At 44.6% G+C, this 120,990-nt stretch overlaps 12 protein-coding genes and 2 long non-coding RNA genes across 22 annotated transcripts; 5 read left to right on the top strand and 9 right to left on the bottom strand.

The window, feature by feature from the left end:
- Positions 1 to 4,335: 4,335 nt before the first annotated feature.
- Positions 4,336 to 11,256, top strand: crabp2a (cellular retinoic acid binding protein 2, a). The gene is made up of 4 exons (XM_086114297.1): positions 4,336 to 4,555; positions 9,394 to 9,572; positions 10,425 to 10,541; positions 10,660 to 11,256. Exons 1-4 carry the CDS (start codon positions 4,474 to 4,476, stop codon positions 10,708 to 10,710), a joined length of 429 nt encoding a protein of 142 aa, XP_085970423.1. The 5' UTR covers positions 4,336 to 4,473; the 3' UTR covers positions 10,711 to 11,256.
- A 10,341-nt stretch (positions 11,257 to 21,597) lies between these two features.
- itga10 (integrin, alpha 10) lies at positions 21,598 to 45,290 on the top strand. Its single transcript, XM_086113447.1, is given in 26 exon segments — positions 21,598 to 22,184; positions 26,789 to 26,900; positions 26,992 to 27,101; positions 27,178 to 27,266; positions 29,553 to 29,667; positions 29,731 to 29,858; positions 31,844 to 31,992; positions 35,628 to 35,778; positions 36,776 to 36,941; positions 37,893 to 37,963; positions 38,053 to 38,197; positions 38,293 to 38,441; positions 38,539 to 38,682; positions 38,753 to 38,959; positions 39,036 to 39,166; positions 39,420 to 39,586; positions 39,672 to 39,814; positions 40,599 to 40,709; positions 40,793 to 40,878; positions 40,966 to 41,107; positions 42,796 to 43,329; positions 43,428 to 43,721; positions 43,818 to 43,931; positions 44,863 to 44,958; positions 45,045 to 45,146; positions 45,240 to 45,290. Coding segments are annotated over 26 exon segments (3,750 nt in total). The 5' UTR covers positions 21,598 to 22,141.
- A 770-nt stretch (positions 45,291 to 46,060) lies between these two features.
- Positions 46,061 to 51,273, bottom strand: polr3c (polymerase (RNA) III (DNA directed) polypeptide C). The gene is made up of 12 exons (XM_086112898.1): positions 50,842 to 51,273; positions 50,157 to 50,421; positions 49,554 to 49,816; positions 49,366 to 49,470; positions 49,109 to 49,282; positions 48,998 to 49,049; positions 47,731 to 47,791; positions 47,498 to 47,648; positions 47,307 to 47,408; positions 46,575 to 46,624; positions 46,350 to 46,499; positions 46,061 to 46,267 (listed from the first exon to the last, which is right to left on the bottom strand). The coding sequence occupies exons 1-12, from the start codon at positions 50,986 to 50,988 to the stop codon at positions 46,183 to 46,185; spliced, it is 1,605 nt and encodes a 534-aa protein (XP_085969024.1). The 5' UTR covers positions 50,989 to 51,273; the 3' UTR covers positions 46,061 to 46,182.
- Positions 51,274 to 51,375: 102 nt separating this feature from the next.
- On the top strand, positions 51,376 to 56,990 carry LOC147204144 (uncharacterized). 2 transcript variants are annotated; one of them, XM_086112899.1, is made up of 7 exons: positions 51,385 to 51,574; positions 52,517 to 52,707; positions 53,406 to 53,528; positions 54,406 to 54,462; positions 55,305 to 55,514; positions 55,986 to 56,105; positions 56,585 to 56,990. In XM_086112899.1, the coding sequence occupies exons 2-7, from the start codon at positions 52,531 to 52,533 to the stop codon at positions 56,654 to 56,656; spliced, it is 759 nt and encodes a 252-aa protein (XP_085969025.1). In that variant the 5' UTR covers positions 51,385 to 51,574; positions 52,517 to 52,530; the 3' UTR covers positions 56,657 to 56,990. The 2 variants fall into 2 exon arrangements, with proteins under 2 accessions (XP_085969026.1, XP_085969025.1); XM_086112900.1 differs by lacking the exon at positions 54,406 to 54,462 and having other exon boundaries at positions 51,376 to 51,574.
- Positions 56,991 to 56,993: 3 nt separating this feature from the next.
- LOC147204143 (uncharacterized) lies at positions 56,994 to 62,659 on the bottom strand. Its single transcript, XM_086112897.1, has 12 exons — positions 62,535 to 62,659; positions 62,257 to 62,367; positions 61,891 to 61,947; positions 61,295 to 61,468; positions 61,116 to 61,226; positions 60,505 to 60,536; positions 59,773 to 59,914; positions 59,244 to 59,354; positions 59,106 to 59,162; positions 58,094 to 58,252; positions 57,817 to 57,927; positions 56,994 to 57,545 (listed from the first exon to the last, which is right to left on the bottom strand). The coding sequence occupies exons 1-12, from the start codon at positions 62,577 to 62,579 to the stop codon at positions 57,423 to 57,425; spliced, it is 1,233 nt and encodes a 410-aa protein (XP_085969023.1). The 5' UTR covers positions 62,580 to 62,659; the 3' UTR covers positions 56,994 to 57,422.
- Positions 62,660 to 63,547: 888 nt separating this feature from the next.
- LOC147204142 (B-lymphocyte antigen CD20-like) lies at positions 63,548 to 68,342 on the bottom strand. 4 transcript variants are annotated; one of them, XM_086113538.1, is made up of 7 exons: positions 68,191 to 68,305; positions 67,456 to 67,550; positions 66,439 to 66,740; positions 66,083 to 66,139; positions 64,950 to 65,171; positions 64,286 to 64,423; positions 63,548 to 63,909 (listed from the first exon to the last, which is right to left on the bottom strand). In XM_086113538.1, the coding sequence occupies exons 3-7, from the start codon at positions 66,733 to 66,735 to the stop codon at positions 63,853 to 63,855; spliced, it is 771 nt and encodes a 256-aa protein (XP_085969664.1). In that variant the 5' UTR covers positions 66,736 to 66,740; positions 67,456 to 67,550; positions 68,191 to 68,305; the 3' UTR covers positions 63,548 to 63,852. The 4 variants fall into 4 exon arrangements, with proteins under 4 accessions (XP_085969664.1, XP_085969663.1, XP_085969666.1 ...); XM_086113537.1 differs by lacking the exon at positions 68,191 to 68,305 and adding an exon at positions 67,745 to 67,947 and having other exon boundaries at positions 67,456 to 67,589; XM_086113540.1 differs by lacking the exon at positions 67,456 to 67,550 and having other exon boundaries at positions 68,191 to 68,342.
- A 670-nt stretch (positions 68,343 to 69,012) lies between these two features.
- Positions 69,013 to 74,428, bottom strand: rpz4 (rapunzel 4). The gene is made up of 2 exons (XM_086113535.1): positions 74,335 to 74,428; positions 69,013 to 72,039 (listed from the first exon to the last, which is right to left on the bottom strand). Exon 2 carries the CDS (start codon positions 72,018 to 72,020, stop codon positions 70,848 to 70,850), a length of 1,173 nt encoding a protein of 390 aa, XP_085969661.1. The 5' UTR covers positions 72,021 to 72,039; positions 74,335 to 74,428; the 3' UTR covers positions 69,013 to 70,847.
- A 1,244-nt stretch (positions 74,429 to 75,672) lies between these two features.
- Positions 75,673 to 81,648, bottom strand: rpz5 (rapunzel 5). Its single transcript, XM_086114410.1, has 2 exons — positions 81,547 to 81,648; positions 75,673 to 78,352 (listed from the first exon to the last, which is right to left on the bottom strand). Exon 2 carries the CDS (start codon positions 78,283 to 78,285, stop codon positions 77,104 to 77,106), a length of 1,182 nt encoding a protein of 393 aa, XP_085970536.1. The 5' UTR covers positions 78,286 to 78,352; positions 81,547 to 81,648; the 3' UTR covers positions 75,673 to 77,103.
- Positions 81,649 to 87,307: 5,659 nt separating this feature from the next.
- LOC147204139 (protein rapunzel-like) lies at positions 87,308 to 93,062 on the bottom strand. The gene is made up of 3 exons (XM_086112702.1): positions 92,905 to 93,062; positions 89,956 to 90,452; positions 87,308 to 89,221 (listed from the first exon to the last, which is right to left on the bottom strand). The coding sequence occupies exons 2-3, from the start codon at positions 90,447 to 90,449 to the stop codon at positions 88,531 to 88,533; spliced, it is 1,185 nt and encodes a 394-aa protein (XP_085968828.1). The 5' UTR covers positions 90,450 to 90,452; positions 92,905 to 93,062; the 3' UTR covers positions 87,308 to 88,530.
- Positions 93,063 to 93,080: 18 nt separating this feature from the next.
- LOC147204138 (uncharacterized) lies at positions 93,081 to 98,952 on the top strand. The gene is made up of 2 exons (XR_015101087.1): positions 93,081 to 93,219; positions 98,744 to 98,952. It is a non-coding gene; the product is annotated as an uncharacterized LOC147204138 (long non-coding RNA).
- Positions 95,159 to 100,007, bottom strand: rpz (rapunzel). Its single transcript, XM_086112705.1, has 3 exons — positions 99,933 to 100,007; positions 97,710 to 98,204; positions 95,159 to 97,192 (listed from the first exon to the last, which is right to left on the bottom strand). Exons 2-3 carry the CDS (start codon positions 98,181 to 98,183, stop codon positions 96,986 to 96,988), a joined length of 681 nt encoding a protein of 226 aa, XP_085968831.1. The 5' UTR covers positions 98,184 to 98,204; positions 99,933 to 100,007; the 3' UTR covers positions 95,159 to 96,985.
- Positions 100,008 to 102,721: 2,714 nt separating this feature from the next.
- LOC147204136 (uncharacterized) lies at positions 102,722 to 106,123 on the bottom strand. 2 transcript variants are annotated; one of them, XM_086112703.1, is made up of 4 exons: positions 105,501 to 106,123; positions 104,451 to 104,666; positions 103,778 to 103,853; positions 102,722 to 103,256 (listed from the first exon to the last, which is right to left on the bottom strand). In XM_086112703.1, the coding sequence occupies exons 1-4, from the start codon at positions 105,832 to 105,834 to the stop codon at positions 102,851 to 102,853; spliced, it is 1,032 nt and encodes a 343-aa protein (XP_085968829.1). In that variant the 5' UTR covers positions 105,835 to 106,123; the 3' UTR covers positions 102,722 to 102,850. The 2 variants fall into 2 exon arrangements, with proteins under 2 accessions (XP_085968829.1, XP_085968830.1); XM_086112704.1 differs by lacking the exon at positions 105,501 to 106,123 and adding an exon at positions 104,756 to 105,246.
- Positions 105,695 to 110,146, top strand: LOC147204135 (uncharacterized). Its single transcript, XR_015101086.1, has 2 exons — positions 105,695 to 105,835; positions 107,239 to 110,146. It is a non-coding gene; the product is annotated as an uncharacterized LOC147204135 (long non-coding RNA).
- On the bottom strand, positions 106,418 to 113,418 carry il21r.1 (interleukin 21 receptor, tandem duplicate 1). Of its 4 annotated transcripts, none has more exons than XM_086112699.1 (9): positions 113,258 to 113,418; positions 112,962 to 113,046; positions 112,423 to 112,603; positions 111,283 to 111,458; positions 110,489 to 110,625; positions 110,133 to 110,325; positions 109,239 to 109,317; positions 108,218 to 108,311; positions 106,418 to 107,502 (listed from the first exon to the last, which is right to left on the bottom strand). In XM_086112699.1, the coding sequence occupies exons 2-9, from the start codon at positions 113,014 to 113,016 to the stop codon at positions 106,945 to 106,947; spliced, it is 1,473 nt and encodes a 490-aa protein (XP_085968825.1). In that variant the 5' UTR covers positions 113,017 to 113,046; positions 113,258 to 113,418; the 3' UTR covers positions 106,418 to 106,944. The 4 variants fall into 4 exon arrangements, with proteins under 4 accessions (XP_085968825.1, XP_085968827.1, XP_085968824.1 ...); XM_086112701.1 differs by having other exon boundaries at positions 112,423 to 112,531; positions 113,258 to 113,416; XM_086112698.1 differs by lacking the exon at positions 113,258 to 113,418 and having other exon boundaries at positions 112,423 to 112,531; positions 112,962 to 113,064.
- Positions 113,419 to 120,990: the final 7,572 nt, after the last annotated feature.

The following is a 120,990-nucleotide window of genomic DNA, read 5'->3' as shown; positions in this document are numbered from 1 at the left end:
TCCGATGCGGCTTCTATATCGATCAATTTTTGGATTTGTTGGACATCGTCTTTTAAATGGCCTGTAAAGCGCTTTTTTGCAGCTTCAGCGGTTGTGAAAGCGCGATATAATTAAAGCTGTATTGTATTGTATTCCCTTTAGCATAGCTCCATCTAGCGGATGCGTAATGCAACCGCTGCCACGATTGTAGCTTCTATTCTGTGCGCCTTATAATGCGGTGCGCCCAATATATGAAAACCGTTTTAAAACCATTCATGAAAGTTGCGCCTGACACTCCGGAGCGCCTGGTAGTGCGGAAGATACGGTCATCCCGCCACGGGTGGCGACAACACGCAGTCGCGGATGCTCACTCGATTGCTTTACTGAGACGCATTCTTCGACGATTCGCCTCAACTGACGCCGTCATTGTCGCAGCTCTGATGCTGCAATTTTTCAGAACACACACACACACACACTTGTTGTTGTTTTTTTAGGTCATCCGCACGATAAAGTGAAGAGGACGCTTTGACGACAAAGCGGATGGGAAGATGGACAACGTCCACTCCAGAGGACGAAAGGGCTACACTCAAGGTCATTTCTCATTTTGGGCCCGATAAGGTTGGCCGGGTTCGAGGAGGGCGAAATTGTGTGACATTAGACAGAGGACAGGAAAGCGGAAATGATACTCCGTACGAGAGGAAGAACGGGACATTTTATCATTGCAAGAGCGCCGATTCGAGGCTCCAAAATGGTTGTTTTTTTCCCCTCCCCACTCCGATTTTGCAACATGACCTCATGAGAACGTTCAAAAGGTTAAGCGCCGCGTTTCAACTTTTGAACTTGACTATTTTCCAGCAACGTGTTACAGCTCCATACACACACACGCGCACACACACACACACACACACGCATTTGCCCCGACAAGCAATTTTATGTCATCCTGGAGAGAACAGGCTTCACTTTGTCACAGGCAGCTCTCCTTTCCCAACCGTAAGCAATTTCATGAAGTCATTCCATGACAATGAGTTTCCCATTCTTGATTCACTGGATTTCCACTGGCCAGTAATCCACCAACATTCAGTCAAGAGACGCCAACGGGACGGCGTCCAGGGTCTTCCCTGGCTCTAAATCAACGCAGTTCACAGACGCAGTCACAATGGGCAAAAACAGCCCCATTATGGTTTTTTTGATGGGGGGGGGGGGCAAAGAGCATTTGAAGGTAAACTGAAGCAAGCGGGCGAATGACAAACGCTTTGCCACAAAGAGAGAGGAGTCTCTTTTTCCATCACTTTGGCCCTTCTTCTTCAACCTCTTCATCACGGTCATCACTTGTTTGATCTTCGCCTCTTCGCTGATTCACTCGCACATCCTTTACGCCGCAACAATGAGAGTTAAAAAAAAAACACACGCCGCCAGCTTCCAACGCTCTCACTCTTTTTCGTCTTCTGCTTGAGGTCCTCTCCCTTTCGGTTTTCCCCTTCTCGACGTGCATGAGGAATGTGTCAGAGCAGCACAAAAGAACAAAAGCGAGACTAGGGTGAGGGGGGGGGGGTGGTGGGGTGGAAGAATAGAAGAGTAGCCAAGGAGGGGGCCCAGAGAAAGTTGTGAGAGGTAAAGGGAAGGAGGGAGGACAGAAATGTTGAGGGGCGCAGCTCACGGCTGATTGCACCTGAATACTGAACGGCCCTTTGTCATCACGTGCTGACATGCAGCATCTCACACACACACATGCACGAACACACACGCACACACACACACACACACACACACACACACACACACACACACACAGAGCCTGCCATTGGCTGCTAACAATACAGCCGTTTCTTTTTTTTTTTTTTTTTCAATTCCCCCTTGGTTCCATGCGCATGTTTTGTTAGCATGTCACGGTCATGTGCTAATCGCCAGCTTGCCGGGATGAAACATGAATCTTCCCCGCTGCGGCCACTTGCCGCATTGTAACTTTTGTGGCATCATCGGTCACTTTCAAAAGATCAATTGCCACTTTGGGAGCGGGGCCTACGTGATAGAGCTCCGCAGCAACAGAGAGGTCGAAACACGCCGCAACGAGTTGGATGGAAACGATGCCAGTCAAGCGCTCGACAGGAGCAGAATGCGGCAATTCGAGCTCTTTCATGCCGATGCCCAGTGCAAGTTGACTATGAAACTGAACAAAGAGTTGCCCCCAAAAAAAAAAAAAAAAAAATGAAAACCACGTTTTACAACAGCCCACTAGCTTAATGCTAACAGGAATGGAAAATCCCATTGGCAAGCTAACAGTTAGCATTGACAGCTGGGATTTTATAACCCTTTGAAAGGAGGACTCAAGACGAAAATTGTCTTTCTAAAAATATATTCGAGGTAGGCCCCGTCCCCCACCCCCGAGTCTAAACAGGATTGTGATTAATAAGCAGGTGACTCCCATCTGTTTTGATCCATCTCAGGGAGCAGGCATTTCATACAGCGTCGCCCCCTGCTGTCAACTGAAAATGACGTCCAAAATGCCCACAAACGTCATTGTTCACAGGACAAAATGGCAGTGAACATTTTAAGCTGCTTAATTCTGTTTCCGTGAACACAATGTGCATTAGAATCCTGTATTTAGACTAGTGCGGGCACGAAGAAGACGTTATTGCTAAGAGCTTTTTTTGCCTCGAGTTTCCCCTTGAAGCAATGGATATTTGAATATAAATGATATGAACGATATTAACAATAATGAGAGGCATATATTCTTTATCTTCTATGAAACAACAGACTGAATTGAATTGCTTTGCATTCTATTTAATTGTGTTCTTCCTTTGTGTTTTTACAAAGTGCAGTGTTATGGAGTGCTATTTTTCAGTATTTAAAAAATGTTTGGTTTTTTTTTGGGGGGGGGGTGGAATAAATAATGACATTTCCATTCGTTTCTGGAGGGGCAGATTTAAAGTAGGCATTCAGAGTAGGGAGGCGTTTTCACTCAAAAACGTCATTCAGAGTATAAAGTTGTCATGTTTGAGAATCTGGTTACAATTTGGGGGGAAAACAGTTGCGCGTGACAAATGAAATGATAACAGCTTTAAGCCGTGATTTGGAGTACAGTTGTAATGTTTCAAAAAAATATATTACAATGCCCTTTTACTGTGCATCTGGCAAACATTTAGAATTGAGAAATATTCAGTCTTCCACCTATTTTGTTATTCCCCCCGCCCCCTCCAAATAACATGTTTGTTGCTTTACTGTTGTATATGTTAGTTGTTTCATGTACAGCACTTTGTATGCAGCGATGGCTGTTTGAAAGTGCTCTATAAATACAGTTGAGTTGAGTTTTTGTAACGGTGCTGTCTTATACATTGCAACTTTTACCCTTGTAAAATTTGAGAGTCGTCTTATTTCTGAGCTCAGCTCGTTTTTGCTTTTCGACGGCCGCAAGATGCGCAAAGTCATGGCTGACGTCAAGCAAAGCCGCCGCCTGGCGCAATTAGCGGAAGGCGGAGGAATTTTGGACACAACCGCGCGTTAAAGGGCGCTCGTCTTCAATTACCGCCGTGTAACTCTTCTTTATAGCTCCTTGCGTGTGTGGACTGACACGGAGCCATTGCGTGCATTGGAAGCGCCCCCCATGCCCTCCTCAAAGTCGCCCGAGTGACGGCGCGCTAATTCGCCGTGCAGTGTAGCGGATGGGATCATCCATCATGAGTCAATAGTTAACGTCGGCTTTGTATCGGTGCCATCCATCATGGGCGGCCAGTTTGCGCGTGCGTGTGCGTGCCTGTTCCTGGTGCGACTACCTCCCACACCGCGGCCCCCACCCGCCCTCCCTTCCGTTCCCGCAGCGGGTGTGTGTGGGGGGGGGGGGGGGGGGGCAAAGGGAAGCCATCGCCGATCTGCGCCGATCCCACCTCTTTTCTCTTTCTTCATTTCCTCCTCCGGCAGCCCACTAGTGGCCCGTGACGCCCCCCCCCCAGCCCCCCCTTCACACAACGCACACACCGAACACCACCACCCCCTACCCTTTTAAACGGATATTCCAGTGTGCAGGCCAGAAGCTGTATCCTATTACGGCGTTTATATTTTTTATGGCGGCAGCATGACGGTGGGGGGCGGGGGGGGGGGTCGTCTGCGTCTGCGCTGGCTCGAAATAATCAAACTCACCGCACCCACGCCTAACCACGTCATCAATACATAACGGTTTCTATCGTTCAACGACAAGAAAGCATCTCCAAGACAAGCTGCCAACAGGGGGCGTCATTTTATTAAGGTACCGTGGATCCGCGTTTGCAATCTGGTTGTCGACGGGGGCGAGGCCGTATTAATGCGGGGCGTGGTCACGCCTCTCCACGAGTATGCCTATTTCCCGCGGAGCAATTACTTTTCATTTGCGGCAGGAGCAGAGTCAAAGGTGGGGAGGGGGGGAAAACATCAGCAAAGACCAGGGAAGAACCGAAGAGGACGAGCGAGTCTCTACTCGAGGTGCGCACGCAGCAGCGCTCCAGGAGCAAAGACGCAGGAACAATGGAGCGCAAAATCCCGGATTTCTCCGGCACTTGGGAGATGAAGAGTTCGGAGAACTTTGAGGAGCTCTTAAAGGTGTTGGGTGAGTGATGCAAACCTGTCACATTTCCGATGCTTTTTTTTTTTTTTAGGTCACATCACCACTCTGTGCACCGGCGTCTTTTACGCACGGGCAGGGGGTCTTTGTCATTCTGCAGACGCCCAAAAATTCAAGTGCCCTGGCCTCAGGCCAGCGTCACTGCCCCCCCCCCACCCACGACCCCAGTTGGGCTGCCATAACACAATAGAGACAAACGGCGGCACATCTGCCTGCACTCCGATTGTGTGCGTGCGCGCGCCGGGACGCGCGTACAGTGCGCGAAAGGTCTCGACTGATCCAAAGTGACAGTCGGGAACAGCAAGGGAGGGGGGGGGGGGGGGACACCTGCTGGTTGCAAGCTTTTGGCTGCGCTGTCTCAGAGCCCCATTTGAAGGACTAATTTGGTATAAAACACATTTGTAAAAGTGCTAAATCTGGTAAAAGTGGTTTCGAAAAGGTACATTTTGGAAATGTACAAAATATGATACGTGGGGAAAAAAATGCCAAACTGCTAAATGTGATTAGAAAAAAGTAATTTTGATCAGAGTGCGAATAGTTGACAAAAGTGGTTAAAAAGTAAAATTGGCAAAAGTACTTCATTTGGTCCAAAAAGGTAAATTTCATAAATGTACAAAATTTGTGGTGGGGTTAAAAAAAAAAAAAAAAAAAAAAGGTAAAAGTGCTAAATGTGATGAAGTGATTTTTGGTCAAAGTGCAAAATTTGGTATAAATGGTTGAAAAGTCAATTTGGTGGACAGACGCGCAAACGCGCGTTTTTCAATGAACGACGACATGTAAAATGTGCTTCTTTTGCCAGCCGAGTATTCTGACTAGTTACTCTTCCACGACCTGAAAAATACTGTATCCTCAATCAACACTAACGAGCACTCCTCCGTTCGTCCTACGCAATTAGCACTTGGGTGACCCCGCCCCCACAATCTCCATGTGGAGATGTAGCGCAGCTGGATGCGGCCTGTCAGCAACCGCCGTCTCAACGCTTGCCTCAACCCCCCCCCCCCCCCCCCCCCAGGCTTCCTCCGCTCCCTGACCTCTGAACCCGGCCCCTCAGTCGGCGGGCGAGCACGCCCTCGCGAGGCCCGAGCTGTTTGCGTTCAAGTCTTTTGGGTGTCTGAAAGTCAGATGGGATGTCAGTCACTTGAAGAAGCCCCCCCCCCCACCCCCCACCCCCAACTTGGCTTTTAGGTAGACACAGGGGTCACTTCATGTCTGCAGCTCAACTCGCTGCTTGAAATAAACCCGCACTGTCAGAAACATCGACATGATTGGCAGGATGTCCAGTCTAAACCAGCAGGTTAATCCATCGTTTCATTATTGGAAAGCAGGAAATTGGTTTTGAAGTAGCGTACATTCAGGTCAGGACAAAAAAACAAAACAAAACAAAAAAAAAACGGTCAAACGACTCACCCGTCGGACTTCATGAGAACATAAAGATGCAAGTGATCACATTTGACCTTTTTGGCATCACTTCGGAGACTTCTGTGGAGGTACCTGAAAAAGAAAAAAAAAACTGAGCTGAAGTCCGGTGGGATTTGCTGACGCAGCAGTGTTTGAACTCAAAGTTCGGTTTGACTTTTAGGGCCCAATTCCCCCCCCCCCCCAATCTAAAATATAGTTTAAAGCAAAACAATGGAAAGAATGAAACCCTCGGTGTGGCGTGATTTAATGCTTCAATTCAATTTATCGTGTTCCGGCCTCGGCAACCAGAGGCGCATAACAGCCATGCAGACAAATAACAGTACTTCTATGACTAAGTGACTAAGATGATGTACTGATCATTTTATTTTATTTTATTGTCGAGAATAATGAATAGCGCCTTTGTGTATTCTTCTATTATCTATCTACATGTGTTGTTTCACCGTTGGTGGTTCAAAAAGCCATTACTTCTAGTACCACAACAATCGATCCTAACCGTTAGCATATAAATGGCATTTTGTGTTGTTTGTTAGCATTAAGCGAAGCAGACTTTCTGAAGGAAAAGCCACAGTATGTGCTTGCTTGCTTTAAATTTCTTTGGTTTATAATTTATTTGACAGTAAACCTCAGCTGGTAGTGGCATTTAACACCGAGAAGTCTTTTTATTTTTTTTAAAGAACGGTTCACTATTTCCCAAATTGCTGCTTATTGGCAAATATTACATCAGGTCACTCATATCAAGTGACTACTTTGATTACTCCAAATGAAAATAGAAGTGAGATAGCAATTAAATGAAAAACTAAAAAAACATCCTGAAGTGGAGCGACAAATGTAAAAGCGAGGCAAGCGTACCCGAGGTAAAAACAAAACAAAACAAAACGAGAAAAGCAGGAAAGTACGGCGAGCAAAAGTGACAATGCCCGCGCGGTACGTGCCGTGTGGAACTCCGGCTGCCCCCGTGAATGACTCCGCATTTCTTGCCACGTATATATTTACTCCTGTTGACAGGCGTGAATGCCTGTGAGGTGGGGAAACTCGACTGCTAGGCGCACACGCACAAAAACACAGATGGGACACTCAAATACTATGACTCCCGTCTTTTCAAGAATGCCGTATTCAAGGAAAAAAAAAAAAAAAAAAACTTCACTGGTCAGTAACTTCAGATTTTCTTTTCGTCCAATCATGAACGTCAACTAAAAGTGGGAACTTGCAAATTCAGATATTATCCAACAATTCCACTTGATTCCGTTTTGACTGATTTTGTCAGACGGAGGAAAAAGAGAAAATAGCCTGCGGCGGGAAGCAGTTTGGGTGTGAGCGCACAAACTGGATATGCTGGTGCGTGCAAAGACGACGAAGTGGAGGGCGAATGCAGATGTGCTGGCCGCGCTTTGTCATATGACCTCATTGTTTCCTCTCCGGTGGTTCACGGGACTCAACGTGAGAGCGATATCGACGCGGGTTTCACGCGATGCCGCTTCGGTGCGACGTCCAAGTCATCTGTTCTCTTGAGCCGGGTGCACTCGCGGTTGGAAGCGTCGAACGTTTCCACCCCTATAGCGTTCACATTCTCAAAGTCCTGATTTCACGTCATTCATTTGCCATTTGCATACGACGAGCAAATTTGTCATGTCAATTTCATTTCAACAAAATGGTGAAAAGGCCTTCGTGACAACGAAACGTCGGACGCGAACTGCCGCCGCGACCTTGCGTTTGAACAAAATGTACAGTGCGGGATTCCCCTCCGTTGCTTAGCAACGCAGCTGATCGACTCGTACAATTTTTGTACTTCCGGTCTGAGAAAAACACGTCTGGTAAACGGAAGCGGATCTCGCTGTCTGCGAAGACTGAAATTGTCTCTCACTTTCGAAAAGGGGAGTCTCCCAAACGAAGCTCAGCCGAGACCACCAATTGGCAAAGTCGACGATTTTTTGACGACGTCATGGCAACAAAATCACGGCAGAGTTTCGAGGCCAACGGCCTGAAAGATGATCGTCAACGGCTTCGGGGCGCGGCGCATCCTGAACTGGAGAGGACACTTTTCATTTGCTGACGGAATGTTTTCAGAGATGAAGTGGGAATGTGACAGTTGTTTGTTTCATGTCATATAAAATCATTTTGTCTTCATACCGTACCCACGTATTTGTCATTGACACGTTGATACTCTATTACGTGTTCATGTTTTTACATCTATACATGTTCAGGCTCTATTCGACATTTTAGCCGGCGGCCATTTTATCGGAAATGGTTACAACGAACTATTGTAATAACGTACGGATTTGTTTTATCCCTCGAGGTACGTTCAAGGTTCGACGGTATCCATTCGGTTGCGCTCACTGGTTTGGCAAGTATTCACTTTGCCGGCTTTGGCCTTTGTTTGAACCTGAATTTCGAAATCAAGATGACGCAAGCGATAGGGTGCGGGGGAGGAGAAGCACAGGAGGTGGTATCGACGTGCGATACAGTATATGCGAGTGTCTCCACTTCCATAGTGTGATATGTTGAGCCTACATCTGAGACTCTTAATAATATTTTTTTAATCCAGTAAAGTACATGTTTTCCTTCTTATGTGCAGTTTAGCTTCATCAAACTTTTGAGTTGTCACATTGCCCGTTTTGCCTGTGGGAGTGGAGAGAAAAGAGGTGTCACCAGATTCAGGGAACCAGGAGTCACCACCAAAGTATTTATCAAAAACAACTTGGAAAAAAAAAAAGTCCAAATTCAAAGAAGCAGAAGGAAACAAAAACGCTCACCGCTCGAGGAAGACATGAAGCGACAAGTGGACGGCAACACGCACACCGACAGAAACGATATCAACAAATTGAGGCGACAACGAGGCACACCTTGACCAAGACGCGAGTGGCTGGATTCAGCTGATTGCATGACACGAGGAACAGGTTGGGACCAAAACGTAACCAGCAAACAAGACATGAACAAGGGACGCAGTAAAACAAGACCAAACATGAAATAAAACTCAACCAAAATCGAAACAAAGTCAACAAAAACAAAACAAAAAAAGTGCTCGTTTGTCAACATCGAAAGACAAGTTTTATTTAACTTTTAAATACAATACGTTTCAACTGCATTTGCATTTTTTTTCTTCTATGTTTTCAAACACATGATCAGCTTTTGTTTGTCCGCCATGTTGGTGCTCAAAATCGGATTTGGAACAAAACAACGTGACAAAATTTCCCCCAAAACGGGTCTGTCAAAATGCCAAGTGTGGTTGCGATGCAAATTTGAAATCTGACCCCACTGCACATTTTGAAAATCCAATCATTGCTTCCGGTCCACTTGAGTCTTTTGTCCGTGGAAAGAAAACGGCGATGTTTTTTTTTTTGTATCATCGGTGTTTCGGGATTCTCGCTCCAAAGGCTAACTTTGGTCCCGCCGTGTGTGTCTTGCAGGCGTCAACGTGATGCTGCGAAAAATTGCGGTGAAGGCGGCGTCCAAGCCCCTAGTGGAGATCACGCAGGACGGCGAGACGCTGTCCATTAAGACCTCCACCACTGTGCGGACCACCCACATCACGTTCACCGTGGGACAGGAGTTCAATGAGAGCACCGTGGACGGCCGTCCCTGCACGGTACGCTGGGGACGCGAGAACATTCCGACGGATCGCGTCACTGACGGACGCCAGCTGTCCGCGTTGCGTCAATCTGTTTGATTTGGCCTGATAGGTAATCTCCACCCGTCCCTCGGTCCCCGAAGGACTCTTTACGAAGCCTTTCAACTGTCCGTCCCCCCGTCCCCCCCCAGCCCCCACCACCGCAGTTCTCGCTATAGGTGGCCTGTTTATTTGACTCCAAGGCAAACACGGAAGTCAGTGTTGGCGTCTCTGTGGTAACAATTGGACATTGGAATTGTAACAATTGTGGGATCGATTCTGTTTGGGGGGGGAAAAGTCGCTCAAGCGGCGAAAGCGTAGACTCTTCTTTCACTTGGAGCTAGTTCCACTCAAGCAGTAGAACGTGTTTTGGGCTGGACGCACGCGTGTCGCTCACGTCGCCGATTGGCGAGCAGTCGGAGGTCAAGGCGAGCTTGGTGCTACTTTCGCTGCACCAGCTAGCTAGCAACGAGCTTCACCAGGCTACTAGCGCAGCTAATCACGTTGCGGTCCCGCTCCTAAGTCACGAAATCATCACCTCCGTTGCGGCGTATAAGCGACGCTTCTGACAAGAATCGTCCTCACGAAGAGATGACAAGGAAAGACGTCAAAGGCATGCTAATTGCTAAATTAAGCTAAATTTGACCTGATAATTTGTACACTGTCGTAACCGTTGTCCCAAGAAGGGTTAAAACACTCCAACTCCCGACAAAAATATTTGATGGTTGAAATGAGGTCTAATGAGCTGTCATCCCACTGTCGGCTTCCTGTTCATTCAGGTCGTCAGTGACCTCATCGGTCCATCTCCTGTTTGTCTCTCCCACTGCTCAGAGTTCTCCACGCTGGGAGACGGACAGCAAGATCAGCTGCGAGCAGACCCTGCACAAAGGGGAGGGGCCGAAAACCTCCTGGACCCGAGAGATCACCACCGATGGCAAGCTGATCCTGGTAAAGCGACACAGAAAGGAAAAACACTTTTCTTGGCCTTATTGTTTGCAGACGTTGACGGAAATTTCAACGCGGTTCTGTTGTGTTTCTGACAAAAAGCACTTGCGTCTCTTTTCAGACCATGGGAGCGGACGATGTGGTGTGCACCAGAGTCTACGAGCGCCAGTGAACAAGAGCACTTCTCACTTTTGGTCCTTTCACGTCTCATGCGTCACCACACAAAACGAAGGCCACCGGCGGGAGACGGCATCTTGTATTTTATTTTATTTTTTTAATGATTCCAAAACAATGGTGCTTTCAGATAATTCGTTCGAGAACTCCTGCAATCATCTTTGCCAGTTGAAATGCACAAAAACTCCATAAAACAGTTAATGCCACCACCGGCAAACCCCCCCCCCCCCCCCACAAAAAAAATGTGGTGCCTTTTTGTGTATTCGTTTTTCTAGCACTCTGTATTTTACTTGAGACTTTTTTTAAACCGTTTGCGCATCATGATTTTATACTGCAATCCAATTCGGGGTGCTACTCCTTCTGGTGTGCCCTCCTTGGCCACCGGGAGGCAGTACTGCACTATCCAGTCAGTCTGACAAACAAAGAAGAAGAAAAAAAAAGACTTCTTCTGCGGTACTTCTACTCAGTAAGTTGCTGTAATATGTTAGATGGAACAGTTTTGTGTCCTTGAGGCGCAAGCAAATAAACTTCATGAACTGCAAAACAGTGGTAAGAAGCAATCTGTGGCAGCCAGACCTGTTCCTGTTTTTCTTTCTCTCTCTCTCTCTCTCTCTCTCTCTCTCTCTCTCTCTCTCTCTCTACACACACCTCACGAGAATTACCGAGTCATTTGGGGCTTTTGATTCATCCAACCTGTATCGATACAAAAGACTGTCGTGAAAGCGATGCATCGCGATCTAATACGGTTTGTCCACCGAGTCTCTCTCTCTCTCCCTCTCTCTCTCTCACAAGCTACTCAAACGATGAATGCGGGCAAACGAATGCAAGTCCTTTTTCATGGGGGATAAAGAATATATGCCTGTGAGTATTGGTATGTCATGATGGGTTGTTCCCCTGTTTGCGTTCAAACATCAGTTGCGTAAAGGGTTGAAAAATCGCCACAACCGATGCTAACGTTAGCGCGTCAAAGGCTTCAGCTAGCGGGCCGTTCTTCAGGTTCTTAATGTAATTGTCTCGTTTAAAATCCACAGCCCTCTTTGTTTGACGTAAACGTTGACAGTTAACTTCTTAAAAGTCGGGTCATTTGTATCTCAAGGCAGCTCTGTGGCGGCATTGTGTAGTTCGAATAGTAAATGCATCCTCTCTCGTGTCTTAGCCTTGCACTCTTTGACCATTTTTCTGGGCTCTCATGAAAGCGTTACCGATTTGAAATATGTAAAATGGTTGTGCGACCAATGCGCGGCTGTTTCACTCGCCGCGTGTCTGTTTCCAATTGTATTCACCGACTTATCTTCTTTACTGTTTGCTCTGTTGGCCCTCGATCACTTTTTCTATTCCATTTGCTATCCATTACCACACGACGGCCCTGCCAAGGTTCTTACTTTGCGTTTAACTGATATGACTTGTGATGCTACGAAGCAAAATTTTCTCTGAGAAAACAATAAAGCAGCAACTTTGACTTAAGACTGAAGTAAGTAGTTGCGGAATTTGTTCTTGTTTGACTGAGGGCTCCATCATATTCGGGGGCTTACGGTCAGCCGCCCGCAACGAGAATAACTTGCCTGTGCCCTCCTCTTACACTTTGTCAATCATCTCTTTGCCACATTGCCTCAAACTTTCTCCCTTGGCGCTTTTCGAGTAGGCAAATATTTCCGTGGCTACCCTCACTGTCTTCACTCCCTCATCCCACACTTGATACAGACCTGCTCATCCGGCAGATCTCTGGGCCCTTCAATAGTGCCAGGAAACCACAAGACATTTAACATTTGGCTCAGTTCATTTTCAACTGGAAAGTATGCGAGGCTCGAAGGAACCATTTTAATTTGTGCAGCGGAAAGACAAACAACCTCAGTAAGCTATCATAATGGGGTTAGCACGGAATGAGAAGTTGCATGTGACATCCGTGGTCGAATTCATGTTATGCGGTACCAGTCAGGGTGACGTGGGAAGGAGAGAAGCAACAGAAGGTTGGCAATCGTTGTCATTGGCCCTCTCAGGGACAGCAGTTACTACAGTGGACAGAGAGCATGAAAGAGTTAAAGTACCTGTTAAGTGAAAAAGAATAGAGTCAAGAGTGTTGCTCACAGCCCTGCCCAATCCGAATAATTCAAAAAAGTCACCCCACGTTCAAAATGTGCCTTGAAAATCATGCTAGCTTGCGCTAGCGTCGGTCAGTTTGTGGTCTTTGTGGAGAGTGGACGGACAAATCGGTTCAACACTTCAGTCTTTTTGCAGGTTTTCAGCAATTATCTTTCAAGTTTGAGTGTTTCAAGAGTAAAACAACTTGTAAAAGGTTTTCGGACTGTTTTTGTCACAGTTCAGTCGATCAATACTTCAGAATGAATTGATTTTGGACTTTGCAAGTTCCAATGTTAACAAAAAGTAAGAGACTATGCTTCGGTGTTTTATTTTTATACACATCAAAATTATGAAGGGAAATGCTTTAAAAGACACAACTGATGAATCTCTCGGGCAGACAAGCAGAAGTTGGGTAAGCTTCTAAGGATTTGTCACCCCTTTGTCCTCTTAAGTCCCCCTTCTGAACACATCCAGATGGTCTAGACTCCAGTTCTCCTCAGGAGCAACTCTACAGCCAATAAGCTAATGCCATTTCGTATATTTACTACCGGTAGGTTGTTGTCGACCAGACAAAGCAAATTGTACGAATAATCGAACCACTCCTTGCAAGGAACTGAGGAAGCCTTAACTTGGTGGGAGTCTGTGAAAACAGTTACCCGGCAACTGCCTCATTAGAGAGGTGTGACGGTGTTTCCTGAACTTTATTGAGCCAAGGCACCCTTTTCACAGGAAATCTGAAGGCACACTGCCGGCAAAAAATAAAAAAAGTATGAAGACGGAAATAATGGCAATTTGCTCTGTTTGTTCATTTACTTGTAATTTGTTTGTTTCAGTGTCTTTCTGTCTGTCCGTCTATAATTATCGCTTTTAAATCCAAGCATGAATGCCAATTGGAGCGAAATCTGAAATCGCAGAACTGCAGCTTCACATATACTGTATACTGCCACACAGTGGCAAAGACGGGGACACCAGAAGGAGTAGCACAATGAATTAGACTGCAGCATTAAATCGTGATGCCCAAAATGTTGCATTGTTTACATTCAATTTAATGATGGTGTTACTCTATGTTTCAATAAAGAACAGAATGGTAAAGTGTTATTTTTTATTGTTAAAATAAATGAATACATCAATAAATTCGGGTAGGCTGGGCTGGAATGGATTACTGGCATTTCCCTTCATTTCAATGGAGAAAGGTGATTTGAGTTAGATGCTAACCATATCTCAAGACACGCTGTTCACACTTTTTTTTGGTGACCTTTTTCTTTGGTGGTGTGCTGTGAGATTTCTCCAATTGAAAATAGAAGCCTCGCTTCAATAAAAAGTCACGAAACAATGCTGTACACAAAAAGCTCAACCAATCTCAGGTCAACTCGTATCTCACAGGATGCTAGCTGAGGTTGTGGACTGGACGGAAGGTGGGAATCAGTTTTTCGGGCGACTCTTTTGTCAAATGGTCACGGAGTCAAGATCAAGCGGGCGCGCCCCCAGTGGCAGGAAATGCCGAGAGGATTACAAAGTACAGCTGATTGACAGCAGATGTGCTTAACAAGGAGAATGTCGTTAAGAAGGAGAACGGGGCCGGGAAGAATGATGGATCACTCGGGGGTCTTATGACAGCGCTCACACACAAGAACAAGTCACTCGGAGGGGGTTGTTAGCCAGGAATTTAGTGATGCGAAAACAGCTTCCTTTCCTCGACCAAAACTATCTCCCTTATTCCTCCTCTCTTGCCCTACAGCTGCGTGCAGTTACAGTGTGACCCCAATAAAGCACCCTCCCCTCTACCTCCTGCCCTAATAAAAAGGGATAAATAACTACCCCTCCCGAACTGTTTATTACCCCCTGGGGCAGTAAAAAGCAGCTGTCACGTCTCGCTTCAAAACGCCCGACTTACACCGGACACGCAAAACCAAACAAAAACACACACCCTGCCCCCAGTCTGTGAACACTTAACGCGTATGACATCAAACGCTCGCAAGCGTACGCACAGCTCGTAAAACACCGAAACGGCTCACCTAAAAGGTGACCGGACAGCGCGTTGCGCCAAAACCTGACGAGATTCCTGCAATAAAGTCCACAGACACACCAGCAAAGTGAATACATGCTGGCATCCATCCAGGCTGCAAGGTACAGGTACCGTGAAAACGTGTTTGCCCTCTTCTCAGATTTTCATTTGTCTTGCACAGTTTCTACCCTTTAATGAATAATAAGATCATCAAAGAAATGTAAATGATCTCTGAATGGTGATTTCATTCATTTCGGGGAAAAAGACTATTCCAAGCTACCTGGTCCTATGTGGAAAAAAGTACTTACCTCTCTTGTTAAATTATGGCTTCGCTGTGGCTAATCTCACTTTTTGGGAAAGATTAGTTGATTTTGACCACAGTCAAGCCGGATTACCTCGAGACAAAGAAGTCACTTAAGTATAGAACCTGTCTGACAAAATAAATCCCACTGCTGACCGAAAAGAACGTCAAAACTTGTCTTGCGTTTCCAAGAAACATTTGAATGACTTCCCGGGGAATATTCTCTAACCTGCCAAAACGAAAGTTGAACTTTTTGGAAGGTTTGTTGTGTCTTGTTAGATTTGACATAAATGCAACACACCGTTTAAAAAATAAAAAATAAAAAAGCACCATTAACAACAGTCAGCCATGGTGGTGGTAGTGTGGAGAAAGGAACGAGCCCCTCTTGGCCCATCTGGGGCTGCTATTTAACTTCAGGACCTGGACGACTTACTGTGATTGATAGAAAAATGAATTCTGTTCTTTAACAGAAAACGCTAAGGGAGAATATTCGGCAAATATAGTTGAGGACGTCAAACTGAAGCGCCTTTGAGTTCTGTAACAGGGCAACGATCCAAAACAGACCAGCAAGACAATTTCTCAATGGCCTAATCGAAAGTCCGCACTTGAATCCCACTAAAATTCTGTGAGAGGATGTTCATGCTGACCACCCTTCCCCAGTGCTGCAGACTAAAGCAGTTCTGCAAGGAGGAGTTGACCAAATCATCTCCACATAGATGTGGAGAAATCATTGCCAGTTGTTGAAAATAAAAATGCTTGATATCAGTTCTTGTTGCTGAGGGCGGCCCAACCAGTTGTTAGGTTTAGAGGGCGAGTATTTTTTCACACAGGGCCAGTTTGCAGTTTGCTTGGAATGTTTTTTTTATTTGGGGAGGGGGTGGGTTGTCTTTGTCTAATGTTTACGATTTTTTTGATTATCCTAAATATTCCAGTGAGGGAATTGGGGAAAAAAAAGAATGTGGAAAGAGGACAAGTACTTTTTCACGCCAGTGTATGTCAACGGAGTAGAAACAAACCTTGGGGAGTGAAGTTAGTTCAGTTGCCCAGGGGGTGGCGGGGCCCACAGTCCAGTGTGGGTTTGATGGATGGCCTACTTTCAAGCAAGAAGAGGAGTGTGAACACCTCTGCATACTTGAGGATATGTCACACAAGGCAAGGTGGGGTGATTTGTGCTCTGACTGAAGCAATAATTGCAGCGCAGGTCAAGCACGATCTTCACTAGCGAGTCAAGAAGTGGGAGGGCTCCTGAAATAAGTCAGGAGCACGATGGGCCAAGAGGGGCTCGTTTATTTCTCCGCCAACGCACGCGTTCATATAAAGCACCGGCACGATGGTGACGACATCATTCTCGTATATTCACACCGTTCATGTATCCTCTTACACAACTGATGCGCTTCTCGAACGTTCACACGCAACACATCCGTGGCCTCCGGAAATCCAAACTGGACCACCCAGCAACGAACAAACTTGCATACAGTTGAAATGTACCGTGACAACAACCAACCTTTCATTTGATTTTGGTCGACACTCAAAACTAAATTTTTAGATCAATTTGATTTGGAACAATTCATTCCACAGCCCAAATGGCCACCCTTATGGAAGACTTCATAACTGCAGAAGTAATCGTTTAAGGCCCATTGTAACAGTCTCCCCTACCATACTCGTGCAAGCAGAAGTTAATGACTCTAAAATCAAAGTGAAATGTTCAGAAAAAAAAATTAAAGGTACTAAAAAGTCTAATGAAGCAAGAGAGGCAACCAGATGGGACAAGGGAACTATTTTTAACCGCCGGTAGATGACTAATCTGCCGTTTTTTCGGAAGGTTGGAACGGATTAATGGTGTTTCCATTCGTTTCAATGGGGAAAGAGGATGTGAGATACAAGCGGTTTGAGTCAGGAGCATGATCACAAAACAAATTAAAACTCGGTAGGCACTAAAATCTCAAAGCACCTCTTTTGATGTAAACACGTGACGGGAAACTGTTTTGACATACTGATGATCTAAAAATCAGTCTCTTTCTACTGTTGAAACATGTAGCAGAAAATAAAATGCAACGTCATTCATGCCCTTTGGTGCACGGTCCCACCCTGTACATTCAAACCAAGCAGCTTTGAATGTATTCCGTGTCTGGGAAGAAAAGACAAAAAACAACAAAAAAAAAACTTCCTTACGAGAAAAAAAAAATGCATGAAAGAGGATCACTGCGGTGAGTCTGAGTCAGACTGAAGGAGGCGGAATGAGCTTTTAAAACTTCCCTACATGGTGACTCATCCGCTTTTGTTCCAGACATCAACGAACAAGAGTATATCAAAGGTGGTATCAACTACCCTGATATGATCTGCCCCCTCCTTCTTCTTGTGCGAGACAACGCTCTTACAGTATGCTCGTCATGAATTAAGTCTTTGTAGCCATGAAGAATGTCACGACAATCAATCTAATTACAGACTCTGGAATCGACTGAGGGCACAGAGGAGCCCGAGAGACAGAAAGCAGCATTAGAGGCCCGCCGAGTGAGTTTCCATCTTCACCTAGGTGACCCCGCCATGCATGACGTCCGATTCCTGCTTACATGAGCTCCGACTTGCCGGCCCCCCCCCCCCCCCGCCCCCCTTTCCTTGTCTTTTCCCCTTTTGACTAATTCCAGATGACGAGCACGTCGGAGGCGGACGCATAGCTGAGGTGCGCGGTGGTGTTGCTGGATTGCTTGCAGAAGACTCATGTGGGCAAGCGTGGGCGGAGGAAGTACACCTTTTAAAACTAACTAATTAACTAAATAAATAAATGGCAGATGCGCGTGTGTGTTCCCACAGCCACACGTGCGCATTTGCTCGTGCTGCACCTTTGGAGGGATGCCAACCAAGCAGTGTGCCTGTTTTGGTTTCTGCAAACCGGTTGAACTTTTGACCTGCTTTTGCTTAAGCATGACAATATTCAATTGTACTCGTACGTAGATGTAGCCTGGCACAATTTCTATTTCGTAAGAGGCATCTCGTTCTCCAAAGAAAACAGAGTGAACAGATGGGCCCCTACTAGGTTTCCAATGCTGTTTCTGACCAACAGGAGCATCTATGAAGCTGTTCAATTTCTCGAATTGTGAGCTACCTTTTCTTCGAGGGAAAAAGCCTTCAGGTCCTGCAAATTCTTGACTTGTCTCAGGCCTGTATGGGACGACAAGATTTTTAGCTGGTTACTGTCTCAATTTGCTATCATGAACAAAGTTCAGTTTTTTAAATATCCGCCAAAATGTACCCATATTTCACAACTTCTACAAGGGTGTGTAAACTTCTGAGCACAACTCAAAAGTCAACACAAGCACATGCATTGTAATTCTGCCCTACACAAGGTCACGTATGCACGTGATTTCATATGTATTCATTTCAGCAACGGAAAAGCAGTACTGCTTTATATCCGATCCAGCCAAAGTGACGTCTCGGGAGCGCCTGGTGACTGACAGTCTTCTCGTCTGTTAACACTTGACTGTCACCGACCTGACTTATACACAACCGCTCTGCACGGATAATATGTGACACGCAGGTGTTAGACGGATTTCTACAGAAACGCAGCTCCACTGCTAGGTCGGACATTGATTTACTTCTGTATCCCAAAAAAATATCCCACGGCCGTGTCAACTCCTTGTGGCCACTTGGCATTGCATTTGCTACCTGGCATTCCATTTGGTTTTTAAACACATTACAGCAGAAAGCTGCCAGGTAATTTCAAGGTCAAGTTGGGCGATTCATGGAATGTATTCTTCGGAAAGTATTCTTGCTTATTTGCACAGAAGGTGCTAGTTGGCAAAGTGCTGCCAAGTTAGCAACTTTTCTGACCGCTACAGTGAATGTTTATTCCATCCATCCGTCCGTCTATCCATCCATCGTGCAGAGGTGTCCAAAAGTTGTCCCCTAAGGGTCGCACTCGGAAAATGAGATGATGTCAGGCTGCCTGCAACTAACAGTTATTGCAATAATCGATTAACCTGGTGATTATTTTTTTCCAGAGTAATCAATGAACCGGACTCAATTTCATTTCCATCCCTGTGTATATTATAAAAACAGCACGTTATTTCATAAATATCAGGGGATGAACAGGGACATGAATTAATGATGATTCAGGTCATGGTTTGGTCTGCAAGGACGTAACCATGTTCACCCTCCAAGTTGGCACAAATCGATCAGCACGTGATTAAACCTCCGCCGCCTGAAGACGCGCGTCGCAATAAATTACAGGCGGGAAAAATTAGGAATCTGACATCAGGGGTCCATTATGAGGGAAATGGGAAGAAATTAGCTGATCTTTCCAGTGAGCGAGAAAGGAGAAATGGAGGCCATCGCAACGGCCCCTCGCAGCTGAGATGCAAGACAGACATGGAAAAGCTTGTAGCACCCCCAAGTGGACAAAACGTGAACTTGTTCCTTTCCTTCCCCTTCTTCACCTCGACAGCATGGTTATTGGTTACATCCACTTGAAAATATGTTTTTTGTCGGATGCAAAGTAGAAGCATATAGAAAGGTCACAGCGATGTAAGAGCCTCTCTTACTCAAATCAACTGTCAAATGATGTGCCCTAAAAAGCCCTGTGTGGTCACGTTTTGTAAAATTTGAACATTTGTTCAACGCCAGGAAAAACAATGTCGGAAACACATCCATTTCCCACTCTCTTTGTATCCTCCTTTTCATAATCCAACCCTGTTTACAGCAAAACGGTGTTCAATTACAGTCAAGTGGCAAAATGTTTTCTTTTTTTGCGACCAGTGGGCACTGTGTTTTGTAGTAAAACATTGTATAATTTGTATATTGTTTCCATTTGATATAAAAAGGGTCACATTACATACTGTTCTCACCGCAATTTCAGAGGAAGTCTGAAGACAGCAGTAGCGTTCTTGAAGACGACACAACCAGTGAGGAGGAGGATGACGGGGACTGTGGTGAATTAACCGCCATACGTATTTGTATGTTGTTTGGATGCATTGACTTCCCGTACTTTGTATTGCCATTGACTGCGCATGTGTGAAATGTTAACCAGAATGTCTTGGTCTCTTCCCCCACGTTGCTAATTGTGGAACTCGGCGGTCGAATATAAAACAATAGAAAACGCGTGTGTCTGCTTCGTCATTCAAGACACCACATACTGTGTGTGAGTGTGTGTGTGTGTGTGTGTGTGTGTATATATATATACACGCACACACACACGTACATTTAAATGTACGGTGTGTATATATATACATGGGCGGCCCGGTAGTCCAGTGGTTAGCACGTCAACTTCACAGTGCAGAGGTACCGGGTTCAATTCCAGCTCCGGCCTCCCTGTGTGGAGTTTGCATGTTCTCCCCGGGCCTGCGTGGGTTTTCTCCGGGTGCTCCGGTTTCCTCCCACATTCCAAAAACATGCATGGCAGGCTGATTGGACGCTCTAAATTGTCCCTAGGTGTGAGTGTGGGCGTGGATGGTTGTTCGTCTCTGTGTGCCCTGCGATTGGCTGGCAACTGATTCAGGGTGTCCCCCGCCTACTGCCCGGAGATGGCTGGGATAGGCTCCAGCACCCCCCGCGACCCTAGTGAGGATCAAGCAGTTCGGAAAATGGATGGATGGATATACTGTGTGTGTGTGTATATATATACATATATATACACTGTGTGTGTGTGTATCTATATATATATATACATGTATATACAGTATATATATACTGTGTGTGTGTTTTGAAAATACACACACACACATATACTGTGTGTGTGTGTGTGTATATATATATATATATATATGGCCTGTGGTCCAGTGTTTCGCGCAACGACCTCGCAGTGCAGAGGTACCGGGTTCAATTCCAGCTCCAGCCTCCCTGTGTGGAATTTGCATGTTTTCCCCAGGTACTCCGGTTTCCTCCCACAGTCCAAAAACATGCATGGCAGGTTGAACACTAAAATTGTCCGTGAGTGTGAGCGTGGATGGTTGTTTGTCTCTGTGTGCTCTGCGATTAGCTGGCAACCAGTTCAGGGTGTCCCCCCCCCCCCCACTGCTCCCCACTGCTCGAAGGCAGCTGGGATAGGCTCCAGCAACCCTTGTGAGGATAAGCGGATTGGAAAATTAATGAAAAAAAAATATACAGTATATACATAACCCCCCCCCCCATATATATGGGTTCAGAAAATGTATATATATATATATATATATATATATATATATATATATATACAGTATATATATGAATAAAAGAACAAGAAAGAATCTAGCTCCAATTTTGAGGGTTGCCAGGTTGTTTGAAATCCCCCTTTTTTAAGTTTCCCAGGGGAAAAAAACCCCAAACTTTTTTTAACACCTGTATTTAAGCAAGCCACAAGTAACGAATGGAAGACGAACAAGTCTGCCTGAGAGGGAAGGAGAAGGCAGCGAGAGAGGGAGAGCATGAGGGAGGGAGGGGGAGAGAGAGAGAGGGAGCCGTTGGTTTGAGGTTGGCCAACATGAACTGACGCTGCGCGCATTGAACGAGTGCGCTTGTTGGACGCGAGGCCAGCCGCAGGATCAATGCGCTCTTTCATCGGCCCCGAAAGCGACAAGCTCGGAACGGCAGGGCACACCGGGAGACTGATCTTCGCTGTTCAGAGTGCGCGTGTGCTTCCCACAAGTCAATCCGGGCATCAGGGAGGAGCATGACCCGGCGGACCTGTTGAGCGGGCCGGCCAGCGCGCAAGTTGACGCACACGTTGTGGCTTGAGAGGCGCTCCGAGGGAACAACCTCTGTGACTGCGTGGTCGCCTGACACTTTCGGGAGCTGGTCGTCGCTTCTCGCGATGATTTAACCACTTTTACACGCTGACTCTCGCTCCTCGGAGTTCGATATGGATCATCATCACTGAAGGGGACCAACACCGCCTCCATCACTGTTACCAAATCCCGACCGAGATGCCACTGGGGCACATTCTCACTGGAATTGAAGTATCTCTGCACTGAGGAGAGCACCGAAAAGTGTTTGTTTTGTCTTGGCCCCATCATCCGGGAGAGGAACTTTGAACCGTATCAAAACCATCGCGAGAGACTCAGTTGGTGGTTCTGAATGGAGCTGCGTACATGCCTGCTGTGCATCTTCCTTCTCAAAGGTATATCTTTACATGTTTAACTTGTGCTTCTCTTTGAGAAGGAAAATGATTGCTTCAAATATATGAGAACACTGCATCACATCCAAGTACACAGGAAGCTTAGCGTGAACCGTGATGCCCGCCTCAAAGGCTATTTTCAAAATTAGGTGCGATTATATTAAAAAAAAATAAAAGATTGTCATCTGTTACAAATATGGATGCGCTTCCAAAAAAGGGGGGCTCGTCTCTTGTTACTGGCAGCTGCTTTCAACTCCATATCTCCTTTCCGCTTGACATGTCAAGTTTCCTCAACCAAGCTTTGCCGGCATTAGGCATGAGTTTTTGGGGGGGAAAAAAAGTTCCTTCATCAATTCTGGAGAAGGTGATCAAATAGGGTTAGTCGCAGAGGATAAAGAAGATCTGCACAGTTTCGTTCTCTTGGGTTTGGCTCCCCTTCAAGCTTGACTTGAATGGACGCATGTTGAGCATCACCATTCGCCACTCTCGTTTCCAAGCGGCCACACACGCGTTTGCACCCCAAGCGGGGAAAGCAAACAAACGTGCCATTGTTGTCTCGAAAAGCCACGCGGCTGATAAGATGTCAGCCAGTCGAGCTTGCATTAAAAAAAAAAAAAAAAAAAAAAAAAGTCAATTAGGTTGTGCAAGGCGTGCTACCTGTCTGGACGCTCTGTCTCACACATACACGCACGCACGCAGGCTCATACAAAATGCTCAATTTAAAGTTGACAAACGGCTAACACGCTGGTGCAGAGTGCAATCACAAAGTCCGGAAAACGAATGGTGATCACTTTGAAGGCACGAAGCCGCTTATCTCGAATTTACTCGCTGTACTTTCTTCTCGCGACATGGCTCGCTCTCATCAGTCCACTGACTGACTTTCGTTTTCCGCTGTAGGCCGCGCTCGCTTGTTATTTAGGCAGCTGGACGAAGCCTGAACCGTGCCTTCGCCCCCTAGTGGTTGGCTCATTGAGAACGAGCTCGATTGGCTCGGCGGCATGGCTCGAACTTGAAACGTAAATATCTTTGACAACGTCAGGCCCAATTTTATCATGGCAGCCAAAATCGTAATTGAGAGTAGATATTGATTCAAGTGTGTGTGTGTGTGTGTGTGTGTGTGTGATACGGCGGCATGTAGGTGAGCGAGCATGCGTGTCATCTTAATGCTTTCAACAGAGCTCCCATGATGCTCGCAGCAGCCACGCTCTGTTTTCTCAGTTTCACACACAGTCCGTGTGTGTGTGTGTGTGTGCGTACGTGCGCGCCTTGGCTGCGGCCATTCATAAATTCTGCACGTTTTAATCAAGCCGACTTTCATTCCCACGCACGCCTCCTCTTTCCATCGCCGTTCCCCACGAGAGGGTGACGGATGAGAATAAAATGATCACGATAATGGAGAGACAATCTGTGGTCGGGCGGGAAATGCGCCTGGATTTGAATAAAGGAATCCAACACCTCACTGGGGGCTGCTTCAATTAAAAAGACATCGAGAGACGGGAGGGAAAGAGGCAGGCGATCCTTGAAGCGCCATTTTGCAAGGTTTCGTTGTCTTAAACGTATGAAAAGCCCGAAATGAGATGAATTTCAGGGACAGCGGTGACTACAGTGGACGGCTTCTCATGTTATCAGGTTACAGAGTGCAGGAAAGGGTTACTAAATACAAAATCATCTCAAAATACTGTACATAGAACTAAATAAATATTCTAAGTAACCAATGAATGTAACTACATTTCCACAACAAATATTGCAGACTCTTGATGGTGTAAATGTTCAATGGGACGTGAAAAAAAAACAAAAAAAAAAACGCTGAAGTCTCTCGTGACATCACCCAAAAATCCGGTTTCACAGGCAACTTTTTGTCCACATTTTCCCATTAAATATCAGATCAACTCCAAAGCAATGGACTTTCGGCCTTCCGTTGCAACGCGTTTGTGTACGTCCAAATAGATTCATGTCAAGATCACTTTTCACACACGCGCACAATTACAAGAGCGCCCGGGAGCCGAGCGTGTGGTTGCAAAGAACCTGGACGCGCTTCGACTTGATAAATGTTTGCAGCCGGTCGCCATGGCGATGGGCGGTCAGACAGACTGTGGTACAATGTCATATATAAACTCCAATTAAAGCATGCGGTGTTGTTCTTTAAGGCGTGGGGAGGTGTCGGTGGGGGTGGGGGGTGGGGGGGGGTCCTGTGGTATTGAGTGGGGAGATGGACAAAAAGAGGCCCCTTTATGGTTTGGAAGAGGAGGATCAAGGAGACAAGAAGGAATCTTATTGTGGAGAGTTGGGTGTGGATGCAGCCACAAGAAAAGCGCAGGGAGAACCGAAGGGAATAACCTGTTCAAAAATAAACCAAAGGCCCATAAAGGGGAAGATTCCACGCTGGTGTTCTCACTGATGAACCAAACGCTTCGGAACATCTGTGTGGAATCAAGAAGGATGGCCGCGACCCGTCCAAGTCACTTGAGGTTTGGCCGAGTGCGAGCAGCGCGAGGAGCACGGTTTGGAAGCCGCGCTGGCTTTGTGAAACGCTGGCCCGCGAGTGCGAGTGGAACGCGGTCGCGAAAACGGGGCCCCGTATGACGGAAGCGAAACAGCCCGGCGGGTGATAAAGTGCAGAGAGCAGCTACAAGAAAGACACGCGTGGAGCTGGAGCGGAGCGACGGCTCCAGTTTGGCCCCCACCTGATTGGAATTTGTGGGCATGCGGACATGCTGGGCGACGTACCGTATCACCGCCGCAGCAGTGCTCAAGGCCGACTTCATCATCGTTCTTACGTATGCTGTACGGTCAGTCATGTCATGTATAAAACCACAGTAGCGGACGCTCACCAGACACTTCATTCAGTACAATCAGGCTCACATACAAGAAACGTACAGTGGCTGGAAAAACAAGAAAAGTCTACACACCCCGGTTCGAGAGTCAAGTTTTGGCGATATTAAAAAAAGAAAAATCATTTGGAATCTTTTTTCCACCTTTAGGTTGACCTATCACCTGTTCAACTCAATCAAAACAAAACGCAACAGTGGGGCCTTGAAATAGGAGTGACTTATGATTTATTATTATATTTATTGTATATATATATATACAAACATACTTATTATGTGTTATTATGTTTATTCACATTAAGCAGTTGAACGCCACTCGCAGATGAAGTTACTCTCAAACTAAACAGAAACCAAAGACAAAACGACCACATAGCTTAGCCTTTCAGTCTACTAGCTTGATGCTAGCGCTAAATAGCATCTTTTTGCTGTGCTCTAAACCAAAAAGCAGTAATTTATATATTATTTGAAAGTATTAACCCAGGAAGGCCTCGTTGAGATGAAAAAAGTTAAATAAATCTCCCTTCCATGACTCTCTTGTCAAGACAATCCAGATCCCTTTCAGTCTACTAGCTTGACGCTAGTGCTAAATAGCATCTTTTTATCATTTATATATTATTTGAAACTATGAACCCAGGAAGGCCTCTTTGAGATTAAAAAAAAATAAAAATCTCCCTTCCATGACTGTCTTGGTCATGACAATCCAGATCCCATGCTAAACGTAGTCTGTTTTGCAAGTTTTAGTGGCTGAAAGTTTGGCGTATTCACGAGCCAGCGAGCTGGCTGACAAGCGTTTTGCCGTTGCCCGTCTCCTCTCGGCGTGGACGAATGAAGGGCAGACTTGTGCTCTTCTCAACAGGGCGCTCACTATGCTCCTCAGCAACACACCCGTCGTCTTTCCTTCCTCACCTCTAGAGTGAACTCCCTTTTTTGCCCTGCGACGCCGCTACTGCTCGCCGTTTTTTAGCCATCCTTTTTCACTCGCTTCCTCCTCCTCCTCCTCCCGTTCCCTGCCAAGCCCGCGCTCCCCAAAACCGAGACAGAAAATATACCACACTCGAGTTGTGAACTCGTGGCTTCAAAGTCCACCCCCCCCCCCCCCCCACAGAACTCAAAGGATCATGCGTTTTGCTGCCATTAGGACGCATTCGAGCAAAACATACCTTGTGTTTTCTGCAAACATCACGAGCGCTGTTGTGCTTTGCGTTTGGCTGCAGTGCATGTACATACAAAGCCTCTAGTCAGTTGTGGTGTGGCAGCCGTGTGTCTGTGTGTTTTTATGGATGAAAAAAGTCGTGACTCAGGAAAACAGCCGCCCCCCCCGATATGTTTTTTTTTCGTACAATTTATTTTCCGATGGAAATGGCCCGCACCACTCAACAAACAGTGGCTGAGTGTGCTTCCTCCGATTTAAATACAATTCTAGCTATTCAGATCGTACACGAACGCAGATTTGCGTGATCGCTTTGATTCTTTTGAAATGCTCTCAACCAGGGCCTCACCTGTCAAATGGTTTTAGAATCGACGACTCTACCCTTTTTTTGCAAAATAATTCCCCTCCATTTCTGTTTGTGAACTGATGAATGCTATTTGCTATCGCTAAATCAAAAAACAAGTATCACACGAGAGACAGTGATGTTACTGATGACGCACCCAACTAAAAAGTCAGTTGCACTAAAACGACACTGACCAGTCACAATTTCTACTCACTACCCACCTCTGGTAAATACTCATCTTGATTGAAGTTCTGTGTACGCTCATCACCCGTGCTCAATTCTCCAGGCTTGTGTCAGTGCTTCAACATTGACGTGACGCACCCGCGGATCTTCAGCGGTCCGGACGACGCCCTTTTCGGATTCTCCGTGCTGCAGCATGAATCGGAAGGAGAGAAATCGTGAGTGCCCGCGCGTGGTACCGTAGCGCGGTGATGTTTTGTTTTTGGGTTTCTTTGCTGCGAACTGACATTTCGCTTTGTGGCCATGCAGAATGCTGGTGGGCGCTCCTTGGGATGGGCGGCACAACAACAGGAAAGGAGATGTGTACAAATGTGGCGTGGGAGAAGGGAGCCACTCCAACTGCAGCAAGTTGAATTTAGGTGAGCGCCAACATCCTTCACGTGAGGACCCAAGAGGAGAATTGTTGGCCTGAACTGTTGCTTGCATCCATCTCAGGCGAGGCGGCCTTCCACAACATATCGAAAAACCTGAAAAACTCTCACCTGGGGATGACTCTCACGCCCGACTCGCCCGATGGACTCTTGGTATGTGTCTCGGACCCTGGTTTTATCGCTTTCACGACACTTTTCTGGATAAGACAAGAAAATTGTACAAATAGTGTAACAGTGTCATGATACCCTGTGCTAACAGTAAACAAATCGAACAAACTTGATTTATTATTTCACAATAAGCATCAATCATGGTGCCCAAAGATAAAAAAAAAATCTAAAATATATCCCCAGCTGTTGCTTTCTGGAGGCATAAAAAGGTGGATGGAAGAGGATTTCACATTTAATAATCTCCGGCAAAAAAATTTGAATTACTTCCTGTTTTTGTTCTTCTTCTTTCAATGCTCGTGTCAGACAAAAGTGTGCCGCCATCCGGTGGTCAACAGTGGAATTACATCATATAAATGGAAAGAAGAACTAAAGAGTTTCTGTAGAGATTGGAGAAAACAGAAAATCCACAAAATTGCTGGACCGTGACGCCGCACTGTGGTTGAGTTCTTTTTTTTTTTTTTTGTTTTCATGTTGCTGCGAGCTCTTACCCTCAAAATACTGGCATTTTGCCTTGCTGCCACCCATTCGGTCCAGCTGCAGCTTCAGCCTACAGCCTCAAAAACATGAGGGAAAAACTTGCTGCTTGGATGGTCGCATTTTGTCCAGACAAATGGAGCGGTGGCCGTCCATTATCTCCTGAATTCTCACTGACGCGTGCGGCCGCGCAAGGGTTGGTGCCTGGATTTGCCAAATAGGTTGCATGACGGCTCGCTTACAGTGTGTTTTATGCAAATCGTCATTTCTCCAGGAGAAGTGAATTCAGCCAACCAAGGGAGCTAACATAATTGATTAGTGTTGGGTGCTGCTGTCTGAACCGCTTCGGTCACGCCTAAATGTTGAATTTTCGAAGCTTGAAATGTCTCTATTGAATATTTTGATGCGAGTAACATTCAGTATTAGTAATTTAAACTCATAATCTGATGGCACAGATATACAGTACTTCCAAACAGGATTGCAATCGTAAAGCAGCGACACAGTTCACTGAACCAGCAGCAACGTTATAACATTGTAAGCATGTCTCCAGCAAGGAGCCATCTTGGGGGTCAACATATTACCGTAATGACCATACATAAGGCGCACCGGATTTTAAGGCGCGCTGTGAGCTTTTAAGAAAATGGACGACTTTTCAGTGCGCCTTATAAGTGCGGAAAATACGGTAGTCCTATTATCCGTTTCAAGCCGGCTTCACATTCAATCTCTCCACTTATGAGAGCAGCGGTTGCCACAGGACCGATGACGAAAACGTGCGGGTGTGTAATTTTGCGAGTCAATGACCTCCGCCGGGTTGGCGTTTTGTCGCGTTCAGTTTAAGCCAGTGTGTCTTTGCACATTCGCCAACTTCTCGCCGCTGCTGTTGGAGCTCGCTCGTTTATAGGCCATGAAAAAACTGGCCGGCGCAGACCTATTTGAACGCCTGTGCGTGTGTTTTTCTTGAGGCCGGCGGTCAGGTCTATAACGGGCTCGGAATGTGTCTCCGGCCTTTTGTTAATGAAAGACCTGCAAAAAGCCAACGCACCTCTGTTGAGTTTCTTCCATCTTTTACACTGCTCGTTTTTCCATCATCAACTGATCCGCTTTCTGTCATAACAGGACAAAACATAAGACAGGATGTTTCTCTTTCCGCAATTTGGCCGGCCCTTTCAGACCCACTTTTGACTTGTGTCTCTCTTTCGTCCTTTTCTTTCACTCAATTAGATCCAAATTGCCTGACTGGCCTGATGTTCTGGCACTGCCAAGATGATAACAATAGTCCCCTCCCCCCCCCACCTCCATCTTTATCCACCTCTATGTTCTGTCCCCCAAACCGCACTATTGTGATTTTTCCATGACTGACTCCCTCTCTCGACTGTTTTTGCTCACTGTTTGCCCTTATTTAGTCACTTTAGCGAAACACCATATGTGTGTGCCCGTTTGATGCTTCGGATCGCAAGCAAATAACCAGCCGGATAACCGGAGGTCATCCAGAGCGACACCTCACTCTATAGTACAACTTAGAATATGCGGTGTACAGAATATGCCAGCAGTAGTAAATGTCCGGTGGTGCCTTGAGATGAGAGTTTAATTTGTTTCGTGACCATGCTCCTAGCTCCAAAGCAATCCTATACCAAATCATATTTACCAACTGAAATGAATGGACGTGCCACTAATCCGTTCCGCCACCTCACCCTAAAATATATATATATATATATATATATATAGTGTGCAAGTTGTTTCGTTGTTCATATAAAGCTGAAAGCTCATCGCAAATTTTTTTCCCCCCTATTTCGGCAGGCATGTGCACCACTGTGGTCTCAGGAGTGCGGCACGTCCATGTTCAGCACCGGCATCTGCGCCTCTGTCAACGACGACCTCCAACCGAGAGAGATTATCGCTCCGACGGCGCAGCGTAATCACGCACACGCACATTCGGAAGGATGCAGCTGAGACCAAAGCAAGTCTGTTCTTGCAGGGTGCACAACATACATGGACATAGTGATCGTGCTGGACGGCTCCAACAGCATCTACCCCTGGTTTGAGGTGCAGAGCTTCCTCAGCAACATCCTCAGCAAGTTCCACATAAGCCCAGACCAAATGCAGGTAAAATCAACCTTCACAGTTGAACGCAAACTGCTCAGCGATGATCATATTTGCTCACGATTTGGCACATATCGGAATTGGACGCTTCCGCTTAATCATAGATGTTTTGCTTCTCATCTGAGCAGGCTTTATCAGATAGATAGAACATCTCTAGCCTGAGTGTTGGTGTGGAAACCCAACTACAGTGGTGGCTTACACATTTTTCAAGCTATTGTTGGAGTGAGGTTTTTTTTCCAAACTGTTGAATGACACGCCCATTTGAGGTTTCCTCTCAAATGGGCTTTTGTGTATTGCAAACAAGCACACTATGTTATTTCAAGAAAGGCCTGCTAGCTTACAGCTAACATGGATGGAAAAAGGCATTGACATGCTAACGTTGGCATAGTTGTGATTGTTCCGACCCCTTTAAGCGACAGATATTTGAAAGCAAACTGGCGGACCAGCACGACAGAGACATGACAATACTCACATGCATATATTCTTTATCCATGTCCAAAAATGAATATTACAGCAACTATTTGTGTCTGCATGACTGTATTGAACACATCCCAAAAGGAGCAGCACAATCAATTGAATTGCAGCATTAAATCATGATGCACAAACTGTTTGTGATCCATTTAATTGTTGTGACTATGTATTTGTAAAGTACAATATGAGTCCCATTTTCCCTTCTTAAAAAAAAAAATTGGAGGGAGAGGCTCGAACTGAATTAATGGCATTTTGATTCATTTTCACAATGAAAGATGATTTGCTGGACAGTTCTGGTTGTAGCACAAAGTTGTTTTAGACTTTGGAGGTTCTGCTGAACCATTTGAACCCTTAGGCGATAGGAAACTGTTCGACAAGCTAATTGAGCCAAAGCATGCGCACGCACAGAGAAGCAATTTAGTAAATGTGCATTGCTGCCGTGACATCAAGGGGCATTTGGAGGACAACTTGACACGCGGGGTGGGGGGGAATGGAGAAAGGTTGGTTGTGGGTGGGGGAGGGCGGTGAAAGAGAAACAGGCAATGTGGGGTGACAAGGAAATTCCTCTGGTTTCCCATAGAAGTCCAAAATTCCAACAACTCGCTGTTTGCTTAAGGTGGGGGGCCGGTTGTGGTTTTTCTTTATACAACTTGCATATATTTTGTCAATGACAACTGCAGTGGTGCCTCGAGAGACAACTTGAATTGGTTCAGTGAAGGCTCGATCGATCATCTTTGCCATTGAAATGAATGGAAATGCCTTGAAACCATCCCAGCCTTCCCCCAACAACAACAAAAACTTGTAACGTGTGTTTTAGTGAGGAAAAATGACATACGGCAATGACAGGAGTATTCAGCGGGTTTCATCACACCGCATCACTTGAACGGCCGATGCGCTGATCTTTCTGTTGTGCCCACCTTGGCCAGCTGGGGGCAGTTTAAGACAGACAGACGAATATACTGATCACTGAGGCATCTCAACTCATCGCAGCTCAACACTACGGCACTAATATTAGTTGTTCTGCGCAGAGGCTAAGGAATATATGACTGCGAGTATGCCTGATTCCATTGTATGACTGTGTCTGTCTTAACCTGTCTTCAGTGAATTACTTGGAGGGTTGAAGTGCCCAAAGATAGCTGCTATTTAGCATTAGCATTAAGCTAGGGGAATGAAACACTAAGCAATTTAGTTGTTTTAAATACACAAGGTTCTCCATTTGTGTAATTTGTCTTTGTTTTTGCTTAGTCTGACTGTCAACTTCAACTGTGAGTGGCATTAAACAGCTTGAGGACTCTTTGGAGAAGAATCACTCACAAGTCAAGTCGCTCGTATCTCAAGGCACCACTGTATTCATGTTTTCAAGCTAAATCCAAGGCCAGTTTAGCTGTGAGGTCTAATGTGGGCCAGAGACCATTCAATCCAAAAGTGTAAGACTTCCTTTCAAGGTTTGGGATTAAAAGCGCTATGGCCGTCCCATTGCAAACATACTAAATTTGCACGCGTGTGTGTGCATGAAGGTGGGAATCCTGCAGTACGGTGAGGTGGCAGTCCACGAGTGGTCGCTGAAAGAATATCAGACCACACAGGAGGTGGTGGAGGCTGCCAAGAACATCAGTCGCCAGGAAGGACGAGAGACGCGCACCGCTTACGCTATCAACATGGCGTGGTAGGCCTCATCTTGCACGATCACTTTTGGCTCTTTTCCCCAAACGGTTTTCTCTCATTTGGTCTTTGCGTGACGTGTATGTTGGCATAAAATGACTCAATGTACTTATAGCGATTATTATTATTCAGTCATGATAAATAGGCATCGCAAAAACAATATTGAAAAAGTGAAACAATTTAATACACTTCCAAATATATGGCAGTCATATGATATTCTGCGTTTTATATGATCGGTTCGATTGTTATCATATATGGCATTTGAATTGAATTTCCCGAATTCGCAACAAAGGCTACGAGTTGTGAAAAGACGACGTCGGGTAAGCCTCACTCTCATGAAATCAGATACAGTCCACGCAGACAATATATCTGCAACATGCTGGCTTCTTTAATTTGCTCCAGATCCGCCATCACGCTCAGACCGAAATATTGTATGCCAAAAAGGGGCGGAGCCAGATGGGCCGCTAAGCCAGGCCGAAAGAAAAAGCGCGCTATAGGCTCAAACCACAAATTCTTTTAAATAACCCTCTACCCCCCGCCCCCACTCTATTCAAAATAAAAATTCCTGCTTGACAAAACCTTTTACTGCTGTTGCGCACACACGCACAAACACACGTGTGCGCGCACAGGTGCTTTTATATAGATATATATGAGCAATATTATTGAAACGTAGCAATACTCTTAGTTGAGTGCAATTTGTGGCTTCTACATCCACCTGTGCCTGGCGACCCGTCCGGGGTGTACTCTAATGTGAGCTGAGATACTTTCCAACTCACCTGCGACCCTGACGAGGGCAAGCGCAATAGAGATTAGATGGATAGATTTTTCGAGCAAATACTTTTTTTTAACTTAATAATTGTCTGAAGTCCAGTGAATGTGGGCCAAAACACATATTCTTGTTATTGCACTATTGTGGGAACAATTTTGTGCGTGTCTGGCCTCCAATTTGGCATATCATCTGCCTTTGTTGGACACACCCACGCGTCACGTGGTAGGCTGGTGACAGCCGGGCGGTTGTCACGGGGGCAAGCAAACACCGGTGTCTGGCTGGCTGCTGGCTCAGCGTTGCCGCAGGTGAGGCGACGCCCGGTCAGTTAAGCTGCACTCCCACAGCTGTCAAAACATCCACGCGCACTGTATACAAAAGGACATTTTTGTGTGGTGGTCTACCTTGGGATGTAAAATATGTGCCTTGGCTCGATAAAGGTTGGAAAACACCGCCATAATGGACGTGACAGACTGAACAGCCGCCCGATTCTGATCCACAGTTTGTTTCATCTCTTTTCCATCCGGAGTTGCAAAGTAATCTGTGTGACGAATTGGCCTAGGAGGAGATGATGTAAAATAACTCTTCAAAGAGCATCAAGTATTCAACTTAAGAATACTTAACGGTGCCCCCAAACACTTCCCGCTGTTTTCCATGTAACATTACACATGCGTGGCAAAAAGGGAATTTTGACAGTTGCTTTACACAAAATAAATTATTAGAATCATATCTAGGAAACCTGGATAACCTTAAAAATGGTGTAATGTCTTTGACAAGGAACAAGAACCATACACTAATATCAATGTACACAGTGATTTTCAAAAACGATACGAAGATTCTTATAGATAGTTCGTTAGATACTGCAAACCTGCTTTGACCACCCGACAGCGGCGCAGCCCTCCCTCTCGAAAAATTCACCGTCCTCCACTCATCTGCGAAATTACCAACCTTTGATCCGACCTGTCTCCATGCAGATGATATGCCGTGCACGGCGCCCATGGACATCTTAAAATAACCTGGACTGCCAATGCTGCTTACTTGCCATAGGGAGAAGTAAACCCACTGGCAGCCATCTTACGTTGCCACTTGCTAATTGCGCCTAACTTGAATACTGTCGTTTCTCTCCTGCATTTTCACATTATTTTCTGTCTCGCCGGTGAAAATATTGATGTTGTCGTTGCTAATAAAATCAAATCAATCTGTGGTTGTATCAATTTTTCAGTCAAACACAAAGTTAAAAAAAAAACAGGATGTGTGGTGTGAGAGCAGATGACAAAGTCAAGCACTGCTGTCAGACCGAAGCCTCCGATTGGATTAGTCACTCCCTTTATTTGGTGTTTGATGCGCTCGTTTGACCACGCAGACCGCACGACCATATGTCACAGCGCACAAGTGTGACTCTGTTAAAACGGCTTGTAAATGCTTGGCAGCCTGCAAATGAGCTCATCTTTCACCTCGCCTTCCCACTCCTCTTTTCATTTGGATGCCTTCACATTTTCCCGACGACTCCCCCTCTTATTGGTTTAGTTCACACAGGGACAACTTGCACTTTTCACTCGGGGAATCGGGGAATTATGTTTCTATGCAGGCTGCACGGTGGGGTGGTGCGTAGGATATCGGCCTCACAGATCTGAGGTTCTGGGTTTTTCCTCCGGCTTCCTCCCGCATTCCGAAAACATGCAAGTTAGGTACAGCGAAGTCTTGGAATTGTGTGATCAACTTTGCTTTTTATTCGACAGCCTCAAGTTCATTCTTTTTCTATCTCGGTCTGCTTGTCTCCTGTTTGCCTTCCGAGGCCTCCTGGCGTCCCCACACTATGTAATTTGCAGACTGGTTGCTGGGGGGGGGGGGGGGCGCTTGTTTTTTAACTTTTGCACTCTGGTACTGGTGACCACAATGTTAAATTTAGCCCGAGGGAGCTGGAGTGAGGCCTGAAAATGACTTGAGTGACTATGCTTCCCGCTCTCCTACACAGTGGGTTTGTGTGCGTGCGTGTGTGCGTGCGTGTGTGGCTTACCAAGCATAAAGCAGGTCCCTCCGAGTGCAGGTTTCATGCAGACAAACAGGGTGCGGCTTATGTGCAAGCTTCCGCTTCATGATGCCACCATTGCATAGGAATGCACAGATGACCTCTCTCTCTCACACACACACACACACACACACACACACACACACACACACACACACACACAGTGACCACTTTTGAGTCAAACGGCGGGTACGTTATTTGTGTCAAGTATGATTAATGTGTGGTTCACTCAGCATCCGCACCATTCCTTTCAAAGGGATCGCGCCACAAGCAATGGCAATCGAGTTCATTTGGTACATGATACGAGGGTGGGGAACCCATGTTTGAAATAAAATTTAAAAACTGATGCAAACCATCAAGCAAATCTTTTGGGGCTTTTAACAACAGTTCATCTGCGGTTAGAATTCTACGGCGGGCCGCATCAGTGTCGTACATTGGTCCCTTGAGGTACGAGAGACCCACTTACAAGTTTTTGGAGATACAAGCCATCATTTGGGGGGTTTTCTTGCCTGAGGTTTATTGTCAAATTAAACAAAATGAAAAAAAGAAAAACAAAGTAAAGACATATACTGTATGTAAAACAACCACGTAGCTCAGTCTTTGGTCGACAATATAACAGTTCTCACCGTCACATATTCTTTATCCACTGAGAGGAGCTGAGTGCCAATGTGGAGCATATCCGCCTGTCTGTCTTGTACTGCCCCCAAGTAGCCAAGGCACGCACACCAGGAGGAGCAAAAAAAACGGTCATTCAGTTGGTGCAAGGGGTGACAAAATGGATTCGATTGCTCAAACATAGTGTCTCCCTTTTTTTGAACCAAACCTGTGTTTTCTCCTTACGCAGCACTGAGGCCTTCAGCGCCGAGCGAGGGGCGAGGGAGGGCGCCACCAAAGTGATGATTGTGGTGACGGACGGAGAGTCGCACGACGGCGAGGAGCTGCCCGACGCTCTCCTGGAGTGCGAGACCAGGAACATCACCAGATACGCAATAGCTGTGAGTACCTCGCCACCCCTGTCACTTCATCTCACCCGCTGCACTGTGCCTACTTGGCAGTAATTGGTAGTCAACGTTTTCCATTCGCTCCACACGCCCGCAAGTAATCACACAACACTGCCGAGCCCAAAATAGCGTCTTCAAATTGCCAAATGAACACTTTGGCCTCACCGAAATAAGCGAGTGGGTTTGTGAGCTCTATCTGCGCAGCTCCGCCCGACAAGAGGCAACCGGAGAAGCGTTTTGTGAGCGAGGTTACCCAAACTCCTCCTGTGGCCGCAGGGGAATGAAGGCTCTCTTTTGTTGAAAAGCACAACACCGCAGACAGAGAGTGTTTGCAGTTGCATGGGCCACTGATAGCGATACAACGTATGCTTCTAAAATTGAATTATCTTTATTTGTCTGCGTTTTGAAGAGAAATTAAGTTAGCTTACTTGTAAATACAGAGTTCATTTGAACCTTTGCATATCTAGAAAAGCTGTTCAGTATTTTTTTTTCAGCATTCTACTTTCTCACTCTGCCCACCTCCACCCCCTTTGGGGGGGGGGGGGGCTTGTGAGCAAATGTCATTTTTAGTATATGCCGCGGGCCACTGAGTAATGGATGGCGGGCCGCCAACGGCCCCCAGGCCGTAGTTTGGATATCTTAAACCCATCTCTAAATTGACACCCTCAGAGGAGAAGTACTGCTTCTCGCTGAAGTGTGTGAACACAACATTTTCAGGAAGCCTTGGAACACAGATGCTCTCTCTGCTTTGGAAAAAAGTGGGTGGGCAAATGTGACCTGAGGAGGATAAAGAATAAATTCAATTTAGAGTTGGCTCCACACCACAAAAAAAAAAAAAAAAAGTTAATTGAGAATCACGTGATAAAAATGACAAAATCTAAATGACCAAATCATCATCAGGTCTACATAATTAATATATATATATATTATTTTTTTTTCAAAGGGGAAAAAAAAATATGACGTTGACTTGGTCCCAACACTTTGCATGCAGGTCCTGGGCCACTACCACCGAAGGCAGCAGGACCCCGACACCTTCATCAACGAGATTAAGTACATCGCCAGCGACCCGGACGACAAGTACTTTTTTAACGTGACCGACGAGGCGGCGCTCAACGACATCGTGGACGCTCTGGGAGATCGCATCTTCTCACTCGAAGGTGCGTGTGATTGGAGCGAAGCGGATGTATCGGCCAACCGTGCTGTCGTTGCGCCGGGTTGGGTTTTGGGCAAAGGTCCGTGGAAATAATGGCAAATCAAAAAATGGGACCACCCATTTTTTGGTGGACATGAGAAAAGCCGCTGGTATTTGACCAAATTGTCAACTCAGCTCTGATCGTCCACATAGGGCATAGTTATTTATTGCTAATAACTTTATACAACACGCAAAAAGAAACCTATCACGCTAAAACGTCAATCTGGCCACGTTAAAATGTGAAACTTTAAATTGTGAACATGTGAAATTTCTGAAAATGATCACGTCAAAACGGGAAAAATTATCACATTAAAAAAACACATTGAAACAAAGTCAAACTTGTCGCGTTAAAATTTATATGTGATTTTTTTTTTTTTTTTACGTGACGTGAATCACATTATAACGTGATTTTTTTCTTTTTTTTTGGTTCGGTTGTTTTTTTTGGTTTAGCACCAATACACTTCCATGAAAGGGTTTTGTTGCTTTCGTATTTTCTTTTCCGTCTGAAGCGGCTTCAAGTGTTTCTCAGTTTCAAGAATTTAATGTTGCTGACCCCTGAACCGCACTGAAAAATGATATTGACTAGAACGTTGGAAACATGACAAGCACCCCTGTGAGAATAAAAGAAGTGCCAATGTGTGCCTTGTGAAGGAAATGACCGTAGCAAAGTTTAGGCCTCAAGAGAAGAAGCCTGATGAAAAGTGACGCCGCCAAAAATATGCGGAGAAATCAAAGAGGAAAGGAAAAGGGTGCGGCATTTTGTGTCACCCGCGGAGTTTGAGAGAGTGTGCTGAAAAGAGGGGGTAAGGGGGGGAGGGGGGGGGGGGGTTGAGGAAAGGAGGAAGGACACGCTGAGCAACGAGAGGATGACGAGCACTGACCGGACTCTTCCTCTGCGCTCTTGCGCAACTCGCAGGCACACTGGGCAACCAGAGCTCCTTCCACATGGAGATGTCTCAGATCGGCTTCTCCACACACCTGCTGGATGTGAGTGCACGTTGTTCCTCACGCACACACACACACACACACACTCGGGGGCGGAGGGCGTCTGAATCGCGTTCTCTTGTGGCGTTCAGGACGGGATTCTGTTCGGGATGGTGGGCGCTTACGACTGGGACGGCGGCGTGCTGAAGGAGGGCGCCAGCGGGAGAATCGTGCCGGCCAGGGAGGCCTTTGAGAGCGAGTTCCCCCTGGAGCTGAAAAATCATGCGGCTTATCTCGGTACATTTCGGATCAATGTGCCGGAGTCCTTAATGTCATCTTTCCAGTCAAAAAAAACCAAGAGATTTATTGGATGTTTTTTTTTTTTGGCGCAGGTTATACGGTGTCATCCGTGCTGGTCGGAGATTGGAGGAGGCTGTATGTGGCCGGCGCGCCGCGATTCAAGCATAAAGGCAAAGTCATCTTATTCGAGCTGAGCGACGACGGCGACGTCAACATCGTGCAGGCCCTCAATGGAGAACAGGTGCCCCGCCCCCCACCCCCCGACAGGCTTCAAAGAGTGACAATGCCACACTCTCGTCCTGTCAAGCAAACTGAAAGAACATGTCGGTCTTCCCCAGATCGGTTCTTATTACGGCAGCGAGCTGTGCGGTATGGATGTCGACCAGGACGGGATCACCGATGTTCTCCTGGTTGCGGCACCCATGTACTTGGGCTCCGGAAACAAAGAGGCTGGGAGAGTCTACATCTACACACTCAGTGGGGTACGAATGCACATGGATGATCATTTCCCATCGACAAACAGCCACATTCAATATTCTCGCTCCCTCTCAGGAAGAGGCGTTCGTCTCCAACGGGACGCTGAAATCAGACGAAAAGTCCCAGGACGCCAGGTTTGGCTACGCGATGGCCGTCGCTCCGGACCTCAACCACGACGGATTCACAGACCTGCTGGTGGGCGCCCCGTTGGAAGATGACCACCACGGGGCTGTGTACGTGTACCACGGCCAAAGTATTTACGTCAACCATAACTACAAGCAGGTACTCTCCGGTCTTCATCACCGCGCGGGCTCAAAGGTACCGCAGAATCCAATCGCGGCGATTTCTTGACTTGCAGCGTATTCCGGCCATGTCGGTGTCGCCGTCCTTGCAGTATTTTGGCCGCAGCGTCAGTGCCAGGTTGGACTTGGATGGAGACGGGCTGATCGACTTGGCGGTGGGAGCCCACGGCAGCGCCGTGCTGCTCAGGTGAGCCTAAAGAACCGGCAACTGTTGGTGAACTTCAGTATCTGGGGTCCTTACCAAAATCGGTCAATGACAGTTTGACAAAATTTCAAATATGACAATTTGAAATTTTGGTTCAGACTTTCGCAAGCATCATGGAACTTGACATGTTTCATTTGCTTTCATGGGCCTCATAAAATGGCGTGGCGGGCCAGATCTGGCCCCCGGGGCCTTGACTTTGACACCCGTGCTATATACGATGCCTTGGCTTTCGCAGATCTCGAAGCATCGTGCAGATCAACGTCAGTCTTTCCTTCCAGCCGCACTCCATCAACGTCATCCAAAAGACGTGCCAGCGCGGCGGCCGCGAATCCGCCTGCCTGGACGCCACCGCCTGTTTCACGGCCGCGTCTCGCTCCCCTGGGCCCAGCGGCAACGGTTTTGGTGCGTCATCGAAGTTGTCGCCTCCCACGTTTTTGTTCACTTTTTTTTCCGGATGGCTTGAACCATTGATTGATCTCTTCCGTAGACCTGTGGGTAGCGGCAATGTTGGATGACAGGAAATTGTCAGCCCGGGCGCTGTTTGACGACAGCTCCCACAGGCTGACCCAACTGTCGCTGCGAGCTCACACAGGACAGACTCTGTGCTACAAACTGCCCTTCCACGTCTATGTGAGCATTCCAAGCCAAACTCGACAAATTGCGACTGCTCCACTTTCTCATTTTCCTCCTCGCTCTAATCCAGGGGTGTCAAACTCATTTCACATTGTGGGCCACATACGGCCTCGGTAGATGTCGAGTGACCATTCAAATTATACCATGCTCTGCTATAAATAACCAAAATAATACGTCTTTCCTTTGTTTTGGTCTAAAGAAGCACAAGAACATTAGGGAAATGTTGAAATTTAATGAACATATCTTGCAAAACATTTCATGAAGCACCTTAGATTTCCTTTGACAAATGTGCAATTTACTTTTATCATTCACATATATGCATTGCAACGGATCATATGTACAAAGGCACAAAACTTAAACAGTAATTGGTATTGAAAAATATAGTCATGCATTTTAAGATTAAACAAGATTTATAAAGAAAGGAGTTTTTAAATCATTTACACATATGCACATCAAATCTAAATTTAATCCCTGCCTACACCTTACAAACTAAGGAGAGTGCCATTAAATGTGTAAAGAATAAAGTATTCACATGTCCTTAATAGCGTCTGCTGGGTTGGGTCTGTCTTAGTGACAGACTGAGACTGCTGATCAAAACAATGTGTCCCCTAGCGGATATTCCATAAATTGCACCTTATTAAAATGATTCATTCCCTGTCTTTTATGCATTTTTTTCTCTTTTAAATGATCCTGCGGGCCTAATCGAACCTCCTTGGGGGCCGTTTCCGGCCCATGGGCTGTAGGTTTGACATCCCCGCTCTAACCTGTTGGTCTTTGATAGGACACGGCCGACTATATCCGCCCGATCAGCTTCTCGCTGCGCTTCAAGATCAACAACACAGAGAGCGGTCCCGTGTTGGACGAGGGCTGGCCGACGTCGGTCAAGAAATATGTGAGCGAAAATCGGTTCGCCTCGCAGTTCCCGTTTTCCCCCTCGGCAAAACATGATGTTCTTTCCATGTGTTCCTTGAGCAGATCCCTTTCTTTAAAGACTGCGGGGAGGACGACGTGTGCACCACCGATTTGGTGCTACAGGCCCAAATGGACATCTCCGGAACCAGGTAAGGTTGCATAAACAGCCTCTCGGAACGCGACAATTCTTCCATTCAAGTTCCAATGAGTCAAAGTTGTCCCGTTTCCTCCCGCAGACATAAACCGTATGTGATCCGCAGTCCTCGTAGGCGGATGTCAGTGGAAGTCCAACTGGAGAACAGACTGGAAAACGCCTACAACACCAGCCTGACGCTGCACTATTCACGCAACCTGCACTTCTCCAGCCTCAGTATTCGGGTATGACCCAGAATTGAAATTTGCAGATATTCTGGACAAGAACGATGAAAAAAAAAAAAAAAGTCATAAACCCCAACACATAAACTAAAACATACAGCACCAGATTCAGAACACAGTTTTATTTTATTACTTTCATTATTATTGTTTTTTTTTTAAAATACAGATTATTATGGAGGTCATATTGGGATACCATTTTCGTCATTATAACTGATCAATACGATCAGGGAGTTTTTTTATTTATCTCGAAATGTCATTGATTTGTTGTCTGTGTGGCTGTTGGATAATATTTCTTTGCATACTAAAAAAAGAAGACCCCCCCCCCCCCCGACGTAGATAATTATTTACCAGTATTTTAAATGCCCGAACCATTAATCCTGTCGGAATTTGAGATTATGGGAAGCATTCGATTTTCTCAAAAACCCACAGTGCGCTTTATAATCCGATACACCTTCTATATGGATCAATATTCTGATTTCTTGGACGTTGTTCAGTTAATTCCGTTTTTCACGGCCCTCTGAATAGGGATCGTCGGTCAGCATGGAAGGATCACTCTTTCTGTACTTTTTTGACACATTTATTGGAGCACTTTGCAGCAGAAGTAGTAGTAGATGTAACAGAAGTAGTTGCAGAAGCAGGTAAAACCTAAAGCACACATAAATGCAGTAAAAAAGAATTATATCTATCTTTCTGCATCACGATGTAAATATGTATAGAATTGACATTAATACTTTTATTGTAACAATACATTTAATAAATACTTTAATCAACCATGATTTCACTATGTATTATTATCGTCATTATTTTAAACGCAAAAAAACATACATCACAAACATATCAAGTCGACTCGAACAAAAGAACTACAAGTCCCAAAGGTCCAACCCGGAAGTGGAGCGCCGGCATGATTAAGCCCAGCTGCAACGCAATTTACTTCGTTCAAACATCAAATTGCAGCTGGACAAACATGACAACTATGCAAAAATTAGTTAAATAAAGACACCACTGTTCTAGAAACACTTTAGCCACGCTGTTTAAATTGCCGATTGCGAACGGTAACTGACTGTGATTGCATAGCGATGCGGCAAACATAAAGCACAACGGACACAATGCAAAGCAGACAAACAAAGCAACCGATCATGATCGAATCTAAAGCTAACTTTACATATCTGGTAAAGAAAAGCACACGCGTAGCTTACCATTGGGCCATGCCGACGACGAAGCGAGTGTATTCACTAACGTAACATAATGCGATGCTGCTTTTTATACGTCGCGCGAACTGTCACCTGTCAGTGGCAGCCCCGCCCTCTTACAGCGCCAGGTGAATCCAACAGACGTAGTTCTTTAAATGTTCGGTAAAGCGCTTTATTACCGCGTTTGTGAAAGCTACATAAATATTAAACGATAAATTGTATTGTATTGTATTTCTTTAGGGTAGCTCCATCTAGTGGAGGCATACTGCAACCGCAGCCACTATCGTGGCTTCTACTCTATGCGCCTTATAATGTGGTGCGCCCTACATAGGAAAACCGTTTGGAAATAGGCAGTTCACTGAAGGTGCGCATTATACTTCGAAGCCCCTTATAGTGTGGAAAATACGGTAATTGAACATCACGCTTTTGGGGATTATTTAGGAATCTGCGTTTGTTAGACCACAATGCCTTCTGCACCGTTGAACATCTTTTTGTTTGTAGGAGGACGGCAACTTCAAGATCGAGTGTACAGGGCTGGGCTCCAATAGCCACTCGTGCAACGTCAGCTACCCGGTCTTTCGCTCCCAGTCGAAGGTACCCCACGCGGGGACAACCGCATCGCACGCCACACTCGGAACGCGCCCTCTCGGTCCACGTGTAACGCATCTCGTCTCTTCTACGCGATCAAAGGTTCACTTCATGCTAGAGTTTGAGTTCAGCTGCGCCACCTTGCACAATCGAGTCCAAATGAAGTTGAACGTTGCCAGCGACAGCGTGGAGCGAACGGACACTCTCGGGGACAACAGTGTCCAGCTGCAGAGTTTTGTCCAGTATGAGCCCGACCTCTTCGTCAGCAGGTCCGAGGATGCACCGGGACCAGTGTTTTAGCTTCTTTTTGGCATCCCGCCTTTGGGTCTTGATGTGCTTTTTTTTTTCTCCGCCTCCCGCAGCGACTCGAATTTAAACCGTTATGAAGTCCATCCCACGCGGACAATGTCAGAAGCCATCGGGCCGGAGTTCTACACGCACTTTAAGGTACACTCACAAGCATTGACTTCATTCCGGGTTCATACAAGAAAAATTTTGCGAAGTTTGTTGATTTTAAATTTTTTTTTTTTTTTTTTTTTTTAAAGCTCCAGAACCTGGGTTGTTACCCTGTGAGTAATCTGGAGTTGAGGCTCCTTCTGCCCTCGGCGGCTGCGGGAGACAGAGTCTTCATGACGGTCACGGACATCTCCTCGCACAACGTGAGTTGTCCCTCGTTTACCGGCGACGCCCTTCTCGTCTTTCTGTGTGACACACCCGACGTTGTCTCCCAGGCCACGGCCGTCAATTGCAGCGTCCTGAGTGATCCGGCGCAGCTGAAGAACCGGCAGAGGGACGTGCGCCCCCTCCACCCCGAAGACATGATGGAGAATGACGTCCTGGTGAGGACCCGCCCCCGCGCCACCTCGCAGCATCGCCGCCATCCGGCGATTTGGTTGGCCGAGCCATCCGCCAAACTGCTTTTTGTGTTTGCGTAGAACTGCAGCAGGTCATGGTGCATCGAGGTGACGTGTCAAGTCCAGCAGCTCCTGAAAGGACAAGCTGAAGTCATTCGCCTCAGCCGCAGAGTTCATGACGACTTTTTCCGACAGGTGAGCAGCAGTTTGCCTTCAAATATTTCAGAAAGTCTCGTCCTGTGATGCTTGTACGAAGTCTTTAGAACGCAGGCCCACGGGCCCACGTGGTGCCAAATGTTCACACAGACGAAGTCATTTGTGATTTAATTGAGACAAAGTCTTCATCATTTCTGTCTGTACTGTATACATTTGATGACATTTTAATTGTTACGTCATTTTTGCTCGTAAAAAAATGTGCGTTGGTTATCTAAAGGTGAGGAAACAACGGTTTTAGAAGACTGAAACTTTTGAAAAGCAAACCTTTGGAAACGCATGCAAGTGCTGAAAAAAAAATTACATTGGTAAAGGGGAAGTAAAGTTAAAAATGATTTTTACAATCATGTGTTTTGTGTGCCCACACAAGTCTAACTATGGTATTCCGATTCATATTTCGTTTGTGGAATATGAATGAAGACGACATTAGTGACTCGACTTTCCTTTAAACGAGGGGCGACAAATTCATTTTTGTCGCGGGCCACATTTTAGTTAACGTTATGATTGAAACTATCTCAAGAAGTCAAGAATAACTATTGATTCAACTGTTGTTTAAGTTATTAGCATGAGAGGTTTGGCAACAAGAAAATGCTCAGAATATCTCTCTTATTTATTACGTATGAGAATTGTAATTTTTGGTACGCATTTTAGAAAGCATCATGAAAGTTGACATGTTTGATCTGCTTTCGCCGGCCATATAAAATGATGTGGCAGTCCAAATTTGGCCCCTGGGCCTTAGGTTTGATATGCGTTTTCAACACACAATTTTGTTGTTCTTTTTTTTTCTTTTAAAGCACAGTGCTGTTATTGCATTTGACTGCGAGCGTCAACGTCACGATACGCCCATGGACTTGGCAGCTACGTAATTGTACTCTTGAGGTCACCACGCCTTGTACGTCCTTGTTGTCTGCAGGCCAAATATAAATCGGCGAGGATCGTCGGCATGTATCAGATCGCGCCTCACGAGACCAACCTCATCAGCCTGGCCACGGGGACAGTTTGGCGAGAGGTAACAGCAGCAACGTTTACACACCTCGACCGGAATCTTTCGACTTTCTCCGAAACGTCCTCTCGCCTCAAAAGACTGTGCTGGAGGTGCTGAAAGGACGAGCCATTCCCATCTCGCTGTGGATTCTCATCGGGAGCATCATTGGTGGCTTGCTGCTCCTGGCGCTCATCATCTTCATACTATGGAAGGTGAGCGCGCGGAACAAGCTCAGGTTTCAAAAGTCAACACACAGTGTGGACGGGGCCATCGTGGATAATCATTTACCTTCATTTTGCACGCAGCTCGGCTTCTTCGCGCGCAAGCACAGAGAAGATGAGAACCAAGACGACTGAAAGAGATACTCGCTTGGCTCTTCGGGCTCGTTCCGCCTCCGAGGAGGCCCAAACACAAAAAAAAAAAAGCATCAGGGATGGGGGGTCCTTCCTAATGGGAGGTCCTCAGCCCTACGATAGAAACGCACTCGCCTCAAGTTCCAGGGTTGGGAGCACTTGTGTAAATAGTTCTTTTGTTATTTGGAAGTGGATCAAATCACATTTCTTCTATTTAATAAACAGACATGGTCTTGGGGTTCACATTTCAAACGATTGCTGATTCTCAAAAGCGTCTAATTTTTAAATAAATTAAATGGATGGAAAAAAAAAGAAAAGATTTTTGATTTTTGTTTTACCGTCAACAAACACAAAAGTGCGAGGATAAGAGAGAGTGTCCAAAAATGACAGCGTCAGTTTCCATAATCCTTGATGGAGAGGCGCAAATCTGGTTAAAACGCAACTTTTGTGATACTTTCATGGCAAAGACGTCACATCGCGCACGCCTTTCATTGTCATCGATTGCCTCACATTTCAGAAAAGGCCAATCGCTCCATTGCATTTCGGTTTACTCTTTTCGCCAACAGGTCTGCATTCTATTGAGTGAGTTTGACTTGACTGTCAGTTCCTGAGAAATATTTACGGTATTTTCCGCACTGTAAGGCGCTATGGAGTATAAGGAGCACCTTCAATGAATGGCCTATTTTAAAACTGTTTTCATATATAGAGTGCCCCGCATGAGACGAATAGGATGGAAGCTACAATAAATCAAAAAAATATATATATCAACAACATCCCACTCAGATTTTTATTAAACAATCATTGCTAAACTGGACATAAATTCACAACCGACTTAAATCAACTATAAAATCATGAATTGACGTTTTGGCAGTTTGCAAATACTTTAAGGGATGACTCAACTTGAGGACGAGGCGGTGGCGTGGATGTAGGATTCGAGCAGGAAAATGGTTTCGTCCACTTGGTTCTCGGCCGAATCCAACCTTGTGCGGGAACAGGAACAAAGAGGAAGGACATCAGCGAGAATCCGAGGCGGCAAGTCGCCTGCACGCTCCGCACTCCTACTTATTGATATGAAGCCGCAGGGAGTCCAGCTGCTGCTTTTCGGGAGCCGTGATCATCTCCTCCACCTCCGTCAGCTGCTCCGGTTCGGCCCCGCCGGCCTGCAAGGAAGCCAGGATGGCCTCGATGCGCTGAGACTTCTCCAGGAGGCGCCTGCCAATCAAAAACAACACTTTGAAACTGCCTGACGCCCACGCCATTACGCAATCAACAAGAGCGGGTGCTCACTTGCTGTTGGATGTCTCAAACAGACGTCTGTGGATGAGGTTTGCCACCGTCTGCGCATGCACACACACACACACACACACACACACACACAATTCAAAAGCTTCCCTTCAGACATGGAGGGAAGGACAGCTTATGCACAGCTCTGGGGATAAAGGAAGATTCTGATTTTGCTACTTTTAATGTTATTTGAGTAAAACGGATTCGGACAGATATTAATTCTATAAACTGCTAGCAAAACTCCCAAATTTCAAATCCAAATACATGGATTTCCTTTTCCCGAGGTGGTTCTCAAAACGTGGTATGAGTACCCCTGGTGGTACGTGGGCTCCCTCTAGTGGCACAAGACGAACCACTGAATTAAATGTTACAAATTCCTAATGATACAAAGTTGTATTGTTTTATTTTGGGGGGGTTTTTTTAAATCCATATTTGTTAAGTACAGTTTGGTTGTATTTTTTTTTTTAATACAGTTGCTTATATTCCTGGATTTCAGCGCAGGACTGACATCGGAAAGTTGCAATGTTACGTTACATTGGCTTGCAATAATATCAAATATACGTTACAGGACTAAAGCCTTTGTCACATACTTAATAAAACCTACACAGTATTTTTAGGATGGTGGTAATTTGATGGCTATGCATTTTTTTTTTTTTTTAGATGTAAAAATTTCGAGACCCAGTGATTTGCCGCATTCATTGGCAAAAAATGTATTCAGGGCACAGCAGGTTTTACCTTGTAGCAGTTTTGAAGCAGCATCCTGGCCGTCGAGAGCTGATTGACGGTGTAGAGATAAAATGTGCGAGACGGAGCAAAGTCTGGAGTCTTTGGGATTTCCTGGCGAGAACAAAGGTTTGAAGCAAAAATTACAAAAAAAAAAAAAAAAAAAAAAAAAACTAAATGTGTTCTCTGAATGAGTTGTCTACCTGGAGCTGGACCAGGTTCTGTGAGAGAAGCGTGTAGAGCATGTCTTTGGCCTCCTTGGCGGAAATCATGGCAAAATCCTCCACCTGCTTCTGCTCCAGATGTTTCTTCTTCAGCAATAGGCGGAAAATGCGCGCCGATCGGGATCCGAACCTGCCAAAATGGGGTGACAAGGACACGGTTTGGATGGACGTGAGCTTCAAGTGGAGTGGGAAGGGTTCAAAGACGAGCTCACCTCTCCTGCACGACAGACTCCAGCGTGGCTCGCGCTAGATTGGAAAGTACTCGGTGCAAATCTGACACTTTAGTCAAGGACAGTGAGAGATTGTTATGTTTTTTTGGGGGGGGGGGGGGGGGTTCCAGTGCTTATAGTGACATCAGTTATTCGTTGCTCAGCAGGCCAATAATGGATATTTGAAGGCGATATTCATTTGGTGGTAAAAAGTGAAAATATTGACGTCAAAATTTTGAGTCATCGCGACAAACTCCCAGTGCTTCACTTGTTCAAATTCCTTCAAGGACACGAACCAGCTTTGCAGATTTGCAACACCAACGTTTTGTTTGTTCCTATTCTTATATCTGTGTTTAAAAATTCAAACAAAAAGCTTTTGAAATTGTCAACAACAAAAAAAAAAGCTCCCTAAAATTTTCCACAGTCAAACTGAAATCACAATTTTTTGCTTATCACTTATTACCATTTTTAAAAATATTTTTAAAAAGTACATTCACAACATGAGAATGTGACCAGTTTCAGGTGCTAGCAGAGAAGCTGACATCTCCAAATAACCCATTTCTTAATTGATTGCTTTATCGGACGTTAGATTTTGCAAAAAATGGCTGATGCCGATCTGCGCCACGATGTAGCCCAACCGTTTATCAGTCTATCACTAATTAAGGATATAAAGCTCAACTTGTTTGAGGAAGGCGGCCCGGTAGTCCAGTGGTTAGCACGTCGACTTCACAGTGCAGAGGTACCGGGTTCAATTCCAGCTCCGGCCTCCCTGTGTGGAGTTTGCATGTTCTCCCCGGGCCTGCGTGGGTTTTCTTCGGGTACTCCGGTTTCCTCCCACGTTCCAAAAGCATGCATGGCAGGCTGATTGAACACGCTAAAAATTGTCCCTAGGTGTGAGTGTGCATGGTTGTTTGTCTCTGTGTGCCCTGCGATTGGCTGGCAACCGATTCAGGGTGTCCCCTGCCTACTGCCCGAAGACGGCTGGGATAGGCTCCAGCACCCCCCGCGACCCTAGTGAGGATTAAGCGGTTTGGAAAATGGATGGATGGATTGTTTGAGGAAAATACATCCATCCATTTCCTATCCCGCTTATCCCGTTCAGTGTCATGGATGGGCTGGAGCCTTTACCAGCTGACTTTGGGGGAAAAAGGCAGAATAAACTCTGGATGAGTTGCCAGTTATTCTCTGGGCACATACAGACAAATTATCAGTTTTTTGTTTGTTTTTGTGTTTTGTTTGTTTGTTTGTTTGTTTTTTCAGAAAAGGATACTGACAACGTACATTCCGCCTCCACTCTCGCCAGCTTTGCTCACAAACTCCATCTAACAAAAAACATTGTGTGTTTGTTTGTTTGTTTTTTGGTGATGTGAAGTTGTCATACCGGGTCATCCACCAGCAGAGAGAGGTACTGGTCCAGAATTTGTCCGGGGATGTTGTAGCCAGCCGGCAGGGATTTGAAGATCTCGTTGGCCGACAGGGGCTTGGTGGAGGCGGCCGCTGGCGGGGTGGTCACCTCGCTCATCCTCAGCATGGTCCTTACGATCTCACTGCTGGTCTGATGTGAAAGCGCGGAGGCAAAAAAAAGCTTCAAATTCGACCGTGCGCAACGGCCAAGGTGACTGTGCCAAAAAGCCCGACCTGGTCCAGCTTGTTGGCCACCGCGCCGATGATGGCCTGGTCTCGAAAGTACATATGGAACCGCTCAAAGTTCACCTGCCAGTAAATGCCCTCGTCGCCGTGAGTCTGAGCAATAATTGAAACCAGATTCATTTGGTCAATTGTACTGAAAATATCAATGAGTATATGTGAGTGTGTGTGACAGGCACCGCTGAGTCCGTCCTGGCCTTCTTTGCAACGCTTTGCTCTTCGGCATCCTCCAACTGCCTCTTTCCTCGTCCCACCAACGTCACCTGCGGCACCGTGTAGCAGTCGGCAAAACTCTCTGGAGCCGGCGGCTCGGTGCTGGCGGGAGCTTCCGCTGAATCCGCAGCGGCTTTGCTTGCCGTCCGAGGGCAGCGTTGAAGAAAATGAGTCTCCACCAGTTTGGAAAAGGCAGAACACACTTCCTTGTATTCCATGCTGTGGCCCTCTGTCACAAGCAGCACAATGAGCCAAGGGAATTACAAAAAATAATAATAATAATTACAAATAGGGCGTGACGGATTCAGATTTTTTTTCTCTGTCTCCGCGTGTTCATGCACAGTTACGTGAAAACTACGTCATCTAAACTTTATCTGGTGTACAATCTGCACAAGACATCATTCTCCGCTACTCCAATTCTTTACTGTTCCATTATAAATTAAGATAATATCGGGCGTTTAATTGGTGATACTCCAGCCGATTATCGTTATTTTGAAAGGGCAAAAATGAATTGTGAATCGGCCAGGCCCTCCAAATTTTTTTTTCTAATTTCTTAATGTGTTACTGACCTTCCATGGTCTGCGTGAGGCGATCCGCGACTGTTTTAACGATGTTGCTCATGGTCACGCGACCTCTCTGCAGCATTTCCTCAACGATGAGCTCGCCGGTGTCGCCGTAGAGCGTCTTGGCGGTGTAGATGTAGCGCGGGTAGCGGAGGATCCTCAGAATGAGGTGGCAGCTGGCGCGATATTCGCTGGGGCTGCCGCGTCCTTTGCGGCCCGGGCTGAACACGCAAGTTCCGTGTTGCACCAGCACACAGAGCGACTTTTTCACCTGCCATCACAAGCCCAAAACGGCCATGAAAACGTGCACCGTACCTCCATTCACCTTCTTGGGGAGATAATAAAACACATTCAGAACTACCAAGTTTAAAATTGCCCCGCTGGAAGTGTTTTTTGACAAGAAAAGTGAGTTTGCTGCTTTTTTATTCCCATAATTTAATACAATCTTTACTTCGGGTCCATGGAAGAAAATGCTCCTCAAAATCATAAAGTTGCTCCTTAAATGAAGTCACTGATGAGCAGAACTGCCCCACAGACAAAACATAATTTGGAGCCTTGGGCTTGGCTTCTCGCCCAGTAAGCGGAGACGGGCTCTACCTGACCCACGACCCTCATGAGGACAAACATTGTAAAAAGTAGATACATTTTGCATCATTACAAGAGTAACATGTAATACAAGAAGCGGGGTTACCAAATCCAGAGAGACGCCAGTTTCCTGAAGGATGTTCCTCAGATTTTGAGTGCCACCTCTGAGCAGAGTTGTGCCCACTTTCTCCACAACTTCTCCAAAGTGCTCCCGAAGCAGAAGCCCGCATAGACGCACCTCCTGGGAAGTCATCTTCCCCAATTTTTTTAAAATAAAAAATAAACACAATTACAGTAATAAAGACGCGCTAACAACGCTACAAAACGAAAGGTACTGTTGAATATGAAAGGAGTGACACTTTCGTCATGTGATTTACAGTAAAGGGATTCTTTTTCTAGCCACAATCCTTTTTATTCAGCGACTGTTTAAAGTTTAAAATGTGTCTCTCACGTGAAGAGCAAACCTGTGGACGAGGTTAACGCATTGTGAGGCTGCGTCATGTCGCCGCGGATACCGGAAGTAGTGGCACAGTTGACAGTAAGATCGTATTCATTTCCGGGGACGCCTACGTGGTGCATTTTGGGAATTGTAGTTGACAAACTGGGTGACAAGTCAACTCCTGAATTAACGACAACAACAAGTTCATATTGTACTCATATTACTGTTTTTAATTCAGTAGTCGAAGTTAAAAACCTAATAATATTTTGTGAGCGTCTACATTTGTTGTTGCTCTGTTGTCCAAGTAGGTGCGCAAAGGGTTAAATATTTTCTTACCCAAACAAGAGCTGAAATTCAACACTATTATTAACTGCGCACGCCTTTCTCTTCCCGAAACCAGGTAAATTTGTTCTCTTTTGTATAAGAAATTGTAAAGAAAACGAATATGTCGCTCTTGTTTAACTTGCTGATCTGATCACCACCACGTATGACGTATTTCATAAGAATAAGGAGAAGAAAACCTATATGCGTCTCTTTTAACACTTACAGAACATCGATTATCGTGATGGAACAAGTTCCTCGCTGTGTTAAAAGTATAATTGGCACACATCGGATTTTTATATGAAAAGTGCAAAGGCAAAAGAAAGAAAAGCAAAACATGACGTGTTGTTCACAGATTCACACACACACACACACACACACGCACACACACACGCACACACACGCACACACACACACACACACACACACACACGCACACACACACACACACACACACACACTTCAGACTTCCAAGGTGGCTTTGTTCATGATATGGAGGATTTGCAAAAGATCTGTCAAGATCTTCAGTTGCTCAACAACAACAAAAAAAGTCTGCAAGTAGTAAAAATGGAGATTAACAGTGATTGTGTGGGAAGTGAACTTGCGGCTGGGTGGAGAGGAATCCCGTGATCAACAGCACATTTTAAAATGACCACAAGATGTGCTGTGTATTAATTTTGACCAAAACAAATGCAGAGATATTTTTAATTCTGTTTCGCAAAAAAATGTGTTTCTTGCTAAGCTCGTTCAATCACCCTGTGACAAAATGGGAAAACGTTTGTAAATGCCAAAAGAGGCTTGAAGAAGGCAAAAAAAAACAAACACTTTTTTTTTTCCTTATTCGACAAGGCCTTACGAAATGAGACTCCTCCTCTCACTCTGTCTGAGTTTCTTGGCAACAATGTGGTGAAGTGGCTTTGCAACGAGCACCAAAGCAGCGAGCGGAATAGTGCGGCAAATAACCGAAGACAGGTTCCCCACAAAAAAAAAAAAAAAGTGACTGCGTTATTTCTCCTTCCAGACTGGAACGGCAGGATGCCTCTGAGTATCACCAGGGCCCCCGGAGTCACCGTGTTGACGCTGACGTCGGACCCCGAAAGCAACTGGCCTCCTTTGTGCCATCTCATCAAGGGCCTGTGCTACAGCCCCTCATGCTATGAGGTGTCCCAGCACCTGAAGGCGAATATGGGCTCTTCTCAAGTCATACTGGGGGTGAGCTTTCAAGCGAACACACTTGAAATACGACAGTTGGGCCGATTGCGCTTTTTGGGGTGACGGTTCACCATCGAGCGAAATTCTACTGCTGCTGTATACCGTAACATTTTAGTGTCATCAGCAGAAAAATTCACTGGAAGACTCACAGAAAGGGAGAGGTTCTTGCTATAGAAGAACAAGTTGCGCAAAACATAGTCACACAAATATACGTTCAGTGTTTTTTTTTTTTTTTTAATCTACTCACCATTATTTGAAAACTGGACAATTCGTTTAAGAGGTGATCCTAGGACCTCCCCATACTTTTTGTTTTTGTCCAAATTTAAAACAAATAAGTGAAAGATCAATATTTTAGATACCTCGATATGTTGGACAAATGAATTTACTGTGGAAAACTTTTCATTCTTGGAGTTCCGGGCACTTTTTTTGTTGGAATTTGAAAACAAAGGGAGAAAAAAAAAATCAACATGTTGAAAATATGAAACGCCATATTTTCCCTTTTACTAACAAATAAACATCGACTCCAAATGTGGGCATCCTCGACAACTAAAGGGGTCAGTGCTGAAAAAAAAAAGAATTTGTCTAATTTTTGCGCCATTGTGAAATTTCACCCCAAAAGCCAACATCACAAACTTTTCGGGTGTTCATTTAGTCAGGACGAGCCGGCGATGACACCTGCTGGGTTCTCCCCATCATAGGCCCTCCAGATCATGGTGGGCTTGACCACCATTGCTGTCGGCATCATCCCCATGTTCGGCGGTTACGAAAACCCCTGGTGGAATATGGACGTCAATTTGTTCTCGTTATGGATGGGACCAGTGGTAAGCTAAGCAACGCCCACATTCAGTCGAGTAATCTGCCACCTTTTTGCTCTTTCGAAAATCACCCTGAGAAGCCTCCACGGCCCAGGCTAGATAGTAATTAGTGTCAAGGAAGTATGTTGATGTGCCACATCTGAACCGAGAGTCAAACTGTATATGGCGAGCGGGAACGGTGTTTAGCCTGTGTTGTCAGTGGAAGGTACAGAGAGTTTAAGCTTTTATCGTCTAAATGGCCACCTGTTTTATTTATTTATTTTTAATTTAATTAAACAAGAATTCCGCCCTTTGCAGGGCCCCTTGTTTTTTTTTTTTGTTTGTTTTTAAATTAAACAAGGATTCAGCCCTTTGCGGCGCCCCTTGATGCCATGCTAGCGAAAGCAGACTGGTTGTTGGACCACCGCCTCAAAACAGGCGAAGTAAAGCGAGTGTATAAAATTTGCCGGAATTCATTTCTGTGAGGCTGTGGCTGACCCGCTATAAAGTGTAGAAATTTGGAAAAAGGTGGCACTTTTTTAAAACTTTGTACCCTCTAATTGTTACTTTTCTTCATTTTGATACATATTTCAAAGTTTTTTTTTGGCCCACTTCTACAATTACGATACACTCTTCAACTTTCATTGGCTTAATGGAGAAGGGGAAACAAAGTTGAAAATAAAACGACAATAAATATGCTTTCTAAAAATATTAACTCTCTCGTGAGTGTCAATGTTACTTTTTGGTTATGTATAGGAAGCAGGTCACATTGATCTGTCTACATTTTTAGTGTCCCAAAAAAAAAAAAACACCACAAGAGAAGACTTGTGCTTGAGATTGTGATTAAAATGACGAATGTGTCTGCAATTTTGATCGGTTGTTTCTCTTTCTGCTTCTCCTGTAGTTTGTGCTCTTCGGTATCGTCTGCATTTTGTCTCAGAAGTACCCGAGTCGATGTCTGGTGAGCAACATTTTTACATTGGAAAAAAAAAACCATTTTGGGAGACAAATAACCTTCTCGACTGTCCGACGTTTTGCTTTATATGTTAGCATTTACCGTTAGCATTGACTTGCATCCGCTAAAGTTGATGTGGCCAAGCTAACGTGTTTCGAGTTGGAGGTAAAAAAACTTTTGGGATTCCAAAAAAAAAAAAAAACACTGTCGTTAACGATAATTTGCGAAGAGGCCTTTGCCTGGAAGCAAGTCGGAAACTGATGACGCTTAAGAGGCTAAACGCCTTCGGAGACATTACGTAGATGTCGTTCGTTCATTGATAGCGTCTAGATAAGATGAGTGCATATTGTTTCATGAAAAAAAAACCATGAAGTGATGAAGCGACAAATTTGTTTGCGATATTGTGGGAATCTGACTTGTGTCTTCCTGACTTAGTTTGTTTACGCTTATTTGGAAGAATTTTGTCAAGTTATAGTTAGCATTCGAAAGCCCGCGAGTCAAAGTGAACAACTTCGATTTGAAGTAGATCAGTTCATTTGCCATTATTTTAGCATCTAACCCAAACATGTAAGTATAATACATTTGTTGTTTATTGTAATACGGATTCATTTATCCGTTGTGTTAGTTAAAAAAAAATGGGTGAGGACCTTGAAGGGGGCGGGGGGGGGGGGGGGGGTCCGCATCGTAAATAGCAATTGTTGCAGTTTTATTTTTCAAAATCATTCAGTCTTAATAACGTCCCATTTTTTGACGGCAAGAGAGTAAAAACGTGTGCTAAGGACTACTTTGAAAAGTAGCTTTCAATAAGTTTAAGTGCATTTTAATAAATCTAAATTTTTCTTTTTTAGGTCATCGTCAATGCGGTTCTGAACATCTGCGGCATGTTATTCGCCATGGCCGACCTGATCCTGTGTGCCATCAACATTGGCGTGATTGACATTTGGGACATATGCCAGCCTGACTACTGGACCCCGGACAACCCCACGGACAACCCCACGCAGAGTCCCAACGAGAAGTACTTGGAAAAACGATGCTGGCAGGGCGTTGACCTCATGCTTGTAAGACTTCAGCGCCTTTTTACATATCAAGTAAATTCAAATATGCAAAGACCGAACCATGCAGTAAAGCCCGATCCGTCTGGATTATTTTATTTAGCAGATTCCAATATTTGTCATCATGAAATCCCAATAGCCGAATACAGATGAATAAAATAAAATTTTTGGTCCCTTAATGCTTTTAACAAAATTCTGAATTATTTTACAAAACAATTTGGCATTTGTATTACTTTGTTTTTAGGAAATATTTTTTCCTTCAAAATGTTTTCTAGTGTACAAAATTGAGCATACTCCTTATGGTCATATTTTGTGGTTGAGAGGCCTTCAATTTTGCTTTTCTGTTATTTCTTATGGGACCAGTGGAATTTTTTTTTGTAGCCTTTTTTCTCCACATCTCGAAAAACATGCTTGCAGCTCTTCCCAAAGCACCCACCTGATCTGAGGCCCTTGATAACATTACTCTGCCGTCTCCAGATGTTTCTGAGAGGCATCAACGGTATCCTGCTGCTATTGGCTGTCGTGCAGCTGTTCCTGTCACTCAGTGCCGCGATCTTGGCCAGCAAGGCTCTGAGGAGGGGCGAAAAGAAATGCCAGGTAACACCAACTTATCATGTTACTGAGTCAAATTGACCCCTTGTTTGAAAAAATAAAAAAATTTAAACATGGGAAGCAATTTAGGAGGTCTGTATATAGTTGAGTACAGTTGAATATAGTCTTGCTGGTGTCATTAGCTACCAGCAGGGCAACAACAGCCAAAGGTTCAACTGTTCCAATCTTGGCCCGTAAGATAAATGACGATTAATACAAACTTTATAAAAACTTAACATAAGTTAATAAAATGTTAAGAAATAATGGGTTTTGATATATTTTATGCTTCCATTGAATGCACATCGTGCTGATCCAGTTGCTATGCACGCCTTGACCAGCTGGGGGCAGTACACAACAACTATTGTAGCACACAAAGACTTTCACAATTGAAGTAAACTGCATTCATGTTATTGAATGAAGAAAATGTACGAATATCGTTACATGCGTCTGTGTGTGGAACTAAAACATTTGTGCATTATTTTTAGGGCGTTGATGATCCAGAAGTATACAAGGCGCTTCTGGAGGAGGAGGAAGTCATCGCCAAACCTTCACCCTAAAACAGGAATTTTTTCTTTATCATCTGGGAAACTTTCTGCTTTATATACGATGGAGCCTTTATCATGCTGCCACTTTACAGCATCTCCAACAGCACTTTTATAATATCGTTTGGATATTTCATGCACTTATTGAATCATTTCATATCATTTCAAACGTTTACAAACTTGGCTGAATTTCTACATAGATTTTCCGCTTCTAATTGCACTTGCTGATATGGTAATTATTTTTTTTCATACTGTTCTTGTATACTGGAAGTGAAAGAGAGATTTTGCATGTTTAAAAATAAAATCTATATGTTGTTCGTTGTGAAATAAATAATGTGTCACAACACCAGTTTGGATTTTTTCTTTTAATTCACAAAATGATTTTTTTGGTAGTTGTGTTGAATCACTAATATGGTGTCACTATTGAACTAGAACTCTGCTGTTAAGTTTTGGCATCAACAAAATATTTTAACTACATATTCATAAACAATATACACATATATCAAATGTTTTCTTTTAGAAAATACAAGTTGAATCTTGTAGTATTACAACCTCCAAAAATAACTTTCTATTTCAGTTCTTGAGTATATTTTTTTCTTGAAAAATATTTTGACATAGTACAGTTGTTTTTCTACAAAGGAACAAATATTTTGATATTAATCTTGTCATGTTCTGCCTTAAAAACAACAAAAATCCCAAATCAGGTGGTTAGCCACAAAGTGAATATTCAGGTGTGGAATATACAGTGAAGAAAGCACATGACTATAATCAGCAATCGCCATTATTTGTTTCTGAGGATTCCTCCCGCCTGTTTGTGTGGTCCACTTAAAGCAGAACTGTCTTGGTCCAGGTCCAGGAGGAGCATCTTTACCCCCGGATGGAGAAATTCATGGTCTGATTCCCACTGCAGCCACAAAACAAAGACACCTTAGTCCAAATGACAAAATGTCTTCTCAATTGCCTTACCTGCTTAAACAAAGGAAACTAAGCAATCTCATAAATCCAAACACCTTTTTCACCTTTAAAAAAATAACTGCATCTCGTTGTCTTACACACTCAAATTGAAGATAGCAATTAAGGAAAAGGAATTAAAAAATAAAGAGAACAAGGACTTTGGAGGTAGAGTTGTTGACTTGATGGAATTTGTGGTGTATTGTTTTAGTAGTTGTGTGTACCTGTTGCTGCGGAGGCTCAGCACCGACGGCGAGCACACTCATGCTGATGCTGACACAAAGCACCAAAACAGCCAAAACCAACAGCGTGATGTCCATCCCTCGAGTCAGCCGCTGCCCAAAAACAGATACAAAAATGGAGAAGTTACGGTTGTTGCTCCTTGCAGAGGATAAATATATACCTCAGAGATTTGGTATATTCTTTGTGTGCATGGCATGTGTTTCTGCATCCCTTATTTGAACGATTTGAAAGGACACAGGCACGCCAAAGTTGACTTACGATAGTGTACAGGGCCACATCTTCACAGCCGCCGCCGTACAATGAGCTGCTGCCACAGAACAAATCAACGGACAGCCCCGCCAGATCCAACGCGTACAAAACCACGGCCACCACCGACAGGACGGCGCACAACACGTTGGCAGTCACTGTCAAGCCAGCCTGACGACAATCAATATGAAAAAAAGATTTTTCATGTACAGTATGTACTGTGTCATATTTTTTTATGCTAGTCTACTAAGCACCACTTGATGGTGGTGGACTATTTTCTTTCATACTGAATTTGACAGGAAAATTAAAACAAGTTGCATTTCAGGTCAGGCTAGTTTTTTGCTGAAGATTGCTAGTCATCAAATTCTCTTAAATCCTGTTTTTTATGCCAAGAGAAAGCGATGGCAATAAGTTTATTTCTACACTGTACAACTGTGGGCAGATAAGTTAGCTTGGAAATATTTTTTTTTGATTTGTTTACTTGAAACGGAGAGATTGGTTTGGACAATATTTTTGTCTTATCCATTGCTCTTGCTCTCTTTCAATTTGTGTTATTAATGTACCAACATGAACACAAATTACATTTTTAACTGAGACGCAAACCAGCTCATTCGAAGAGCTCATTGGGTAGGTAGACCAAAAAAAAAGTTAACTGCATTAATAGCGCATTTAAATGTTATATAAATATTTGTGATGTTTTTAATGGATCATTCCGATATACTGTAATTTGATCAATAACAGCAAAGAAAACTAACAAAATGTATAAAATCTGTAATGCCACCTTGGTTTTACATGTTCCACACTTAACGTTGCTACTTTTAAAAACTTATTGAAGAACTGATTATTGAAAAGTGTTGCACCAAAACATTAGCACAAATTTGCTCTTTGTAAAAGTTTCAAAATAAACTATTCTTTCTGAATAATTGCAAATGTTTTGCGCTTTATAGTTAAATACAACTAAACAGTATTTTGGTAGTAATTATTTTGCCGACCACTAGAGGGAGCCCACATGGGGTGTACTCACAAAGCAGCAGGACGGGCACTGACCCGACAAAAGCGACAAAACTCCTGCGGTGATGAACTACAAAAATGACAGAAAAAGATGGAAAGCGAGTCATCTTTTCATAGCAAAATGTTCGGCGTCTTCGAATGTCGTCGTTACCACGGTCCCGATCCAGTAAGCGGCTCCCACACTGGCCAAATCTCCGGGGCGTGTCCGTGTCCTGCCGGCACCCAAGCCCATGTTGACCACTCCCACCAGGATCTGGATGGTCTGCAACATATCATAGCAACACCCCAAAAAGCACATAGCTTAGCATAGCCTAGCCTATCGAAACATAGTCTGCAAAGACGTCACAGGTTCCAGCCAACTGGAAAAGTACAAAACTTGAGTGCATTCAAAAACACGCTGAATGAGTTAGCATAAAAATTGGACTTCTCAAAATTATTTTTGTCAAAATAAAATTAAACAAATTAATTAAAGCTGTATTTTTTTCCAGAGATACAAATAGCATGAGATTAAAGATTTTTTTTTGCGACAAAGGTCACATTTCAAGATCAAATCTGTACTTTTTCTACCGATATGACAATATGAGTCTTTTAAAGTTATATTTGTGCAATTGAAATATGATGACGTCATTCATTCATTTAAAAATAGGTGTGCACATAGAGTCAGAGGTCATTGTCGTTACCCCAAGAACAACTTTGGCCTCGCTCTTTATCACCCTGCAAGGCGAGCAGCAGCAACTTTGAATCAAGCCCATCGCGCTCATCTGATTGGTTGCCACCGTCACCACGGCAACTCTTTTGTCTCCCACCGCTGTCAGGGACATACTGGAGAGATGACACACCTCATTAGGCATATAGGTACGTACGCACGCCGACACAACTACAGACAATCAGAAAGAATACGATTTGAAAATGACAGCAATTGTTTTGTCTGTTAGCGTTGCTGAAGGTAGATTTTTTTTTTCCAGTAGCACGTCGGAATGTTGACACAAAAGTACCACAAATATGCTTGGCTTCAGGCATTTGCCTCGACAAAAACCCTACATTTTTTTTCTCCCAATACTGCATCAGTTTAAGAAAAAAACTAGTTTTTTTAAAAAAGGCATATTTTCACAGAAAAGTTGTAAATCTTGGGGCGGTGTATATTTAAAAATTTGTTTTAGTGTTTTCAACAAAAACTTGCATAGCTTTGAGGGGGGGGGGAAAGATCATTTTCAAAAATTGATTTTATTCTTAAGAAAAAGAAAAGAACCATTTTATGAGGAGGGGAGTTGTGTGTATATATAATTAAAATATATATGACAAAAAGTTCCATATTTTGGGGCAAACAGGACAGGAATTTAGTTTGAAGTGACAGTCGTATTTTTTTAAAGATTGAAACTATACAGTATACAAAATAATATGAAAATTCTTACCCGCTGGTTCTTCGCTCTCGGCCAGCTGTCATCTGAAAAGATAAGTGCACTAAGACAAATGTCCACAAAGAGTAGGCTAAGGGACACTTCCTGTCTGCTTTTTGGGTCCTTCACATTAAAAGCTTTCTAGATGCCACGCAAGGTGACTCCGAATGAAAGCACCTGTGAAAAACAAATCCATCGGTCCCTTGACATACAAGTTTATTACATCGCTCTGGAGGAGAGACTAAATAAATAAATACCATTTTTAAAAAGGGGGAGCGTGCTCCTCCCCCTTAAATATGTACTTGGAGGGCAGGGGAGAAAAACATTCCTCAAGCCCAAAAAATTATTTAACAAGCAGCAACACAACCACCAAAAAGCATTTTCAACAAAAGTCGGGAGCGTTACCTCGCTGATCTCATTGATGCGCCACTAGTTTTTCTACGCAGATGATAAAGAAAATATGACCATAAGGACTGTTATAGGATCTGTCTACATGTCGTTACTGAACCAATTGATTTTTTTGCTGAAAGGTGTTCAAGCACCGCGGCGCTAATTAGCATTAAGCTAGCGCTTTCTAGAGTGTCACAAAGTGTCATAAGCAGGCCGCAATGGGTATGGACGGTTACCTCTTGCCTGGCGACGGGAGCCTTGATGACTACAGTGGCCAGCTTGAGGTTGACGTAGAGCAGAACGACGGCTAGCGCCATTAGAGTGGCATCGGAAAACGTCAGCAGCCTCTGACAGAACAACAAGATTCCTCATCATGACAAAAAGCATCCCCACCGTCTTCCTAGTGGAGGTTTACCTCTGCCAGGAAAGCCACCGTTTCGCAGTCAGCATCCAATCGCTGTCCTCGTCTTTCAAATCCTGGTTGGCACATCCACAGGACGGAAGCGTTTTCTGCATCGGCCGCGTACAAAACCAAGGCGGCCAGCGCAAAAATGGGGCAGGCTAGGTTCAGCAAGCTCGTGAAACACTTCTGCAACACCACATCATCACGCAACAGCAACATAACGTCACAACTACGACACCACTTGGCAGTTCAATTCATGGCCAGAATGTAACTCAGAAACAATTTACACAAACATTGTTGGGGGAACGCATCTTCTCGAACAAGTGTCTCAAACTCAAGAAACGGTGATCAGATCCGTCCCGGAAAATCATTTTAAGCGGCCCGCAAAGACTAATCATGTGCATTGACTTTATGTTTCTTGCAAATTATCTTCATTTTTAACAGCACTAAGATATGAGATATTGCAAGCATTTTTTTGTACCCCATCCCTCCTTTAAAATGAATTGAAAGATGGTTCAAACAATTATTTACTACTTATACCGGTGGTTGGTATAAAAAATGGGGCAATTCGTGAAAAATAGTGGCAGACTTTAGGAGTGAGGACTCACCATGCCAGGAGACGGCGAGCGTGCAGACAAAACTGACATGATTCCTGTCACAATGAACTGACAAAAGATTTTCAGTTAGGAGACCACACATTCTTTTCAAGTCTTCTATTGAGGGATAAGACCTGATACGAGGGGTCTCCAAGTCAATCTCCACGAGCCCCTATCTAGCCTTTTATTATGTTTCCCTGGTCCAACCCACCTGATTCAGTCTATCAGCTAGCTTCCCAAAAGCCTGTTAATGCTCCCTCATTTGAATCAGGTGTGAACCATATAAAACAGGCTGGATAGGGGCTCCTGAGGACCACATTTGGAGGCCCCTGCCTTAAACTGTGTGTGTGTGTATTGCATATCATAATGGCAACGTACCACTGTCCCCATCCAATAGGCAGCACCCAAAGCGGCCAAGTCTGCAGAGGCAGTGCTGGTCCGCCCTGGCCCGAGGCCGATGTTGAACATGCCTACCAGGATCTCCACCGTCTACATAACAGCAACAATACAAACAAAATATGACTTCATTCTCGCACAGCCGTTACAAAAAAAAAGATATTATTCGCTACCACTACGACATTTTTACAGCATTTTGTCTCTGCAAGAGAGACTGGAAGAGTAACAGAAAGGCAAATAAGCACAGTACGCTTTCTCACCCCAAGGGCTGAGATGAGACACGCTTTTGCGTTAGACGGTGACATGTTGCCGCCAAGCCGAAGCGTCTTCCAGGCCTTGGAGCCCAAATTCCAAGAATGATGGAACAGTTGTACACGAGTGGAAGCTGAGCGGACGGCTTTGCGTTTTTTTGGGGGGGGGGGGCATGAAAGCGGCCACCTGGCAAAAACTAACATTGTTATCAAGTGGAAATATGCTGAGAAAAATCTGCTATTGTTCCTTTATTTGCTCATGTTCCTTCCTGGCGCTTTTTAAATCATGTTTCAAATGTGAGCTTGTTTAAATGCAACAACGCGCTTAAAAAATAAATAAAAATACAAAAAGGTTCGCAGTCAAGACATTGTACGTAAAACGTCTTAACACCACTGTTCCAATGCCAAATTTGTGTGAGGAAAAAAAAATAAGCCAAAGGAACATTCTTCTAAAACTTTTAAGACAATAATGCCACCCAAGTAAAAAAAAAAAAAAAGTTGTAAAAGACAACATCTGAACTTTGATATGGTATATTTCAAGGCTCTTGAAATAGCAGTAGGTATTATAAGAGGTCAGCTATAAGAGGGTGTGCACAGTTGTGCAACTCACCACGTTGTCATAGTCATTTTTATTTGAAAAAGAGTTCAAATAATTTGCCTTTTATTTTTGTATCCTAAAAGGTTGCCATTTGAACAGAGTTGTGTAGACTTTCAAGTCTACACAAGCAGTGATTTTCTCTGCAAGCGGTTCATTAAAATCCATTTACCTAAAAAATACATGAATACATTTCGTAATCTCAATAATTGTAATATTTAAAAAATCTATTTTATTTATTTTAATCTTCCCAGTTTTATTAGTGTGATATTGAATCAAATGCAGGTGATGAAAACGGTATTTTGATTCTGCAAATACATGTTGTGATTGAAAACGAGAGCCCATTAAGTTTTTTTTTTTTTGTATTTCAGGTGAATCTGCAGGGAGTGCACAGCGCTGGGGGGAACAAAAAAAAAAGGCAACTCCGAAATGTCCTTGTAATTTTATTTGTCAATATTTTCTGAGCTTGAAAAAGAGAGATGCATTGCAAGTGTGAAAAAATAAATTTTCCAAATGCATCAATTGTCAATGCCGCCGAGCACACGCACACACACCCACAAAGGGAAGCACACACACACAAAATTCAACTCAAATCCGCCGCATCTCGAGAAAAGTGCAAAAATAAGGAAGATATGTGTTTTTTAAAAACGTTTGATACTCCAGACGTGTGAGTGCATTCAGTAGATATAAGGTGCACGTTGAAGAAGACAAATATAAAGACGACGGTGCATGTTAGGCCTCGACTTCCTCCAGGAGTGGCTTGTATCCACCTTCCGGGTCATCACGGCTCTAAAAAGCCAAAGAACAACAAACGGCATAGTTTCATTTTTCGGTACAAACTGTGACCACAAAAAAAAAAAAAAAAAAAAAGATCACGTGGCTTTAACTGGAAACTTTTGGGGTATTTTGGAGCAGTAAATTAATTTTAGATAAGGACATGCTCTTAAGAGTTGGATTTAGGAACGAAAAATACATTTTGTATATCAAGAATTGAAATCAGTACATCGGCTCCATTATTTACTATGGCTCCAAGTTTCCCAATTTCATTTGATAACCTTAAAAAAAAAATAGGAACGTAAAAATTAAAACATTAAAAAAATTAAAAAAACACGAGGCCGCCAACAGGGGGCAGGCAAACGTCTCTCAACGGAAGTTGGCTCGTTACCTGCTGCTGGTTGCAGTCTTGCTGGCCGCTGCTGGGGTGACACAGTGATTTGAAGGCCAGTACACAGGAACTGATAACCAGGCAGAGTTCCAGCACGCAGAGCACGATAGCAATGCCATTGATGGCTTTCAGCAGCATCTGCACAACCACAAATAAAATGTATTGTTATTATTATTATTGAGAAAAAAAAAACATGAGCTAGCTATGTTTCAAATTCGCAGACTGCGTCCTCTGAAGGCAAGTAGCCAAAGTGGGACACATTTAGGTTCACTTCAACCCTCTCGCCCTGCAATTGTTTTTTTTTAAATGTTATTTTTATTATTTACAGGCACCCAGTGTGGATCATGCCCTGCCATTTGTCTGCTTGGCGTGAGGCCCAACAAAAAACTGTGGGCACACGCACGCCGAGAACATCTTTTTTGGTGGTCATTTTCTTTTTCAAAATAATCCAAGAAAAGACATGGTGCCCCCTAAAGGTGCTGGGGGTAAATGCAGGCCTTTAGTCCGGAGTCCCTATTACAATTAAATCCGCCATTTAGAGCAACCCGATTTGTGCTACATGGTAATATCAGTTCTATTTGTCTGAAAAGAAAAAAAAGGTGAATGTCTTCTCATAACATGACAACTTTCTTCTGGTTTTGTATGAAAGTGAGGGTGCACTCACGAGAATGAGGTCTCTCCCCTCCGAGCAGCGCTTCTGGTAGTACTGCTCTGCGGGACTTGGGCTCAGGGTGGTGGCACGCTTTCTGGACCAATAATAGTCATCGTTGTCGTCATCTCGGCATATGTTCCAGATGTATATTTGGGACATGTTGATGGCGTAAAGGACAATGCCAGCGATGGCGAAGCCGATTCCTGATAAGTTCAGAAGGGCGTTGAGCAACACCTAAAACACAAAGGTACAAATGAGTTATAAAGGAAAAACATGGCTCATAAAATGGTGAATGTTGAATTATGAATGAAAAAAGAAATGGCTCTCTAAAAGACATCATTTTACCTTTAAAAAAATGTTAAGATTCACAAAATATTGTGACTTTTTAAAAAAAAATTTTTTTTTTTTTAAATAATGACAATGATTTTTTTTTTTAATCTAGGAAATGAAATAGCACTTTATAAATGTTTCCTGGAATAATCTGTAAAATTAAAGATTATCTTGAAAGATATTTTTTCTCACTTATTTATAAGGTTTAATTTTTTTGTTTTATTCAAAAATACCTTTAAATTTTTCCTGGAGTAATCTGTAAAATTAAAGATTATTTTGGAAGATATTTTTTCTCACTTATTTTTAAGTTTGTTTTTGTTTTATTCAAAAATACCTTTAAATGACTCCTGTCAGTGTTTAAGATCATCTATCCCTGACACAGAAGATATCTTTTATTTATTTATTATGTATCTTTGTAGCAATTTGCAAGAATAATTTGTTTTCGGGCGGTGCGGTGGTCTTCCGATGTGGTGTTTTCTGGTTCCCCCGTGTCTGCGTGGGTTTTTCCCCCCCCCCCGTGTACTCCGGTTTCCTCTCACGTTCCAAAAACATGCACAGCAGGTTAATGGAACACTCTAAATTGTCCCTTGGTGTGAGTGTGAACACGGATGACTGTTCATTTATGTGTGCCCTGCAAATTGTCTGGCAACCGGTTGAGGGTGTACCCCACCTACTGCCCAAAGGTGGCTGGGATCGGCTCCGGCACGCCCCCTGACCGTTGTGAGGACAAGCGGATCAGAAAGTGGATGGATGGATGGATGGATGGATGGATGGATGGCGTCGAGTCATTGCACAACCCAAGAAACACTACTCACCAGACACGGACTGGGGAACTTCTCAGAGAAAATGCTGATGGTGCCGAAGAGGATGAACTGTGTTCGACAAGACAAAAAAAAACAAACAAACAAACATAAGAGATCAAAATTTAACATTTGTTGACACTTTACTGATTCTACAGACCTGTCATTCAGCAGTGCTTAGGTGAGCAAAGCAAGTTGTGGAAGGAACTGACCTGGAAGCTTGCCACTCTTTTACACATAACTTTAAGTTGCATTTTGTTTAAATATATATATATATATACACAGGTATATACTGTATTTATATATATATATACACACACACACACACATACATACATACATATACACACACGCACATATTTCTTTCTTACCAGTGCTCCCAACCAATGAGGGAAGGCAGAGGAGTCCATTTGCCAGCTGGAGGCGGGCCCGGTGCACATGAGGATGGCCCCCAGGCCGATATTGAGCAAGCCCACCATTATGTGCAGCGCCCCCAGTACGGACTGAGAGGTCCCCATGATGGTCCTCAGGTGCCGCGACACCGAGCAGCACACGGGGCTATAGCACAGGCCCCCCAATATTTGGCACAGGGGCGGCCAGCTACTTTTGGGGTTGCTGGTGAGCGTCAGCATTGTGACCCCGTCAGCCTTGGTCATGGTTACGGACATCCTGCCTGGAAAAACAACAATGAAAGCACGTTAATAGAGGCAAAGCAGCCTGGCGTCACCAACATGAATCATCTAGCGCAGGGGTGTCCAAAGTCGGTCCTCAAGGGCCACTGTCCTGCCTGTTTTCCAGCTTTCCCAGAAGCAACACACCTGATTCAAATAATCAGGATTGTTCTAATGCTGCTTCAGAGCTGGCTGATGAGCCGATCATCTGAATCAGGTGTGTTGCAGCCCGATTTTTCGATGTGACGTCTTAACCTTCTTGACGCTTCAACCAACGACTGTTAATACACATGCTAGTTTAAAGCGTGACACCCAAATAGAAATAAATCAGTGTCTTATTCGATTATCTTTTGTCGAACTTTATTTCGAAAAAGAATTTGGAAGTCAGTTTGGCTGTTTGCAGTAGAACACTCAGCGCTGCCACCAACGGTCATAGCCTGTACTGCATTTTACAAATCTTGGCTTGTTCGGAGATAGTTAACACTCTTAAAGCCTCCGATCTAACCTCGTACTGCTCTCCAGCTACGAGTAACACTCTCAAATTCCAAATTTTACATAAATGGATGATCCCATCTCGAGTATGGAAACCAGGATGTCAGGCCTCGCCATTGCTTCCTCCCCCACCAAAAACAAACACGCAGTGGAATTCCGTAAGGTCAACAAAGACAAACGATTGATCAATTATTTGATTTATAACAGCCACACAATGGATCTTACTTGTTTCTTCGTGTAGATTAAGTCGATGGAATACAGTATACTTCGATCAAGTGGTAGATGACGTCTGTTGACCGAGGAGGACTTTCCAGATTCCACTTGTTCCGGGAAAGCGCAAGCAAATGCTGCGTTAACCCCTTATTTGCGTATGGAAGAGGATTAGGGCCAATGAAAAAGAAAAACAATAAGGTTGGCAAGAAGATTCTCACTTTTATCTCAGATTTCTGACTTTAAAGTGAGAATTCTGAGAACAAAGTCAGTTTTCTGAGATAAAAGTGAGAATCTTGCCCACCTTGTTTTTATTCTTCTTCATTGGCCCTACTAATCCTCTTCCGTACTAAACACAAGAGCAAAACACACGCACGCACACACACGCACAAAAGCAAATGAAAAAACACCCTATGAAAATGCTCAACAGCAAATCAAAAAGCACAAACAGCAGTAAACCATTAAAACATAAAAACAAAACACAACAGCAAAAAAAAAAAAAAAAAAAGACAAAGAAAAGCCAAACACACACACACACAAAAAAAAAATAGCCCAAAAATAAGTTAACAAATAAACCACAATACATTTTTGTCTCGAAAGTGATTGGTCCGCGGGGGGGAGGGCAAGAGGGATCGGACTCATGTCCTATTGCAAGAGGGGGACAGACAGTCTGATTGACTGACTGTGCCTCTCTTCCAAAAAGCAAAGAGTCCTATCAACCCTCACTCGCATCCTCTCAACAGTACCTACCCTTTCTTTCCACTTCAGGGCTGCCTATAAGGGGAAAAAAAGAAAAAAACCGAAATTAAACTCCTAGAAGAGACAGGTACTAGTGGGGAAATCCGACTCATCGCTGACCAGAGGAAAGGACCGCTCTCGCCCGTTCTGCCGGCTCCAAAGTGCACTGACCGTTCATAATTGTGTTACATCACCTTTTCTTTGAACAACATTCAATAAACATTTGAGAACTGAGGACACTCATTGGCGGAATTATAGGTGGAATTCTTCCCGCATGCTTGTTTGATGTACAGCTTCGGCTGTTCAACAGTCCAGGGTCTCCATTGTTGTATATTTCAATGGCAGACAGGTCAGGACTGCTGGCAGTCCAGTCTAGTACCCGCACTCTTTGACTACGAAGCTACGCTTTTGTAATACGTGCAGAATGTGGTTTGGTTTGATCAAGCTAGCCCATGACTACAATTATTCATGCTCCTTAGTTGTATTTAGCTGTACTTAGCCCCACCCACATGCGAGCCGGGTATTACAACCCCACAAACTGAAAGGACTCCAATTGACAAACAGCGAATTAGCCGAGCGGGAGTTTTGGCCGTGGCGAGTCAGTGTCGGCACAATGGACGTTCCGCAAGGCGGGCGCATCCTCGCGATTGCTCGTGATGTTTGTCCGCGTTCTTGCCATCACCTGACGACTGACACCCGGCTCAATGCACCGACTGTGCGCTCAAATGGAAAGCATCACGGCACCTATTCAACATTGCCAATGTCCACTTTGTCAGGGCCGTAAGAAAAGAGAAGAAAAAAAAAAGACGACCAGAGGGATAGAAAATCTTTGCATCCGGTACGACATGTTTATTCTGAAAATGAAAATCAATTGAGAATGTTCAAGGTAAAACAGCCATCGGGTTAAAAGGAGCTATTTTTTTGCACCGAGTTGGAACAAAAAAAAGCACCCAGCGCTAGCGTCTGAATATCGGGAAATGCGACACGTTAATCATAGCACGATGCACAAAAGTCAAATCAGAACCTGAGCTGTGAAATGCTCGGTTCATTGGGAATTCTGATTTGACGGTTTACAGAATTCGTACCTCATATAACAATTTGCAAGCAAATTTGAACGCAATGTGCGTGATCGTGAAAATTGAATTTTCATCTCAGGGTGACGGCGGAGCTTGAAGTTGGGTGACGATACACTCCTCGCAGCCTTATAAATTATTAGCATCCGGCACCCAATTTTCGGATTGATGAAGAATCCCACAGGCATGTTGGGAACCTGATGGAAAAGTTTGACAAGAACCCACCAAATCTGATCTTGTTCAAAATTGAACAGCTAGCTTGGTGAAGAGATAAATGCTATTTTCTCCTCCTTTCAACATGGTGGCGAGTCTCAGAAATCATTTGAACTCATGTCTGGTGCGTACGTGAGCTGCTGTAAATGGAAAGCACATTTTTGACTTGTTTTGTCTTGCACTTTTTGAACATGACACGCATCTTTCTGTGACAAAGATAGAAAAGCCGCAACCGCGTGATTATAGGGCAAGCCAGGGTGTTTCCACATTCGCCAAAATGTCGTTTTTCTCCATCTCGGAAATGCCAGCGAGACAAATTCTGTTTTGTGAATTAAATCCACCGCGGCACTGCAAAAACAGACGTTATTTTCATTTTCAATCTTTATATTGACAATTCAATTGGAAAAACATCGACCGTCACACAAGAAAGAAATATGCTAAATAGATACATTTAGCAATGTGAGAGATGAGGAAAATGTTCAGATATAAACTGCTTGAGTAATGTCTTAGGCAATACATAATTTGGTCATAGTGGTTAATAACAGCGCATACATTCATTAACTACGGAATATAAATTTGATTAAGGCGTACCACTTTGGGAGAAGCAAAGACAGAACAATTATCATTCAATGGGTGTGTTAGCTGTGTGCTAATGATGTCAGAAGAGGACAAAATGAGATTTGTGTTCATGGCAACTCAAACTTCTTTGCCATGCCCAAGTACTGTATCACACAAACACTAAGGAGTGTCGGACATGAGCATCACAAACGTACTTCCAATTTTCGGACGAGTCAGACATTGAAGTCGCAAGAAAAAGGCCAAAGCGAATCTAAAATGAGAGATTCAAACCAAAAATGGCAGACTCCACACAGGAAGATACGGAGCCGGGATCGAACCCATGACCTCTGCACTGTGAGGCCGACACGCTAGCCACTCATCCACCGGGCCACCAAACTGGCTTTTGGGGCTGAATTTAAAATAAAAAAAAATCTGCGATATGTTCGATGTCGAAAGGGAATAGTCAAACTGATTCCCCAATTCTACTTTCAAGAGAAAATACAGGACTTCTTTTTCACACTTTTTGTGGATGTACTTATGATAGACATGGCTTTCAAATCTCATGTTGTCTTCTTACAGGGTGGACTTTTTCAAAAGCGTTTTTAAGTTTTGATCCTAATATGTCCACTTGGAAAACAAAATGGCAGACTTGGGTTTTTTTCAGGCATGGCTTCGGAAGGCTTTTTCGACTCACGACAGACTCGCCGCCAACTTTCATGTGGCAGAGGGGAAACTGGCTTCTCAGGACAAAATGGTGCGTTCAAGGCACATTAGGGAGCAAAGTGTCGCAGCATGGAGGCGTCAAGTCTTGATGTCAGCGGGCCATTAGGCCGAGTGAAGGCACACGTACAAGTTCTTGTGCTCCTCCCAGTAGTGTAGCTCATCGTTGAAGCTCCAGGCGCAGGCCAGGTCCTTGCTGGTCTTCACGGCGTGGATGGCGCATTCGCCGGGCACCTTCTCGAAGAGCATTTCGGCCACGGCCACCACGCCCAGCTTCTTCTGGCTCTGGATCAGCTGGCGGATGTGGTCGCCGTCCACCGGCTCGGGCGAGGAGCTGTAGGACACCACCACGTTGAGTTTGTCGTCCGACGTGGGCACCTGAAAGCGGCTCCTCCCGGCGGGGCAGTGGTAGTTCTTGGGGGCGAAGAGGCCCGTGGGCGATTTGAAGACGCGCACCGACCAGCCCACCCAGTCGTACTTCTTCTTAAGCTTGGCGACGATGGCGTCGGCCAGCTGCTGGTTGCTCCAACTCGGGTTGTCCCTCACCAGCCGCCTGGCATCCAGCTCGGCCTGCTTGGGGAAACTCACCACGCAGTCCTCGATCACGGCGTTCATCTTCTCCTGCGCCACCTTCATCTTCTCGGCCCAGTCCTTGAGGAGAGCGTCTTCCTCGTCGTAACCCTTCAGGGCGGCGTGGCCCAGGAGGGCGATGATTCCGAGACAGAAGAGTTTCTTCAGCCGGGCGCAGAAATCCTCCAGGGGCCGGCGGCTTTTCTCCTCGTAGTTGAGGATGATCTCCAGCACCGACTCGCCCGAGAAGTTGTCGCCCGTCACGGCGTTGTAGAGAACGTGCAGGTTCTTGTCGCCGCCGGTCTTGTCGAAATGCTCCAGGAAGAGCTTCTTCTTGACTTCCCGGAACTTGGGCTTGGCGTTGAGGATGTCCATGTACTTGCGGAACTGGTTGGTGATGTTCTCCTCCACAGAGAAGTAGGTGGCATCCATGCCGCTCTTCTTGATCTCGTCATGGATGCGCTGCATCTGGTCGGAAATGGCATCTAGGCGGTCGCGCACCTTCTGGAACTGCTCCTTCATGAAGGTGGCCTCCTTGCTCTCCACGTTGTCCAGCGCCAGCTTGACGATGGGGGCGGCGATGGAGAAGACGGGGAAGAGGTCGCCCACGATACTGGCCACAACCTCGGCGCCCTGCTCGAAGGTCTCCATCACCGTTTCCACCATGTCCTTCTTCTCCGACACGAGCCTCTGCAGCTTGGCAGACATCTCTGATGTGGGCACGGTTCTAATAAAGACGAAAATATCAAAGTGACTGAAATCATTTCTCATGCGACATTGTCATGCAGTCGCTGTCTGATGAAAAACAAGTTTTGTTTCATGTTGTGAGAATAATGAGAGATACAGATTTTGCCAGTATTAAGGTTAAGCTAACATGCTGCCCTCAGTCGGAAAAGGGTGGAGAGCCCCCTCCGGGTCGGGGGAGAGATCTTGCCCCAAGTGGAGGAGTTTAAGTATCTTGGGGTCTTGTTCACGAGTGAGGGCAGGAGGGAGCGAGAGATCGACAGGCGGATCGGTGCAGCGTCTGCTGTGATGCGGATGTTGTATCGGTCTGTCGTGGTGAAGAAGGAGCTGAGCCAAAGGGCGAAGCTCTCAATTTATCGGTCGATCTACGTTCCAACCCTCATCTATGGTCACGAGCTATGGGTCGTGACCGAAAGAACGAGATCCCGGATACAAGCGGCCGAAATGAGTTTTCTCCGCAGGGTGTCCGGGCTCTCCCTTAGAGATAAGGTGAGAAGCTCGGTCATCCGGGAGGGGCTCAGAGTCGAGCCGCTTCTCCTCCACATCGAGAGGAGCCAGATGAGGTGGCTTGGGCATCTGATTCGGATGCCTCCTGAACGCCTCCCTGGTGGGGTGTTCCGGGCATGTCCCACCGGGAGGAGACCCCGAGGAAGACCCAGGACACGCTGGAGTGACTATGTCACCCAGCTGGCCTGGGAACGCCTCGGGATCCCCCGGGGAGAGCTGGAAGAAGTAGCTAGGGAGAGGGAAGTCTGGGCTTCCCTGCTAAAGCTGTTGCCCCCGCGACCCGGCCCCGGATAAGCGGTAGTAGATGGATGGATGGATGGATGGATAACATGCTGCATTACTATTTTCCTGTTTAATTGCTAAGCTAACATGCTATATTGCGTTACTGTCTGGTGAAAAAAAAAACTGTTTGGTTTTCTGTAACAAAGCCTTCCTGATCTGGTAGCAGTCTCTACATTCAACACCAGATTCTGAACTACAAGTCATGCCTTCTCCCTCGAGCTTTTCATTGATCCCACATTAAAAAGATCAAATGTTCTCCCCTATACAAGCAAATAGCCGCTTCTCAAATTGAGATTAACAAGAGAGATAGAAAGAGAGCGCTCAAAGCCGCTGAAGGTCCAGGTTGCCACGGCAACGAGGCAATGGAAAATAACTCGTCTGCCCAGCTTGCTCCAGGATTTCGTGACAGACAACAGCACTCAGGTTGTTTCTGTTGCCCGGTCTGCCGTGTGTAGTTCCCATCATATACTGCGGTTATTTTTGTGTTAGCTCTGATTGTGAACACTGAGCAAACTCTCATTAAGTACAACTGATGATACACTTTCTTACCCAAATTTTAATCATTTAAATTTAATTTGGAGGAATGACTCATCAACATCATGTCATTTTATGCTGTAGACGATATTTAAGTGTTTCCACTTCAGTGGCTCACTGCAGGGTTCACCTGCATTACATTGAAAGGCTAGTGAAGTGTCCCTATGCATTTTACGTTCAAAACAAACACGTGCAGAATTTTGCAACGGATTAAAAACACGAGAGGGTCACATTATTAGAAACAAACCCCAGTTGCGTGTCTATTTAGTCAACCCCACAAAAACACATATTAGCGTGACGTGCGCATGAAGTGTATCTCATGAACTGGCTATGAGAGCCATTCTACGTGTTGTTTCTCATGCGACTCGTCGCAACATACAACGTGTGTATCCCCCGAAAGCGCAGGAATAATGCACATAATATCCAATATTGTTCAAGTGGCCATGTAGTCTCCAAAAACAATATCCGATCATAATGGCACTTAAGGGAGAGCTGAAAGCCGACAGGCCGTTAATGAGCTCTCGTAATGGGCAAAGCATCGATCGACAAGCTGAAAGCCAAACATGGCAAGTTAACAAGATTCTTCAAACCGCACACGAGCAAAACTTTCGCAGACGCAAAATCAACACAAGACAAAAGCACCAAAACCCGGAAAGTGACGTCATAACCAAGCACCGATATGACCAACGCCCAGTAAAGTTGGACTCAACACTTTTTTAAAAATACCGTTCTGCTGCCAATATACTGACTTCGACCACTTAGCGTCAGCAAAAGAAGCCACTCTCACAAATTAAAATCTTTTTTCTCACAGAAAGCACAAAGCGTTTGAGAGCGCAACGGCCATCGATCAAGTAACGAGATAAGCACACCAAGTCGATAAAAGTCATTTTGAAAAGGTCGGCAGCAAGCCTGCGCGGGGAAATGTTGAGTTGATTAGCGATTTAGTCGTACTCACCTCCTCTAAAAGAGACAACAACAAAAAGTTGAGGAGATAGACGTCAAAAAAATTCCAACACGGTGTACTTTCGAGTTCCGGTCACGTGATTTAGGCGCACCCGTTTTGGGTGTGACAACTATTGACGTCATCATCAACCTGCCCAACTAACATTAAACAAACTTTCATGGTTTCCATGGTCACCGTGCTATACTTTTTTTTAAATGTTATATTAAAACCTATGTTACAAAGTGCATGTAACACAAATTTTCACACAAAAAAATTCAATCCAAATTTTTAAAACTTGGTTAACTAAAAATGATGGTACACTCATACTGCAACTTTCGTGTAAAATAACTTATTTCGGAAAGAAATTTGGCTCTTGCCTCATTTTTTTTTTACAGTAAATGAGATGAAAGAAGTTACCTTCCGAATTATTCAGTGAGACATTTTTAAAAATTAAATTATAACATAACTGAGCTGTCCCTGAGATATTTGCAGTGTGTGTGTGTGTGTGTGTTGAAAAGAATTTGATGTATCTCTACTTTCTCTATCTGGTGCTAGAAACAAGTGAGCACTCAAAATTGATATTGTTCTCCATTTTAACGTTTCAATGTTTCTTAATTTTTACTTAAGACCCGCGGCATTTTTTATTTTTAGTTTTTTAATTATTATTTTTGCCGATTAACTAACGCAGTAAGTGCTGATGTGATATTTCCCCATACTACATTCCATTTTTACAGGTCTGCTTCACTATATTTTGGAGGTGTGGTCATAAGCCAACTCTGTTTACATTACCAACACATAAAACGGATTTATGATGTGGTACATTAGACTCCTTCCTCGAATTTCCCAAATCAGAAAATAACCTTCAAGCCATTTTGGGTCTTCTTTTCAGTTGATGTCTTCTAGCTTTAGGCTTTCGCAGGTGGCTCCTCCTCGTCTTTTGAGAGTAAATAGGAAACAGTACGCTAAAAGGCATTAGGTAAGAAACCAACAATAGTACTGTTGACACAGTCAACACAAAAGGTTGGCAAGAAAGCACTTGGCCGAAGCCTGAAAGACAGATTTCCAAATTGATCTTTTTCGGCAAGAAGAGGGGACACGATTAAATTCACGACACAATGTAAAAACAGAACGCTACATTCTTCAACTATTAAGAGATTAATTCCTTTTTTTCTGCTCTTTAGTCGCAGTAGAACATTATCCTGACCCCCGAATGCTAATAGTATCGTCCACTTTTTCAGACCTAAAAGTGCCCATCTGGCATCTAAACACACATCTCTCATTTGCTTTATTCCAGGTCGCTTCCACACACTTCCAGTGCATTTTTTTTTTGAAAATCAAATGACAAATTAGTTTGGTGTTTTGATAAATCAGCATATTTTAATGGAACATGTATTTATGTAGATATTTTTTTTTTTTTTTTTGCACAGGCAGTGGTTCTGTACATTACATTCTTCAAAAAAGAAAAAAAAAGTGTTTTGTCCATCGAGAAACATATACCTGAAAAGGAAAACAAGTTTGAGAAAAACAAAAGGCAACGTTTAGAAGACTGGAAAGAAAACAAACATCACAGTGATTCAAGCATGTTAGATCAATCTTGGAAATCAAACGGGGTCCTGCGTTATGACAATAAAATCTGAGGGATATTCTCTTTGGTGTCTTCTATCGTCTAGGAATGTTGGTACGTGAATGTTTATGTAAACAGGAAGTCTGGCTAGCTGCCGCGCGGCTATATTCACTAAGCCAAAACATGTTGGTTGTTGATGAAATTACAGACTCGTCTAACGTACACGTTATTTGGGAAACGTTTAAAAGGAGAGATATCATGATAGATGTTGTTCAGCTTGGTCGAGGAACGATATGCAAAGTGTGCTCACGATGAATGGCTAACCAAAACTAAACGTGGGGTAAAACTATCAATACGATATCAAATTTAGATACAAGAGCACCACACGTCACTCTTTGGCAATTTCACAGTAAAGTTAACAAAACAATGTTTGGAAATGATTTAGCATGACCCCGATTGGTGACATAACAGGCTCATGACTGAAGCAGCCAATTGGCACGGCAAACAGAAGCGCACCCCACCTCTGACGTCACATCACAAAGCGCACAAGAGAAGTAGCTACTGATTTTCTGATCTCTTATTTGTTCTAATACATTTTGATGTTCTAACGATTCAGTCGTTGATGCTCTTTTTAGGTTGACTAATCCATCTACTGGTCAATGGAAAAAAATTATTTACTCAACCATTTTTAGGGCCGTCATGACAATCCCGTGATATTGTGAAATGTTATATCGGGGGTGCCCAAGCCCGCTAATCCATTTTTGGGATTCGGACCCCTGTGACTTCCCTGGTTTCAAACTATAGATCTATTTATAGCATACAAGCAAATAAAATGTGCAATTTTCTTTTATTGTATTTTCCACATGTCCCCTTTAATTCAAACTCGTGGCTCTAAATCAGGGGTGTCCAAAGTCGGTCCTCAAGGGCTGCTGTCCTGCCCGTTTTCCAGCTTTCCCAGGAGCAACACACCTGATTCAAATAATCAGGAACGTTCTAATGCTGCTTCAGAGCTGGCTGATGAGTCGATCATCTGAATCAGGTGTGTTGCAGCCCAGAGAGATGGAAAACAGGCAGGACAGTGGCCCTCCAGGACCGGAGCTGGACATGCCTGCTCTAAATGGTCTGAGATGAAATCAGAACCTCATAAAATCAACAAAAGTGGATTGACAGAGTCCATTCCATGAACATTCTTTGATGACGGTGCGTTACGCCCGACCCTACTGCGGGTGGATGCACAGGAAGGCCCGCTTGTGCTTGCCGTAGTAGTAGGACTCCACGCTGAAGTTGTTGGACTCCACCACCTCCTTGTAGTGGCTGACGGCGTGCACCAGGCAGTCGGGGAAGCAGCGGTTGAGCGTCAGGGCCACCGCCATCATGTTGCCCTTCAGCCTCTGCTGCTCGATCTGCTCGTAGATCCGAGTCTTGTCGATGGGCCGCGGGTCCACGCAGAACGACACCACCACCCTGATCTTGTTGTCGGTCGTCAGTTCAAACCAGTTGGCCCCGCCGCTGCCGTGGAACTTGCGCCCCGCCAGCCAGTTGTAGAAGAAGATGCGCTCGCGGTTGTTGAAGGCGCGCACCGACCAGTTGACCCAGTCGTACTTCTTGACCAGCGTCGACAGCAGCGAACGCGTGAAGTCCTCGCTGACCGCGCACGCCGTCTCCTTGAGCACCTCCTCCAGGTCCAGCTTGGCCTGGTCCACAAAGGTCTCGGTGCAGTGGTCCACGGCCGCTTTCATGCGCTTCTCCACCGCCTCCATGCGGTCCTGCCACTTGGTCATCAGGCCCATTTCCACTACGCCTTCTTTGAGGGCGGCGTAGCCCATGACGGCGATGAGACCGACCACAAAGAGCTTCTTGAGCCGAGCGCAGAAGTCCTCCACCGCCCTTCGGCTCCTCTGCTCCGTGGTGACCACCGTGTCCAGCATGGGGTCGCCCGCCGTGTTCTCCCCCATGACGGCGTTGTAGAGGGCCTCCAGGTTCAGGTCGGCCTCGGTGTTCTCGTAATACTTGATGAACTTGTCCTTCTTCTTCTCCTTCATGCTCGGCTTGGTGTTGATGAACTCCTGGAACTTCTCGTACTGGCCCAGGATGTGAGCCTCGCGGTCAATGTTCTGCTTGTTCATCGATGTCCGCTGCAACTCCAGGGCGATTTGGTCGATCTCGGTCTGGATCCCCACCAGCTTCTGGTTGACCTGCTCGATCTTCTGGCTCAAATAGATGGCCTCCTTGCCCTCCGGGTTGCTGAGGATCTCGGCCGAGGCCATGAACACCGCCTCCAGGATCGGGTGCAACTGGCCCACGGTGGCGGCCAGGACCTCGGACGCCTGCCCGATGATGTCCACCCCTTTCTCGATCTTGTCCTTGTTGTCCACCAGCCAGTTTGCCACGCTGTTCATGGTTGCGCGATTTTACGGCCGCAAACGAACGGCGACAAAATGAATTCCGCCACAGCCGGAGACGTTCCTGGAAAGACATCGAGAGGGAGACCCTTACAGGACGTTTTTGATTCCATTTGGCCCACAAACTCTAAACAGTTGCCAGGTGTCTGGTTTAGTGACGGTCAATCGGTAACCCGTTTGCGGGGTCTCATGCAAATGAGAACCCCGCAAAGCCAAAACGAGTATTTGGAAGCAGAGTCGAAACAGAGCAAGATGGGAGACTACCCAAATAGGTCCCAGGATGTCTCGTATCCTACAAAACTTTGTTTGACCTTCACAACAGTCACGCTGTCGCACTACCAGATAAATAACATTCTCTGTCTTGGACCTGGTGAGACGTCACACGACAAGACTCTGCCCAATCGTCGTTGGTTGTTTGTGCCCGTGCCGCGTCCAGTCTCTCGTCACTGTCTTCCTATTGGTCAGTGCTGAAAAACCAATCGAAGGACAACGTAGGACATGTCACACTACGCGGCAAGACGAAGAAAAATTCTGGTTGTGAAGCATCCCAGACACCAGAAGGCCAATCTTTGAGTATGTCATGCGAGGCGGGCTACGGTGCGTCAAGACAATTCGAAATCGGCTACGACACACAACGGTTCTCTCTGTCGGCTCAATATCGGGATACATTCATCTGGTCTGACATCGGCAATCAGTCAGTCTCTCTCAACAGACGTTCTGAAATGAACATGGTTTGGGAGAACGGTCCCGTTTCATGCAAATGAGCCACTGCTCACCACCCAAACTTGACCGTGAGAATCAGAAGCAAATTTTGGACAAATTCTTGCTACTCATTTGAGCTTCCAACGACACTGCTCAGATTTTCGGCTTGGATCGTTGTTGAGGTCGCCGCCAAGTCACAGCTGGACAGAATCGGTCTTGAATTCTGAGGAGCCAGCTTCGAGACGCGCTTCCTGACATGAGGCAACAGGAAAAAAATCTACTCGGTTGCGAAATTCCACACTTAATTGCTGGACAGTCACTGCAGACAGCAAAATATGCGCTTGCTTTTCCATGACATGTCCTCTTTCAAAAGCTCACTAAAGTCACCAGCAGGTACAAACGCCAAGACGGGTCTTGGCGTTTGATTGGCCTTCTACCTTGTCTCGACACGCAGAACCTATTCCGGGTCCCGTCTGCGCATGTCAGCATCAGGCCGCACCCTCGCAGCCACACGGTCACAACAGAAAGTACACACACACACACACGAAGACCATCAACGTAACGTCGTCTTTGGGACGGCTCATTGGGTTGGACTGGTCAAAGAGTGGTGCCGAGCCAGCGCAAACACACGTGTTCACAGTGGAGGAAACTAGGTGGGGGATTTTACTGCGCAGACACGATAAAAGTGACGTGTCGGCTGGAGAAAAGACACTGGGGAGATGATCTAAGTTGCGCTTCAACTCCCCGGAGTGGCCTGGAAAACGGCACACCCAATCCTGGCTAATGAAAAGCCTTCGGCAGCGTACTTTTTGTGCAACCTTGTAATCACACACACATGCGTGTGCGCACACACACACACACACACACACACACACACACACACACACACACACGCACACACACGCTCACACGCTCGCGCAACGCAGTGTACATTACCGTGTGTGTTTCTGTTTGACAAAAAGACAAATGAGAGCTCCCATTTGAATGTTGATAACTGGAAAAAAAAAGTACATGACAAGGCTCTTTTTGTTTTTGGGGAATAAAAGTTATTTTCATGCATTCGTTAATGGTGAATGTGTAAAAAAAAAAAAGGCTAGTTTTTTTCTTTTTTGCCCCTTAAATATTCCAAAATGACTTTTATTCAGTCAAATGATTTTGCTTTCAACACATTAGGAGTCACTTTTTGATCCATTTTTTTGTCAATTGTCTTTTTTGTGTAATACATATTTTGTCGGTGATATGGTATCTTAAATATATTGACAGTCAGTGAGACAAGGGGCAAAAATGGGAGAAACGGCCAATGTATCCGTTGCCATCTTAATATCATCTTTTTCTTCTCATCTTTTTGAGAGGAGGCAGGACGGTTCATTAACGCCACTGCGATGCGCACACTTGCTGCAGTGATGAGGTCACTCGGTGTCGTTTTACTCGACGTTCATTGAGACATCGTTTGACACGTTCTCATAAAATGAGAAATTGTTTCATCAAAAGTTTGGCACACACACACATACACACACAAAAGTTTGGTCTTGTTAAGGTGGAAATTTTTGCTAAGGGCGAGGCCCTTCTCCCAGAGTTGCACCCCCCCCCCTTTTTTTTTTTTTTTTTGCAGCTTGCAGGGAACTCGCAAACAGAAAAAATGGGCCTCCCTCCCTACATGCGGCCCGTGGCCTAAAGGGCACCACCCGAAAATTTGTCCCGATTTTTCAACGACAACAAAAAAAATGCCCTTTCCACTCGAACCAAGAGCAATCGATGAGTCTTGCGCTTGACTCGAACATTCCAGGCCACTTGACAGCACGTCACTTGTGACGCAAGCACCACACACACACAACTTCACTGGCCCAAAGAGCAACCAAAAGCTTGAATTTTTTTTATTTCTAGATCTATATGCAAATTTCTCCATTGTGAGAAAAATGAAGGTTTTCTTATCTTAGCCATCACGTCCTCATCTTGAATGGTCTCAATTCACGTGCAGTGCAATTAGAGACTTAAATTCTTGCTATTTCACGTTTTTATTACTTTTTTTTAAACCCCAATATGCTTTAAAGTGTCAACTTATTGAGCATTAAAGCTAAGATGGCATTCAAATCAAATGTTCAAAATGTATTGGAAGAGCAAAGCAAAGCTTTAATTCACTCTTTCACTTTTTTATTAAACCGTTTTTTTTTTTAATCTAAATGTGTTAGCTATTAGCCCGTTGACAGAGGTGACATTCAAATCTTCAACTTGAAAGGACAAAGTGCATTTGCAGGGCAACACACAGCTTAAAATCTTCCATATTCCTTTTTTGGATATTTGCTTTTTTTAAATTAAATCCAAGTTCACCTTAAAAATCCTAAACTTCCATTTTCCTTTCCACTCTCATTTCTTTTTTTTTTCTTTCTTTTTTTTAACCGAAGAGGCATTAAAGCCAAGCCCAGCTTCAAATCTTCAACTTGATCAAAATCCACTGGCCAAGCAACAAGAGGCTTAATATTTGCAATTCGGTTTTCTTTAGTCTGAACCAAAATTGAATTTTGATTGGAATTTGGAGAAAATTAAAGATCGGCTCACCTTCAGACTCTCTCCAACTTGTTCAGTAATCCTGCCGGGAATGCAAGCGCCAGCCTCTGCTGGATGTATTTATGCATTTTTTTTCTCTCTCTCCCTTTACTCCCCCTGCCCTCTCTCTTTCTCTCTCTCTCTCTCAGAGCCTCGGTGTATCTTGTCACGCCCCCTGTGGAACTCCTCCATCCTTTCCCAGCATTCCGGACGGATAGATAGACCGTGAGCCACACTAGAAAAGAAAGAGATAACACCCTGTAAACACTCGTCCCATGCAGGGACTTGTTGGGAGAAACACCCGGCATGTGTGGAAGTAAAACAGTGGTGAGAAGTTACAAAGAATACGTATACTTTTTTTTCCCCCAGTTATCTGTACTTTAACCAAGTGTGTGGCAACCCCTGAATGGGACAAACTGAAACAAAAAAAAGTGTGTGTGTGTGTGTGTGTGTGTGTGTGTGTCAGAAAGAGTGAGAAAGGGTGGGTAAAGAGGGGGGCCACTGGAACCGGTTCTCCCCAAGACAAAAACAGCCTTGTTGTGGCTGGGAGCCGGTCGCCATGGCAACCGCACCCACTCCCACCGCACTCGAACTTCCGGTTCGCAATAGAACAGCCATCGCTCGGCCCCCAAAGGCATAAATTAGCGACGGCAGGTGATTGGTGACCGGAAGAATCGCTTGGTCACAGCGCGGCGGCCGGATGAAAGGCCACGTTTGTCTCGGCCAGCACGCCGTGACAGTCGGCGCGGAGACACGTGACGTCACGCATGATGACAAGGTGGGGGCGTGACAGAAATTTTAGGGGAAATACGCCGCGGATTGCGTTTGCTGTGAAGCCTGCTGATCGTTTGCGGGGGGCACTGTGATTTTTAAAGTGATTGTTTTGGGGCTTTTCATGACATCAGGCAGGTCCAAATTTTAAACGGGGTGTCAAATGTACGGCCTGCGAACCAGAAACGGTCCATCCCAGAGCCCAAACTGGCCTTATACAGTATAGCTACATGTCTGCATTATACTGCCCCATGGTGGCCAAAGGCACTCACACCAGATGGAGTCGCACAATGTGCATTGAAGTGAAGCAAAGAATGTGGAAAAAAAGATATTTTCAAATTAATTTAAATATGACTTGACTGTATCTTTTTACTAAGTAAAATATAGAGTCCGTGGAGAATTTCCATGAATTCCCTTGGGGGAAGATGATTTCATTCGCGCTTTAATAATTAAACCTATTTTTTAAAAAAAACGTTTTTCATCTCATCTCTGTTGCACAGATTTTTCATTTGCCGTTGGATGTGGAACGCATCCCCGGCGACAAATAGGGGTCGAGCGTAACCTTCGGTCAACCTCTTTTTGTCTAACAAGTCGACACAGTCTCTTGCCGTCAAGGCCGTTTGCTGTGTTGAAGTGACGTGAAGAATGGCTTCCTATCGACTAGCTTTTATCTCTTTGACCTTGGCCGGCGTCTCATGTTTCCAACACGCCGCCAAGTGCTGCTCTCCTCAAACGTCCCTCTAGCGTGCCCGCTGGCCAGTGTCAGCAACTGCAAGTGGGAAAGAATTTGCGAAAAATCATTCTGAAGAACACACTCGACTCAAAGGATGATTTCAAGTTCATGACTGGGTGAATTCATTGTATGACTCATGCGAAGGTTATAAAAAGTCAACACACCCCTGCTCAGTTTGGTGATATAAAAAATTGAGAGCTATTTTGCAAATCTTTTATAAACTCAGTTGTTTGTTTTTGTAATCATTTCAAGAGAGGGTGTAAAAATAAGCGAGTTAATGTGGTTGCATAAGTGTGCACACCCTCTTAAACTGGGGAGTTCTGCGAGTTCAGATGAAACCAATAATATTTAAAGTCATGTTAATCAGGAGTCAGCACACACCTGCCACCAGTGAGTGAGTCCGACGAACAACAAATAAAACGCAGCTGTTTTAGTAGGCTGATCACGAATTTTTATTTTATTAATTTTTTTGCTTTCTCGCAGAAGCCTTTAGGTGTTGTGCTAACAGTGACTCCTATTTGGAACTGTTGAAAATTGCTTTCACCTTAACTCGGGCCCCTGTCGATTTTGTTATGGACATTTTTTTTCTCCTTTCTTTACCTCGGTGGACTATTTCCGTCCTTGCGTTTATTTGAAACGTGCAAGGTGCCAATGTCATGAGCGCATTTGGATAACGCCTGTGGGAATCGCTCTGTTGCAAACAAGCCACACAAGATAAGTATGGCGCTCTGAAACACAAATATTATTTTACTATTGCGAATAGCGGACTGGACAAACCGGTTTGTGGCTGCAGTCAGAATAAAAATGAGTACAAAGCCCTGACAGGTGCATCATATTTCTTTTCCTAGAATGACTGGATTAACAGTCATAACAAAAAGCACAGTTTGGTTACGATTCCGATGTTGAGTGACTCCCCAACACCTCCTGCCCCACAAAAAATGTTTTAATCTTCAAAGATGACCATCATCTTCCAATTTAGAGTCACATTTTTTAAAAAAAACATCCGAATAAAATCTAAACAAATTTAAAACGAATCAAACTTCTTTTTTTTTTTTAAACACCGGTAGCCGCAGCACATGGACGAATAAACCACCTGCGGCGCTAGAGCTACAGGTTGCGCTACTTCTTCCATTTTTGCGGATGTGGAATGTTTCCCTCATGATAAATGGGTTCACTGTACTGTCACGCGATATGAATATTTCAACAGAAACCTTTTGCCGAAAAGGAGGATGTCCCCGCAGATGTTTCCGGGGCAAGCGCGGAGCAGGACATGCAGTGACACATTCGGCCTGTAGGGGTCAAAGGAGGCTGAGACAAGAGGGAAGATGAGCAGGAAAAAGAGGTCGCCTTTGGTAATCTGTCAATCTTTCAGGTCAATACCAAGCGACAGGAGAGGAAATGGAAGAAGATTAAAAAAAAACAGGTGGGAGGGAAGCGCTATCGATTCCACGACGCTCAGTCGGCTTTCTCCGAGCTCCAATAACACAGCACACAATCCAATTATCCTTATCGGCCTTGAATGTTGCTTGGCGACAACCCCGCTGTCTTCGTTTACTTAAATGAGATGCTGAGATACACGCACGAGTCAGCATAATGTCCCTTTTCATCCAATTACAAAGGAGTGTTCAGGTCCAGCTGGAAATCAATCATAAAACGAACAGAAGAAAGTTACAAAAAAATCTGAATTGCTTTATAATTTTACACATCACCATTTCTGAGAAATAATGTCTTCGCCCTTTGGAAAAAAAAAAGTAATACCACTTCTGGTGTCATAGTTCAACTTCACGGTTTTGTGCCTGTACCTGCACTCCCTTTGCCCGGAATAAAACATTCGAGAAACCAATGTGTTTGCATAGCTGGCCTTGGCCAACGGTCCTCATTTGCTTAATGGCCCGTTATCAACTGGTGATCCAGCAGGAGAGCGGTGAAGCGTTAATCTTTACAGCATCACAAGAGAAAGTAGATACAGCACACGTCTTTTGCGGGTGGCCATATGTTGGGAATGACCGATGGAAAATGCGACCATTTCTCTTGCTTTTTTCTTCTTTGTGCTTGGTCAGCTCAAAAAAGAAGCAACTTGTAAATATTTAGACGAAAAACATGCTGGAATGTGATTCGGCAGGGGAGTACGAGGTGGGGGGGGGCCTTTTGGAATTCGCCCCCCGCCCTCCCAGGCCCACTGATGACAAAGTATGCCCCTGCATCTTATTGGCTGAAAGAGGGAAGATCATCCCAGTGGAGGTCTTGGACTGCTGAGGCTCTTGTTCACTTCCTGTTTCTCATGCTCTTCTAGTGTGTGTGTGTGTGTGTGTGTGTGTGTGTGTGTAATGAATGACCAGTATTTCCAAGCGTTAAAAGTAATTTGATTACTTCTTACTCTTTCCACTATAAAGATTATATGTATGGACGTATACACTTGTAATAAACTTACACACTACTCATATTATAGACATACTGTAGATATATAAATATATCCAGGTGACAGTAATGTAATTTCATTAAAATAAAAACAAAACCCATCAGATTTATTATTACTCCTTCCACTAAATATACAATATGTACAGTTCAGAGAAGGGATGGGTGGATATACATTTATATACTGTAGATATACACATATTCAGATTACAATAATGTAATTACATAAAAGTATTCAGATTGATGACTCCTCAAACTAAATATACGCATCATACAGCTACACACGTATACAGATCGTCGTAGCACGATTACACAACAATAACCACATTACTGATTACTGTTACTACTATTATGATACAGTACTCTTGTTGTAATTTAAATAATACTTTTATTTTTATTACTTTAAAAGGTAATTTACTGACTTTAACTTTCCATGCCGCCTGCGTCTTATTATGCCAAAATTCTTTCATGTACTGTACTCACCGTTCCACCAAACTGGAAACAATTTCACGTTGGTCACCACCAGGGGGCTCTACGTACCACTCGTCCGCTTCACCATATCCCTCGAAGGCTCTTTATCCAATTGGATCAGTCCAAGAGCAGGATGGATGCCTAATAAGATCCTCCTGAGCCGAGAGGAGCCTGCCGCCATCGATCCTGCCCTTTCATTTCGCTTATGAAATATTGATATTGGCCTCTATCTGGTCCTGCAGATGGAGGCATTCTGTCTTTTTTTTTCTAATGAGGACAGACTTATTTCCTGTCTGTTCTTATGTCAAAGTCTCATTCGCGTGAAGGGTCGTTGCCAAGTGAACGGTGCGTCAAAATCACCCCCAGTTGACTTGCACAGCTCCACACAGGTGATTTGTGATGCCGATTGGTTTCAGATGGATCACGAGGATCAGCTGTGAACGTGGCGGAAAGGTGTTTGACAACCGGCAATGAGAGTACAATTTTCCTTCTGTACTTGTCTTTTATCTTACTTTTTATCTTGTTTTATCTGTCAAACAAAAACCGAACATTGACCATCTGTTCGAAAGGTGTGTGGCTCTTCTTTGCTTTTAAAATGCAAACCTCCTGTAAGGCAGCGAATGCTATCCTCTGCAGGTCGGAAGTGGGAATTGCACCCTATAGCAACAATGGTTTTTTTTCCGCTTTATTGTTTTATTTGTTGTGATGATGAATAAACAACATTTTTCCATGTTCATTTTTTCATTTCAAATACTAGTTTCCTCAATTTTTAGGATAGATGCTTGAAATTTGAAAAAGTATTTCCATGGCGGCTGGGGCCTGGCGCAAGGCTTTTTTTAACAACAGGGAGAGAATGAAGAGTGTGTCTGATCAATATTTGCTACCTTTGGCCAAAGGAAGCGTAGCCGCTTATCAATTTGCTGCTGCTCTATACTGCACACCGTGATATCATACACACCTGAACATACCACAACACAGGGAATAAATTCACCACGACATGACTAGAGATGGATACAATATTTCAATTCATATCCCAAAAAAATCCGAAATGAGTGAAATAGAAAGGGTCTGCTTTAAAGCACCTTGCCATTTTTCTATTTTACAGCCAGCTGCCCGGCAGGCCGGCATAAGACTGGACACAGTGTCTGCGAAATGAATTCTAAACATGCTAAGCTAAGCACTTTGCTACATGCCCGCAGGGGGCTATAGCGCTGCGGTCTGGGAAACGCTGACTCCGGTGCGAAGGGGAATTCAATTAGCAGCCGCAGATGCTAACGGTGCAGTGTCAATCACATTTGTGCTGAGAAAAAAGGAGCAGCCTATTAGATTAAACACTTCCCCACATCCATAAACGACTTGTCCGCTGGCAAGAAGCAAAACGCATTCAATGCTCACCATGCGCTCACTTTATTTAGACCATGAGGGAAAAAAACTATCCATTTTGTTGGGATAGGGAAATTATATTTGGACACAAATATGTGCGTATGTCTCTTCTGCTTTATATATCACTGTGGCGATAAATTGAAACATCGATCATTCTAAAAAGTGGAACACTTGTTTTTGGGCTGTAAATTTGAGAACTTTAGCATTAGCATGTTAGAATTAGGAGGGTTAGGGGGTATGTTTAAGATTAGGAGGTACGCTGGTTGCTGTTAGGGCCAGGGTTTCAAGTTTGGGGCACTGAGGGTTAAGGTTACAAGAGAGAAGCATTTTTCTCAGATTAGGGTTAGGTTTGGAGGTTTAGGGTTCGGGATAGGGTTGGGTTAAGGGTTACTGGCCAATGGCAGCGGTCCCCAACCTTTATTTGCCCCACGGATTAGTTTCAGGTCAGACGATATTTTCAGGAGCCGGCCTGTTAAATACAACGGCCGGGTAAATTCAACAAAATAATATGACCTGCATGAAAACTGTGGTATTGTCTAAAACATAATAATAAACACGAATCATGACACGTCCTATCTGGCCGCAACACTGGGTGGTCGCTATGGTAATGGTTAAACGTGCCTTCAAAATAAGATACACGGCAATTAAAAAGTGCATGAAAAATACGACTCGCCATCGCCGCATATTATGCAGACTACCTTGTTGCGGGGCAATCTCCCGTTCGAGATAAATCCATATTTTAAATAGGACTTCTGATACTGTGTATTAAATGTAGCCTTCTTTTTCTTGAAAGTCGTCGGCTCCTCTTCTGTCTCCTAGCTGGGCCTTTTCCCCTTCCCAAAGAAACTTTCCAAAGACGATTGTTTTGTTTTTTTACTCATTTTGCTCGCTTCCTGGGTTTCGTTTTAGCGGTAACATATCACGTGACCGAGATGCGCGCCTTTACCTGAGTCAAGAGTGACATACTGTAGATGGATGTAACAGAGAATGTGATAATTTTTCAAAATAAAACATCTTTCACATTCCAAAATGAATAAAGTGGAAGTAATGTAAATGATTTAATCTTTCTGTGCGGCCCGGTACGAAATGACCCAGGGACCGATACCGGTCCGTGGCTCGAGGGTTGGGGACCGCTAGGCTAGGGTATTTTCGTCAATGGTCATGGTTATAGTTTAGACACTTAAGGTCTGAGATTTAATCCCGCTTTGGAATGTTTTCGAGTTTCAATCAGCGTGTACGCACACAGCAACATTCTTGTGCCTCTCCCAGTAGTGACAATCTTCTGGGAAACTCCAGGCCGCCGCTGACTCCTTGTGGCGGCTGACGGCGTGAACCACAAACCCGCTCATCTGTTTCTCCAGGACATCCACTACCGTGGGGGCGTTGCCCTTGCGAGCGGCGCCCTCCATCATCTCCAGTATGGCATCCCTGGGCACCGTCTGGGGCCCGGTGCTGAACGACACCACCAGGTTGATGTTGTTGACCTGCAGAACTTCAAACCAGTTGCGCCCCACCACATGGTGGAAGCGCTCCCCGGCTCTCCAGTTGCGGTACGTGCTCCCCGAGTGGTTGATGAGGCGCACCGACCAACTCACCCAGTCGTACTTCTTGACCAGGAAGTCCAAGAGCTGCTGGGTGGTCTCCTGGAGGTTGTCGCTTTGCTTCTCCTGGAGGAAGTGCTGGGCGTCCAGTTTGGCCTGCTCTGGAAAGGCATCCACGCAGGATTGGATTGTGGTCTTCATCCGGAGTTCGATTTCGTCCATCTTGCGGCTCCACTCTTGGATTTTGTCCTCTTCCTCCTGGTGGTTTTGGGTCAAGGCCGTGTGTCCCATCAAAGCAATGAGACCTAAGCAGAGAAGCTCCTTCATGCGCACGCAAAAGTCCTCCAGAAGGCGACGGTTCCTGGAGACATACCTGACGACACATCACACGAGCAGCACCTTTTAAGCCTGTCTTCTTACAATATCAGCAGTTTTAGATTGGCACCCTAACCCTGAACTCCAACTTTATTCAAACCCCAAACGCATCTGATTGGACGTACCCTTACGAACTCTAAACCCCGCCCCTAGCCCGAAAGCCGAAATCAAATGTTAACATCTGGTCAACCCAAACCAATTGTTACTCCTGACCCTAACCTGTCATACTAACCCAAAAAGAAATCTTCTCTCTAAACTCTAAAACCGTCACTCCCCAATCCTAACTTGTAGTTGAATTCAAAATGGCTGCAACCAATTCAGCAAAACTAGCTTTTGATGATCGGCCGCTAGTTTTGTTGAACTGGTTGCGTGAATACTAGTTGCAGAATCCCATGGCTGTTTAATCGTATTTGCTTGCGTTGCCTAACACTAACTAAACCTCTGGGTAAATTATCTTAAAACATGAATGCTAACCCGCAAATTGTAAACCTAACCAACAGACCAGTTAACTATTAACTAACTATTCCAGTTATTTCAAATGTAAAACTCGTATCTGATTAATCGGTTGACTAGCTAAAACAATATCACATCAAATAACAAGTTTGTTGGTCCCTCACAACAATGGAAATATCAATTAAAGGCAGAACATTTGACTCTATTACAAGAACTTGTCCTTTAGCCAATTTTAGTCGAGCTAATACTGGCATGATTGACACCCGATACTGAATTTACCTTTCCACCACGTCCAGAATGGATTCTCCAAAGCTGCTGTTACCCATGAGTGCGTGATAGAGCACAAATAAATTCTTCTCGCCACCACTCCTGGAGAAATGCTCCAGGAATAACTTGGTCTTGACCTCCCGAAACTGCGCTTTGGCCTCGATGATGTCCATGTACTTCCTGAATTGATTGCGGAGGTTCTCCTCCACGGCAAAGTACTGCGAGTCCAGCCGAGCCTTCTTGATCTCGCAATCGATGTCCTCCAGCTGGCCTGAAAGAAGGTCCAGACTGTTGCGGACGGTCAGGAACTGCTCCTTGACGTAGAAGACCTCCTTGCTGTGGACGTTGTCCAAGGCCAGACGCAGAACCGGAGCGGCGGCCTGGCACAGCGGGAAGAGCTCCCCCACCGCGCTGGCCACAACCTCGGCGCCGCGCTCCAACATGTCCATGGCTGCCTCGATGGCCTCCTTCTTCTCAGCCAAAACCTTCTCCACGGGATTACTCATGGTCTACAAGACAGGACAATTCTCAAGTACATATTTGTAAAGCGATGATTGTTCTGTCCACAGTAAAAGTTTCGGGCCATTTCATTAATATTAATTGTGTTTAGAATATTCATTTAGTTATCGCGGTGCATTGTGGGTAGTAGACACCATGTTTCATCAGATGAGCCATTACAGAAAGCCTGACCGTGGTCGTTGCAACTGGTCCTCCTGAGTTATATTCCTTTCGTTTCACCTTCGAAAGCAATGGCGGTAAGTCTGTCCTGTTTAGCATTATTTAGAAATGTGTTTCGGAGATCGTTTTCCCTCAATTGTTGTCATTGGAAACTCGCTAGCTCAGAGTACTGCTAACGACGTAGCGACGATGCTAAATCAGTGCTAACAAGCTAATTAGCATGCGAAGGTACTGCGAAAACGCATTGTTTATCATTGTTTGTCACACTTTGAGCTGCATTTACAGTATGTCCTTTGTTAAACACCTGGCGATTTGTGTTGTATTTATGTACACAACGTTAATGCATGTTTTAAATCCCTTCATTTCAGTTTCACTCTAGAATTCATTGAGCTGATGTCACAGGTGTTCACTGTACGCCGTCAAGAAGACCGCAATAAAGGAGCAAGACGCTCAGTTTCCTGGCTCATGAATAAATGGGTTTGGCTTGCTGTTGACCTGCGTTAATATACTCGTAGTATCTAACACGTAGCGAAAACAGTACAGTGAAAAGCCATTGCTTTCGAAGGTGAAACGAAAGGAATATAACTCAGGAGGACCAACGACCACGGTCAGGCTTTCTGTAATGACTCGTCTGATGAAACATGGTGTCTGCTACCCACAATGCACCGCGATAACTAAATGAAAATGATACGATATGCTCCCGTTTCTTGACAGCAAGAAAGTCAGAACAGTCACTAAGGAACACTTTACAAAGATCTAGTTTTCAAAGCCTTAGCGCGTTTTAATGCATTTAGGAGGGGTACAACGATCATTTAAAAAATATATATAAGGATTCACTGTACATCCCGACGTGTACTCTGCATGAGCAAAATCTCGGTCCTTGTCCCTTTTTTTTTTTAATCAACATAGTTGGTAGCTATCAGCTGTTGTCGTGACAAAGCTGTCGTCAGACCGGCTGAGCCGAGCTCCACGAGGCCGAAGAAACAACAATGAGAAAAAAAAATGAGTACAGCAGGAGAGGGAGCGTCTGACATTGTTGTTCCACTCTCTGCATCCATTATTTATGCCGGCAACAAGATTCCATAAGCAGCCACTGTCGATTCAAAAAGTCACTTATCTCTCAGCCAATCAGGGTTGCCTGAACCCATTTTAGTGTCAATGTTTTTGTTGTTGTGGTTCTTCACGTTGGGTCATCATACGATTAGGTTTAAAAATTGTAATGTGCCTATTTTGACAAAGTAAAGAAAAAGATAATGATACCACTCACCCCCGCCCGGCCCACCTCCATTGTGTGGGTGACGTTCCAACGACCCCACCCCCAGGCAATAAGTGGAATTTACAACACTTCAATTAATCAACAATGTCACAATATACTTTAAGAATCATCACTCAATCCCAAAAGATGTACAGTACATTATGAATTGAACCAAAAGCCGTTCTGTAGGCATAAAAAGCAGGATGACAGAAGGTTGACGTTCAATAATCTTCATCAAAAACTAGGCTAAACTGAAAGTACTTCCCATTTTCCTTCTTCATCGAAAATTGAAATTTCATTTGTGTCAAACTAACGCCATCTAGTCCTCAACAGTGGAATTACACCCCAAATTAAAAGGAGCAAAGACAAATTAGAGTTATGAACTGATATTGGTACTACCTAGCAAATTTGAAGTTTTTTTGCATGATTTTTTTTGGGGGGGGGTAGAGTTGCCACCATTTTCAAACCTCATTCATATGGCATTTTTTAAAAAAATCATTCAAATATGGCAGGTTAATAAAACTCTTCCCTGTTCTGACTCAAACCGACAAATCATTTTCACTTTACGGGGACTTTCAATACAGTAAACAAGTACTTAGTTACAGTCTACCACTGATTATTATCCAGTTTCAACCACCGAAGTCGTCGACACATTTACATGACATTGGTTGGATGTGGCCAGCTTCAGAGCTGGTGATGTTTTCATAAATAAAATACAATGCCGGAGGTAGTGATGTCATACACACAAAATGGAGGCTATGTGTATGCGTGTGTGTGTGTCCTTGACTGAATGTGAGCATCCAAGGCCGGGTGGAGAGGGGGGACTCCTTAACCTCCATAAATCATCAAAAATAATCAAATTCTGGTCAGTAAAAGTGATTTTTAAAAACAAACCCCGGACCTAGCTGTGGATGCGTGTTTTTAGCACAAGTGGCCCCCACTTGACGTCACCTCACTTTGAGTGCATATTTCTCATCTCCGATCCGGATTAAAAAAATAATAATAATACAAAATCAGCACATTCTTACCTCTTCTTCTTTTTCTTTGTCGGACAAGTTCCTGAGTGGAAGATTCCCAGTGTGCTGCTTGTGAGGAAAGCTGCATTGGGAGGGGTCCCAAAGAAGAGAGAGAGAAGAAAAGGAGTGAGACGCAATGGAGGGATGAGGGTGTTCGGAGAGTGAGAGATCTGTGCTCGACGTGACAAGGTCTTGCTGTGGTTTTTCGTCTCCACCAAGATGGATTTTAATGTCTGATTCTTTTGTTATTTTTTTAGCTTTTTTGGGGGGGGGGTCCCTCTTTGAGGAGCCTCTTGGGGATGTTCAACATCACGCACACCATTGAAGGTAAGAACAAAACCTTGTGATGATTACGCTTGTGTTAAAAAAAAAACGAATAATCAAGTGTGTATTAATTTTAAAGCCATTCACAAACAAGCAAACGTGTGTATGCTGTCCACTAATCAGGCTTTGCTGGGATTTTTTTTTTTTGCGCACTGAACGAATTTCTGTGACTAAAATGTTGCATTTCCAACATGGAATTAGAGTCTAATTATTAGACGGTGTCATTTGTAATAAGTAGTAGATATGAAGGTGATAGCGCAAATGTTGCTTCATGGAAAAAAAGAAGACAAACGATCACCCCCCACCCCCCACCTGCCACCACTAACCTGCACCAAAAATAAATCACGATGATGACGCAAATGCTGCCAGATAGACGCCACAGCCCAAGTGAGCACGTCAGTTAACTGCTTATCTATTTTTTGTTTGTTTTTCTTTTGTTTTTTGGAGGGGGGCGTGTTTTTTGTGACTCCCCTGATCTCTTGCAGGGATGAGCAGCAGAATTGTGCGGGTCAAATCAGCATTTTTTTTCTCGATGTTGTAGATGAGTAAATTGCACACGTTTGGAACCAGTTCATCTGGTTCTATTTAAGGGGCTTCAGCACTCACTATACATTCTTAATTTTTAAAATAAATACCACAGTGTTCAATTTCGATGGTGACATATATATGTAATACAGTATACAGCAAATAAAAAGGGAATGTTACTGGATGTTTCTGTGATGGACAGTTGCTTACGTGGAAACAGGTGGAAAGAACAACGTCATCTGGCGGACATATTGAAAAACTACACCCCCATGTTCTTCTCGGATAATTTTCCGTCCAAACGTGCCTACGTTATTTTTTTCTTCCAAAATAATTTGACCAATGTAAAGTCTTAAATGGTGCAATATGTTAATTGATTAACAAAAATGGCAAGATTTGCGGCTTCTCCAAAGCGATGCTTTTGGAGAGGCCAGGTTTCCGCCCGACTACAACGATATGTTCTATATTTAAGTAGGCCTCTATTTTTATACTGAATGGTAAATTTCATTTAAAATGTATTTTGCTATTTTGTTTCGGGTCGCTGGGTGCTGGACCTTGCCCAAAGTTCGATTTAGACGGAAGGCACACTGCCCCCTGCTGGCATGGTGGCCAGTCAGTCGCAGGGCAGATTGAACACATTATAGACTGTACATACATTCCTTTTTAAACTTTTTTTGTCGTTTTATGTAGCGTATACAGCCACCATGTTATTACGTACCTCTGTATTATCAAACGAGAACCCATTTTTACCAGTTGGAAATGTTTTTAAGACAAAAACTTCACAACTAAGTCACAGCTGAACAAGAAAATTAATTTGGGAAATTAGGATAGCTTCCCATTATACAACACAACGGTTGCATTTCCGCTAGCATCTCTAGCTGGCCATGAGCTTGTTAGCTCTAAACACTTGCTAGCTCGAAACATCTTAGCACTTCTAAAATAACATCAAATACACAATCATGATCACATACCGTTTTGCATTCCGAAATGAATTCATTCGTACTTTGGGGAAGATGGAGATCTTGGTGTCTTCACCTCATACTGTCCTCGCTCTTTCAAGGGGAACTAAATGCACACATTTTCTTGGCAACAATCCCCTTGAAGTGACCCCAATAGTGGAAACACACCATTTAAATTCATATGGTATTGGTGCAATAAGAATTAAGCAGGTGAAATCAGCCACCAAAGGTGACTGACATTTTCCCCGTTAGCACGCATTACTGTCAGCTGCAATTAATGCCCTGGGCTTAAGGGCACGTTCACGTCAATCCTAGCCAACAGCAAAGGGCGGTGCAGGAAAAAAACTTCATTTCGATTCCAACTGAGCATCTACGTCTTCGTTAGGATTGCAGATGTCCCGAATCAAATGTCCAGTAAGACCAGAGAGCAGGCAGGCAGGAAAATGAAATGACTCCCAAAATCATGGATGCATGGACTCATATTTATTTGTAGTGGTGCTCAAAACAAAAACAGAACAGTCACCCGATACAATCAAATGGCCTACATCAGACAAGTATACACACTTTAGTCGCTTTCTTTTTATACCGCATAATTATGTTTAAAACACATGTAAAAGGATGTCTCATAAAATAGTGTAAAAAAAAAAACCAAACAAACAACAATATAATCATTGAGGCACCACTGACTGCAAACAAACAAAAAAAAGGTATTTGAAAAAAAAAAAGAAGCTGTTCCTTTACTTATGGGATAAAGTGCCCGTACAACACAAAGTGACCTACTCTGCATGAACTTCGATGCCCGTTTTTTAAAGTCGTTCTGCAGAACATGTGGAAAGAAGTGCTTCAAAAGTAGTGTTGGTGGAACTCAAGCGGCATTCTCATCTAGTGTCATAAAAACAAGTGTAACCACTTTTAGTGTTCAGGTATGCGCTCATTTTGCCATCCATCATTGCATCACATTCATCCTATGAAATCTTTTTGTTTTTTTGGTCTCGCTGATTTTTCAGAACATCTCACCAGCCGGTTGGAATTGAGATAAACCGGGGATTGTTGGACGACGATGTCCGTGACATCTATTGGCTTGGCATGCGTCCTAACTTGTAACAAAGAACATGAAGACGTTTAGTGGGTGGGTGGTCCAAGACTTAATAATGCAACATTTCATCGACAGGCGCCTTGCGGAGCACTCCAGGTCACCTTACAAAGTTGATCAAAACTCAAGAGTGGTCCCAGCGTTCTTGTCTAAACAGCGGTGGGCAAACTCAAGCGCGGAAGGGCTGAATGGCCGTTTCAAATGGATACATGGGACAGCTCGGATTAAAGACTGGGGGATCTGTCAGATGTTAACTGAACTGTTTCTTTTATTTCATTAACTCAATGGCTGCTATGGATGCTTGCATTTGTCGATGACTACCAGCACCGACAAATATATTCGTGGTCCATTTTTCAACAGACAGGCGTGGTGCAGGGTCTGGCCTAGCTCGTCTATCAAATAACACACATACGTGGCCGTATTGATGAACTAAAGGCCAGTAAGTGGCGGTCTTGCATTGCTTTGGATTGGAGATTAGCACAGCTTTTAATTAGAAGAGAAAGATTAGGTGGCCAGCTCGGACAAGGAGTTTAGGCACCTGACATTCCCAACAGCATCTGTGTTTGATGACGCAGTTCATAGAGTGAAAAAAGGCCGCTGACATTCAACTCCAGCCATGTGTTGAGACAGCATTGCTTACTGTGTTTCTTTGGCGTTATTTCATCAAAAGCCCTTTCTCAGTCGTTTTATTTTAGTTTGAGGTGTCACAACGCCATCAAAGTCACTGTTCTGTTGACATGTTTGCGTTCACGCAAAGCTTTTCTGTCCACTTGGAATCAGCGCGTGTTCCACTGCTAGTTATTAAAGAACAAAAAATCTCGTTTGGTTTTTTTTTTTTCTGATATGAGTCAACTTTCTGGTTTGGTAATTATAAGGTGGGAGAACCTAATCTCGAAAGATCAGTCAAAGTGCTCGTAAAATGTCAGGCAGTCAATGAAAAAAACTAATTTGAAAAAATAAAAGTATCATTTTTGCCCATCTCTTATTACTTACAATAAACCAATCTGCTAGCTATTGAATTAATTAAAGAAAAAATCCCAACAACCAATTCAAGGAAAGAAAAAAAGAGCAATATAAGGATGCTTGATAATATAAATGTTGGCTGGGCCGCACTGCCAGTAAGGAAGAAGTAGCGTACGTGTCTTTGCCCACCGCTGCCGTTGAAGTTAACGATGACGATGCGTGTGTACCCGATTCAGCGGCACATGCGCAGCGCATGCTGCATCTTGTCCTGTACCTTCTCCATCTTTTCGGCCCACTCCTCGCTCAGGCCGGCGTCGTCGTCGCCGATGACGGCGGCGTAGCCCATCAGGGCGATCAGGCCGATGCAGAACAAGTAGGTGAGGCGCGTGCACAAGCGCTCCATGGCCCGACGATCGCCGCCCGAGTGTTTCAGGAACACCTCAAGACAACAACAAACCCAACTTGAAGAAAGGCAGGAAATGCTGGCCTCTGCTGGTCAGAGTTAGACATTGCAACACCTGAAAGCTCCATATTATGTTTTTCCACCTCATTGTGTTATTTTTAGTTTCCCAAGTTTGCACTGTCAAGTTTTGTAATATTTTCCCATGTTCATTTTTTTTCTTCATATGTTGAATAATCTAGTTTCTTTAGTTTTCAGGACAGCCGGCAGTTTGAAAACCACATTAAAAAAATGTTGCCATATCACTCAGGTTTATGCTCCAGGCCGACACACGTTAAGTGAAAAACTGCAAAATGGTGAAAGCGTACCAAAATACCTTTTCAAATCGCTGATTCTGAAACTTCACATAATTCTAACTATTGACGAGCCTCACGTGCAGGTGCTTGATTATGAGTCAGCTATTCAACACTATAACAGCATTAGACGATATAGGGGAAATGATGGCCGACCGGTCCATAACGTCCCCCACCCCTTGTCAGCGTGGTCCGCGACTCACCTCCAGGATAGGCCGACTGAAGAGTTTGGGTTTCCCCACCACGCCGTCATAGAGCGTGTGCAGGTTTTGGTCGCCCAGGTCGTCGGCGTAGCTGCGGGCGAAGTCTTCCTTCTTGCGCTCGCTGTGCTCGGGTCGGGCCTCCACCAGCTCCATGAACTTGCGAAACTGGTTCTTGAGGTTCTCCTCCACCGAGGCGTACTGGCTGTCCAGCGTCTCCTTCTGGATGGCCACCAGCGCCTGGCGGTTCTTGCGCGAGAGCTCGTCCAGCGCCCGGTTGACTGAGCCGAACTCGCGCTTGAGCGTGCGGATGTCCTCGTCGTCGATGTGGTGCAGAACCACGCGCATCAGCGAGCCCGCCACGCCAAAGATGGGATTGACCACGGCCGCCGCCGACGAGATGGTGGCCACGCACTGCAGCACCTTCACCATGCCCTGCTTCAGCTTGGCGTGCTCCTCCACGATCTCCTCTTCCATTGTGGCTGCAGGGGCAGGGAGCTGGGGGGGACGGAGAGACATTTTTGTTTTCCGGTGAGGAAAGAGTTAAAGCACGAGTCTCTCCTGTTTCGCTGTGGCTGTTTTCTTTTCAGCACCAGGCTGCCGCAAGCACACGTCTTAGGGCTGACACGATAGCTCCTTGTAAGCCGAGCCAAACAAAAGGAGTACAGAGCCTTTCTGTGACGGAACTGGGAGCCGCGTTTCTTGCGCAACCTCTTCATGAATACCCCATGAACAGTTTGAAACGCTCGAATACGTGTCTGAAGCCTGCAGGGCGTGTTTATGTTATGCATGTGTTACCGCACACCTCCACTAGAGGGGAGCAAAGGTGTCAACACTCCTGATTTCAGCACCACGACCAGTGGACTGAAAACACAGGCTTCAGCCATCGGTGGCCAAATTAGCCATTTAAACGGCACAAAATGGAGTCACTCAATTGAGACAATTGTCGTTTTTGTGACTTTTTAAAATCTGTTATCTTGCCTTTATAAGTAAAGTTTAATAGTGGCATGACTGTAATTGTTTTCTTGTTTACACAGATCATGATGAAGTGGTAGCCCAGTCCAGTGACACAACTCAAGACAGCCACCAATTATGAGGATATGATACAAAGGAAGATTTGTTGTGTTTAACACGTGCGAGGTGAGCAGAATTCCAGGAGGTGAGAAGAGTACAAACTGGCCACAATACACAAGTATTGGCGAAATCAAAATTTAGTATTTACGTTTTAATAAAAAGTCAGACACAACCGAGGGGAGCAGAATTCAATATTGCCATAATTTAAAAAGAGGTGCTACAAACTCATAATGGCATTCGTTCAATGGGTTTTGAAACACAGCCAGAGAGCTTCTGATTTCGTTTTCAATTAAATCAGTAAGTAGTCTTACGTAGGATTCTGGCATTCTGGTTCAATCAATTGTCAAAAAATGTCACCCTTTATTTGACTTGAACGATTAGTGTACTAGCAGGTGAGTGTTGTTAACCATAACCTCTAGGAAGGATGCATAAGACTTCACGGGCTTTCGTGAGCATTTAATTTTTTACAAAATGTATAAATTGACATATTTACAGTGAAAACAAAGGAAATTGTCTTTGAAGTTGACTTTTGTCTCAAAACCAAACAAGGAAGTGAGCTGCCTACTGACGTCACCTGTTGCCAGCTCGACAGCCATCTTGAACGCTCTCTAACTAGGCATAGCAACAAGCTAATGCTAATTAAAATGAAGACATCACTCAAATTCCACCATTAAAATTCATGATTTATACTTCAAGCGATATTTTTCTTACACTTGAACATTTATGAGTCCAGTTTGCTGTGCGTCTGGATAAAAATGGAGTGCCACTGAGGCAGTTGAAGCCAAAGAAGCACACACCCTTGAGGCTCATCAACTTCAAGTAACTACGACGACAGAGGCTAAAACACAACAATCAAAGGTCTTCCGGACTTGTTAAGTGTTTGTGAGGATTTCAATCGGGTCAAACATCCGCTTTGGAGGCCCACAAGCAGGCTCAAGCTCCTTCCTGCCTGCTTTGGCTCCCTCTAGCCGCGCCTCCATGTTTGCTTCTTAACGCACATCCGTGGTCCGGGCCGCTTGAAAATGTTGCAGACATGCCAAATTAACCCCTAAAACTGGTCTTTCTTGGGCCCAACGCGTACTACACTTTACCACTTTGCATCCCAAGCAATATTAGTCACCATTGGCCACGAAAGGTCTGTTTATTTCTTACCTTTCAGTAAATAGCTTCCACCTTGGTGCGCCTTTCCGACGGCCCAACCTCGACTGACTCCTTCTTCTTCCCAGCAATCCCTGCAAAATGGACACGTCCATGTACGTTCAACGTGTAGGGGTGAAAATATTGACATAAACCATCATTTAAGAGCCAATATATGCCCTCAAACGCGCAAAATGGTCATTTAAACCAAAGTAAAGCTATTTCTTCCAAGTGCCACTTGAAAACGCTACATAAAATATTTGAAATATTAAAAGCAATCATTCAGACTAACAGTTATCCCCCCTTTCTTTTGAACATATTAGAGTCCATTCCGCATTCAAAAAGTCCCAACCAAAACGTCATTGTCAGTCTGTGCGCAACCGAGCTCCCGAATCAACCCGCAGAGCGATTTGTCAACCCCCGCGGCATCTTTCAGACACTAACAAACACTCCATTCACTATATTTATAAGTCCAAGAGACACTTTAGCATTTCAAGACTGCTAGGCGATGACTTCCAAGCCAATAAAAGTCCACAGAGTTGAGAAAACTTCACGAAAGGTGCACAGATGCGCCCTGACGCCAATGGGAATTTTCAGTCGGCTCCAGTTGAGTACAAAACAAAAAAAAAAAAAATCAAAAACATATTATTAAAACACTATAAGCATAAAAGTTTCGCCGTAAAAACGTGAGTTTCGTTGGAAAAACAATGAAAATTATGTCAATTTTACCGCACAGCCCGCCACCTAGCGCACCGAGGTGGCGCGCACGCCACTGGAAGTTGAAACATGCTCGATTTAGCGCCTTTCAGTCTTCCAAATGACTAAATAAACGCGGAGAAAAAAGTATTAGTGCTGCTTGCGAAGCATTTCGCCGCTCCACAGGCGAATAATGTGACACAGTTGAGCCCTTTAACTCGCCTAGCGCGCCAGTGGCTGCGCGCGCAGGTCGCCATCTGCTCCTTCGCCTTCTTCGTTCTTTCTTTCTTTGTTCGGCGCACGCTCGTCAAAAAGGCGTTCCATAAATCTCGTGGTGCAAAAGCGCCAGTAGCCAAACTCGTCAATCCTGCAACTGAAGTGTTCAAAGGTGGTTGAAGCTGTTTTGCCCCAAAACAAACGCCCCTCGGCCCCTCTTGTGCATGCAAATAAGATGCGCCGCCTTCACACAGGCGCAAATTACGGCGTCGTACCTGCTACAAAAAGATGCGGGGGGTCGGGGGGTCTCAGAACTCTCCTCGTATTTGCGTGTTCAGACCTGAGAGGTGAGATTCAGATCTAAAATAACGGCCCCTTGCATGCCACTTCCTCCTGCTGCGACTGCGCTCTGACAAAAAGAAGTGCGCCTGTTCCGTGGAGCAGCTGTCGAGCGGATCCAATTGCAAGTGTGCACCAAACTCGCCAATTGCAGGCAGTTGGGCAACATTAGCTCAGCTGTCTGCTGCGTGACTGCACGCCTCACATTTAACATCCTCTTAAATTAAGCCCAGGGTGAAGAAGTAAGTGTGCGGTGTACTTTTGCTTTAGTCTGGAAGACCCGCACACTGAAGTCTCGCGTTGCGGTGATGAGTAAACACAATTTGCGTCTGAACTAGCGGGTTTAAAACTGTGGATGAACCCTCCATTCATCCATCAATGCCTCAGTCGGTCCTATCCATCCATCCATTTGCCTGTCTGATTGATAAACTGACGTATACTATTTTATTTTCCCGCCAGAGAGGGAAAACTACGTCAGTTTAGCACATTTTGATGGGGGCGGGGGGTTACAAATTATTTTCTTGTGTCTGCATGCAGCGTTCGAGCAAATGTGATGCCCTTTGGTCTGCAAATAACACTTGAATAAATGAGTATATGTAAAAAGAAAACAAGTCGACATTTTTTTTAAATAGCTTGAAATGTGCACCTGGTCCAGAAGCTGTTCAAGAAACAACAAAATAATATAAAACATTTTCAATGAAAAGCTTTTTTATACGATAAAGACAAGTGCAGAAAATAGACAGATGGCTTTTTCAAATACTGCAGGTCAACATGATGGATGAGTGTTTTGCACACCTGCTTCTCAGTTGGGAGGATCTGAGTACGGAATTCCATTTGACTATACACGTCGTTTATCACCGGCATCTTAACCTTCATTTTTTTTTTTTTTTAAGCTATAAGGGTTCCGGATTGTGAAAAATGCCATCAAAACAAAGATGTCGAGCTCCTGATGCAGTTACAGATAATGGATGATGGGCGCACTGCAATGCCTCCATTTGAAAAGGGAAGCAGACTCAGAAGAACATTGAAATGTCTTCAGTGTATCCGTAGTCGATGATCTCAGGCTGTGCTGGGAATGACCATCCAGGAGGTTATCTCGGCTGATGCATGAAAGGAAACGGAGGAAAAAGACAATCATTGGAAAGGTTTTTATTCAAAATGACCGAAGATGTCAGTGAGAAAACTGGTGAAAAAGGGGAAAGAATAGTAAGCTAAATTTAATGATGTTCACTCCAAAAACATATTTTAAACCGTTTCTTTAATTTTGGGAGTTATGAGTTGTCTTTGTGTTAATACTGCCCACTGGTGGCCAAGTTGCACACAACAGAGGGAGTTGAAATGAATTAATCATAATGCGCAATTTGTTTATCTTCTCCTTCTGGTGAATCGTGTTAATAGTTTGTTTTATAAAGTATAATTTAATAGAGTGTTATTCTCTTATTTAAAACAAAGTACACATGTTCTGTTTTTGGGAACAAATAAATGGGATTTTTCATTCATTTCAATGGCAGAAGCTGATTTGATAGAGTGAATATTTCATGGATTGACAGGTATTTCTGATTGGAACAACATCTTTAATTAATAAATGAATAAATAATTAATCCCCCCCAGCGGTTGTGGACGGGTGGCATGGAAGGAGAATGAGTGAACGATTCCCAAGACAGCCGTAGTGTTGTTCATCATCAACTACACAAAATTCCCTCAAGTGCCCCTCTGTCGCCCCCCGGCGGCTCAGCGTGGCGGTACTCCGGGGGTCCGTTCTGGTGGTGCTGTTGTGCCATTTTCCTGGCGTAGTACCTCCTGGAGGAGGCTCGCCACGCCTCCCTCTGCTGCGCCTGCGAGTCGTGAGGCAATGCGGAAATGGGCGCCCGCTTCCTGTTACCAGTGGCCAAAGGGCCGCAGGGCGAGGCGGCGTATTGGGAGCTGGGCGGCACATGGTGGAATTGGGCGGGGCGTGACGGGGGGCCGGCCTGCTGGCGAGCCACCTTGCGGGCGTAGTAGCGTCGGGAGGCGGCTCGCCAGGCGGCACGCTTCTGCTGCTGGGCCTCCTCGGGCAGCTCCGCCGTGGGGACTCGCTTCTTCTTGTTCCTGAGGACGATGAACGACACGAGTGATCGATTAGTAATGTCTGTCGCCGCTGTTTCTTCTTGACTTTGCACGGGTCAGTCTGATTTGTTTTGCCAATTTGTGAATGACTTTAGTGTTTCGAAAAGTTACCCATGTTGACAAATGAGGCATGTCTCAAGTCTCTTTGACAAAAGATGGTGCAAAGTCGGCACATTTGAGTCACCGGTGTACATCTGGAATTTACTTCTTTTCTCTCATTAAAAACTAGCTACATTTTTAATTTCTCTTCATTGAAGATGTTCCTACTATGGCTCAAATATTTGGTGTTAAAATACACGATGTTTGCTTCTCAACTGTTTTATGAGTCAATTTGATGGTGAATCTCTACTGGGAGTGACATGCTTCTGTTTCCACTTTGATGCTACCTCTGATTTCGTGTTGGCGACGTTTATGGAAATCACTGACACAGGCCGTGAAAGCACCATATTGTACAGGCAGGGTTTTTTTTTTTTTTTAACACTGTAATGATTGTAGATTTTAACCTCTGTTGCTCCGCCTCTGCCACATGCCCCAGTCCGTCTGCTTCGTCGCAGGTCATGACTTCTCTGAGCTCCAATTCTTAAAACACACACACACACAAAAGAAGGAAATCAGCCTAAGTAGCTCAAATAGCTGAATAAAATCAATCATCTATATTGCACAAAAATCAAAAATCTCAAAATTGTGATTAAGGAGAAAGGAATGATGAATGAACGATGTGCTCATTCACAGACTCCCTTGTCGCGAAACACTCCTGACTTTTAGTTGACTATATTCAGTGACATCCAGAATTTTTGGAGTTCGCATAATTCAAGCTAACACTGTTTGTGAGTCTCATGTGAATGTAGATTTTTTTGAAAGGAAAAAAATGGAATAAAATACATTCTGTTGTGGTGTTTACATTTTTTTGTTATTCATTTGTTGTTTCAACTCTTATTATCTGAGTAATGTCTGCTCCATGGACAGCACTTTGAATGCAGGATTGGTTGTTTTAAGTGCTGTGAAAAGTTGAGTTCAGTTAAATTCTTTGCTGCCATCATGTGGCATCGATTGCAATTACAAACCCCATTTCGAGGGGGCCGTCAATATTTCATGGTCAGGCTCAGACCCGATCCTTCGTGTGTAGCAGTGGGTGCACTTTAATCCACAAAATAACAATCACAAGGCGGGGGTTACCTGAGTCCCAACAAGAACTGGCGGTTTGCTCCGGCTGCTCCCGCAACCTCTCTTCGCTCAGCTCCCATTTGACGAGGATGGCATCCACGTTGCACGGCTCCTCTTTGACGGTGATGCTGCCCGCCTCGAAAGTGCTAGCTGGATCCGCTTGTCTGTGGGGGGGTGAGGGGAGTGCCAAGGAGGGGATGTTGGATGGAGGTATGTCAAAGAGACCCGCTGTGGATAAAAAATACAGCAGACGTAAGTCACAAATGTCAAATTCATAGGAGAGTCTCAAGTCAAGTTATAGAATCTCAGTCACACACATCCACCTCGCAGTGCAGAGGACGTGGGTTCGAATCCGGCCTCCGGCTTTACGATGTGGAGTTTGTATATTCTCCCTGTGCCTGTGTGGGTTTTCTCTGGGTACTCTGGTTTCCTCTCACATTCCCAAAACATGCATAGCAGGTTAATTGATCATTCTAAATTGTCCATATGTGTGATTGTCAGTGTGAATGGTTGTTTGTGTAAGTGTGCCGTGCGATAGCAGGCAACCAGTTCAGTGTGTACCCCACCTACTGCCCAATTACAGCTCAGATATGTCCCAGCATGCCCGTGAACCTCATGAGGGTAAGCGTTTCAGATAATTGATGGATGGATAATTATTATCAAACAACATAAGGGTTTTCAGTGCAAAATGCTCTGAAAATGCTCCAAATGTTGAGCCCATTCAAGGCACTTGCTCCACATCTCCAACATTCGCTGTGCTCTCTTCTATTGATATGCCTACAATTTATTAGTCCGCTGAATGACTGGGCGGTCGCTGCAAGATGCACTCCCTTGTTATTTAGGGGGGGAAAAAAACCTTATCCACGCATACAACCACTTTTGGTTGGCTTGGTGGTTGACTCACTATTGGTTACGCGGCAGGCAGATCATATACATTTTAAGGCTCATATTACATCAATTTTAATTGAGCGCAAATTTTAATTGCTGTGCAGCCCTACTACATGGTGATATGCACGAACAGACATACATTTAGATAGATGTACATACTGTCAATTTACGTACAGGAGAAACTGAGTTCACACTGTTGCTGCTGCTGACCGGCGTCATTGCCGCCGCCGCCGTCGTCCCTGTGTTTCCCGGAGTCCGGGGACCGGTCGGGGGTACCCCAGTCGAGCGCCCTGCACGAAGCACATCCCCGCCGGCGCAACGCTTGCACCTCCCGCTGCAGCCTCGCAATCTCTTTGTCCCTGTCGGCCACCATCCGCTGGTACTCGCGACTATGGCTGCTGTTGACGCCGTACAGCACATTGACCACCGAGTCGATCGCCAGTCGGATGGCGTTCTCCACCACCAGAGCCTCCTCCGGTCGCAGGCTGGCGTCCTGGGACAAATTCATCGTGAGTTTTGTTTTGTGTTTGGGGGGGGCGGGGTTTGTTTTGGGACAGGCGCTAGAAGCTAACGGCTACTAAGACGAGGATGCTAACTTGCGGACAGAACGGACGCCCGCGCTGAAAGTCACATTTAACTCGCGAAATCGACGGTTGCCATCAACGGAAGAATATCAAGGCTTGACAAGTCAAGAAAAGAAACGTGCACTTGTTTTAAAACGCGACCATTTCGTCCACATTCGCTTGCCTCCTGCCACTTGCTGTTGTCTTGTTGACACTTGATCGACTGTCGGTTGCACAGCGCCAACCAGTGGCCCGGATGAGTGGTGACAGCAGGAGAGTAACGTCAACAACGGTGACGATGGCTGGGATTATTTCAGGGAAAACATAAAAATAATACAAAGCAATGATGTATCGTGGTCGTTTATGGTAAACAAATAAAAAAGACATTTCAAATAATGAGTTTTTATTTATTTAATAAAGGGACGACAACTATATATATATATGACATTGTTATGGTTTTAATAAAGGCACAAAATTCATTAATAGATCAAAATATCGTGAATTTTTCATTAAAAGGACAAAATAAAACACATGAAACAAAATTTTTATTGTAAGGAAAAAAAACCCAAAACAGACAAGGCCATGAGCGCAGATTCTCTTTCTCGATGCCAACCAGATCAAAAGTGCAAAATAAGAGCAAATGCAAACAATATACACAAGGCACGGTGGGATTTTGATAAAAGAGAGGGAAAAAAACGATTTATGGGAAAAAAAACAAGCAGGGTAATCTGATCATAGACCAAGAAACATAATGATGTTTGGATTGAAGATGGGCGGGGGGAATAAAGATATTTAAAAAATGACGTGTCATTGGCCCTTTTATTGAATGGACAATACAAAATAAATCTGGATAATCAATGAGATCAGGCCTATTGTTTGGATGGAAAAGGAAAAAGTAGATCCAAAAAGGGTATTCTGATTTCAATCAAAATACAATAGAAAAGTAATGCCTAAAATGCAATCAGTGAGATGAGGTTCTTTTCAACCATGAATGACATACTGTGTATTCTGCTGTACATAAAAAAAAATTAAAACAAGTAAAACTAGTGGACTGTTCAATGTAGAACGTCTCTCAAGTCTTCGCCGGCATCACCACAAATCATCCACTGTTTGACATAGTTGGAACGTGAGCTTTGCGGATCGGGTAGGAAAACCCCGGCGGGCTCTCCCGAACTGGAGTGGGATGGGCTGGTGCACTCCCCGAAACCGCTATCCACCGTGTCCAAGTCCACCCGGGGGTATCCGTCGTCCGACTGTCGGCTGGAGGCCAGCGAGGCTCTCTCCGCTTCTTCAGGCCAATCGTTGAATAGCCGCTCTTCATCTTGCCTGTCCACTTCTTGCTCCTCTAGATCAGAGTCCAGCAGCTCTCTGAAGTTTGGACCAGACACTTGCTGCTCGTCCTCTTCGCTCACAATCACCGTGTGAATGGACACGTGTCCCAAATGTGCCAGCGGGGCGGGGACTAGGAGGATGCACCCCGCAGGTCGTACTACGTCTCCCCCTTCTGAGCTAGGTATGTGGCAGTGGAGCTGTTTCATGGTGGCGGTCGCCATTTCCACGTGCGAGGTGTTCCCCAACAAGTCGTGCTCGCTGAACACCGGCCTCACCCACTCCTGAGATGGATATCAGCAGAATGCAAAGGGGACATTTCATGTATTAAGCCTCGAACGATACCACATCAAAGCTGAAAGCCACATCGTCAAAGAAAGAGATGTTGAATGTATTTTCTATGCAATTCCATGTATCTCCACTAGTCTAAACATGGTTTGTGATTCATATTACAGTATTGGGTTCATGGAATTAGAATGAAGCAGATAGTCCATCTGTTTTCGTCCATCTCGGGGGGGGCTGAATTTTTTTTTCTATCCAGCACCGCTCTGTGCTGTCACTGAAATTGAGGTCAAAGTGCCTTTGGGCTTGTATTGCAAACGTCTTTGATACGGCCTCCATATTAGATTGTCCAGGTGAGCCTGATATGGTCACAGATAGACAAAGCCTTTTCAACTTGAATATTGCTTTTGACTTAAGCAAAACCACACATCATAAATCATTTTAGTACATTTTGGGGGTAAACATTAAAGTGACAACATTTGCATCAACCCCTCTTGGTAATTTTTCCAGGGAGCTGGAACATAAACATCGACACACAACCACTTGTCATTACCCAAAAATATTGTAGGCCGCTTACATATTTTAAAAAAAAATGACACCACTTTGGTGGGCCCCGCTGTGTGACTGTGAGGGAAATTCCCAAGCAGTCAGCAAGTGTAACAAGACCCCCGTGGTGTAACTCCGCCTGCTGGCCACCAGTGTCAACTACACCTTCACCTTGAAGTTGCCTCCGTGGTCGAGATAGAGCGGCTTGAAGAAGTCCTGTGGCCTGGACACGTACATGCTCAGTTGAAATCTTTTCAGTAAGTACCTAGGAAGAATCAAAAACACGCGTCAATGTCTAGCAAGGACGTGCACCTAATGCATTGACTAATGTATGCAATAACTCGAGGAGGACTTGGCAAACTTGTGATCAAGTGGCACATTTGATCTAGCTGTAAATGACACGCTTCTGCTTGGTCCATCCCATTTGTTTTGCTTCGCTTGATTCTTGGAGTTTCATGGCAAAATGAAACCCGGCAAATAAGTATACATTAGCATTTGGCTCGTCTCGTCCCGGCGTCCTCGTCATCAGTTTCATGCCTTCTGGGCGTAAAAAGTTGGTGCTGTAAAAACTGTTGAATACCGTCAAAGGGAACGATAAAATAAGTGCCATTGTTTGCATCATTCCTGGGGTCCTTTAACCAATTATTTACAAAGTTAAATGGAAATTAAAAATGTACGTCAAATAGGTAAACTCGTTGAATAGAATAAATCCTTATTTTTCAAATTTGAATGACTTATAGTTAACTTAAATATCATGAATGAAACAATTATTCCATCAAATGAATAAAAAGTTTGTTTTTATTTCTGCTTGTTTGAGTTGTGGTTGTATTCTCAAGTGCTATATAAATAACTTGGAATTGGGTGTTGCATTTGCAGCAGGGCGACGCGTGACTTCCTGTCAAGTTCAGCCTGCTCATTGTCTGAGTGCCGAGTTCGTGCGCGCGCGTGTGGTTTCTCGCAATGCAGAAGGTGCTGCCAGGAAAGGGTGAAGGCCAAGCAGTGAGAACAAATATCATCATCATCATCCGCCGAGTACGGGAAGTGAGTTGGCGGCGGCGGCAGCGGCGACTATGATTCATGCTTTGTCCAAATTGGCTTTCACTTTGTTGTCTTGTTTTTGGACTGTGTCTGAAATCAAGTCAATTGGAGAGACTCAAAAAAAAAAAATCCCTTAGTTTGTTTTGTTACTCACGGCTTTCGAGAGCAAGCCAGCAGTAGCCCTGCAATGAGGATGATGATGGCCAGGAGGATGTACAGCCAGAATCCTTTCACTAAGGCACAGGAGAAAAGCATCAGTCATGTCTGATGTTGGAAACAAACTGCTTTTATTAACTTATTCACTCCCAAAGACGTTTTTAAACGTCTTTTCAGACTTGGTCCAGAATTGGCTGGTACTGAATGAGTTAAGCAAACTTGTTGTACATCGGGACAAGCTGAAAGTCAAAGCAGCAACAATTGTACTGTTGTACGTGTAGGGGCACTTGAAGGGGCGTGGCCAAATTGGCCCAACTTGGCCATAAGCGCGTGAGCATCTGGGCATTGCTTGTGGTCTACAGCAGCTCCTTGCATGCGTTCTTATTTTCTCTTTGTGCGTTTAACTCCTTGTCCCGAAGCGACCGGGCTCTCTTTGCCCACACGTGAAAGCATTCCGATACCCGAGTTCAGTGATTCTCCGTGTGGCACTCAGGCTCCCTCTAGACAACAGAATCACTCAATTCAATATTCAAATTGCGCATCATGTTACAGTGCCTTCAACATTTCTCGTCTTGATTCCAGTATTAAAAATAACAGGAAAAAAAAAAAGACAGGGAGGGTTGAGAGGAACACAATCGGACACTCTTCACCGGCTGCTAATTGTCAGAAGTTAATCATGACTCTTTTCTATGAATTCTGCCTCTCAATACCCATTTCCTTATTTTCCTTTCGCCACGCTGCAAATCGCAACGGAATGATTAGCAGAAAGTCAGCCAGACACATTGCTTCATGTTGGAATGGAATCACTATTCTGTATGAGATATAAATGACATCGCACAACGTAAATGATGATCTGCCTGTTTGCCAATGAATAAAATGGCGACCTGCTTACCCGCAACGTCTGCAGATGTTGTCGCCGCGTTTGTCCAGCTGACTTTGGGACTCCACTCGCTCCACGGGCCCTGAGACGGGTTACTGGGGCACAACTTGGCCCGGACAACCGCGCTACACTTGGCACGGGGCGGTAGCTCCTTGTGCCCCACCACGAGGAACCTCTCGTCCACTGAGAAGGAACGCGCTGGATCCTGAGCAAAGGAAAAAGTGAAAACATCAAAAATGAGATCGTTCACTGTTCACTCATATTGTTTTCTAGAAACAAGGGTCGGGCAATTGATGGCCCGCGAGCCGCGACCGTACTCTGAGTGGCACCAGTTTAAAAAAATCAATCAAAAAAACAAATCGTTTTACCTGCAAGAGACCTCGGCTGGTTCGGATGCGAAGGCTGTATGTCAGACAATCGTTGTTGTCATTGTCGAGGTCCCAGGTGATGTTGTAGAATCCGTCTGCGCTGATCACTCGCATGTTGAAAGGCGGAGAAGGTTTCACTGCGATTGATGGAAATGAAGCAGCATGTGAATAGGCTGCAGGACAAATTCACCAAGTTTTTTTTTTTTTTTTTTTTGGTAGGCTCGATATGAAGCAGATTGCCACAATGTTATATATTTGTGATGATTTAGATAAAAATACATTGAAATTGTGGTTAAATTATTTTAAAAATTACAATTTTATACTTTAATTTTTATTCCAAAACTTTTTTTTCATGACAATGTCATGAAAAAAGACAAATTAATTTATTGTTATCTGAAAAAACAAAACATATTTAAGAAGAACAAATGTCCATATTTTGCGAAAAACGAAACCAATAATTAAAAAAAAAAGTTTCCATGGTTGTATTATTTTTTTTTAATTTCTACGTCCTTGGTGCGTCAAAAGTTATTCTATCAAAACCCATTCAATCCTGATCAGATCTAGATGACACATTTGGCACAAATCGCATCAAAAAAATTTGATTTTTGCAGTTCTCAAGGCACATTTTACCAGGTGAGGTAATCATTTGTTGCATTCATGTTGGGGGACAAAAAAAAAAGGATGCAGATGCAACTCTCAACATGCTTCGCTTCTGCTTTCGCGGAGGTCTGTTTTTTTTTTTTTTTTTTTTGCTTTCAACCTCAAGTGATGGTGTGGCGTGCACTTTATCTTACCCACGTCATATAACGCCCAGCTGGACACCTCGCTTTCCGGGGCGCCCGGCCGGCCGACTGTTGCCGTGCAATTGGTCCCGATGGCGGCGATGCTGGAGAGTTCCGGCGGGTACATGACACACCAGGACTGAGGCGGCGACACCTGGCAACTGTCGGCCACGTGGAGCTCGCCGTCGCTACAAAAGCACACGAAGGAGAAACTCACCGACAGTGACGGGTCATGCACAGTCAATACTTTACTTGATAAGATAAGAAAACCTTTATTAGTCTCGCAGTGGAGAAATTCCCAATTCACAGCAGCAAAGTTATGAAACGAAGAAGTAGAGCAACAAAATATAGGAGCTGCTGGAAAGGCAGCCACTCTCGCGGCGCCATTTTGAAGTCAAAATAACAAAAATAACACAACACATAGGACACAGACATACTGTAAGATGACAAAAATAATCAAATATTGCAGTCTAATAAAACATCAACACCAGAGATGTTGAGTCTTAACTGTATAGATGTGTGCAGATCGCTACAGATTGCACACATGTCACACATGACAGTTGGCTGGTGAACTCATGCACTCCCAAAGACGTTCTTCAACGTCTTTTCAGACTTGGTCCAGAATTGGCTGGTACTGAATGAGTTTTAAACAGTTTTGCGCTGACCAACCAATTTGAAGATGCTAAAATCCCAACGTCATGACGGCTAATTTTGAATGTGACTGTTTCAAAGGAAAGAAACAATCTCGTTGTTAATCTTTCATCTGCCAGCATGAGTGATTGTGGGCGGATTAAATTCACATGGCAACACATGGAGGCCGAAATCTGACTGGATGTAAAAAAAAAAATCCAAATCAAGTGGTCCCTTCAGATACAAGCGACCCAATGTGGGAGTTTTTGAAGAAAGGCCCAGAATTTCTCGTTTTTTACACTTAATCCCCACATAGGAGCACAGACTCAAATATGTAAAACTGGTGGTCAAGACTGTGAAGAGATGGACTGATGAAGCAAAACTGCACCGACAGTCCACCATCATCCCAGCCCCCGAGAACCCAGCAACATCGAAAACTGAGCTGTCGCTCTGCCGTCTGTGCTCATAAAGTCCTTCGAACGCCTTGTGCTGAACCATATAAACGACATCACATCGAAATACCTGCAGTTGACATCGAGGCGTAGCGGCCGGGCGGGGACGGAAGCGCACGAGCAGTTGAGGAGAACGTTGTAGTCGGTGGAGCAGGTGACGCCGCAGGCGGAGGTGCTGACTGCGGCCAGAGAGCAACGTTTGAGACCGATTGAGACCGGGGCTGGACAAAGTTTTGCCTGCGGCACACAGACTGTACGATCCACTTACAGATGAGCCAGACCCAAAAACAAACAAACAAACAAAAACATTCCTCTGGGTTTTTTTTGGGCTGTCAAAATGATTATTTGAAAAAATTGTTTCATTGCCAACTAGCTTGCATCTCGCCTAAAAGTTCCTGGACTTTCTTAGGTTGCAGTCCCAACAGACCGACCGCATTCAGTCTGTTTTTACTGTAATTCACAAAATCAGCAATGTTAGATTTCCGATGGCGGAAAATTGACAGGTTGACTTGGGGCCCCCTTTCGACAACGGCATTCATACAGAACACGAATGTAAAAAAAAAAAAAAGTGAACGAATGGCAGCTTTTACAGGCACAAAAATAACATACCGCCTTGAATAACCATTGCGAGGCTCCACAGCATCAGTGAAAGGACAGCAGCCATGAAGGTGCTCGGGAAAGCATGAAACAGCCACTGTAACGAAATGTAGCAACAAAGGTTGGCGTGCCACACAAACACACATTTTAAAAGCCAAGTCATCACAATACACACTCTTCAAAATGACAAACGTCTTTTAAGAACAGCAAAACATCCATTTATCAGTCAACTATTTTTACTTTCAGGAACAGTCCTGAAAATTCTTTAAAGCCATTTGTAAAACTTTTTCACAGACAGAAAAGCTTACCTTTCTAATTTCGGACGCTGAAGAGATCAAAAAGTTGATGACGTGCGAATGAATAAGCCTAAATTGGTCACCGGGGTGGCGTCGGCCGCCGTGATGTCAAATGTGGTGACATCGCCTTTTCGCAGCGCGGCTTCCTCGCCTCGCCACACCACAGACGCTGCAGACGAGAGTTAGCGCATCCCTTTTTCTTTTGTTTGCTTTTGTTGTTTCTGCTTCACAAAGCCTGCAGAAGTCAACGAGCGTTTCATAAAAAGCACCTCACAGCAGACAGACATTCACAGTTGTGATACTCCGGCATATCATTTTCACACGGCATGTAAATTTTGCCCTTTGACTCAAAACAAAACCAATGTAGTTTCGGTATTGAAATGTTCCAAATGATAACAGGCATACAAAAAAGACCCTTATGGCGAACGCGCGTGCCTACAACAGGCACCTAAATGGGGGTTTTCAGCGCCTTAATGTGTGTAAAACCCCTCATTTCAATCTTTAACTCATCCTAATAGATTCTTAATAGGGTGGAAACGTGTGTATTGTTGCAGCTTTAAAACAGACATTCAGAGTAATATTTAAAAACATTGGGGGGGGGGGGGGCGAAGTGCAAGTGTGCGAGCATCTCCTGAACGGATGACGTCAGGCGTTGGAAAAATGTCGTTGACCGGCCTTCACGCGCCGAAACGTCGTCGACCACGGGGTGCGGAAGTCGACAGCTAGGAGGGTCGGCTGGGTGGAGGTCTGATTGGCCCGTTATGCCCGAACCGGCAAGGAAATACATTTACCGTACAGGAGAATTAACATATTGTCCCGAAATTCCCGACGACCACTGCCCATAGGTGAGACTGTGAGTGTGAATGGTTGTTTGTCTATGTTTGCCCTGCGACTGATTGGTGACCAATTCAGGGTATACCCAAAGACAGCTAAGGATAGGCCCCAGCACACCCGCAACCGGAGTGAGGATAACCAGTTCGGAAATAGATGGAAGCAGGGTGCCCCCTGCTGGGATACAGGGAGCATAAACCTTTACTAACGTGACATGTTCGCATGCACATTCGTGTCAGGGTATCGAGTTGAGTTGAGGGTATCATGAAAGTGCCCCCACCCTCCACGGCGCTCTACCCCTGCAGGCCAATGGTGTCTGTTTGGTCACTGCAGTCTGTTGACTGCTTTTTTTAAACTTCATGTCCCTCATACCAAATCAAAAACTCAAAGTGATGCAGGTCACGCAATCCATTTCCCCAAAATTGTGGAACGCACTTCCTCTTCCTGCCTCTTTCGTTGACATTTCTGACAGGCAGTAACACATTTGTTCATTCAGTTTGTTTGTCAGTAAGTCAGTAAGTCTTTAAGACTTTTCCTAAAGTATTTACGGACTCTGATTTGGATGCTTTTTCCTTTTTTTTGTATTAATTGCAATGTATGTGTGTGTTTCATTTGATTGTTTTATGTTCACAGCAATCGCCCCAAATCAGGTGGAGTAGTGTGATTGAAGTTACATTCTTACGCCACGAGGTGTCACTGTCTCAACGTCGTTGACTGCTTCACGCTCACTTGAGCCCTCCCAGCCTGGTAAATCACTCCTGTTTTTTTTTTGTTTCTTGCCAGAGTTTGACCATTAAGTCATTGTAAATGTAGATTTTTAATCAACATTTTCGAGATAGTACAGGCGTGCAAAAGACGCGACTGCAGTTTGGCCCACCAAGAAAACGCTAACGTGCGTCAGCGGCCTCCAGGAAATAGACCAAGCCAAAATATTCCTCGAAACGCAATTAAATCACGACATTGTACGAAATAATGACAACCACGTCAGTAAGTAAGTATGACAACCACTGCTAACCGCGAGAAAACAAATAAACCGGGCAATATTATGCTTTATTGTAAATTGTAATTTAAGTTGCTTTACGACGAGCCGTAAAGTGAACGCAAGTGTTGCAACGAAAATAAACAAACAAATAAATAAATAAACACAAGAAAAATTATGACTATATAAGTGTGTGCGTGTGTTCGTTCGTGTGTGTTTTCGTGTGTTCGTTCGTGTGCGCGTGTGCGTGCATAAACATGTTTGTGACCTTTATGTCATTTCTCAGGAAGAGCCTGCACGGCTATGAGCACTGGCGAGTGTTGGTGAGGGTGGGGGCTGGGGGGATTGGGCGTCGGGGAGAACTTCGTCCCTTTGGAGGGTTGTTGTGGAAGGTACCCGCTAACGGCCAAGCAAAGTGCTGGAGGTGACTGTGCTGTGAGGCAGATGAAGCCAGTACCGTTTACCAGTACCAGGGTGGTGTGAGATACTCTGTGAGTGTTGATGGCAGAGGTGGTAAGTAACCAAGTACAAGTAGATTTTTCAGGTAACACCCATTATTTTTTAAGTGTTTCTGTAGTCTGAGATAAGGTGCAGAGTTTTTGTACATCAGTATATTTCACAGCCTTTACTTTGACTTTAATCAATACTTGCCATACTTTTTCTGCACTACCGGTACCGGTACAAAATATGAGTACTTTCGCTACGTGCGTCTGTGTGTGTGTGTGTATGTGTGTGTGTGTGTGTGTGTGTGTATATGTGTGTGTGTTGGCAACATGGGTTGTAGTTTTGCGCTTGTGTGTGGGTGTGCATGTGCAAATAAGGGGTGCAAGGTCCAGAGTGCGAATAAGGAGGCGGTAAATACAGGTTGGGAAGTGTTGAAGCGTAACATTTCTCTGGCTGGCCGTACATCCCAGCACTCCTCTGCCCTTCTGTTGCCAGGCCAGGCGCAGCAGCATCGGCAATTTGTGCGATTTCACAGCTCACCGAATCCCTAAAACTCTTGACAGCTATGCGCTGGCGTGCCTCTGACAGGGCGGTGCCGGGATACGGCGAGGCCAGTGGCCTTGTAGCGAGCTGGCAGGGGGGAGAATGAGGAAGGAGTGTTGTGATGGAGGAGCAGAATCGACGGGAATGTTGGAAATTGAAGATGCAACAACAGTAAAAGGGGTCATAACATAAGCGTCCATCCCTGTGGGAAAATGTCTTAAAATCAATATAACAGTCAATGTAGTACCGTTTTGCCGCTTGTCCATTAGCCCGGTTCAACTTGGAGACTGCCTAGCTTGGCCCTGAGTAGCCACTTTAGCATTTATTTTTTCGGGACGGAGCGGTTACAGTAGAACTGCTTTCCAGAACCATTAAAGCTCAAAGACGGCGGCCGTCTGTTATCTGGTTAGCCAACGGCGATGCAAAGACCCATTTCCCGGTTTTACATGAGTGAGGCAGAGGCACCCGCTGATTGTCGCCAAAGTCATAAAATGTATACAGTATATGCAATAAATATCATCGTGTTTTACAACAGTAAACGCGCCTTTGAGAGTCTTGAGTCCTGCTCAAGACTGGGTTTAATCGCCTAATCTCACTTTTTGGATTACTCTCAGTTTGTGGAGCTTTTGAAGCTTTTTTTTGGCGGGGTGGGGGTGGGGGTGGTATGCCTTATAAAAGGTTTTAATCTGTTCATTGTCCACTCAAACGTGCCTATTGGGTGGCACCACCGCTGACCTCCAAGGACCCGTTTTGCGCACCCTCCTTGGAGAGCATTTTCTTCTTAATTTAAGTCAAGGGCCACCAACGAGGTGCTGGTGTGTGCAGGGCGCCCCTGAAGCAAGATGTGGAACAAAGTGCTGGAGATAGCACTTGAGAGACACTTAAGAAATACATTCCAGACTCACCAGCGCTCGGCAAAAATGTAGAAAACAACATAGTTTGATGCCTTCCCTACACTCTAAAGAAGAATGTAAATGTATTCAAACGTCGTTCGGGCTCTGTTTTTGTGACCCGTTCAAGTCTCGTGCATTAAACTGCGTTCATTTGCACAGAGGTGGGTTAGACTGGCTTTTGGCAGTTTTAGCAACTGCGGATTTTGGGAGTGAATAAGTTACTAAGACTACTGAAATGGAGAGTGTGGGTGGTGGTATGCATGGTGAGCAGAGAGCAAAGTAGAGTGGCGTCTTGCTAAAGAGTGATTTATCGATAAACATGAGACTGGTGCCCAAACAAACTGTGCATACAGTACTAACATTTCCTCTGTTCTGTGAGGACAAGAACTATGACCGGAGATTAGTAGGGGTTCTTCTCTGCCTTTTTGGATTGGATAAACTTTATTGTCAAATGTACTGTATGTGAGACATACAGCACAGATGAAATTTCTTCCCTCTCAACACAAAACAAGAGGAGCCGCTGCGGGTGTCCGCGCCGCCATCAAAAGAAAAGTTAATAAAAAATAATACAAAATAATACAAAACCTTTCTTGCTGTTAATGACACTGCATGTCTCCAGTGGAGCTCAGTGCTGCCAAGCATGTTGTGGCACATTGCGGTACTACACCAAATCCACTCAAATCTAAATTTAGACCTGCCTCCACCAAAAAAAGAAAAAACATCAATTAGAAATCTGTGATGGAGCAGGGGTGCAAACATTGAGCAGTGGGGACTGGGTGTCCTATTTCAAGGGCCACCGGTTAGCAGTTTGGGGGCGCGTTTGTTGAGTGCCCCCGAAGGATGATTTGGTACAAAGGAGCGCAGATAGCGGCAGCTAGTTCCCATTCAAGGGTTCTTGTGATAAGAAATGGCACCCGAGTGCTCTGTTTTGAGTGCGGGGTCAAGAGAGGGTTCGAAAGGAGTGGAAGGTGTAAGTGTGTGGTGATGGTGTGTGTGTGTGCGGGGGGGGGGGGGGGGGGAATCAGGACATCTGTTGGGGCTTTGGAGAGGTCAGCCACGGGACAGGAACCAGTCTTAATCCTCCCAGCTGGGCCCGCGGGAGAGGATTTGGACCCGTGCTCTCTGGCTGGCTGTCAAAGAGCCAAACCCACAACAAAAGCTAATTGAGCCGCACTGCCCGCCCGCGCTGGTCCGGCGGTGCTGCCTTGTAAAGCCCTCGCAGCGGGAAAGCTCTTGAGTGTCTCAGATACATGGATTGCACAGGAGCCATCCGAGTGTGTCACCTCCACATCACGCTTAAAGTTTTGCCTTTCAAACGGCCACTGATGCAAAAAAATACGCAGTAAGGTTCACTTTTGAGCAAAGGTTGAAGGGTTCGGGTTAGTTGTGTTATGGTCAGGTTTGAGCTTAGGTTTTCATATTACAGTTGAGCTTCCTTGACATTCGGGGTGGCTGCAACTAACAATTTCTTTGACAATCCATTCGACCTCATGCTAATTTTTGTTGTTTTTAATTACTCGATGAATTGGCTTAATTTGTTTTTCTAATTTCCCCCCAAAAAAGCATGTTTTTTCATGATCAAAAATTAAAAACAAACTCAAACAAGTACATCAGTAGAAATAAAAAAAAACACAATTACAAAATAATAAAAAAATATATAAATAAACTATAATCAGTAAATACTAATTATTTTTAAAGTAATGAAAGATATAATAGATTTTAAAAAATAAAAGAACTCCATAAATAATGAATGAAATAAGATAAAAAGGCCTTCTCTTTCACTCTAGTTTTTTTTCAGAAAAAAATTCTAACAATGTTCAACAATGTGGTTTTTTTCCGTTTGTTCATGCAATATTTTACAGTTTTCCTTGAAAAAAAACACCTTTTTTTATTCTAAGAAGACTTTTACATTTTTTTGGGGGGGTATACAATTAAATTGTTCTAGGATTTTCATTAAAAAAAAAGACTTCATCTTGAAAAATTGCAACTTAAAAAATACTTTAATTTTTTTCACTGAAGTTGTTCAGAAAATGGGTGGATATTTTCTTTTTTTCCCCCAGTGCCATCACTATTGCGGTAAACAAAAATGATTTATTGACAAATGTTTTTTTGAAGTTGTCATAATAATTATGAATAAATAAAAAATAACACTAATCAGTGTCTTAGTAAATGGCGATATGAATCTTGATGTCATACTATATATGCAGGGAGCAGTTATATTTGAAATATTAATGCTTGTTTGACCCTGGTGAAGGTCCATTCTTGCACTGATATGAGACCGCTTAGCTGAGCGTCATTCACCCAGAGAGAGGACCCCTGCCCCAGCCTCCTCCCCGCCAAACGTTAGCATGCACGTCCAGGGGGGTCAAGTGAAGGTTCTCTTCCTGATCGGCCAACTGGAAAACTCCCAGGTTCGAAGGTCACGGTTAAGCCGCCCTATTGGCTGACCGATCGGACGAGTCAAATTAGCCCGCAAATACCCCCCCACACCCCACACTGATCCGCTCTTCATCGGCCACCCATGAAGCATCAGATGAGGCGCATGTGTGCGCATGTCATCGTTAGCAGCCGTCATGAAGTCGAATTGGCCGGGGCGCAAAAAAAACTTCCGTCTCTCGTTTCCGTCCGTCCGCCGTGACCTTACGTTTCCATCGGCATTTTGTGAATGCGCACTTATCCGCCAAATAAATGTTTCTCTAGGAATGCGATTAAAGTGCGGGGGTCGTCGACTAGGTCAAAATGGCAGCTCGTAAGTTGAAACCACAACAAAAACAAGTAAAATAAAAAGGAGGAGATGAAGTAGGAGGACAACAACCTTTAAGAAGAACGTGTAAACCGTTACCCACCATGGTAATGGGATCGTGACTTACCAATGTAACCCATTCATGAGCAAGCTTGTATGTCAAATCAATTTTCCTCATTAAAATGAATTGAAATGCCATTAATCCGCTCCACCCTTCTAAAAACATGAGCATTTTGTTGTTGTATGCGTTTAATCAAGAAAAAATAGCCGCCGACTGATATTAATTTTATTAAGGCCGGTGCTGATTCCGAGATATGGCCCAAAAAACCCAATTCATTCATTAATTCTGACAACCGATTATTCAGCCGATTAACTGAAAAAAGTATGTAAAAGGTTTGTGAGCATGATATTGGGCACTGGGAGGCAGTATAATACAGTCATGTGGACTGGACAAATAAAGTTCGGGGTTGTTGTAGTTAAGTAAATGTGAAATATATATATGTATATATATATATCCATCCATCCATTTTCCGAACCGCTTGATCCTCGCTAGGGTCGCGGGGGGTGCTGGAGCCTATCCCAGCCGTCTTCGGGCAGTAGGCGGGGACACCCTGAATCAGTTGCCAGCCAATCGCAGGGCACACAGAGACGAACAACCATTCACGCCCACACTCACACCTAGGGACAATTTAGAGCGTCCAATCAGCCTGCCATGCATGTTTTTTTGGAATGTGGGAGGAAACCGGAGCACCCGGAGAAAACCCACGCAGGCCCGGGGAGAACATGCAAACTCCACACAGGGAGGCCGGAGCTGGAATTGAACCCGGTACCTCTGCACTGTGAAGCCGACGTGCTAACCACTGGATAAATAATCTACGCCGTAACTGTTCTTACATCGCATGTGTTGCTACACTATTTGCAGTCAAATGTCCATTACGTGAAGGAGAAGTTGAGCCCCCCAAAATTCTTTACAAGAATATGTTCTGTGCAGCACCATCTGTCTAAAGACGACATTCTGATTAATATTGCCTGTTTTTTGAGTTAGGCAATAATTCTTTGGGGGGGGGGGGCATTTTGCCACTTGCTGTCCACTGAGAATGACATCTCAAATGCGCACAGCTCAGGTAACGACCAATCATGGCTCAGCTTCAGAAAACAGGTGAGCCGTATTAATTAGCATTAGGTTAACACACAGAAAGGCAAAGCAATGTGAATTTGGAGCCATGTCTTAAGATATATTGAAATTGTAAATGCGGAGTTGCTGGATTTTTGCGTTACAAAGTAACGGTGCCCTCCGCTGACTTGACAGGCA

This window comes from Hippocampus guttulatus, chromosome 6 (assembly GCF_054856545.1).
Source record: "Hippocampus guttulatus isolate MCC_2025c chromosome 6, RoL_Hgut_1.0, whole genome shotgun sequence".
NCBI classification, from domain to species: Eukaryota; Metazoa; Chordata; class Actinopteri; order Syngnathiformes; family Syngnathidae; genus Hippocampus; species Hippocampus guttulatus.
The sequence above is the reverse complement of the archived record's forward strand: the minus strand, read 5'-3'. Positions and strand labels throughout refer to the sequence as shown.

Excerpts from the sequence above, each read along its gene's own strand:
- polr3c (XM_086112898.1), bottom strand. The coding sequence starts at position 50,988 with ATGACTTCCCAGGAGGTGCGTCTATGCGGGCTTCTGCTTCGGGAGCAC. Across the intron at positions 47,792-48,997 it reads AGGCGGAATGTACGTTGTCA|ATTTGCACCGAGTACTTTCC; the intron begins GTATCCTTTTCT and ends CTAAAGTGTCAG. Across the intron at positions 46,268-46,349 it reads CTGCGGCTTCATATCAATAA|GTTGGATTCGGCCGAGAACC; the intron begins GTAGGAGTGCGG and ends TTCCCGCACAAG.
- rpz5 (XM_086114410.1), bottom strand. The coding sequence starts at position 78,285 with ATGAACAGCGTGGCAAACTGGCTGGTGGACAACAAGGACAAGATCGAG.
- rpz4 (XM_086113535.1), bottom strand. The coding sequence starts at position 72,020 with ATGTCTGCCAAGCTGCAGAGGCTCGTGTCGGAGAAGAAGGACATGGTG.
- crabp2a (XM_086114297.1), top strand. The coding sequence starts at position 4,474 with ATGGAGCGCAAAATCCCGGATTTCTCCGGCACTTGGGAGATGAAGAGT. Across the intron at positions 4,556-9,393 it reads GGAGCTCTTAAAGGTGTTGG|GCGTCAACGTGATGCTGCGA; the intron begins GTGAGTGATGCA and ends TGTGTCTTGCAG. Across the intron at positions 10,542-10,659 it reads CCGATGGCAAGCTGATCCTG|ACCATGGGAGCGGACGATGT; the intron begins GTAAAGCGACAC and ends GTCTCTTTTCAG.
- LOC147204144 (XM_086112899.1), top strand. The coding sequence starts at position 52,531 with ATGCCTCTGAGTATCACCAGGGCCCCCGGAGTCACCGTGTTGACGCTG. Across the intron at positions 53,529-54,405 it reads CGTTATGGATGGGACCAGTG|TTTGTGCTCTTCGGTATCGT; the intron begins GTAAGCTAAGCA and ends CTTCTCCTGTAG. Across the intron at positions 56,106-56,584 it reads GGGGCGAAAAGAAATGCCAG|GGCGTTGATGATCCAGAAGT; the intron begins GTAACACCAACT and ends CATTATTTTTAG.
- LOC147204143 (XM_086112897.1), bottom strand. The coding sequence starts at position 62,579 with ATGTCACCGTCTAACGCAAAAGCGTGTCTCATCTCAGCCCTTGGG. Across the intron at positions 61,469-61,890 it reads GCTCGCCGTCTCCTGGCATG|AAGTGTTTCACGAGCTTGCT; the intron begins GTGAGTCCTCAC and ends GTGGTGTTGCAG. Across the intron at positions 58,253-59,105 it reads AGTGCCCGTCCTGCTGCTTT|GCTGGCTTGACAGTGACTGC; the intron begins GTGAGTACACCC and ends GATTGTCGTCAG.
- il21r.1 (XM_086112699.1), bottom strand. The coding sequence starts at position 113,016 with ATGGCTGCTGTCCTTTCACTGATGCTGTGGAGCCTCGCAATGGTTATT. Across the intron at positions 110,626-111,282 it reads CTGGGCGTTATATGACGTGG|TGAAACCTTCTCCGCCTTTC; the intron begins GTAAGATAAAGT and ends CATCAATCGCAG. Across the intron at positions 110,326-110,488 it reads CCAGCCGAGGTCTCTTGCAG|GATCCAGCGCGTTCCTTCTC; the intron begins GTAAAACGATTT and ends TCCTTTGCTCAG.
- LOC147204142 (XM_086113540.1), bottom strand. The coding sequence starts at position 66,735 with ATGTCCGTAACCATGACCAAGGCTGACGGGGTCACAATGCTGACGCTC. Across the intron at positions 66,140-66,438 it reads CTCATTGGTTGGGAGCACTG|TTCATCCTCTTCGGCACCAT; the intron begins GTAAGAAAGAAA and ends TGTCGAACACAG. Across the intron at positions 65,172-66,082 it reads AGTTCCCCAGTCCGTGTCTG|GTGTTGCTCAACGCCCTTCT; the intron begins GTGAGTAGTGTT and ends TTTGTGTTTTAG.
- LOC147204139 (XM_086112702.1), bottom strand. The coding sequence starts at position 90,449 with ATGAGTAATCCCGTGGAGAAGGTTTTGGCTGAGAAGAAGGAGGCCATC. Across the intron at positions 89,222-89,955 it reads ATTCTGGACGTGGTGGAAAG|GTATGTCTCCAGGAACCGTC; the intron begins GTAAATTCAGTA and ends ATGTGTCGTCAG.
- rpz (XM_086112705.1), bottom strand. The coding sequence starts at position 98,183 with ATGGAAGAGGAGATCGTGGAGGAGCACGCCAAGCTGAAGCAGGGCATG. Across the intron at positions 97,193-97,709 it reads TCAGTCGGCCTATCCTGGAG|GTGTTCCTGAAACACTCGGG; the intron begins GTGAGTCGCGGA and ends TGTTGTCTTGAG.
- LOC147204136 (XM_086112703.1), bottom strand. The coding sequence starts at position 105,834 with ATGAATTTGTCCCAGGACGCCAGCCTGCGACCGGAGGAGGCTCTGGTG. Across the intron at positions 104,667-105,500 it reads GTGTGAACTCAGTTTCTCCT|CGGGTCTCTTTGACATACCT; the intron begins GTACGTAAATTG and ends TTTTATCCACAG. Across the intron at positions 103,854-104,450 it reads CAGTTCTTGTTGGGACTCAG|AATTGGAGCTCAGAGAAGTC; the intron begins GTAACCCCCGCC and ends GTGTGTTTTAAG.